At 39.7% G+C, this 121,896-nt stretch overlaps 2 protein-coding genes across 7 annotated transcripts; one reads left to right on the forward strand and one right to left on the reverse strand.

Moving 5' to 3' along the window:
* Positions 1–8,225: 8,225 nt before the first annotated feature.
* RNF182 (ring finger protein 182) lies at positions 8,226–109,522 on the forward strand. 6 transcript variants are annotated; one of them, XM_089518814.1, is made up of 3 exons: positions 8,226–8,304; positions 22,055–22,140; positions 103,359–105,776. In XM_089518814.1, the coding sequence occupies exon 3, from the start codon at positions 103,578–103,580 to the stop codon at positions 104,316–104,318; it is 741 nt and encodes a 246-aa protein (XP_089374940.1). In that variant the 5' UTR covers positions 8,226–8,304; positions 22,055–22,140; positions 103,359–103,577; the 3' UTR covers positions 104,319–105,776. The 6 variants fall into 6 exon arrangements, 5 of the variants coding, with proteins under 5 accessions (XP_089374940.1, XP_089374941.1, XP_089374939.1 ...); XM_089518815.1 differs by lacking the exon at positions 8,226–8,304 and adding an exon at positions 9,764–9,797; XR_016280729.1 differs by lacking the exons at positions 8,226–8,304; positions 22,055–22,140 and adding exons at positions 67,627–67,796; positions 109,471–109,522 and having other exon boundaries at positions 103,359–104,826.
* Positions 32,046–43,418, reverse strand: CD83 (CD83 molecule). The gene is made up of 5 exons (XM_089518810.1): positions 43,376–43,418; positions 43,083–43,213; positions 36,253–36,469; positions 36,041–36,147; positions 32,046–32,323 (listed from the first exon to the last, which is right to left on the reverse strand). The coding sequence occupies exons 1-5, from the start codon at positions 43,416–43,418 to the stop codon at positions 32,201–32,203; spliced, it is 621 nt and encodes a 206-aa protein (XP_089374936.1). The 3' UTR covers positions 32,046–32,200.
* Positions 109,523–121,896: the final 12,374 nt, after the last annotated feature.

Raw genomic sequence — 121,896 nt, forward strand, 5'->3', positions numbered from 1 at the left:
GGAATGCTCCTCTGGAAAGCCATGCCTATATTGTGATTATATCAGTTTGATACCTCTTTAACTATCATAACTCCATTCTAAAGAACTATTAAATCTGTAGTATAGTGTGGAACTTAGAATACTCTGCTAGAGAGCTGAAATGCACTTCCTCCTAAACTACAATTCCCAAGGTACCCTGAAGGTTTTACTATATATCTCAAAATTCCATAGGATGGAACCAGGCCACACTGATGTTTGTCACACTCATAACTCCACAGTGTATGTCAAAACATAAATAAGATGTGAGGAATCTCAGGCCCTGGGCTTAAATTCATGCTCCCTGCCATCCAAATCCAGACCTCTGGGGTTCTCCAGATAGACATAATCCTTTCCCCAAAGCACCATCATCTGGTGTTTTCTCAGAGTTTAAAAGGGTTCCCCCTCATTTTAAAATATTAAAATGCCTCTCCCCAGTCTTAGCTACATAAGATATAAGAACTTTAAATACACTGGTATTTTTGATCTTTTGCCTTTGGGCCCTGCCCACCACTGGAATGCACTTCCTTGAAATTGAATTTGGTCCTCAGGGTAAAAGAGGTGTTCTACCCTTGACATGCCCTTGCTAAATTTGGCCTGTACGATTTCCCAGGTGCCAAGCCCTGTCTTCGAGCATGAAGCTCTAACATGAAGCACTCCCTGCTTCCCTGAGTGATGTGACATCCAAGGACACACATTTGGGTTTCTTTTTAAGGAAACAGCATTGAGACCTGTAGTGCTCTATGCTACAATCTGTTCTGTTTGTCAATACATATATTGATATAGAGGGAAACTATATACATGGACAATGGATAGGGGGGGAAATCCCTGTACCTGTGACAAATCCCTGAGACAACACTATTTAGCTCTTTCCCTCACACTTCTTTCCCCACCAATTACTTTAAGATCAGTAACTTGTGTCTTTTTCTTAATTTCTCAGCTCAAATTGCAAAGCAGCAACATCATTTCCCTGTCCATCCTATTGGCTAAAGGGGGCAACCTTGCAAAGGCAGGCAGAAATGATTACCAGACATTAGTTGTTAACATCTCTGACTGTTAACATATATTCAGTTGTAACTGTTACGGTATTACTCGCTATACTTTTTGCCAGGAAACATATTCAGGGGTAGGCATGTTGGCCATAGAGCAAGCGAACACAAAATCCACAAAAGAGCGATTCATTTATTGTTTGTTTGTTTGTTTGTTTGTTTGTTTGTTTACGTATCACACACACATACTATACAGTTATTGCTCTTTTGTGAATTTTGATTTATATTTTTTTTTGCATTTCACTTCCCTCTGATCTCACAACTTACCATTTACTTCTCCTTCTGTCACAATTGATTTGTGGGCCTTTAAACTCTTTGGGTTTGTTTTTGTGTTTTTTTTAATTATCAGTTGATGATCCTGGGAAATGAACAAGCACTCAGCTTTAGTAAAGGATGCCCACTTACCTGGAAGCTACATTTTTACACACACACACTCACATGTGTGTGTGTGTGTGTGTGTGTATTGTACTATATACAACCTTATCTGGAAGATCTTCGATATCGTCGATGTAGGTAGTCCCTCCATCAATGCAGATCACATTTTTTCCATGCAAAGTTGCTATGGCCAGTTTGTCACTTGATGGTAAACATTTTAATGACAAGCCACTCTGTACTTAGCTAGATTGGTTCCCAGATCACTGACACACAGTCCACCACTAGGGCCATAGTCAAAGCCTTACAGTTTAGTATAATCTGTCAGAATTTACAGTCCACTAGCAGAGCCTTCAGAAACCCAGGTTCATCTTTATGCTACTGTGTGGCAGCAGAGTATATATGATATTATAGGAGGCCATTTTTATATGTTTTCAAGTTGACTTTGATGTATGGTGATCCTACCTAAGGGTTTTCTTGGCAGATTTATTCAAAGGAGATTTACCATTGCCTTCTTCTGAGAATGAGAGTGTGATTTGCCCAAGGTAGTCCACTGGGCTTCCCTGGTTGGGTGGGGATTTGAACCCTGCTTTTCCAGAGACCTAATCCAACACTCAAACCACTATGAATCTTTACAGATACGAGTATAGATACTAATTATACATTAGCCCATATATTGTATGGCACAGCTTTCTATAACCCAGTACTCTTCAGATATGTTGAACCACAACTCCTTCCATTGTAACCCAAAATGGCTATCTGGAAGATTTAATCTGGGGAACTGGGAAAAGCTGGTTTAGCCCAACCAAAAAACAAAGGACCTTAGGGCAAAATTATAGACATGAAAAAACAGGATTTTGCAGACAGGACACTTTAAGAATGTATTTGGCGCTCCACTAATTGTCAAGGATTGATTAAATGGGCTGGACTCTAATTAAAAGAGAGTGAAATATCCCCCTTGCCCCAGATGCTTGGGTCAGGAATCACAGGTAAAGGGCCTGAACCTTTTATTAGAATGACAGAAAGACTGTAAACAGAATTACTGAAGACTGTGTGTGTGTGTGTAGGGGCATATATTACCATTTCCTTGAGCAACTTGTGATATGTTTTACAGCAAGCGAGCATCTTATCTAAGGTATGAGATTTGCAGCAAACAGCACTTTCTAGGCACAAGGGAAACCATTTCTGCCAAACCACAATGATTCTCAAAGGCACTGCTGGATCCCATTCCCAACAACTATTTAATATGCAGTCAGCTAAGTGGCATAATCACATGAACATAAACAATGTTTCAGCTCTTGGAACAGACTCACTCTATCAAGGCAAATTGGCTTGAGAGCTGCATACATATTGTTTCAATTCCAGTGAACTTGGCCATATTACAGGTAAGCAGGATGCAGAAAATGCTATGCCCAAATGAACTGAGTTCATTAAGGTACTGTATTCACTCTTTCAAACTAAGCAGCAAAGAAGGCAGCCAATGGCCCAAGGCTTTTCTCCACTGCTGTTTGACCACACTGCTAAGCTCAACTGGATTTAACACAGAGCTTGTCTTGTGCGTCTCCTCTGCCAATGTGTCTGAGAACAGAGGAAGGTGAAGTAGGAGACCCTGTTGGCAATGTGTGGACTGTTCTTATTTGAAATGGGATAAATGGGCTTGCTGCACCCCTTAGCTATACAAAATCCATGGGCAGAATTTAGACAGAGAATCTGAATGGACTCTCCAACCTAGCTTTCATGTGGTCTCCATTAGTTGATCCTTACGCCTGCCCATCTGAACCCCCATCCAAAAGTTTCCGGCAGCATTTTTAAAAGGATTATCTAAAAGATTTGCAGAAAGCAAACCCTGCCAATGCCCAACCCCATTTATGTAATCATAATCCCGAAGAATATGGAAATAGTTGGAAACAATGGGGATAGAGCAGATTCAAGAACAGTGGGAGACACAGGCAGTAGTGAGACAGATGATGTATTTTCCCAGGAATCCAAACTCATTGGACTAATTTGGACAAGGCTGTCAAGGAGAGGAAGACAACTCATGCCTTGCCAGTAGTTTCCTAGACTGCAGATGTTACAGCTCCCATCTTGCCTGAGCAATAAATATATTGGTTGGGATTGAAGACAGTTGAAATAAAAATGTATATAGTTGGAATAAAGCCTAGGCACACTGGAGGATACTCATCTGCTTTACCCACAAGCACACTGTTATGTCTCTTGAGTCCACTGGCCATCCATTATTAAATGTAAAAAGTGTGTGTATCACCTGTAGTGGAGACCCAATCCACATATATTCTGGAGAGTGACTATATGTATACAAGCCCTCTATGCAAAGATTACACCCCAAATGTGGGTGAGCATTGCACTCTGATACCCCATCACATGTAGACTGTATATAGCCCCCACAATTGACTTTTTTCATTCTGAATCAACAGAACTTTTTAGTGCTAGCTGACATAGCCAATGAAGAGGAATGCTGGAAGGTGCAGTCCCCACAACACCTGAAGGGTTTTGAGATTCCTATCCCTGTTCTACTGCCTCTCTCATGTATTAATACAAAATCCAGAAGGCCAGGAATCAAGACCAGGAGTAAAAGGATCTGTGTTGAAAAAATGTTGGTGACCTTGTTTGCTGTCTGCCTATGTAGGTTACTGGCTGGCTCTCCATCCGCACCCAGTCTGCTGAGTAAACAAATGGGCCATTTATTTACCATCAGTATGGCTGACATGTGTTGAGTAGGGATGATGTGCACAGGACCAGAATAACTACAATATGGTCATACCTGTAGTGTGTCCAAGGGCAAAAAGCACTGTAATAAGAGTCAGGACAACATCAGAATAACATGGGCTGTTCCACAGATGCTCTCGTGGGTCTTGCATGTTGCAGCACATTGCTCTCCATCCCCTGCTGAAGAAGGAGATGGTAGTGTGCAAATCAATGAATCTCTCTGTTTTAACATGAGGGAAATTATACTGCAGTAATAGGTCTGTGGAATGTTTACTCACTTGAACAGATTTATTTAACAGGTATTGGGCCCAGAGGATTTACCTGCAGGATATGCAGAGCTTACTGAGCAATGCAAACGGTCATTCAGCAAATACATCCTGCAATAAACAGGAGCTTATATCCACATTACTTAGCAGGAGAGAAAAAAGCCAAACTGGCCCACTTAGTTCTGGAAAACCGGGTCTGGAATCGTAGCTTGGTCTCCAACATATTGGCAGGACTAGATAGAATAGCCACTTTCTTTTTGAAAGGCTGTCAAGTCCATATTTATTTTAAAAATAAAAAGAGTGAGCAGGGGAACTTGAAATTGCTGATCCAACAGTTTGCACCTAGACAGCAGGTACTCAGGTCTACCCCACTGTGATGAGATGCACTGTATTTCCATTTGAATCTGCCAAGTCTCCTCTGGGCTGAGGAAACATGACAAATAGTATGTCTGCACTTTGTAGGACTGGGTATAAGACCTGTTTTGTTTTATTCTTCAAAAACAGGCTGCCTCTACTTTGCCATTTATACTTTGAAGATTCATGAATTCATTGCTATATGTCTTCCACTGATGCAAATTGTTACTTATTTCATACCATCCTAGTGTTCTTCTCATCAGTCTATCAGTTGATGGCCAATCCTCTGGTGACAAGCTTCTCTGTTGGGTCTTTAGTGCATATCTGTAGTATGTCTTCAGCACAGGGTTCCATATCTGAAATGTTACCAGCTTGATAGAACTTGCCAGAGTTGCACCCTCCTGGCATAGCCTGCAAGAGCCCAAGATGAGCTCCACACCATGATGAAGCAGCAGAATAGGACTGGAAGTTATTAATAATAACTCTTATTTAATATTAAATAGCTCATGATTTTGATATGTAGGAATATAGGTTTATGGCTTATATATGTGGAGACAGGTAAGTCCTTTTTTAACAAATCATTTAAACACCTCTTGAATCATCCAAGTCAGCTTGCTGATTGCTATGTAGTAAACAAAGCACACTTAGGAGTTTATAAAACAGGACGGGAGGCTCTCAATTTTGAAAGAGAAGATAGCGAGGTCAATTCGAAAATTCACACAATTTCGTGATTACTTATCACACCCTAAATTTGCTGTAATGGCCTCCTCGAACGTGACCCAGATTCTGTGCAAAGTAAGCCATCACATTGGTGGGTTCTTAATTGCGAATTGGCACCCTTGCACATGCTCAATGAGACTCCAGATGACTGGAGCATAGCATATTTAGGCGAGTGAGAGAGAGGAACCAAGGAACCCCACAATTTACAAAAGAGGTGGGGGGGCAGGAAGAATGGTTGAAAGAACATGTGCTATTCACATTAAAATGAGCATATATTCACTCTTGTCACATTAAAACGTGAATATAATGGTTATCCAATAGCTCCTTGTCCATGTCTCTTAATTAGCAGGCAGCAGCCCCCCCTCAGCAATGCTGAAGGACAAGCAGAAGCAAAATTGAAGTGGAATTGCAGTGTGGCTTCATGGGAACCCCCCCTTTCCAGATGGGGGGGGGGGAACCAGGACTAAAGGAGACATGCACATGACACCAAACAACAGCGCACTGAGTGCGAAGTTTCCTAGGAACAGGGTTTGTGACTTTGCTAGTTCACCGAATTTACTTAACTGTGGATTGATGTGTGATTGTGTTCGGAGTGCGTTCAGGCTGCCAGCAATCACATGTGGTAACCTTTTGTGCAATAACGTGAATACGCATGATTCCGTTCAGGATGACATTGGACTATACTCCTAATTTCAGTCGTGTGATATCGTCCTTCAACCAATTACATCCACTAGGGAGGGCCAGCTTGGTCTTGAAGGTTCAGTTCACATATGGGTACTCTTTTATCCCACCACTTTTGTGGAGAACTAAGAAGTAGATGAAGGGGCTCCCATTGCCAGTCCTCATGAGAGTTTATCACACAGGAGGAATTTCTCTTAATTTTGAATGAAAAGAAAGTGAGGCCATGAATTCGAATTGCGTTTGAATTGACTTTCCAATGCCCGAAAACAGCTTGTCTTGCCCGAAATCACGTGTGATCACCTCTCACGCAATAACGTGAAATCCCATGATTGTGTTCAGACTGACTTCCCATTGCCTGAAATTGCGTGTAGTAGTCTATCATGCAATAACGTTAAACCCCATGATTGCGTTCAGATTGCCATTGGATTATACTTCCAATTTCCCTTGCCTGATAAACTCCATGGTTGCAAGGGTAAGCATGAGTTAGAAGACACAGATTGCTGGCCTGAGGCTACCAGCTGGAACAACAGACCACTTGAGGAGGCCCAGCAACTTTATTCCCAGGATCATAGTGACAGTAGGCCAGAATTGGAGGCGTAATGCTCATCTAACAGTATATGAATTTTTTTTTTACCATTACTAATGAGGGGAAAGCATGCTCTTGAGCAGATGTTTAATGGCAAGCCAGGAAGGGGCAAGGCTAGTGGTGTCACTAGGGGGTGCTGCGGATGATGACCAGGTGACATCACTGCTTCTCAAACACCTCTATTTTGGCAGAGACATTGTAGCATTTGCCTGTGTCTCTTTAAAATGCTTTAAGAGACGGTGGGAGTGAGATGAACCTCAGTGGAAGAAAGAAGTCCCCAACCAGATTTTTTTAAAATTAAAATCTCAAATTTGAAAATTTTACATTTTAATTTTTTTTAAAAAAAAATCTTTTTAAATTATCTTTTAAAATGTTACATTTTAACCAAATCTTCACTATGTCTATTTAAATATATTTAGGTTATGTGTATGATATTGCAATTTGAAAGTATAATTTTAATTTTGATAGTTGTTTATGTCACAACTATTAGCATTACATTCAGTGGTATATGGGAATTATGATTTACGAGTAACGCTAGTGCAAAAAAGCATTACTAAGGATTCTGTATGGTGTGAAATGGGAAGAGATCAATGGGGGGGGGGGCGGAGGGCACACCATGAGTTTCTGAACTGGGTGACACCAACCCTAGGGCAAGGCAACCATGTCATGGGGTGGGCACATACCCCTAAGGGAGTGCACTCCTTAAGTTTCCATGGCCCTCCCAACCCTACAAACTAAATAAGCACACACACACATACTTGAGAAAAAAGACTCGGGCCATAGCTATACATCAAAACAGCAAAGAATAGTCTGCCCAAATCACCTAGAAGTGACGTCTGGTTTCCAGAAAGTTACTCCCACATAATTGTGCCAGCATGGGCCACACTTGATCATGAGAAGCAAAAATGACCCTCTGACTAGCCAGGCATGCCTATTTAATATAAAGCTCCTCAGGTGAAGCAGCATTTTTTGCAACCTGCATGTACAGTTCCAGATCCAGCAACCAAACTATGCATGTTTCTGCATACAAATTTGCTTTCCTGGATTGGTTCCACACACTTGAAGCAGAAGATGTTGTCAAGAATGGGCATGTACCAAGCAGATCTACCAGTCAGTTTTCATCTCACTCTCAACTATGATGGGCGGTATTGCTGTTGACTTTCAGGCACCTTTGTCCATTTTCATCCAAGCGCATTTTAAACGTGTTCAGAACTATGTGCTTTAATCTCTTCCCCACACTGTATTTTTAAATTAATCTACATTTTCACAGTGTAGGTCATGAGACATTATAGTTAGGTCAGAACGTAAGATGCACCTTTAATGAATGTTGTATGTAATTATATAATGTTGCTCTTAGTCTGAACGCCAGCTGTTTTATCAAGGCTTTACACAGCATTCATAATTCATGAAGGGCTGCTCTGTGCAGCTGCAAAAGGTGCTTTCTGGCTGCTCAGCACTCAAATGGAGCTGGCCACGAGGCTCTCTGAACTCCCTGCTTTATGGCCAGCAGGACAAGAAGGAGATGAGGTTATTCAAGGTAAATGTTGATAGATAGAAAGCAGACACATAAAGGTAATGGCAAACATATAGGTTATTAGAGGTAATAATGCTTCGGATCTTGCTTCAACAATTCAGAAAGCAGTGATTTATGCGAAGCTGCCCAGTTCAGCTAGAGTCCAGATCCTGGCTTCGGGAAATAAACTTCACACCGCCCCACTATTATTAGAAAACCAAGAAGAGGCTATACCTTCTTCTTCTTGGATATAATTTTATGAAATGTGCAGGTTCAAGTTAATATAGTGGGTCCTTGGTATCCACTAGGTTTGGGTTCTAGGATTCCCAGTAGATAACAAAATCCGTGGACACTCAAGTCCCATTAAATACAATGGCATAATGAAATGGTGTCCCTTGTACAAAATAGCAAAATCAAGGTTTGCTTTTTTTGGAATTTATATCTTTTTTGAATATCTTCAAACTGTGGCTGGTTGAATCCGTGCAAGCTGACCAGATGTAATAACTACAAAGGAGGATAAAACACTGTAACATGTAGGACGTCCAAGAAAAAAATGGAGGTCATGACCAAATAAAAGCTAAAAACATCCATATCAATATAAATTCATGCTTCTTTGTCGTGCTCAAAATGGAAGGCATTTTGGAATTCCTCCTGGACAGAATGTTGAAATGGAGGACATGTCATAGACAAGTAGGATGTTTGGTCACCCTGTCTGTGGATAAAGGATCCATAGGTATGGAGGGCCAACCGTACTTCTGAAACGTAGCCCGTCAAATTTTCTTTTTGTGTATGTGTATGCAAGAAGTTTCAGCTTTTAAAAGAAACATAACTTCTATATCTGTCTATCTATCTCTGGTCAGCAATCATTTCTATGAACAGCCTTTCTGGGAGGAAGTGTGAGCATGGATCTCTGGGAAGTGGCAGCTGTGGCTGCATCTACACTGGGATCTGTAGTTTTGTAGGATATTTAGCCTTCCCTGTCAGAGAACTCCGGTGCCACAACAAACTACAAATCCCAGGAAAGAAAAATTGCAAGGCTTTTTCTCTTTCTCTTTAATGCTCCTTCACCTGCCCAGCACTAACGATGTTTTCTGTGGGGGTTAGAGACCCAGCCAAACCCACCCTCAGGGCAGGAGGATCACATCCAGAATAAAATAGTAAGGATTACTTAGTCCCGCCGGGGGCCATGTCTGAAAATGATGGGGCTTTGTGCTGGAGATCAATTGATAATGGTTCACGTCTGGATTCAGAGCAGGGTGACTAAATGCCAGGATGACAAGGCTCTGCAAAATGTAGGACATTCGAGGGAAATGGAGGACGTTACCAAATACAAGCTGAGAACACTCATAGAAATGTAAATGCATGCTTCATAGCCATGCTCAAAATGGAGGTCACTTTGGAATTCTTCCTAAACAAAAGGTTGAAATGTAGGACAAGTCCTGGAAAAGGAGGACGTCTGCTGATCCTGATTCAGAGGGAGGTTGAAACAAACAAAAATGTTCGAAGGTGCTGTTCAGGTACACACCGTTTTGGACAGTGGCTTTGTGTCTACTACTTGAGGAAAAGACACAGAGTCCTGCAATGCTGTGTGTCACTATTATTATTATTATTATTTATTGTGACACAGCATTGCAGGACAGTTTGCACAAAGGATCACACTCTAATAATAATAATAGTTTGAGCCTTTGTACAAACTGAGTCCTGCAATGCTGTGTCACATCATCATCATCATTATTATTATTGGGGTGTGAGCCTTTGTGCAAACTGAGTCCTGCATTGCTGTGTCACGTTATTATTATTATTATTAGAGTGTGACCCTTTATGCAAACTGAGTCCTGCAATGTTGTATCAAATTATTATCATTATTATTATTATTATCATTATCATTATTATTATGAGTGTGTGAGCCTTTGTGCAAACTAAGAAGGAGCTCCACTGCCACCTTCTGTCCACCTGGAGTACTGCAGGAGCTACACCAGGGCGTCGTGAGCGAGGCCAGCGCCTAACTTTCCCTTAACTTAGCATCCTGCAGGACAGCACGCGCACCGCCGCCCAACCGCCTTCCCCCCTTTGGAAGAGCGCGCGAGCCGCCCGTTGGTCACGTGGGTTAGCAACAGGCAGCAGCCAGTTAGCGAAGAGGCTGTCAGGTGGCTCGCGTTGTCAAGGGCTCGCACGGCGCATGCGTGGAGAGGGGTTTTTCTCCCCCTCCTTTCTCCCCCATTTTTTCCTGAAGAACATTGGAGTAAAGGCGTCTCTTGTCTGTAGGCGCCTTCAGTCCCAGTCCCTGAAAGAGAAATAAGTTTTCACTGTTTCAAAAGCAAGAGGCAGCTGCCACAGAGGCTTTATCTTCCCCTCAGCCTCATCCACACACTGCAAAAATAATCCACTTTGGTACCACTTTAACTGCCAAGGCTCAGTGCTGTGGAATTCTGGGAACTGTAGTTTTTTTTTTTGAGACATTTAGCTTTCTCTGTCAGAGAGCTCTGGTGCCACAATAAACTACAAGTCCCAAAATTCCATAGCATGGAGCCATGGCAGTTAAAGTGGTGTCAAACTGGATTATTTCTGCAGTGCGCACACTGCCCTCAAAACACAAATTGGCCTCAGACTGGAAATTTGGAGAAGGGAGTTTTTAGCTTGCTTTCCCAAGTATCCACCTTCTGGTGAAGATGAGGGAAGTCTTTAAATCTAGGCAAGAGGCGCCATCACAGCCTATTGCTTTTTGCATTTGGGGATGGCCCTCTGAGAAAGCAGGCTTCTCTCTTTGATAGATAAAAAGACCTAAAGGCGTCAGATCCTTTGGAAGCTAAGCAGGGCCAGCCCTGGTTAGTACTTGGATGGGAGGCCACCAAAGACTACCAGGTGTTTTAAGGCTCTCTTTCAGAGGAAGGAACTGACAAAAGCACCTCTTGAGTATTCCTTGCCTTGAAACCCCTATGAAATCCAAGGAGTCACCATAACCTTTAAAAAGAATCTAAAGACGTATTTCTTTTCCCAAGCCTTCCCACCGTGAGATATTATTGTATCCCTTACCCCTTTTATCGACGACCCTGGAACGTGTATATTGACTCCCCCTTCCATCTGGCCCTTTGTTGTTATGATTATTGTGCCTTTTTATGCTGTTTTAATCGATTTTATTGGAATGTTTTTATATTATTATTGTATTGATCAAACCCTGGAAAAGCGGATTACAAATAAACCATATTATTATTATTATTATTATTATTATTATTATTATTCCTATAGACAGTCACTACAGGAATGAGAGCCAGCATGATGTAATGATTTGAGCATAGGACTATGCCTCTGGAGATCAGAGTTCAGTACCCCAATAGTGTTGCATTAGAGTTGCCATAAACTGGAAACAACTTGAAGGCACACAACAGAAGAGCCAGTGTGGTTTAGTGGTTTGAATGTTGGACGATGAGTCTGAAGATCAGGGTTCGACTCCCCACTTGGCCACGGAAACCCATTGGCTGACCTTCTCACATTCTCTCAGCTGCAGAAAACCCCATGATAGGCTCACTGTAGGGTTGCCCTAAATCAGGAATGGCTTGAAGGCACACAACAACAATATAGGATTCCATTTATCTAGACCTCTTTGAGGGTGAAACTTGAAATATGTTTGCAGTAGGCATGAGAATACAGACTTACAAAGGATTCAGAGAATTGCTCATGTAGCCGTGATAATATGTACATTTATTTATATGTTTATTTATTTTGCAGTACTCAATGGCTCCTCTGCACTGAAGATGCAGTTTGACACTGCTTTAACTGCTGTGGCCCCATCCTATGGAATCCTGTAGTTTGTTATGGCACCAGAGCTCTTTGACAGAGAAGGCTAAATATCTTCCAAATTTACAAATCCCAGAATTCCATAGCATTGAGCCTTAGCATTGAACATTGGGTCAGACTGCATTAATTCTGCCATGCATATGCATCTTGGATGTCTGGGCAGAGAGAAAATCTCAGACATTCAAGAAAAATGTTGGACATTACAAAATAAAAGCCAAAAAAAAAACCCCACATGAAAATGTAAATTCATGCTTCTTAGTCAAGCTCAAAATGGAGGACATTTTGGAATTCCTCCTGGACAGAAGGCTGAATGTAGGACATGTCCTGGAAAAGGAGAGCCTATGGTCACCCTGGAATAGGATCTAAAAGAACCTTCCATATGCCACATGCACTGTGGGTAAGGCCACAAAGAATATGAACCCTAATGGAAACTGAAGCAACTACTATGGGAGCATTTTTCTGCCCACCCACCCAGCCAGCCCAAAAATGCTTTGATATGTTTTTTTCCTGGCTCTGGGTTGACATTTTACCTGTTTAGCTGTGGGCTGCCCCTGAGTATTCTGGCCTCAAATTCCTCCCTGAATTCACCCCTTGCCTTTTCTCTGTAAGCTGCAAGTTTTCGTCTCATAGCAAAGGACAGGCAGTTCCCTCCCATTACAGCCCCTGGAGTTATTATCTGGATAAAATCTCTGTTATTCACACGCGTCCTGAATGCACCCGATTAAGTTGGGGAGGGTGGGCTGCCAAAAAACCTCACTTAATCCAAAATAACTGATGACCCAGGATAAAATGCTGCATACCAAAAAAGGGGTTCTGAATGTATTCACATTGCCAACTCCCTCTTTATTCAAATGCTTGCAGGTGTGAACAACTAAATTTTCAGAGATGCACATTGATGCAGACTGGTGTGGTTCCATAGTGTGAATAACAAACCTGGAATGCATGAGTTAGATGATACGCATTGTCACGCTAAAACCAATGTGTGAATGACCCCCCTGTTCATTGCTGAGCACCTTTGCTGAGGTCAAAACATGGTGCCCAACCACAATATCGACATTGGGCACCTCATTCTGATCTGTGAGCAACTCATGCCCACAGTGGTGGCACCAGACAGCTCTCAGGGATCATGAGTGAAAAGGCAGCCACCATTGTTGCTGAGGAGTGAGCTAAAAACCCATAGCAAAAAGTGAGTTATTTAAATGTGGGTTAGGGGGAGGAGGCCCTGAATCGGCACAGGTGTCATGAAGGCCATCCAAACCCAATTCACAGTTGTGGCCCTGTGTCATGTAAACAGAATGCAGTGGGCCCAGGGAGAATTTGGGGTAAATAATCCACGTAAACAAGGGATGGGTTTTACTCCAGTTTGGGGCCGTTCGCACTCACGCCTGTTTCCACAGCTAGTTAACTCAGAAGTAATCCCAGCCCAGTCTTAGCCTTTCTCACTACTGTGACATTATATGGGCTCACCCTGTGCTCTCAGGGTTTGGCCCTGAAATACCAGGGAATGGGAAGCTACTGGCCTGGCAAATCTAAACGGCATCCCTGTGTTAAAACTACATGTCAAACTATGACAATGGGGATCTTCTGCACTATAGCTATGGGGCTTTCCTTGCCTTCTCTCATTAGGATGCAAAATTTAAATTACAGTCTAAGAGACTGGAAGGAAAACAGCTGGATAGACTGATGCTCTTGGACTCTGTTATCTAAAGCAGAGGTGGGAAATGTATGGCCCTTTCAGTGTTGCTGGACTACACTTTCCATCAGGTTTAGCCAATAGACTGACTAGTGAAAGATATTAGGAACAGCAGTCCAACAAAATGTGGGGGCTTACTTTGCTCACCCATGATCTAAATGAGTGTCTTCGTCTAAAGATCCAGTTATTCACTGGTAGATTTGAAGGTAGGGTAGCGAGTAGTTAAGATGCAGCATTACAACCTGCATGTTGTCATGTGCTTTAATATTCACTGTAAAAGACTAGTCATTTATCAAATTATTAATCAGGCAAAAGTGGAACAGGGCACACTATTCCCAGAGAGACTGGGCCAGCTTGACCTTTTCTTTTTTACTTTCTGACTGCTTTTATTTATTCACCACAAAAGTCTTCCCTTCTCTGTAGAGAAAAGTTTCACTTCACTGGAAGGAAACCACACTTAAATCTGAAATGCTTTAGTCTGTCCTCAGCTGACCCCACTCCAGGGTATTAATGCCCTTTTTCAAGAGAAAAAGAGACCTGAGTGCACCACTCAGTGAAGATGTGAGATGCCCTGTGCAGTAATCCTATCATTGCTTCTGATTTATATTCTATTCCCTTATTCACTCCAGTATCCTATTTGCCTTTTCTACAAGAGTCATACATTGTCCTACTTGCTGCAAGGGTTTTACTGAAATAACCCCTGGAGCAAATTTCCTTTCAGGTCCACTTGCTGTGAATTACTGTTCCATTTAAAATGTACTTTTTCTCTTGGTTCATCGCATCCAAATTTATGTAACATTTGAATTACATTTTCTTTTTTACTAGCCCAGGTTCTCTTCAAGAGAGCTATCATTTTGAAACAACTCAAGCTGTCTCTCTTTATACTTTTGAATTCTGTACCTTCCGGTGAATTTGATATCTTACATTTGCCTATTAACTAGTTACCTACTAATTGCTAATAATCAAATGCATAATAAAAAAGAAGACTTTCCCCAAGGTCGACACAAATACTAGTTTGTATTTAATTGCTACAAATAAAATGCAAACTTCTGCACACCTACTCAGAAGCAAAGATTGAAACGTTAGGTTTGAAAAGTAATTTGATAATATTAAATGTTGGAAATTGAGAAATCAGTTTGTTACAATTGATGCCAAAAAAGGAAATCCTTTACTCTGTTGAGTTATTATTTGTTAACTCAGTATTTAAATGTTAGTTTTTGAACAGATTGTGGGATTTACAGAAAATGGCATGGAGGTTGTTGCCATTAATCCTGGGAAACATTTTGTTACTGGCACCTTCAAAAAAAATTTTGCACCTTTTAAAAATCCTTTTCCCCAACCTCTCCCCCCACCCCCAAGATGGACTGCAAAGCCCATTATACAAGTGTTACTTGCCAGTGGTGGAACTTCAACAGATCTGAAAATATTTAAATATTAGAAGGGATGTCATGTTGAGGATGGTGCAAGCTTGTTTTCTTCTGCTCCAGAGAATAGGACCCAGAACAATGGGTGCAAGTTACAGGAAAAGAGATTCCACCTCAACATTAGGAGGAACTTCCTGAAAGTGAAGGCTGTTAGACAGTGGAACACACTCCCTGGGAGTGTAGTGGAGTCTCCTTCCTTGGAGGTCTTTAAACAGAGGCTGGATGGCCAGCTGTCGGGGATGCTTTGATTGAGATTTCGTGCATGGCAGAATGGGGTTGGACTGGATGGCCCTTGTGGTCTCTCTATGATTCTATGAAAACTATCAGGTTGGGGGAAAACTCTCCTAAAGAACAACCCATTCAGTTAAATTTTGTTAGTGAGCTGTCTTTTCCACTTCTTTTCTACTCTTTCTCAACTTCATCGATATGTACACTGAACACTTGTCCTTCAAACACCTTGTTTATCAAAGATTAATAAAGAGTGATGTTAAATGTAAACAAGAAAGAAAATGTTTACTTGGGCTACAGGACTGATCCCCTGCATAGGTGGCAATAAGTGGCTGGCTACAGAGATTAGTCAGAGAATCAAAGGTGGATAATTCTTAATCAGAAATATTTTGAGTGCCTGTACGCACATGCCAAACATTTTTCTGCACTGCATAACTGCATGCTCTCTGCCTCCTATTTTATATCAAGAAGTGTAATCTGTATAGTTTTTTTTTTAAAAAAAAAAAACATAAGCAGGAATGGGAAGATGTACATTTAGATAGCTTTATTCAGATAGCTGTATCTTATGGCAACAAGCTGTGCCCTTAACAGACCTCTCAAAATGTGTGATCCATTGAAGACAGTGTGTGTGCATGTGTGAGAAAAGCAAATGAGAAGCATGGGTGGGGAAGACAATAGTCAAGAGAGAGAGAAAGCAAGGGAATTTGAGTGGGGGGAATCCCACTTAGTTGGCCAAGTGCCTGGCACTTTGTGAGCAATAATAAACATACTACAAGATTTAGAAAAGGTACATTGGGATTATTTTTGAATAAGCATAGGAAAGGCATACATTTAACTAAATAAACGCTTAAGCTCTAAATAAATAGCTCCAGTTTCACAAAGCATATGACCCACTTTTAGCAGAGGTGAATAAAAGACTGAACTGAGGGAATTTCGATTTTGTCATTTTCTATAAGGGACATAATTTTACTACACAATTGTATATAATGGGTCTTGAACATCCACAGATTTTGGTGTCCATGGAGGCTGGTGGAACCAAACCTCAGTGGATAAGAAGGGCCCACAGTACATTAGGAACCAGAATAAAGTAACAGGAGACAAATATGGTACTTTGTCCATATGATGAAAAGGCATGACTCATTAGAAAAGACAATAATGGGGCGAAGCAGACAGAGCAGAAGAAGAGGCCAGAGGCTGCTCCCAGCCCAATTGCTATGGGACTGCTGCAGGACCATGGCAACCAGATGCCATGGTCGCAAATAAGCAGTGAAAGGGAGCAGTAAGAAACCGCTCCTTTTGTGGCCAAATTTGGGTGGACTCTGAGCATCCTCTGTACAATCCGGGGGCATGCGTCATGTTCACGCCCCATCCCAGATTGGCCTGACAGCAGTCCTTTTGGACTGTCTGTTTGAGGCCAATGCTAGAAAAGGTGGAGGGCAGTAGGAAGAGTAGAAGACCACATACCAGAAAGATAGACACAATTTAGAAGGCCTTGGCCCTGAGCCTGCAGGACCTGAGCAGAGCTGTTGAGGGGTCTTGGAGATATCTTACTCATATGGTTATCATTAATTGATGTCAGCTGAAGGGCAGTTACCAACAACAGCATGTAAAATGTTCTTCCAAGTGCTGTGCAGACTCTATACTGCATGAACAAAACAATCCACAATCTTTCTGTTTTAACCACATTGTTCTCCTGTCTCATCCATTTGAATATCGTTATCGGGTAGCTAAGAAAAGGTGTATCTCTAGAAGACTTTCTAGGAAACAGTATTAATTTTCATAAATTGCATCCCTGCTATTGCAGTATGTGTTAATAACAATATTAAAAAATTTAATAGACTTCTGAGCCTAGTCCAGCTTTTATTAGTATTTAAATCTAAACAAACACACTTTATAGCCAATAAACAATAAAATTAGACTCTGAGATTTCAAAAGAAATCCTGAAATAAAATGCACTTCTCTAAAATGCACTCTTATTAGTGGTAGTAAAACGGTAAATATACTGGAAAAGCAGCAATCAAAGTGTTTGCCTGGTGCATTTATTATCTTTTCAGAGCAATGAGATAATACTACTGAAGATTACAAACATTTGTGCAGTCCTCAAAATGTCCCTGTTTATTGGAAAGTTCTCTTCCTTTTACAAGCTGCAATATCCTACCATAAATAGTGGGAAAATTTATTGCAATTATGCTGGCAAAGTGAATACTGTGAAGTCGAAGGCTTTCATGGCCAGCATACATACTTTTCTGTGGGTTTTTCGGGCTATGTGGCCATGTTCAGGAAGAGTTTCTTCCTGACGTTTCGCCAGCATCTGTGGCTGGCATCTTCAGAGAATGCTTGCCTGGAAAGGAGTTGGGTATATATATCCTGTGTGACCTGGGAAGGCAGGAGTGATTTGCATGTGGATTGTTCTGTTGCTAATGTTTGCATATCCTCCCATCCTGAGGCCTGCCATTAGCAACAGAACAATACACATGCAAATCACTCCTATCTTCCCAGGTCACACAGTGTATGTATATATATATATATATATATATATATATACACACACACACACACACACACACACACACACCCAACTCCTTTCCAGGCAAGCATCCTCTGAAGATGCCAGCCACAAATGCTGGCGAAATGTCAGGAAGAAACCCTTCTAGAACATGGCCACATAGCCCAAAAAACTCACAAAAGACTAAAGTGAATACTGTTGCTATCATTCAATACTTGCAAACTGTGGACCATGTATGCATTGTGCATTGCAAGATTTAGAGTATTTATAGTGCAAACTGTGTGAAGGTCTTCAGTAGTCATGTTCGGCTTAGACATTCTGCATTAGGGGCCTGAAGTGAATTTTGCTATTATCTCTAGCCTCTGATCAGAGATAATGGGGGGATTCTTCTAAGTACTGTTGATCATGTCATGGTCAGTGGTCAGAAACAAAAATGGGATCCCTTCCTCTATCTTGCTTATATTCCCAACTATATAACTGATAAAGGCGTTACACTGCCTCCAAATCATGGTTGTGATGGGTGAGGTGTCTCATTCCACAATGCTAGAGTAAGATGCTCCCTCTGTTTGGACAATGGGTTGCCAAGAAGTAAATGTTTCCATCGATCACATATATAGGGTGGATAAACTTACTGCCGTTTGTCATAGTCTTTGCTTACCTAGACATCTAAAAAAGGAGTTAAGTTAATTTGTGATATAAAATTGTTCTTATTAAATACAATCATATAAATAAAACTAAATAAATTTACATTGTGTCAGCCACAGAGTCAGTCCCCTAAAGAAAAAATGTTGCACAAACCAGCCTGACAATATTTAATTCAGAAACATTTCTGTTGAGAAACTCTGCCACATAGATCCTAATGTGTATGCTTACGTCACATCTCCAGGGTCAAATTTAGTGATAATTTAGCTCATCTACATGAGATTTTTTTTTCAAATTTATAATTTCCAAAGGGCACATCTGCTAGCATTCTATTATAATTTTCTTAACTCCGTTTCTTTCATTAAGGAGCTAATTTTGTTCCCAAGTGGATCATTAGCTTTTTACCCATTTTGATTAATTTAATTTGTACTACGAAGAGCTACCTACGGCTTCATGAACTGAATGGGAACTTTAGCTTGCATTATAACCTAGTCTTTGGAAATCTTGTCAAGTCTAATTGCATTGTAAGAAATTTAAATTCATTTCCTGTGACATTATTTCAAAAGCTATAAGAAACAAAGTCTGCACAACCATCATCACATGGCTCTCTTCATTTCATGAGATGTGGGCAGGGCATGTCTCTGGAGTGTAGCTCAGCAGCTCCCAAATTCCTTATATACAGGGATGCTAACTTAATGAAACATCTGCAGCTTTTTTTGAGTTGCTACATTTATTCAGAGGCCAAAAGAAAGAAAGAAAGAAAGAAAGACTGGTAAATGGTTCCCCCTGATTTCCACCGATACCATTGATTTACCCCCAGTGAAACTTTTGACATATTTATTGTAGAATAATATTTTGGTATTTTGCCAACAAAGTCATTTATACCTGCATTTCTGTTCACCTTGGAAAACAGCCCAGAATGCACTCGATTCCCCTCTGGAGGGAGACTACTGAGAAAAGACAAGATGTTAGCTACACATTTGACAAGCTCTTTTTCCAAGATTTGTTATGGTAGTTATGGAAATAACCACAGAGTAGTGGTAGAAGCAAGGTAGAATTTCTACAACCTTGCTAACCAGAAGAACGATATTTGGGGAAATTAAAGAGATGGAGAAAAGATGGGTTTGATCAATACTGTAAACAGTGATAGGAAAACACCTGCAGGTGTTTCTGCTGAATACAGAGCCCAAATAGAGAGGGCAGGGGAGGTACTGGAGATACTAGATGTCTCCTTGGGTCTCCTAGTTCCAAAGCTGCCAACCCAATTTGATAGGCCTCAGGACTAGGTCCAATAATTCTGCCAGCCTGAAGCTATGCAGAGTTAACTAGGCCTAGAATTTGTTATAAGTTGGGCAGATATTTTGCCAATTTCAGGCTTTGAAGGTAAAAAAAAATATTAATGGAAAGTGTGTACTGTTGACTCTCCATAGTCACTGATTCTGCATCCACAGATTTATTCATCTATGACTTGAAAATATTCCCAAAAGCAAACCTAGGTTTTGCCATTTTATATAAGGGACACCACTGTATATAATGAGACTTGACTATCCACAGATTTTGGTATCCATGTGGGGTCCTAGAACAAAATCTCTGTACTTCACTGTACTTGGTTAATGAATGGTGCCTTCACAGGACAGTTAGTTCTTTCTTAGCATGGTGTACAAATTTCTGTAAATAGACATAATATAAATATCAACACTAAGAAGCCCAGTAAGTTATACAAAAAAGTTAGAATAAAACCAAGTGCAATTAATTAATAGAACAGACCTTAATTATGCTGATGACAGATAGCCAGATCTTAGTTCCAGGACTCTATTGGTTGAAAAATAGAGTCTGGTTATAAGTTATAAAATGACAGTCTGGTTGGAAGCTAAATAAAAGCAGATCTCAGGCCAGATAGTGTAGCACCTTTGAGACTAACTGAAACAAAGAAGTTGGCAGCATGAGGTTTCGTAGACTTCAGTACTTCTTCAGATACATCTGATGAAGTAGACTGAAGGGGATATACAGATGGGCGGCATGTAGCCACCCCTTTTCATCCCGGATTGGGGGCGTGGCTACCTCATGCCATGGCCTCCAGAGGACACAAAAAGAAGCTGTGAAAAGTAGCTTCTTTTCAGCATCCTAGAAGGGTAGTCATAAGCACGCAGGTGCACCATGGTGACGCCCCTTCCTCACTGCGCCATTTGGGCACTGTGCCACAGTGACATCATTATGGCTCACGCCGTGTAAATTGGCATGTGCCAAAATGGTGCCATGGGGGCGGGCTCACGGCATCGAGGGTGCGGGTGCTACGTCATGACTCCCACAGGCCAGTAGTCTATGAAAGCTCATGCTGCCAACTTCTTTCTTTCAGTTAGTCTCAAAGGTGCTACAAAATCTCTCTACATACTGATTCTACAGGCTAATACAGCTATATTTTTGAATTCAAATAGAAGCAAGCAATTTTATTCCATGCAATTTTAAATATGCTGTCAGTTTCCAAGGCTGGAAACCATATCATATAATGCTGGTAACAGAGAGAAGGCCACTGCTCTTTAAACAATTGACTTGGACATATAAAATGTATTTCATATCCAGTATGATAAGATAGGTAACAGTATGATAAGATATGAGCTATATTGTACTTAAGTATGCATTTGTATATTATGAGTATCATGCTCCTTGTAAGTCTGAACAAAGTTGCTTATAAGTTGTGCAAGCCTAGATTCTGCAATGCCTAGAAATAAGAATATGTGCCTACCTAGACTATTTAAATCTAAAAGCCAGTGTGGCATAGTGCTTTGAGCTTTGGACTACAGCTCTAGAAACCATGGTTCAAATCTCCACTTGGTCATGGAAACCCACTGGGTGACCTTGAGGGAGTCACACACTCTGCTTCAGAAAACCCCATAGGGTCACCTTAGGGTTACCATAAGTTATAAAAGACTTGAAGGCACACAACAACAGCAACAACAACAACATGTAAAATCTAGGTTTTCTGAACTGCCTTATTTTGCTTTTCTGTTGTTGTTTTTGTTGTTGTTGTTGTCAACTGCCATCAAGTCGACTTTGGCTTATGGTGACATAATGAGAATGAGAAATGTCCAAGGCATCTTGACATCAACAGTCCTGCTTGCAGGTCTTGCAAATTCAGGGCAGTTGCTTCCTTGATTGAGTCTATCCACTTGTAATGGGGTCTTCCTCTTTTTCTACTGCCTTATACCATACCATGCATCACTGTCCTTTCTAGTGAGTCATATCTTCCCATAATATTTCAAAATATGATAGTCTCAGTTTAGTCATCTTGGCTTCTAGGAAGAGGTCAGGCTTGATTTGCTCTAAGACTCATTTATTTATTTGGCAGTCCAGGGTACTGTAGTATGCAGTACAAGCATCCACAAGAAGTGATACCATATTTGGGGCAACTCAATAGCATAAAACTATTTCCATTGTTAATGGGAGTTGAAATTTTATTACCCGTCTTGTATTGTTCTTTGTCTCTAGTTTTCACATGCCAAGTAATGGGAGTGGCCTCTGTCTGTATTGAAATCCCTCAGCACCATCTTAACAGAGAACATCTAAGACAGAATGTAAGTCTATGATTCTAACATCGTCACCATTTGAATCCTGTATAGTTTTTAAAATCTTTATCTGATGAAGAAGCCAGTAAAGGTTCAAAAGCTTGCATAATATATTTTATGCTTTGGAGTTGGCCCCTAAAAGATATCACTACTTTTGAATTTTGCATTTTTTGTATATTGCTGCATGGTCAACATGGCTACCCCTGATTATATTTTTATATCAATTAGATGTGAGTATATATAGACTGATCTGGATCTTAATGATCTCCTGTATATTGTCAGCCAAGCTAGTCTAATGCTGAATCATTTAACCTCCCTAGTCTATTTATCTTGGCTGACCATCTCTGTCCATGGCTCCATGAAGATATTTCATCTGGCAGCCTTGAACGTTTCCCTTTCATTGAAACCCTTACTTTATCTCAGTGTGTGCACGCACACGCACCCTGGTGAATTATTGCTATAATGAGATAAAGATCTCTAGCCAAGGAATGATTCTTATTATAAAGTCCCCATGTTCCTCCAAGAGACTTCCCCTGGGTATATATTAAAACCAAAATGGCCACGCACAATCATTTAAATCTACAAAACTCAATTCATTTTGACTCCCTCCAGGCAATTGTCTTACAAGTGACCTAATAAGGACGAGTTGTGACTGTCTCCAAAGAGTACATGGGAACATCGTGCAGCCATTCCCCAACATTTTCAGAAAGAAATTATTTCTGCTTTCATGTTGTCCATTTTGAGAGAGGAACTTTTCAGATCTGTTAAGCTAGGTTCTTGGGAAGGAAATTGGAAGAAATAAATAAATCCGGTGCTCTAGAGCTGACTTAGAGGTTACTAAAATGTTACACTTTTTTTCAATAGAAAATTGGTTATTTTGATCAGTGAAAAACAGATTATAGGCAATTTCTGTATTCCCTACCAGCATATTATTTTCTAGTTATCCCATACTTCATGAATTCAGATGTGGCTTCAGTGACACATGCCTGGATTACATCACATTTGGATTATTATAATGCACTCTGTGCGCAGCTGCCTTTTGACACAGTTCAAAGCAGCAGTTCCAAAATGTTGTGGCTAGGCTGCTGACTGGAACTGGCTATAGCAGTGATGGTGAACCTTTTACAGACCGAGTGCCCAAACTGCAACCCAGACCCCACTTATTTATTGCAAAGTGCCACGTCCCTCTGGCTTTCTAGTAGGAAACTCTGGCAAACTCTGTGCTAGGGTGACAGCATGTGTGCCCACAGAGAGGGCTCTGAGTGCCACCTCTGGCACGCATGCCATAGGTTCGCCATCACTGGGCTATAGGAAGCATTTAAGCCCCTTACTGAAACTTCTCTACTTTCTGACTGTCCATTTTTGGGCAGAATTCAATATTGAATATGTTGGTTCTGGTCTTTAAAGCCCTATACAACATGGGTCTAGACTATATGAAAGACCATAACCCAAGAGACGAATGTATACATGGACATCACCTGATGATCAATATAGATATCAAATAAATCACATAATTAGAAGCAGAAGACAAAGAAGCTCCATTCTCTGTAAAAGCAAGACCAGGGGCAGATTGTAGCACAGGCTAGCTTAGATTCAGAGTTCTTCTGGCTTCTGGTCAATGAGGCTGAATAGTGCAAATCTATTTCTTTTTTTTTTCTTTTCTTTTTTTACTTTATCTTTAAATACTATGTTTTTACCCATGTTGGCCTCCTGACTACTACTCTTTTTTTGCCAACGAGCAAAGTTCTTCTTACCTAGACAGGTCTTCAGAAGGTTGGGACAGAAGTATTTCCAATGAACATGCTGTATTTATTTTTAGATGTGCTAATATGTGTTGAATGTGTTTATAATCATTATAAATAAATGTTTTAATTAGAAAAAAATACTATGTTTTTATTTGTGGTTTGTTGTGTTTTATTTTTATTGTTCCTATGTTTGTTGTTACCCGCCTCAATCCAATACAGGGAGAGGTGGGATACAAATAAATATGATTATTATTACTACTACTACTATACTACTACTACTACTACTACAGGGATGTTTTTCAGATTGTATTTCGGTTTGATAATTGATTTCTTATTCTTCTTTAGCTTTACTCTAATATCTAATATCACTTTGGAGGTATGCTGTTTAAATGATGCATGCGTCCTAAGAGGCCAGAAGCTGCGCCAAAGCCATGCTCCAGTCCTAAGAACTGAAGCGCAGCTTTTGGCCTCTTAAGATGCGTGTGTCATTTAAATAGCATACCTCCAAAGTGACCCGAAGCAGCTTTATTTTGGCCTGTCTGTACAGGCCCATTGAAAGGGAAGAATGCAACAGGACATTGGCCTCAATTCTGTTGCTAGTTCTACCTAAAGAATGCCCATTGAATCAATGGGATTCACCTATTTGTTGACTTACCATTCAAAAAAATCATAGATCCTTGAATGGGCCAACTTTAGTTGGGACTAACCAAGAAGACTTTGAGCATTATCAGCAGCCAAAAAAGAACGAAAACCCTCATTGGATGACAGATGAAACTTCAATCGGTTAAGGACTGGTGAGAAGCAAAAATAAAAGGGGACAGAAATAGGGTCAGAATCTGTTGGATTGTACACAGGAACTAAGAGAACTACTATAACAACCAAAGCAGAGAAATATAAGATGACAACAATAACAAAAAGTAGAACAAGAGACTCCTTTCACAAGTTCTGAGAAATCAAAAAGAATTTAACCCAAGTTTAAACGGAGATGCTATACAACCAGCAGGGGAACACACTACCTAATCAAGAAGAAATAAAAAAGATGTTGGAAATAATTCTCTGAAGAACTATGGTATATTAAAGAGATGAAAGCATGACAGATTCGTTCAAGGAAGAACCATTTAAAGAAGAAACCCACAATATAGAAAGTAAAGTGGAAGCTGCACTCAAAACACTTGGGGGTTATAAATCACCAGGAACAGGTGGAATACCAATACAGCTGTTTCAAGCTACAGAGACAGAATCCACTCCAATTATTTAAAAAAAATCTGCCAACAAATATTGAAAACAAAACAGTGGCCAAAGATACATCCCATCCTCCAAGAAAGGGGACACCAGGGAAAACCCATTTGGCAAAAGGCATGCATTGATGACTATCCCCCTCTGAAAGGAGAAAGAAAATGCTTCAAGGGCGAGCAGAGAGGTAAGCAGAAAGATGCTTCTTTGCCACTCTGTCTCAGCTTACTTTTGTAATGTGATAAGCCTTTACATACAATTTGGAAGGGCAGCAATACAGGAACTAGACAAGATCCTAACGTATAAACATATATAACTGAATTCCAATTTCAGGAATGTCCATGCCGTCACATTTCTGATTTCTATGTATGATTATGAAAGCTGGAGAGTGAAGAAAGCTGATAGGAAGAGAATAAACACATTTGAAATGTAGTGCTAGAAGAGAGTTCTTTGGATACCCTACGCCCTCTCCAGACGGGCCTTGTAGCACGTAACGAATACGTGCTAGGGTTGCCTTGGGATGTCTCTTATAGATGTCCCGCACCCCTAGCATGTATTCCATATGTAAAAATGGTGGCGGCGCCATTTTGATGTGATGGCCGTGCCGCGTCCAAATGATGTGGCGTGGGCATGACTTCTTTGTGCCGCATCAGAAGGGCACCTCGTTCCCTCGGGAACTAGATTGCCACGGGAACAGCACCAGGGGGAAAGGGGCTGCTGCCCTCAATGGTATTTTGGGTGGCTGCCAGAGAAACAGCCTTCCAAGTAGTGCCCTCTCTCTATGTGTAATATCCTCCCAACAAAGATTCATCTCATCAGTATTAATCAGGGGTCGGTCGTTCACACTATGCTATAAATCAGTTTGCAGCCTGGTTTAAAAGTGGGTCATTCACACTTGCATCAGATTTTTCCAACCCGAATTGAGGTGGGCCCGGCACAAATCGCCCTTAACCCAGGTTTTTCGGAAAACGGGGAATTCAGCATATCCTTTCAAAATAATTGATCTTGTTTAACTAGCAGTAAATGGAAACTTTCTGTCCATACAATTTGGCACCGAGGAAGAGAGGGAGAGAGAAAACCAAAGCAAGGGAGGGGGTTCTCCCAGGAACATCATTAGTGTACTTATTAAAAAACAAAACAAATAAAATTTGACAGCTTATGCAAACCTTTGCTGTTGCATGACCGCAGTAGACAATACCTTTGAATACTCACATTGTCAGTATGACAAAAGTGTGCATGATTTGTTTGACATTTTTTTAGAAAATGGGGGTTAAGGGTCATTTTTTCTTCTTTCCTCAGAAATAAAACCACATCAGACTCTACTCCCAAATTTGAGTTATATTTCATTTATACCCCACATTTAAATCTGTGAAAGTTTCTTGACTGAGAGAGTGTGCTTCCCCCACGGCTAACCCATCCCAGGGTTTCTTGTCAGGCACTGTTCTGAGGGGCTTGCCAATGCCATCCTTTGAGGCAAGAGAGTGTAAATCCTCCAAGATGAACCTATAGAGGAGCATTCTTGGCAAGGGCTGTTTAGAGGGGTTTGCCATCACAATCCTCCAAGGCTGAGATACTGTAATCCCCCCCAGGGCAAATCTGTCGAGGAACATTCTTGGTAAGGGTTCTTCAGAGGGATTTGCCAATGCCAGCCTCTGAGGCTGAGACAGTGTAATCCTCCCAAGACAAACCTACCTAGGAGCATTCTTGGCAATAGTTCTACAGAGGGGCTTGCCATCGCCACTCTCCAAAGCTGACGCCCAAACAGTGTGAGGTAGGTGCACATTATTTGATTCACAGGGTTTTTTTAAAAAAGCGAGAGCGATTGAAATGGCGGCTGCATTTTAAACGGATACAAATGGAAATATGAACTCCAACAGGGTTAAATTGCCACTGAGATATGTGATCGGGGTAGATGTAGTGGGAACTTTGATTCGGTATTGCACCATGTAAGCTCCCCAGATCTACTCGGCACAAAAATGTAGGTGTGAATGGGGTCTTAGAAGCCAGGCTAAGGCACCTTCTTCCAGTATGTATTCAGTCCTTGATTTTTATTTTTGCTTTTACTATTTAAGTTTTGTTGCTGGCTCTTAGCTTTTTGATTAACTATGATTTTAAGGCTTTGATACAATTTTGCCTGCTATACTACATTTTGGTCTGATTTTATGAATTGTGTTTTTACATTTAAATCAACATGAGGGCAGTATGTGAAAATCTTAAACAAATAAAATACATGCCACTTTATTGTAAGATCTCATCTTAGGTTCATAACCTAAGCTGGTTGGTTTTAGGACTGGTATTCATTCCCTTTCTTTCTACAAGTTCCCAAGGGAGCTTTCCAATTTGTGGTTTTTCTAGCAACGTTTATTGTGTGCTGTGCTGTTGAAGCCTGGTTTCTTCAAACAGTCAGTTAGGCATTATTTGGATCTTATTTTGTCTCTCGTCATTCGCATTTACATTCTGGTAATTGTTTCCATATGATCCATGGTAACTGAAAAAGAAATTCAACTGCTTTTTACATTGATGGATTATGTAATTATATAGAATATTTTCTGTAACTCCTAAAAGGATAAAGTCATTAGAGGGGATTGTTTAGTTGTTTAGCAAATGGTTGTTTGTTGCTATCATCGTCATCGTCATCATCATCATTTTCATCATCATCATCATTATTGGTTAATTAATTTTACAAAAACATCCCATTTGATGACAATTTATAAGCATAAACTGAATATATATGGTCTGATGCACTTGAGAGAAATAAAATATATAAACTGGCATATTTCATGAAATAAATGAATATTATGTTATTGTTTCATATATTTCTTATTAGCATTTCAATGCTACATAGCTCACAAAACTACAAATTCCAGAATTCCATAGCATTGAGCCATGGTAGTTAAAACTGTGTCAAAGTGCCATGGTAGTTAAAGCAGTGCCACACTGCATTATTTCTGCAGTTCAGGTGCAGCCTGAGTCAGCTGATCATGGAAATAGGCATGAGGGCAGAGTTTGAGGTAAAACCACATCAACTAGTTAATATGATAACCAAGGGAGAGGAGAGACCAAAATATTTTTGGCGGTTGTGCAGGTTGCAAAATGTGCCCGGTTGCTGCACCAGTTGCTGCCATACCCACTAGAGCTCAGATCCTTCATGGTCTTGCTTACAACTTACATGGCACATGGAAGATTTTTCCAAGCTCTGTGCTGTTGTGAAATCTCATGATAACTGACATTATGAGCAACTGTAGCTGGTACTTATTGCATAATGTTCAGTGATATCACCAGGGTCTGTCCCTAGGTCTTGTGGTTTGGCTCTGAAACCACAGGACCTAGGACAATCTTGAACTGGTAACTGGTGAGTAGGGTATCAGTAGAAGGTACAGGTTGCTCCATCCCCCTTCTGTGCCTTCTATAGAAACTGAACAGGCTATCAAAGGACAGAATACCCTTTGTTTAATAAGCAACACCTCTATTTGATTGCTTTTGTATTGATTAATAGCTTGGAATTTATATGTAAAGAAAGAGGGATCTCATACACTCTGTTTTAGCTACTTGGGGGATAAATAAAGTAGCTTCCATCTGTGGCCATCATCAGTGGGTACAGTCACCGAGAATGCTTTTACATTATCTCGCATAGTGATGAAGAAAATCAATTTTTATCCTAAAAGGCAAAGATATTTCTGGAGAAGGTCACAAGACACCAGCAGAGCTCGGAACACATTATTATATCGTTTTATGTTCCACAGATAGAGACTAAAAGAACTGTTTTACTAACTGGAATCCTTCCCATGTTACCTAGAATGCTCTTAAAGATAATGGAGAAGAGAATTTAAACAGATAGTAAAGCAAATTAATTTATAGCCATGAACCGCGGGTGAAGACAACTCACAGTTTACCAAAGCAGTCATTACCAGCATTTTCACTAAGAGGGAATAATCACAGTGGTTGAAATCTTTCTAAGAGTAAGCTCCATTCAGTGCAGTAGGTGTTACCTCTGAATAAATATGTGCAAGATTGCACTTTTTGTTTCTTTTTAAGATCTTCCTGTTAGTTTAATGCTTGACCTCAAAAGATCTGTTGCGTCTTTTGTTAGGATTTGCATACTCTGTTTCATTGCACTCACAATTTCCCAGTTGCTGGCCAATGTTAGAGGCTCTCTCAAGTGACTTATGGTGCTTGACCAACTCTTTGGAAAGCTGTTGTTATTCAAAATTATGGGGGTCCCACAGTGGCGAGTGGAAGAGATTAGGATCTGGAGTGAGGTGTTAGGAGAGGTGAATGACACATTCTTCCCCAACCAAGATTCTTCTGACATTTCCCTCCCCTCCTTTTAAAACAGCTATTCGCTCCAGGACAGAAAGTGCCATTGGCACCACTGTGAGCTTTTCTTCCAGGATTAACAGCACCTTTACAGCTGCAATTTCCATAACTACTGTAGCATAGGAAGAAAGTGTTCACTTCACTCACCAGTCACTCACCTAACCAGGGCTCCAAAGCAAACTTGGAATGTGGAAGTATATTCAAATCATTTACATAATTCATGGCATGGATAGTTTGGCCATAACACTGTGCGAGCTGCAGCACAAACGTACAGTACATCATCCCAAAATGAAGAAACCGTGCCTTTCCTTTAAACATCTTGTTTTATTCATACACAAACTGATACAAATTTAATAGATAGTTAAAACCCCTACAGCTAACAAGCTACAGTTTCTTTAATCAAACAATTGTTGTTGTTGTGTGCTTTCAAGTCATTTCCAGTTTATGGCGACCCTAAAGCAAACTTACCATGGAGTTTTCTTGGCAAGAGTTGTTCAGAGGAGGCTCACCATTGCTTTCCCCTGAGGCTGAGAGCATGTGACTTGCCCAAAGTTAACTTTCTGGGTTTTATGGCTAAGGTGGCAATGGAGCCCTGATCTCCAGAGTCATAGTCCAACACTCAAACCACTACACCACACTGGCTCTCAATAGTCCTAGTTTCAACACACAAATCCATGCTATATTTTCAAAGTAGTGGGCAGCTACAGCAGAAACAAAGTACTGTGGCTGCTTAAATTAAAAACAAGTTTTATTCGGCTATATGCTTATGTAAGCAGTAGCCTACTTTGAATGAATGGGTCTGCTGAAGTGGGTTGTAGTTCACAGAACCTTATGCCAAATTAAACTTGTTTGCCACAGGTCTCTTTGTTGCATTCATGTTATGGAACCCATCATGTTCGAGAACATATATAAAAACTAATAAGAATAGTCTTTTTGAGCAAGAGGAAATGACAAAATCAGATGACACTTATTTTCATTAGTGATGTCTATTGTCCCCAAGGATCAGATAAGGTGCATATTATGATTAACTTGGGGTGATGGGTGGAATCATCTATCTATGGTGCTATGTGAATAATATTCTCATTGTACCGTACATTATATCTACTGCTTATGACTGAAAACCCTTTATGACCAACAACTATAGTACTGTACTATCACTGTAATAAAAAAGGATTGGGTCTATATGAATATGAATTTCTTCCCTTGTAGCAGAAATATTTTAATGTCTCGTTTTCCATAGTTTTTGTTCTTCCATCTCCTGTCTTTTCAGAGACATAGCATTTTTCCAAATCATGTCAACAAACATTTGCTTTGGGTTGGATTGGGTTGGTTGAGTGTTTTTTCCTCCCCAAACACATTTTTCAGCCATCCATAATACAGCATCATGCAGGGAGAAAATGTGTATTTGCAAAATTTTCTTAGGTTGCAGTCTTATTATATATGTCTACTCAGAGTTAGAAGGTCCAGATACTCTAAAGGCACCAGATTCTGTCTAGTCTTTGGAGCTAAGCAGGGTCAGCCCTGCTTAGTAGTTGCAGGGACATAGCCAGGATTTTAGGAAGGGGGGAGGGTCCAGACTAAGTGCCACCATTATAATGGGGCTTGGGGGCGGCGGCGCAGCAGCACACACCATTCATTTTTCTAATGGAAGGGGGGTCCGTACCCCAAGACCCCCCCCTTGGCTACGTCTCTGGTAGTTGGATGAGAGACAACCAATGAATACTAAGTGCTCTAGGCTATATTTCAGACGAAGGAATTGGCAAAATCACCTCTTGTTTTTCTTGCCTTAGAAAACCCTATAAAATTCATGGGGTCACCATAAAACAACAGGCAACCTGGAGGCACAGACATGCACACACTCAAAGTTAAGTGGTATCCACAAGTAAGTGAATATAGAGTTGAAAACCTAAAGGAATGTCTGAAGCATTCCAGCATCTCTTTTTTACAGATAGTAACTCTGTAGCGAAAGCCAACGTGTTGTAGTGGTTTGAGTGCTGAACTATGAATCTGGAGATGTGAGTTCGATTCCATGTTCTGTCATGGAAACTTACAGTATGACCTTGGGTGAGTCATATACTCTCAGCCCCAGAAAACCCCGTGATAGGGTTGGGTCTCCATAAGTCAGGAACAAATTGAAGGCATACAGCAACAACGACAAACTGTAGCAATACTAATTAGATACCTTCTCTTCAGTGAATATTCTCTTGTAAAATCATTTCTATGTATGCTATCATTCTAGCATGTAAAGGGCATACTTGACAGTCTCAAACGCATACAGAAATAAACACAGGCTGTCATGCTATACACTTAAGACAGAGGCTTCAGTAATCTTTCTTCCCTTTCATTGACTGATCAATCATTTGAAGAAGCATTACTGTCAGAAAAATTGTACCGCAGCAGCCACTGTGTATGCTTATTGAAAGAGGTGGTTCAATCAATTATTTATTTGCCAAGTTCAAGGATCAAACCCACTCTGTAGCAGTTTTGCATATTAAGAACAACCACTAGTCAGAAGGAAAAGGTGAGGATGTATAAACAAGACAACATGGTGACATTAGGATAGTAACCTTGTATGAAAATTGCATTGCTGATGATATATGTTCATACTGTAATGAATGAAACTATGTTCTCTAAAATATTTCCCTGCTGAAGCAAGTAGTTGATAAATTACAGAGACTTTCAAGTTACTCCAAGGGAAAATGTGCGTTAAATGTCTATACATCCATCTTGATGTTGTTATTACTACTGATGAGCCTTTGGTGATTCAACAAAAGTCAGCTGGGCAGAACCTTCGATACGTTCCCCCTTTGCCAGGTACTCATGTGGTAAAGTCCGTTGTCTGTGTGTTTCATTCTGGATTTATAATAATTTGTAGACTCTTTTTCCTTTAAGCATGTCTAGAAATGAAAAGAGAACCTCTGAAATTAACGTTTATGGAAGAGTAAGAGAAATACTGCACTTATTTCACGTGATATTCATAACTTTTAGAATCTAACTTTTAGAGTCTGAGGCCTGTCCAAGACATTATGCTCCCTGTGGCAAAGGGCACGTTAAGCATCCTTCTATGTACAGAAGCAAACACTTTTCTGGCAGATGGGTTTTATTTAAACATTAGTAATGGGACAATGTCCTCTGCTACCTATCAGGGCAACAGGATAATTTGCAAGGTGTAAGGCAAGCCACATTGGATACCGAGAATTATCCTTTCATTGTTTAGAGCCTAACAGAAGGGAATAGTGAAGGTGCTGCTATTGCTATCCCCCTCTTCCCAGCATCTGTTCTCTGTCACAGTTGCTTCTCTTTCCCTAATGATATGGCATGTGTGTACAGTATCATTAGGATACATTGGCATACAAATGCAATGCTTTTTGCATAATTTTTTCAACTGATCTTCAAAAATGAACAAAGACCTAATCTGATCCAGCAAAGAGAAAACATTTCATTTTCCTCTCATTCTTCTGTGCAAGAACAAAATGAACAAAATTTCACATCCTAATTCTAAATAGCTAGTTTCAGTTCTGAAACAGTCTTGTGGTTGTGTGCCTTCAAGCTATTTCCAACTTATGGCAAATCTATCACAGGGCTTTTCTTGGCAAGATTTGTTCAGAGGGGGTTTGCCTTTCCCTTCCTCTGAGGCTGAGAGAGTGTGACTTTCCCAAGGTCACTCTGTGGGTTTCCATGGCTAAACAGGGATTTAAACCCTGGTCTTCAGAGTCATAGTCCTGCACTCAGACCACAATGGCTCTGAACCCATATCAATGTGTTGTTATTTCCAGATTTCACCATAGACCAATGTGCCTTTAAACTCACCAAAAGGGCTACAGAGAGATAAATTATAAGACAGCAGTGAATATATTAAACTGTGAAAAAGTTCCTCTTTTGAGATTTAGGCAATATTAAACATTAATGGAAGCTGATTTTATGTCTGTGAGCCTTTATTCAAGTAGAGGGAATATGTCATATATAATTTTTCATGGGGATAGTCATCTCTACCATGGGGCTTAGATATTATATTTTAAAAAACCCACAATGCTTCAACAGCAAATAGAATGTATAGCGTGTATATATGGAAATACAAAGAGGCCTTTTACTCCTGGTCAATTTTCAGGATAGTCAGATGAAAATATCAGTCTTCTGTTTCTGTTCCTGTTCCCAGTTTCCTTCCAAATATACCAAGGCAGAGCTCACACTGAATGACACTGAAATTACTGCCAAATTTTCCCCTGAACACACAGAGATATACAAATTTAGCTGTCACTCCAAGCATGAAAAAATTACTTTTTTGGACTTTTGGACTTTTACAATCACCCACACAAGATGGCCAGAGGTCAGATAAATCATCCTCTTGTTAGGTAACATTTTTTCTATGCCAATTAACAAGATAAAGTTTTAAATAAATAAATAAATACACACATGTGTGTGTGTATTGGTTTGGACCTATGAGGCCCAGAAAAGCTTGGGGCAAAGATGTCTAAAAGATTGCCTCTTTCCTTGCCCAGAACTTGACCTCTTCAATCAAAATCCTATTGCATGTCCCACACCACCCCAAGAGGCTCTGTTGATAAATACATGAAATCCATGAAACAAGGCTTGCTCTGCAACAACACCTTGATTTGTGGAGTTCCTGCCCAAAAGAGTCACTCTGCCTCTATCTCTGTTGAGCTGTTTTAAAGGTAAACCCAAATAATTGTTTTAGTTACATTTGAAAAATAAGACACACTTTAAAAGAAAATACTGCTCTAATAGAGCTAGTGTGCTGTGTAGCTTTGGACTATGATTCTGGAGACCAAGTTTCAAATCCCTACTCAGCCATGGAAACCCACTGGGTGACCTTCGGCAAGTCACAGTCTCTCAGCCTTAGAGGAAGACAAAGACAAACATCTCTGAACAAATCCTGCCAAGAAAACTACATGATAGGTTTGCCTTAGGGTCACCATAGATTGGGAACTGCTTGAAGGTACACAACAGCAACAACACAACAACATTAACGAAAAAATGGATGGGACTGGGCTTGGAAGTATAACTTTAGCTAATTCCTTTTAAGAGTAATTTTCCAACTCCAACTAATAACCAGCAATCCATTTCTGTTCTGAGTGACATTACCTAACAAAATGCACAGAATACAAAGTAATGGGATGTGAATCTTAGGAATTTTGACATTTTGCCCTAATGTGATGATTTACATGTTAAGGAAAACTTCCAGGTGACACAAGAACCCTTTAGAGCTGCTGAATGGTCTGGCTGTCTATATTATGACGCTTAGTTCCAGTATCTTGTTTAGTTCCTCTAAAGCCTGGCATAAAATCTATAGTGAAGTAATTATATTGCTGTCATGAAACCATTTCAGCCATCCCTGGCTGAAAGCAAGGTGCATATATACAAGATTATATGGGAGGAAAGACCACAGGCCACATCACTATCCTCATCTAATACTCAGCCAACTACAGACCAATCCACCGAGTATTCATTGTCACAACAGTCAAGGTTGTGCTATCTAAAATAAAAACAGTAGTGTTGTCCTTAGGACTGGAGCATGGCTTTGGCGCGGCTTCCGGACTCTTAGGAGGCATGTATTATTTAAACAGCATACCTCCAAAGTGACCAGAAGCAGCTTTATTTTAGCCTGTCTGAATGGGCTTGAGATCACTAAAACTCAACTGATTTCTAAGTATGACCAGCACTCAAAGATGTGCCAGCTCTTGTGTGTGTGTTTGTATAATTAATCACAAACATCTTCTGCCTGCAACAATGCTCTTCTGCTGTTTTATCTCAGAGTTTCGCCAACAGATCAGTTTGCCAGCAGAACGGCTCTGCTGGCTGAAAAGCAAAAAAAGGGGGACAGGGGAAGAAATTGAATTACGCCAGATCCAAACTGCCTCCAGCTGAGAGACAAAGCCACAATGCTAGTACAACATCAGCCCAGGGCAAAGGTAGTTCTAATACATTTCCAGCATCTCAGGAATGAGGGGTTTGGATTCAGGGATGGCCAACAAATCCATTGTTGTGGAGATGGAGAATCCACCCTCTATTTCACAACAACTCCTCCCATAGTTGCTCCAAATTATACAAGAGCTTTGGTGCCAATCCTCATCAAGACTAACAGCCAACAGCTGGATGGCTCCTATAAAACCTGAAGCATTTCTAGCAGAAGTGGCCATAAAACCTAGACTGGATTAGTATACCTACTACAACAGATCCATCAGCTGCCTCTGTCAGCTCAGCTGGCCTTTGGTTATCTTATCCAGAAAGTGCTCTGAATCTGAATCCAACCTATTATATTTCTTAAAAACAAATTACAAATTTATGTTTGCTGTCAAGGAGTTACACCTAGCAGTGATAGATTGCAAACATGGAGTTTTAGGTGCTAGCTATGACATTTGCAGCTCCATGTTGGCAAGGTTGCACTATCCCCTCTGACTGCCAAAAACACAAGAGCTTGGTTTGTATATGGTACAGCCAGATGCTGACCCAAACCAGAATGGTCTTCCACATGAGTGGGTCCCATTTATGTACTCCCTAGTGAATACTAGACAAATGCACCTGAAACGGGGGTAGTGAGGAAGTTAGAAACAAACTAAAAATAACCCACAAAAAACTAAGCTAAAAATACTTACACAAGCAAAGAAGATGAGAAGCAAGTAAAAAAACCCAAGAGAGCACAGCAACATAAGTTCTGTTTTGTATTTTTTATGTTTTGCATCTTGCGATTCCTTGGGACAGTCTGCAAGGCAAAAGATACATTCACTTTGAAGTACCTTGAATGATTCATGGCAGAAAACAAAACAAAACAAGCAAACAAATAAAACTAACAACCACTCAGTCATACCTATTACTTTTAATGTAACTGTACTGCTTCGGTTGTGTTTTCTAATTGGTGTCCTTAAAAGGCACTTATAAGTCCCACTGCTATAACTTGTAGTGTTTCTTAGCTTCAGAGAATGCCAGGTGTCATTAGAGGCCTCCAAGGATTCATTAAGTTCTCTTGAATCATGATGCTGCTTATCAGATTGCAGATCCTTCAGTGCTTTGCTGTTTTCACCAATCTGTAAAACAAAAATACAACAATGGGTGGAGTAATGCCAGCTACCAAACAGAAACTATTTATACTCCAGTTCTCAAGAATTAAGAATCCTTACTTGCATACGGGTTGGAGTATGTCTCAATTTAAGACTCTGCGAAGCTCTAGACCAGAATGTTTATTTAACTATATTGCTATGTATTTTATATGTATTATCCTATTATTTCTTAGATTGTACGCCATAGGAAGGTTTGCTTTTATATATTTATTGTTTTTATGTACAGCGCTGTGCAAATCTACAGCGCTTTATAAATAAATAATAATAATAATAACAACAACAACTAATGTATACCTTCCAGCTCACTGAACAGACAGTTAATATCATTTTATTTTATTTATTTTTTTGGTAACGTGGTGCTTTGCCAAACTAACTTTAGTAGATTTTAAGTGCAGTGGCACTGCTAATGCTCAGAGGACTTACTACACACTCTGGGCACTCCCTCAGCCTCTTTTTCCCCCAGATTCTTTCCTAGAGTTTGGGTGGGAATTTTATTTTTATTTTATTTTATTTTATTTTATTTTTGAACTAGAGCTCCCAGAATCCTTCAGCTAGCATCTTCATTCTGGGAGGTATTTTTCCAAGCTCTGTTTCTCTCTCGCTTTCAACTTTCCCTGACTCCATGCTCTCTCTATCACCTGCTTTCTACAATGTAAGGCGCATGATTATTTTTGTGTGCATTCAATGGGCACATTAGTCCTGTTTGAGTGTTGTTTAACTTTACTCATCACAGACAACCCCTGCCTCTTCTGTCACCAGTTCCATTGCCTTCCTCACTTCAAGGACTACTTTCTGAAGAGAACCACCTTATCTGTCCATGAAGACTCTCTGTATCATTTGGAATCTCAGAAAATCAGGGTCTGGAATTATGTGAAGGACCTCCATGGATAGCAACGTCTCCTCTTTGGTCTACTTTTGGCCACTTTTTATTTTTGGGAAAATCCCAAAAGTAAAAAGCAGCACGTTTTGCCTTTATTCAGAAGTTAAACATGGGACAATGACAATATCGGGGTACATCTTATAAAAACAATAGCAATAGCAAGTACATTTCTATACCACTTATCAGTGCACTTAAGCACTCCCTAAGCGGTTTAAAAGGTGTAAGCTTTTGCGGGATATTCCTGGATTTAATTCCCATTTATCCATGGGATTTGGGCACTTTGCCTCCGGTGTGATAAACTCCTTACTGTTTTTTGTGCCACAGGTGAGAGGGATAATAGAGAATTGTATCTGTCTGGTATCATTTGGGAATGAATACATTCATGGAGATTTTCTCTGGACAGTGACTGCAGGGCCTTGATGCTGATAGTGAACGCGGAGTAACTAGCTTGAGTTAACTGGATGGGAGCATGCTGACCATCAATTATAAACCAAGGTTACTGTGATGTGCAAACTGATCCAGTGGTAGGGGATTTAGAACAGGGAGGTTCAGGCCAAGTGGGCTCTGCAAGAATTAATGGAAGGAGCCTCTTATAAGTCCTAGACAGTATGTCCTGTGGATCCAAAGCATAGCTCTGAACGATGTGGTTGAGTGAAATGGATTGTTTATGTTAGGCAATATCCCCCCTGCCCAGACATGTACAGAAAACGTAAAATAAAACAAGTCTGGCTCCATTGCCAATTTTCACCTATGGAGAAAAGCAAGGGATGTCTCCTGCAGTTGCTTAGCAACCTAGCATTCCTGTACCATGGTATCTGCACATTTGGAAACAACAGCAAGCAAATGCATTATGAACACAGAAGGGCTAAGACAAATGTTTCCCTTCTCCAGTGTGCAAAGCCGACTGGAGTAAAACTTCTTGGTAAAGTTTGCTATTGCACAGTTCCTCCCATGTAGATCTGCAGCCTACTAAAGGATCTGTAGCATTGCAGTAAAGCAGACATAATTTATTTCCATTTATCAAAAGATTGGTTCACATGATGGATGACTAAATCAACAGGCAGACAGACAGATGATAGATAAGAACTCTGAACAAAAAGAGGCAGAAAGAGCTTTTCTGATTTATTGAAAAGCAGAGAGAAAGCTACATCGACACAAGCATAAATATGTATATGCATGTTCTCTTTCTGAATTCATTAAAAATGCTGTACAATTTGAATAAGCTTTCTTAATGCCTTTTCCAATTATGATTCTTTTTCATCACAGTGTGATACAGTTCTCCCTTACTACACATTCCTTCACAGCTGAATAATTAACATTTTGCCTGTGGAGACATCTAGTGGTAAAATTTGGCTTGACAGAACACTTCAACTTCAGTTGGGTTCTGCAGGCAAATTCTTTTATAATTAATTGCTTGCAAATAAGCAGACGGAAACTGAACATTTCTGAGACAATATATATGAATAGAATCCTGAAATTGGATTGTTAGCTATCCAGATGTTTGCGACCCTGAAGCTACTTACAGGATTTTAAACTAACTCGTTTCTAGATTGTGAATTTTTCCATTTTTCTCTCTACTTTCTCCGAGCCTGTTTTATGTACAGAAGAAACCCTTCCTTCCCAACTCTTTTAATTAGCAGGAAACATGAATAAATTTATCAAAGCGCAAAACTCCTCCCTGTACTTGCTGTAATTAAAATATTGGTGGTAAAATGTGCAATCCATTGTAACAGTGTCAGTCCACTTGTGAAATGTTTCTACAACTTTCATCCTCATGCAACTATCACATCCCAATCCTAATTCTGTTCTAATTCCAGTTGTTCACATTGTAGCTTAGGCCATTCCACAAGCTATTTTACAATTGTTTATGATTTTATGAAGCTTGGTGCTGATTGCACTAATTTGGCCAACTTTTCAACTAGAGTCTACAGAAATATTGGACTTCATCACATGGGGGGCAATCAGGGGATTCAAAAGGCATTATCCAGGGAAAGTCATACGATCACAGCTAAGATTATCACACACAGTGCAATTAGAGAAGGCTTATCCTGGGAATAACCAGGGAATAACAAGTCAAAGTTAGTCAAAGTTGGCTTAATGGCATTTAACAACAAATAGCATTACATAGATGTGGGCCTAAATACCCTAAAGGGAACAGATTCTATTTGACATTGGAAGCTAGGTTGGGTCAGTCCTGGATGAGAGATCATCAATGAATATCAAGTGCTGTAGACTGCATTTCAGAGAAAGGAACTGGCAAACTACCTTACCTAAGAAAACCCACTGAAATTCATGAGGTCACCATAAGTTGACAGGTGACTTGAAGGCACCTACTTATATAGCATTAGATGTAACTCTTTGGTTGGTCTTAAATGCATACCTGCCTACCTGCTATCCACTCTAGCATCTTTTTATTGTAATCTGCCTCAATCTGCAGGGAGAGGCAGACTAAAAATTATTATTATTATTACCTGCAATTCAGTCAAACGTACAGAAGTAACAGTAGCTGATCAGTCTCAGGCTAATGCTGCTAAAGCAAGTTGCTAGAGGCAACATAAATGGATGTTTCCCCATAAGAACCTATGGCTCATCTAAGATGCTTCATTTAAATTATGCTTTTCATAAACTCTTCCTTTACCAGTTCTCATGCCAACAGACTGGAGTGATGCATTAAATTGCATTCTACAAATACACTCTACTGAAAACAGCAATCCCATCTTTGCCATTTCTAATTTGTAGCAAATAATTGTTTTGGCATAATTATCATATGCATTTCCTTATCCCTCTTTCACATTGTTGGCTGAGAATGTAAGGTATAAGGAAAACTGGGATATAGGGTCAGTTCTCTTCTTAGGGCTTACAAGATGTAGAGAACGTGTTCAGTGCAAACCTTTTATAAAATGACAACTATCAAAATATAATGGATCATTCATACATTGGCTCTCTCATTTCCCACATAAAGTGGCCCTTCAACAGCTACATAATTTGTCTGCTAAGATTAGCAAGACAAGACTGATTTAAATATTCCAGTCAATGAAATTACGGTGCCCAATAAAATTTGTTCAAATTTACTAGGCAACACTATAAGAAAGCACATGTTTCCTCATACCTTAATTTAGTACTACCTGTTGTCATTTTATTTCCTGAATTTCAGGTCCTGATACACACACACACACACACACACATTATGAAACTTCAGATAAGCTAGGAAATATTCCACCATTACTGTCTTTTGGCTCTATTTCCAGATTTCAAAAAGAAAATCCAAAGATCACATCATACCTAAAGCAAATTTTTTAAAGGTTTATGTATGTTTGTGATAAAAAATAAAGTGAGTATTATGATTCCTTGATAGTACTTGGTGGAAATAATTGCCTAAGGAGGAAAATATCCCTTTGAGAAGTGTCATGTCTTTTTCAAAGATATTTTAATGAAAATTCAGACAAAATGAATTTGGGATAGGCATTTGTTATATTTACGGAGAAGGCTCCACATTTCCAGGTGCCAATCAAATGTTTTGGTTTTTCAGGGGTATCGCTCTGAAGGAAGAAGGCTAAATAAGGACATTTCCCCCTCCCTCCAATGAATCATTCCTCTTGGAAATTTCCCTTCAGTGCCCAAATTTCTATAACTGCAGTAGCTTAAAATTTCAGCTGAACAATTAGAAAGACAGTTCAGTCCTCCAAAGTAATAGAGCAGGCAAAGATACCAAGGAAATGAAAACCCAGCAAATATACGAGTTACTGTATATATGTGAATAATTTTCAATGTCTTACTCTCTCTAGTGCTAGCAATTTAGGAGCTGGAAAAAAAATCCCATAATTCTTATTTGGAGAGCCAATGACCTTATTCCCCCCCCCCCCCCCGCCCTCCTGCTACACTTTATGCTGGTGATATGTTTACCATGTTGAAATGTGACTGCGTTTGAGACCAGGAAGCAGAACATCAGAGAGAAAGGAAATAGAGCTGAGAAATATCAAAATGCAAAAATCTGAAACCCCAAATTCACATATTACTTTCTCTTTTAGTGTATCGATTTTTATTTGTATTTTAAAAACAACATTTGGCATGATACCAGGATGAAAAAGACAAACCTCTGTAACTGTATTCCAGATATGGAAAAAGAAAACACTAGTTTAAATGCTACTATGGGCAATAGCCTAAACTTGCTGGAATATAGCTCAGTTTCAGGTGGAATAAGTGTAACCATCAGCTAGCTAAGACAGCCACATTTAGAAGAAATTCATGGTGATGGTAACATGGAAGGCAAATGCTGCTGACAAGGACTGGCACACTGTGAATATATTTTTAGACACTAGTTTCCGTTCTAACACACTGTAATGGATGAGCACCCACTCTCCTTTGTTATAGTTGGGGAAGTGGAGTGGAAAGTTTAAAAAAAATACTGAACCATTTTATGGCATATTGAACATAGAAAAAATTTGAAATAGTGCTACTTTATAAATTGGTGACACTCCTGAAAACTCGCATGGAAATTGCCATGGAGTATTTTTATTTGCATAGCCAGATTACAATGCAGAATTTGAAAATATGAATTGCACAATATGGATCTTTTTAAAACAGAAAATAAACCATAACTATGAATTCATTCAGTGCAATATGTTTTCTCATGTGACGTGCATTAAAAGGAGTTTGGGTTTCCTATAATATCCAGTTCTAAGCCTTTCACAGGAATAAATGTGTGTACAGTTGTATGTTTACTATACCAGACACAATAGAATTTACATTCATTCCCATTTTCACATTCCCTTGCTATTACTAATTTGATCAGCACACATTGATTTTAAACAATTTAAACCTTGATTTCAGTACATAGCAGGGAATCCCAGTATCAGAGAAATAGCTTCAGGAGACTCATCAATCCTTGGTGGCTAATCATTAATTCAACACAATATCAACACACACTGAGCAGATACATCATCTTCATTTAAAAAAAAAACAGTGGAAGTCAAAGGTTAATTGTTTATATTTACTACCCAATTCAGAGCGACCCTGTACTAGAGATTTAAACTGAGATCTGTTTGAACTTTACAGTCCAAAATGTCATACTATTTGTTGGAATTACAGTTTAATTGGCCCCTTGGGGCTTTATACACTGTTTATTGATTAGACTCTCAATAGATTTTTTTAAAGTGATTAATTCTACAAGTTGGTTGCCTGTCTGTACTCTAACATCTTCACAGCCCCACATTTCCTGGTCCTTAACTGCTTTCACTGACAAATTTTTAAAAATAAATAAAAATAAAGGTTACTTATGCAAAACCAAGGAAGAGAGGCAGCACAGAACTTGAGTGATTCTGAACAACTGCAACTGGTGTGTAGTGTACTGTTTAACATTTATTTGGCCCAGCTGTGTTGGAGCACTGTAGAGAATGCAGAAATGACACATCTTCCCAGAATCAATTCACATAAAGATCAATTTAAGTAAAAACATTTCCATCTACAGCAATATGAACTTGGTCATTCTTAAACACTTGCATAGATAACGCAGCACATGAAATCATTTTTAGCTGTCAAATATTTTCCATTTTCCAAATGACTTGTGGTTGTATCTATGATCTGCACATCATAGCACACATACAAATATATCTACTCACATTCTTACTGAACTCTAAGAATTAAATAAAATGTGGATTATGCAAGAAATCAAACAAAAAGTGAACAGTAATAGAACCTTACCTTATACCAGGAGACTGCCCCATTTGTGACTTGTAGATCCTCAAAAATCTTACAAGGGAGTGACACATCTTTATTACATGCTGCCACTACTTGTAGTGTAGTACCAGCAACTCCATGAATCACATGCCAAACTGCAAGAAAGGGCACACAAAGAAAAGCTTGAAGGGGAAATAAAAAGCAAATGAAGACATATTTGTTCTATTTCGATATTTTGCTGAAAGGGAGGGTCTGGGAAGCAGGAGAGAAATAGACCTTGACTACAGAACAAACAAACAAACAGAAAAAATATTTACCTAGGAAGGCAAAGTGATAGCAATGTGTTGAAGCCATGAGCATTTTGTAGATGTGGTTGATAGTGGCTGTTTTCAGAAGAAGATGTGAACAGAACTGAAAGTGATGACGGCTATACTCATTAACATTTAAGTCATGAAACTGTTGGGATTCCCCCACAAAGAACATTTTTAAAGGCCATTGTTGGAGGGGAAAGTCCCTCAAGTTTTCCTTAGTTCTTAGTAATGACAGATGCTCATCACACAGGAAGCAATACAGGAAACAAACTTCTCAGGAGTGAATATGAAGTCTGGTGCCTAGGAGACAGCAAATAATGCTATGTTCTCCTTCCTCCACTACTAAAATTATCTTGTCCTCTTCCCTCATCCTGTTAGTTATAGGATACATTGTCTTGTCCTCTTCCCTCATCCTGTTAGTTATAGGATACATAGCAAGGGCACGTCTGAAAACTGGAATATGCCACCAGGTACATATGAAGCACATGTTCAAGTCTTACCTGGGGTCTCATTAGCATCATGATGGGGAAAATATGGAGAAAAAAGGTTGTAGCTGTCTCCTCCAGGTGGTATAGATTTGTCCCAGGGGCCTCTACTGCTGTCTAGGTTCCTGTGTCATACTTACCTCCCTCAACAATTCAATCTGAAGGTAAATTGGGCCAATGGTGGTGGTCTTTACTAGGACACATCTTCTCTAGTTTGCCTGAAGAACACAAAACCTCTGAAGCTATGCAGTTGGTGTCAACGTTTTACAAAGAAAAATGAGAAGCACTCAGTGATGATGAGAAAGAGCACCAAAACAAAAAAGAGTGGCAACTCACCCAGTTTGGCAACTGCTGGACCAGTTTCACTTCCAGGTGACAGGGGACTCAATCCATAATCCATAATCTTCTTTCTACCATCCCTTAATTTCTCACAATAGACAGAATAGGGACAGGTACCTCTCAGTCAGCAGATGAGTCATTGGATACATGGATTGGATGGTGTGCCATGCCTGTACGTAATAAAGTTGTGGCCATTTCAACTCCAGCAGTGTGTCTTGTCTGTACCTCCTTGTCATTCTGCTCTTCTCCTTATGGCTGGGACCACAGTGGAAATGGTTGTATAAATATTATGTCCCAAACGATTTATAACCTTGTAACTGTTCCTTGTCCAGGAGTTGTTCAATTTCCTTGATTATTTTTGTTGACCTTATCTGTACCTTTGCAGCTTTATAATATGCGTTCCATGATAGTGTAAATGGAAATATACACGGTATTCCAAGCGTCATTGTGCCATAGATTTCTACAGAGGCATTCTGATATTGACATTTTATTTGTAATGTCTTTCATAACAATTTCTAACATGGAATTTGTGTTTTTCGTAACTGCCACACATTGGGTCAAGCCCTTTCATTGACAAATTAACAAATCTTCAATCCAAACAGTTTCCACCCAAAACTCTTAAGAACTCCAAATTGGTTGTTCTTCTTATACAAATATATCCTTGTCTTTAAAATCACCTTTTGTACCAGACTAGAAAACGGCCAATGTAATATCAGTTTTTAAAAAGAACTCCAGAAAGATTCAGGAAGAAGCAGACTGGTGGAAAACATTATTAAAGACATGTATCTGTAGAAGAAAAAGGATTGTTGAAGAAAAGTCAACACAGTTTATGCTCAGATAAGTGCTTCTCATTAACATTTTAAAAATTCTTCAAACATGTTTATAATGGTAACTGATAGACATTGTGTACTAAAACTTTATGAATCAAAATCTTGGCTGCATCTACACTGCATATTTAGTGCAGTTTGACACAGCTTTAACTGCCATGGGTTAATGCTATGGAATTCTGGGATTTGTAGCTTTGTGCACTATTTAGAATTCTCTGTCAGATATCTTTGGTGCCACAACAAACTACAAATCCCAGGATTAGATAGGATGGAGCTATGACTGTTAAAGCAGTCAAACTGCATTAATTCTACAGCGTAACAGCAGCCCTCATTAGTAAGATCTAAAAATTCATCTTTTGCCACCAATATTTCTTTCAGTTCTTCATATTCTTTCCTGAGAAGGTCAGTTCAAACCAGGCATCTACTATGTATTTTCCATGGTGAAGTCTGAGGAAAAACCAATAATTAATTCTGCTTCTTTATAATTTCCTCTTCCTCTGTTTTTGTGACATATCTTCAGCTCATCGCTGACTTATGGCAAACCCAGCTTAGAGTTTTCTTGGCAAGATCTATTTAGAGGAGGTTTGGCCTTTGGTCTTAGGCTGAGAGAACATGACTTGCCCATGTGGCTGAGTGGGGATCTGAATCACGATCTCCTAGTCCAATGCTCCAAACACAACACCCCCCCGGATGTTCTCTTTTAGCATATCTAACTTTTAGTTTGCTCTAATGATCCAGTTGCTTCGCATTCCCTTCTTCTGATGTAATTTTTTAAAAATTTGGCATCATTGTTTTGCCATCTTATGGCCATATATGGGTAGAATATTAAGTTACTCATACAGTTTCTCTATATTTTATGGGGGGAGGGGCATTAGTATTCTTTCTTGTTGGAATAACACCCATTTTTCAAAATACCCATGAAAATTAATTGTGCAAAAACATTCTTAAAGCTGACTACTATATGATGTCATTACTAAATCCTTTCCAGTAGCAGATCTCAAAATAAGGCTCACATTTCCTGATAAAAGATCTGAGGAGCACAGCGTGAAAGACACAGAAAATGAAAACTGAAGTTGTTTGTGTGAATGAGGTCACTCTGAGAACTTTCTGTAAATGGGTTTTTTCCTTTGGGTAATGTTTAGACTGTACTTTCCAGATCTAAGTACCTTAGTAAAGAATCCAGGGCCAACAGTATAGCCTACGATCCTGTACATAATTAGGAGTAAACCTAAGGGATAGCAGGAACAAATTGCTATTAGTGTATTATATTACCTTTAGTGTGTTACTTTTGCAGTTAATGACCCTTTTGCAAAATAATATAACAGTTGTTAACACTATTACTTTTTGTCTAATGAGTAATAGTTACATGTTCCTTTTCCATGTCATTTTGGGGAGACAAAAATGCATTGGAACCCTTCCCGCCTCAACTAAAAGTAACAAATAAAAATGAAGACAGCAAAAAGTGTAACAAGGTACTATACTATAAAACTCATACAGCTGTTAAGATGTCAGGAAGACCTGTTCAAGAAGAAGCTTATTTCCTTTTAAAACAAGTAGATGGATAGAAACAATGGCGGGTTACAGACCGCCGCCGCCGCTTTCTCCGTGCGGGAGCCGCAGCAGCCACACCGCGCGGCTCCCGCACGGACCGAAAAAGAAGCTCCAAAATGGAGCTTCTTTAAGCGGCGCCTCTATGACGTCGTGAGGTGCCAGGGGCGCACTCGCGACGTCATAGACGCCGCGACACGTGCGGACGCACAGGGTCCGATATGTAAATATGGCAGCGGCCGTGTGGAACAGCCGCCGCCATATTGTACGTACAGAATACGTACTAGGGTTAGGGGGGTGCGGAAGCACCGCCCCTTCCTAACCCTAGTACGTATTCATTACGTACTAAATGGCGGTGTGTAACCCGCCAATGGAACTTAAAAAGATTGCTGTAATCTTCCAGTCTTCATAACCTTATATGAACAGTATATTATTAGGCCTAGCTTCTCAACTGCTTTGTTAGTGACAGAGGAGCATAAAGGTATGACGATAGGTCCAGCTGTTTTGGAGTCAACTGTGTTGCTGCAAGGATTCTCAACTGAGTATTTCCTTTGTATTCGATCTATAGGGTCCACTGGGTTCTAGAAAGTCGTGCTTCTCTTCCCCTGATTTTGTAATGCCTTTCATCAGTCCATACATTTTGTCAAGTGTGGTTCAGTCCAAAGGGATAGTACCATTGTATCTTCATTCAAAGTCTCAGTGAAGTTGTTTATAGTTGTTTATGTTAATTTCTATGATGCACTTACATTGGTCATGCAAAATAACAGGTAGTGCCAGGTGAAATGCGGAGTAACATTTCCTTAGTACCAGTCCTTTGGCATCTTGTGCAGCATGAATTTTTTTAATAATAAATCCTAAATTACATAACAAGATAATTGTAAATGTAACTTTGCAAGCCCTGAGTAAATCTTGTTGAATTCAGATAGTGAGGTTTACTTAGACATGCAGAGGATGGTATTGTTAGTTTATCATTGTGTACCAGGTTAAAAGTTAGAGAAATTATTTGGTACATGTAAAGCTAAATTTCTGCTTTTCAAAAAAGTAACTGCCACAAGACAAAAATTAAAGCCAGGAAGATCCCTAATCAGTTTTGCTGAAAAACTAAGTCATAGGAGACAATTGCAGTAGGACTGGGTGCCACTTTTATATCCCATAGCTCGCTAGAGGGTCACACAGACTACTGAAAAATAAAACAAAAACTGCAAAATGGCTGAAGGTTCACTTCTGATTCTCAAAAATAGTGAGGGGGGGGGGGTTCATGTTAAACCATAAAGGTATGGCTTTAAACCTATCTAAAAAGCAAATTTTTGTAACTTCCAGCACCAGCAATTCGCCCTCCTTTTTTGGCTAGAAAAAGCCCCTCTGGCGATTCTGGCGATGTAGAGGCTACAAGAACATCCTTGGTGGGCAGCCTTGGCCCCAGGGCCACCCTTTGTCTATCCTTATCCTAAATGGTGGCTCTTGAAAACGATGAACTCTCCAAACACTCATGGTCTTCTGCATCTCTGAATCCTTGACTTATTTTCACCTTATTTTCTCCAACAATTCAACCTTTAGTTTGCGGGCTTCTCAGGCTGCCACTGAAAGATATACAGGCTTACAGACAAACAAGCTATTCCGCTATCTTTTCAGGATAGATAAACAAAATAAAATCTAGTATATGGATGTGTTACAATATGTATTAATAACTTTTTAAACCAGGGGTGGGAATTGCATAGTAATGCAACCTCCAGCAGCCCTAGCCAGCATAGCCAATGTTGGGGGGGGGGGGGGGGAACCTAGGAATTGTTATTTAACAGGGTCCACACAATTCCCACACTCACATTAATGGAATTTAAGATGCATATTTTTGATGGACTATAGACATGGTTTGAAACCAGTCCGGTTCAAAATTGGTTCTATGTATCTGTAATGCTTGGTTTCAGGTAGGTAGAGTAAAGTTGGCCTTCCATATCCACAGATTTCTTTTTAATAATAATAATAATAATAATAATAATAATTGTTATCCCAGGTGGATCGAGGCAGGATCTCAACCTGATTTAAGAAACAATACAGAATAACACACAACAATTTGATAAAATACCTAACAATTAGCGATTAAAAACAGGATATCACAGGCAACACTGGAGTTCAGGGAGGTGGACTCGTGTCTTCCCAAAAATCAGGTGGGTATGCGCACCGGAAGAGCTCTATCTTAACTGCCTTCCTGAAGGTTTCCAGGGAGGCAGTAAGACGGATCTCTTCTGGCCTTCCGGGAGACTATTCCACAGTGTTGGAGCAGCTATTCACCGCTTGAAAAAAAAATTAATCCAAAAAGTTAACCTTGATTTTGCCATTTTACATAAGGGGAACCATTTTACAATGGTATTTAATGGGACTTGAGCATCCACAGATTTTGTTATCCATGGGGGTCCTGGAACTAAGCCTAGCAAATACCAAGGGCCCACTGAAATAAGATGCTACATTTTGAAAATAATAAAGTTGTCTCTAAAATGAGGGATTAGCAGTTTCCAAGGGTCCAGTGATGTTTGCTCTTCCTGCAGTCCTTGCAGAACCACACATACCCTGACTCTCCTGACTCCTGAAAAAAAATTACTCCAATTGTGTGAGTTGCCATTTCAAGATAATTTTCTCAGGCCTCTTAGAGTAAAATAGTAGTAAAATTGGGCTTTTAAAAAAAAGAACCAAGAAGTAACCAATTTGCTATTCTGGAACAACAGAAGTCACAGGGGATGTCTCAGATTTGTGTCCTCTGTTCTGGGCCTTAGGGTGAGAAGTATAGGACAAGAATGCTGTTTCAAAATAAAAAGGATTTCTTTTACCTTATGCTGCCAACCACTGCTGTCACAATGGAATGGATGCCCTAGAGTTCTCAAATCATGGCTGATACCAAGGGTCTGTAAGCAGAGTGGTCAGTGTGGAGAAATCCTAAAGTGCCTCAGTAGTCAATATCTCAGGAGTTCCTGAAAATGGTAGTGTGAGATATTGTACTGCTTTGTGGCTTTTTAAATTTTATTGTGAAATTTGCCAGTTCTAGTTCTACTTTCTACACCCTACTGTAAATAGTTAAAAGTTCCACCTCCCTCATCCTACCCTAAATGGTTAAAATCACAATGATTAATAGAAGAAGAATTGGAGTACTATTTTCCAAAAAATGTTTAAAACAGAGACAGTAAAAGCTTCTTTTTTCTATTCAAAGCAGCCTTTGCGTCCTTCAGCTGGTCTACAATGCTTATCTGTTCTTAAAAGTTGTGTTTGCTAAGGCATTAAAAATAGAACTGGGAAAAGTTTGTTTGTCTGTGCAGTGCAGAACTTAGAACATTTAATTTCTACCCAGAAAAAATGTTTATTATTTATTAGATTTGGCATTTTATTAGTTGAATTACATATTCTAAGCAACTGTGGTTGATGCTTAATGGCATCACAAGGGACTGTCCCAAGGTTTGGGTCCTGATAGATGTTAGGATGGCCATGCCAGGTGGATGCATGTGTTGGAGGGATGAGAGGAGGCATCTGCAATGTGGCCTGAGGATACATGCAGCCAACTAGACACACTTTCCTCGCCCATGTTTTAAACACACTATTACTGTTCAGAACAATTTTATTATTGATACATTGTGGACTTTGTGATAGACGATAGACATGGTGCAAAAAACAATATTGCTGGATCAGGCCAAAAAGCCTATCTAATCCAGCATTCTGTATTCCATGGTAGCTAACCAAAGGATGGAGGGCAATAGCCCCCTTCTGCTGTTGCTTCCCAGCAACTCATGTTCAGAGGCAAGGTGCCTCTGATCCTAGAGGTGTCATTTAACCATTATGACCAATGGCTGCTAACAACTTTGCCATTCAGGAATTTTGTAGGATCGGCCCTTCCAATATACATGATGAAATAGCATTTAGGTTTGAGCAAAAAGCATACAATTTAAGTAACACGAAGGTACACTATTTGACCAGTGAAAATCTATAGGATATCTTAGTGATGTTGGTTGACTGTCTACCTAAATAATTAGAGTGGCAGAGTTTTCTATCTACCAATTGGACAGACAAACTGCAGTGAAAACAAGGAACCCACAATGAAAGTAAACAACTAGTGTCATAATTGGCAAAAACTCCAGTAGGGGCCCATTCCCACTATAAGAAAAATCGGATTGCTGAGTGAATTAAATGACCCTAGTTCCCATTTGAAACCAGTTCCTGTCACGATGTGATTGAATCTGTCATGATGAAGCGAGGTAAAAGAATCGATTTTTCCAGACACCAGCTAAAAAGAGGTTCTTTTGAAAAAACGTGATTCCAAAGCTTGTCAAGCAAGTGGGAACAACAGATTGGAATTGCAGCATTCTGGAGGGGAGGGACTAATGGCAGAGGAGTGTTTACCATCCCTCCCCATTTTGTTGGAGATGTCACCCCCCCCCCCCCCCGTGCTGTCTTGTCATTATTGGTGTGATGTTTGGTTCCTTTTTTAAAAAAATAAAAAATAAAACTAAGCGCTTAAGCGACAGAATGGTTTAGCAAAGGTGTTAAACCACTCTGCCGCTTATGCGCTTAATTGTATTTACAAAAAAAAAAGAAAGAAAGAAAAGAAAATATGCCCTGTCCTCCTTCTCACAAGCCTCCCTGGCGCCCTCCATTTCCGTCATCCTTCTCCTCTTCGCCCTTCCCAGCCTGGCTATGTCCCTTCCCCAGCCCAAAGCTCCCTCCCAGCTTTGTGTCCGTCTCATCCTCATCATCTTCTTGGCTCCTCCCCGCCTTGCCCTTCTTCATTGCCATCCTCCTTGTCACATTCTCTCAGCCTCACACTCTCTCAGCCTCAGAACACACTCTCTCAACCTCCAACCCCCCCCCCCCCCCATTTCCAAGCCGGGTTATGTGAGATGATTGACGGGGGAGTTTAAAGAGGTGCTGCCAGTGGGAACCACAATTGCCTCAAAAAAAAAACACAAACTCGATCATACAGGGTAAGAAAAAAAACCCTTTCATAATGAGAACAAGGAGTCTTTTGAAATCGCTTTCCAAACCAGGGCAGGAGCGAATCACAAAGCGATTCATCCTGCCAGTGAGAATGACCCCCAAATGAGTGGATGATGATGTGATGTGAAAGGAGAAGTTTGGATGCCTGAGTAGGTAGTTTTGAAAACAGAGTGGGTGGCAAGAGGATTAACATTTGTTTTAAAAAGGAGAAGTGAGTACTACAGAAGTTTTTTCCGAAATCTTTACTTAAACCAATAATATATCAGAGCTGGCTTAGAAGCCTTGGGGAATTTCCTCTAAAGTATAATTGGAAGTGTGGGTTGTACTCATGGATGTAATAATATAGATATGTGGATCTCTGTCCTACATTATTTTGTTTGTTGTTGTGTGTCTTCAAGTCGTTTCTGACTCATGGAGACCCTAAGGGGATTTCTTGGCAAGATTTATTCAGAGGAGGTTTGCCATTGCCTTTCCCCAAGGCTGAGAGCAAGTGACTTGCCCAGGGTCACCCAGTGGTTTTCATGGCTGAGCAGGGAATCAAACGCTGGTCCCCAGAGTTGTAGTCCAACACTCAAACCACTTTGCCACATTGGCTCTCATCCTGCTTTATACATTAGGCAAGTATGTTTTTGATCTAATTCCAAGATTCTCTTTTAACAGGCAAAACTACAGTAGCTGTAAATTTAAAGTGTGGGAATTATCATGGAGATTTAATTTTAAAAAATACTTGCTATTTCTGTAAATCAACCCTAGATGGCAACACCACACTGTGTATTCTTCCCATAATACAATAAAAGTGTTTTTAAAAGCTGGCACTGTAAAGCTAATAGGACATTTCGGGAAAATAGGAAATGGTCCTAAAGTATGACTGCTTTGCAATTCTAGAAGTTTCTGGTAGATTTCAGTTCTGACAGTTTACAAAGGTAGCAAAAAATTAAATAAATCATAGGTTACAGTCATGCACAGTTTATTGTTGTTAATTGCACTCAAGCCTACTTTGACTCATGGTGAACCCATGAGTGAGACACTGGAGTTTATCAGACAAAGGAAAAAGTATAATCCAATGGCAATCCGAATGCAATCATGGGGTTTAATGTTACTGCGTGATAGACTACCACTCACAATTTCGGGCAATGGGAAGTCAGTCCGAACGCAACCATGGGGTTTCACGTTATTGCGTGATAGACTACCACACGCAATTTCGGGCAATAGCAAGCTATTTTCGGGCTACCCTCCACTTTTCCTAGCATTATTGTCTTTTCCAGTGAGCTGTTTCTTCTCACATTTAAGCATGAGAATCTTTAAACCTAATGCAGCTAGCACATGAGGTTATAAGTATGATTATGGTAAGAACCAAAATAAATGGCACAATTGGACCTACAGTTCTTCCAACCCTAGAGTAAGTTTCACATCTTACATTTCATATTTGAGTTACAATTTTAAAGTTGTCTAGGTGGCTGGTGCCAAAATCTAGCAGTATTCCAGATTCAAAGAGGAACTTGTGTTGACTGGTGTGGTAGAGCGTAAGCATCAGCCCCAAACCAGAGACCCATGAGACCAGAGGAGAGACTGCAGTCCCTGAAGCCAGGCCAACAAAAGACCAGCATTTCAAAGGGCATTGCATGCTGGGATCTGGTGTTATCAACAAAGGCAGTATGACCTGTATGCATACACAGATGACTGTGCATAGGATCCTACATGGCTGCTCTTTGTGGCTTTATTGCATAGTGAGAGAATGGAGCCTAAGAAGTGTAGTCAAGCTCAGGAGTTATACAAATGCTGCCTTGGCCCTGAAAGACTTATCACTTAATGATAAGTGATCCTTAGAGCCAAACATCCTTAGGGTCAAAACAGATGATCTTTCATCACTGGATAGGTTCCGTGGAAACCACATGCCGTGACCTGATCCAGCTTTTTTCCAGTGCAAAAAGAAGCAGCAAAATACAGCTCCTTTTTGTGCTGGAAAAAGTTGCTTTTTCCACCGCTGCCATGGCTTTTTGGTGCTCCTGTGGCATGCAGCATCTAAAAGCCGCACCCCCGGATTGTTGAAAAGCTACTCCCATGTGGGCATTGGAGTGGCATAATGCTGGCATTGGGGTAGCATCATGCATACGCCATGCCCCCATGCCACCAGAAAGCTGGCGGATTTTGCTGGTTTGTAACGTGGATAGAATCCTGTGTGTTGCTGGTGTACATCTGTGCTCAATACTATACTGCTTCCCAAATTGGACCACCTTGACTCAGCCAGAACTGTGCTAATACCAAAAAGACTTCAGGTGGCATCCCACTATGAGGCTCAGTGGAGGAAGCAGCTATGTGTTGTGTGTCTCTGTGTGTGCACATGCCTTTGCCTGTGCATGTATGGATATCTCTTTCTTGCCATAAGTCCCATATTTTGGGAGAAAGTTAGGGTGTTCGTCTTTTTAAAAGATGAATTAGTTAAATAGTACCATTAAAACAATACACATTTTAAATTATTTTCTTAGGTCCAAAACACACTGCTAAAATAATCCAGTTTGAGACTGCTTTAATTGCACAAGATTAATACTAGGGAATTCTGGGAACTTAGTTTTGTGAGAAATTTAGCCTTCTCTACCAGAATGTTCTGGTGCCACAGTAAACTACAGTTCCCAGGATTCCCTAGCATTGAGCCAGGGCAGTTAAAGCAGTCTCAAACTGGATTATTTCTGCAGTGTATGTTGGACCTTAGTCTTACCTCAAACACTAGTTTCCTATAACCTATATACCTCAAGACTTAAACTTTTCTGAAACATTTCACTGACTTCCATATATGTGCATATAGAATAGACACAATTTTGAATGGAATCTTACTTGCTTGCCACAATATAATTGTTTATCAAATTGGTGAGAAGACAGAATTATCTACATTTATTAGGTAAGTAATCACCGGTAAATGCTTGAGAAGATACAGTATAGTCCACTCGCTGAAATACATTAAAATATTTTCTAGGGAGAGTGACAGTCAAGACCAAGGACTTTATTTGTGAGAGCAACTGAGAAATCAGAACAAAAAACTAAAGCATTTCTAGTCCAGCCAGAAATGAAATGAAGCAGCATACAATCTGATACAGGATCCTCATGAAGATGGAGCCTTCCATAATAGTAAACAGAAGAAATTTAGAAAGAAAGATAATGTTCACAGTATTATTAAACATTGTACAGAATCCAGTGGTTAAAAACAATGAAAAAATACAGGTGTGTTTTTTCCAAAGGAAAAAGGAAGATTGAAGAATGATTAGAAATCAAGTTAGCAAACTAACATTAAGGCCTTAGCTGTCTCTCAAAGAAGGAGGGTGAGAAAAACAGCTGCAGCAAAATACTAAAGATATGAATGCTAGAAAAATTTTTGGGGAGGCACAGTGCTAAACATGAATACAACACATGTCTAAACAACTGGAATTCCCTTGTTGGTTATACAGTCATCCCTCCATATTTGCGGCTTTGATTATTCACGGATTTCATTAATATGTTCTCTCTAGGACTGTCTAGGTCCTCCAGTGCAACTCTGTGGTCAACTTTAACTAAAAGTTGCACTGAAAGACCATTTGTAGCTACTCCAGTGCCATTCTATGGTCAGTGTATGTTGGACATTGACCACAGAGTTGCACTGGAGGACCTAGAGATTCCTAGAGAGGAGTCCTCTCAGGGAAAAACAGTGTTTTTGTTATTTGCAGTTTTTCCATATTCACAGGGGTCTTGTTCCCCTAACCCTAGCGAATATGGAGGGACAACTGTACTACTTGTTGATGTACTCTTCCCATTTGACATATGACTAAAACTGCATGTACCAAACCAATCTTACTCTCACCTCTGCTGAGCTATTAATAGATTTTGTACAAGCAAAGAAAAAGAAGGCACATTTTTAATCTCTCATTCAGCAATCAGGATAACAGCTTTTATACCCCCATAAATCACAAAAGATACAATTAACATAAGAGATTCATGAACCTTTGGCATTGGACAAGGATTGCTTTAGTGCCATGATGCATTAAGCCACAACTTGTAATATATTGTGAATGTTTTCCATTTTGTTCTGCTGGGGAAAGGCACAGGTAGCTCAATGTTCAATTTACATAAATAATAAAAAATGGTCTGACACCATTTCATCTGGTCTGCATTTCTCAGGGTACAGGTAGTCCAGTTGCATTATTATCCAACATGTCTCTTGAATGCCAAATGTACTAACATTATTTAACATTGTGCTTGCTTTCTCCACAGTTTGTGACAGTACTTTATTCAACCCAGCATATGAAAAAAAGCAAAAAGGAGGGGAAAGAAAAATAAATTGAATAGGGCATATTCTCAGTTGCTATTTACTGAAACTGTATTTTGTTTGACTAAGATTTATTTTAATAAACAGTATCAGTACATATAAGCAAGAAGGGTTTATCAATCCTCATTCTAGCTTGGATCTTTAAAAAAAGATGAAAAGTAAATTAGTGGTGCAGTACAAATGTCTGAGCAGGAGTGCATTAATACATAGTTATAACAGATACACTTTATAACAGCTCACTCTACTCACTTAAGAACTTGGGGAGAAAATCTTTGAATTTAGTTTAACCCACCCACCCACCCACCCCCCCAAAAAAAAAGGCTCTGTGAATAGAAAACAATGTATGCAGGAGCTTCTGAATTTAACTAAGTGTTTGGTAGTATAAAGATCTTTGGGAAGGGTTTTTTCACAGTAATTCTAAAGCTATTGGGCACAGTCCAGCAAAGCTGAGTCACAGTGACAAAATCTTCTTCGTTCTGACTGAAGTCAGTGAACAGATTTATCAAGCTGTCTTATGACTGCTTACTGGAACTTGGAAAAATTTTACTAGAGTCAAAAATCTAATTGTTAGTTTCAAATATAGTAGACCCATTGATCCCATGCAATTTACAACAATGTTCACTTAACATTCAACGTGGTAGAATTCAAAGATATAGCTATTAGTCTGTAGTCTATGAAAACTCATGCTGCCAACTTCTTTCTTTCTGTTAGTCTCAAAGGTGCTATAGGAATCTCTCTACTTACCATTCAACAGTGGATTCAGGAGGATGTATTCTAGCTGAAATTAGCAATTGGATTTTAAACCATTAACTATAAGTCCCAGTGGCCATGTGAGCTGAGGGCTTATGGAAGTTGTAGTCAAAAAAGTTACATTTCCAGGATCTCAGAGACATAGCTGGGTTAGTCTGATTTTCCAAGATCTGTGACAAACCATTAGTTCATCTGCTTGACCAGTGCCTGTTGTGTCAACATATCAAAGTCTCAGGTTGAACTCTTTATGTTTCGACTTAACTGGAGATTCTGAAGAGTTGATCTGGCACTTTTGCATGTATTCTGTGCCTGCCCTGTGCCACTTTTCAGACATGATTCTCCCAATGATGCATTGCCATATCAGTGTTTTCAAGTGAACCCTTAATGAAAGGCAACCAGAACAGAGTTATGTGAGTTCCATTCACCTTTCCAAACTCCCCATCTCCTTTCAAATAGTAACTGGCCAATGTAAAATTATGTCTGCTTTTGTTTGAGCTCATATTCATATACATGCATAACCAGATGCTAAAATCAGAAAGAAACTCATTCTGCTCTAGATTTTTGGGATCAGTTTATGTAATGCAGTCTCAGGTTGTGACAAAGTACTTGGAGGGATGCAGCCAACCACCTGTACTCTTGGTCTTTGCCCATCTTAACTGTTAAGATTAGGGGCAGCGATGCACTGACTCTTTAAGAAATCCTGTTTGTTTCTAGAAGTTCTAATAGTTATCACACAAATACCAATATCTCCTTTGGGAACAAGATTTTGAAAAAGGCTATGGCAGCTCAACTCCAGCCACTTTTGACAAAGTGGATAATCTAGGCCCATTTCAATCTAGCTTCATGCTTAGATTTGGTACTAAAATAGCTTTGGTTGCCCTAACAGATTACCTTTGCTAGGATGTAGACAACACCTGAGATATGAACCTGTTGGTAATCCTTGGTGTCTCAATGGCATTTGATACCATTAACAATTACATCTTACTGTACAGCGGGCCCTAGGTATCTGCTGGGGTTTGGTTCCAGGACACCCCTGCCCCCATGGATACCAAAATCTGTGGATGCTCAAGTCCCATTAAATACACTGGCATAGTAAAATTGTATTCCTTCCTTCCCCCAATCTCCCCTAATCACCTTAAAACTCTCTTAGTTGTTTCTCTTCTTGTAACTTGCTTACTTACTTACACTTAACCCTCTGCAACTTTCTCCTCCTTCTATTGTTTTTACCTTTTTCATCCTTACCTATTAACACCTCCATTATATGATCTTTTAAAATTACTTAACTAAAATCACAAATCTTGGCTCAGTGCCTAGCGCTCTACATTTTAATATTTAAATCATATTATATATACTAAAACACATCTAACTTCCTATCTTACAGTCTTGGTTCTTATTTATTACTTTTATTGTCCTTCACTTTATATTATGCTAAATCCTTTGCTGCAAAATCTATGTTAAATATTTAAATATCTATTTGATCTTTAACAAAATATACTGCTGATTTCTTCTAGGTATTCTATACTATCTCATTATTTTGCACCAATTTTTCTTTGAAACCTTCCATTGCAATAAGTCCACATTTGGGGGATAAGTAGGTTATTACACATTCCCAGTCTTTTTAAAATTCTCCAAATTTCTGTCTTAGCGATCTTGTCAGTCTGTCCATCTCGGTCAGATCATCTAAGTTTGCCTTTTAGAATATATATATATATATATATATATATATATATATATATATATTTCAAGCCATGGATATTTGTGGATAAAAACTCCATGGATATAGAGGGCTGACTGTACTGACTTTGTGTCTGAGTGCTATATGCAGGCTCAGGTTCAGAATATGGCACTCACTTTTTTTTGTGGGGGGGGGGGATTTTTAATTTTGGTTGATCTTATGAGCATTTGATTTTTGCTTGATCCCATGGTCCCATAAAGATTCACCTTATATCCCCTGCACTTTTTAAAATGTATGCAAAGCTTTATTACAAGTAAGTTCATCAAGAGATTTAGAGTAGGCTTGCCAGTTCAGGATCATCCCAGACCCCAAGGTTTCCAGGTCAAAACCTGAGGCCTAAGGATGCCCCTGGTAATGTCATTAAATGTTATGCATCAAGTGCAACCATAATTATTCAGAGCTTGTCACTGAAACACAAATAGAGAGAATATATTTGGAGGGTGAGCCCCCTTGTGCCATAACAAATGAGAGAGAAGGAAAATGCTAAGTACTTTAAATCCATACGACTCTCTGGAACTTCTTTGAAAGTTGCAGCAACAAATCATTTCCGCTTTTCAAATTGTGGCAAGTGGCTGCTCTGTTAAACTAAGCTGGAAAGTTGCACATAGCTTTTTGTCTTGCTCAGAAACGAGCCCACCAAAACTGGAGAATCTACATCCTTGTCTCCTTTCTGGAGATGATCCACAAATTCTAGAGATTCAGGACCAGGCCCTGCAATCTGACAACCCTAATTTAGAATGACATGTCATATATGTAGGGTTGCCATAACCCGGCGGCCCCCGTGACATTCACGGTTTCGGGGGGCCCCTCCCGGTCACGGTCCGGTTTGGGTCCCCACCCGTGCCTTGTTCCCGGTTTGGGGGGTCCGCTGCGGCCATTGCCGCTGCCGCTAATGCGGCTGCTGTGGCGCCGACCCACCTCCTCCTCCGGCTCCGCCTTCCTCCTCTTCCTCGGCGGTCGGCAGAAGCGCCGCTGCCCCCACGCCCCCACTGGGAGGGCTTGCGCGCCGCCCAGGCCTTAGCAGGGGCAGGGGCAGTGCGCGCGCCTTCCCCACTTCCCTCCCCGTGCGCGCGCGCCTCTGCCTCACTTCCCTCCCCCCCGCGCGCGCCTGCCCTGGTTCCCCCTCTTCCTCGACGGGCCGGCGGCAGAAGCGCTGCTGCCACTGGGAGGGCTTGCGCGCTGCCCAGGCCTCAGTAGGGGCCAGTGGCAGCGCGCGCGCGCCTTCCCCATTCCCTCGCGCGCGCGTGCCTGCCCCACTCCCCTTCCTCCCGCACCAGCCATCCTAAGGAGGAGGAGGGGGGAGAGGAGGAAGTGAAGGAGGAGGAGGAGGAAGGAGCCAGAGGAAGGGTGCCTGAAGGCCAGGGCAGAATTGGGCCACAGAAGGAGGAGGAGGAGGAAGAGGAAAGCTGAGTCAGTGGCCATTAGGTCTGCCTTGGTATTTTGGGGTTTTTTAAATTATTTTTTAAAATGTAAAATACTTATTTTATTTAATTTTTTTAATTTTTATTATTGCTTTTTATTTTTTTTATTTCATTAATTTTTATTATTGCTTGTTTTTATTTTGTTTCATTAATTTTTATTATTGCTTGTTTTTATTTTGTTTCATTAATTTTTATTATTGCTTGTTTTTATTTTATTTCATTAATTTTTATTATTGCTTGTTTTTATTTTGTTTCATTAATTTTTATTATTGCTTGTTTTTATTTTATTTCATTAATTTTTATTATTGCTTGTTTTATTTTATTTCATTAATTTTTATTATTGCTTGTTTTTTATTTTATTACATTAATTTTTATTATTGCTTGTTTTTATTTTGTTTCATTAATTTTTATTATTGCTTGTTTTTATTTTATTTCATTAATTTTTATTATTGCTTGTTTTATTTTATTTCATTAATTTTTATTATTGCTTGTTTTTTATTTTATTACATTAATTTTTATTATTGCTTGTTTTTATTTTGTTTCATTAATTTTTATTATTGCTTGTTTTTATTTTATTTCATTAATTTTTATTATTGCTTGTTTTTATTTTATTTCATTAATTTTTATTATTGCTTGTTTTTATTTTGTTTCATTAATTTTTATTATTGCTTGTTTTTATTTTGTTTCATTAATTTTTATTATTGCTTGTTTTATTTTATTTCATTAATTTTTATTATTGCTTGTTTTTATTTTATTTCATTAATTTTTATTATTGCTTGTTTTTATTTTATTTCATTAATTTTTATTATTGCTTGTTTTTATTTTATTTCATTAATTTTTATTATTGCTTGTTTTTATTTTATTTCATTAATTTTTATTATCGCTTGTTTTTATTTTGTTTCATTAATTTTTATTATTGCTTGTTTTATTTTATTTCATTAATTTTTATTATTGCTTGTTTTATTTTATTTCATTAATTTTTATTATTGCTTGTTTTTTATTTTATTACATTAATTTTTATTATTGCTTGTTTTTATTTTGTTTCATTAATTTTTATTATTGCTTGTTTTATTTTATTTCATTAATTTTTATTATTGCTTGTTTTTATTTTGTTTCATTAATTTTTATTATTGCTTGTTTTATTTTGTTTCATTAATTTTTATTATTGCTTGTTTTTATTTTATTTCATTAATTTTTATTATTGCTTGTTTTTATTTTATTTCATTAATTTTTATTATTGCTTGTTTTTATTTTATTTCATTAATTTTTATTATTGCTTGTTTTTATTTTATTTCATTAATTTTTATTATTCCTTGTTTTTTATTTTATTACATTAATTTTTATTATCAAATATATACACCCCTGCCTTGTTTTTTATTTTCCCCCCATTATTTTTTATTATTAAATATATGCAAGTGCATTTTCTGTGTATTTATGGCGCTTTGAACGCTAACAAGTCTGCCTTTCCTGGACAATTATACTGGTGATGATGATGATGGTGGTGGTGGTGATATTGATATCAACAAGCCTCTGAGGCACGGCCAATGTAACTTGCTGTGATTTTTACAAACTCATGCGCAGTGAAGAAAAACCACAGTCCCTTGCCCAAGTACACACTTCTGAGAAGTACAGTTGAACCCGAGGGCAAGTACATTTCTGCCATCTGTCTAAGAATAATGCCAAAATGTCCTCCATTTTGATCATGTCTAAAAACATGCATTTATATTAACATTTTTTAAAAAAAAACTTCAATTTTTTGCGTGTCCTCCATTTTTATAAAAATGTGTCCTACATTTGAAAATGTTGCCCTACATTTGTCCTACATTTGTCCCGGTTTAGAGGTCCTCACTTATGGCAACCCTACATATATGTGCTGGTGGCACAAACTCTGATATGCCTTGTCGCGAGAACTTTTGCAGGTACCCTACTGGTGTCTGGACTCAGGTTTGTGTTGGTTAAAGGCTAATAAACTGAAGTTGAATCCTGACAAGAAAGAGGCCCTATGTGTAGGTACTTCTCATAATTGGGAAATGGCATCTTTACTAAGGCCCATACAAAATATCCTGGTTTGGAAACTGGGTTATTTCCCTGTTGTTCAGATTTGCACCGATTGTACTCGGTGCAATTTATGGGGGAGCAACTGAAAAGACCATTTAAACCAGTGCAGTTGGCACTGGATCCCTTAGTGTGTGTTTTTTAAAGAACCACAACGATCTGCATCTCTGATAGTGTGAGTAATCTATCAGATTGATTTGGATCGCGCAGCAACTGTTCAGAAAAGGAGGCACCTCCATTTTGATCCAAAATTGTGACGAATGGGAACTTCAGACTGGATTTAAATGCTACGGAGAGATTTGCTGCCTTAAAACATAGTGGGAATGGTGAATCAATTTTGAATCAATTCACAAATGCGAATCTCTCAGTGCAAAAAACATAAGTGTGACTGGCCCCTAAATGGAGATAGCACTTCCACTGAAACAGCAGGTGCATAGTTTGTAGGTATGCTTTGATCCAGCACATTCATATTAAGTGGTCTCAATAAACAGTATTGCCTTTTACCAGCTTTGGCAGACTGGCCAACAGATGCTATTTCTAGACAAGAATAGTCCAACCATAGTGATTCATGCTCTGATAAATTTCAAACTGGGTTATGGTAATGTGTTGTAGATAAGGCTATAATTGAAAATGACACAGAAATTTCAACAGTACAAAAAAAACAGCAGCCAGAATAGTAACTAGTACAGCGAACTGGAATCATATTATACCAGCTCTGAAGCAGCAGTACTAGTTGCTTATTTGCTTTTGAGCCCATTTCAAAGTCATGGTAACTTGACTTTGAAGCCCTAAACAGTTTGGGACCCAAAATATCCATAGGAGTGGCAATGCCAATCCCTGCTCATAACTTGACCTTGTTAGCTCGGGTTCTTTTTCTACAGCCTTCTTAGTTGTAGCATCCCAACTATGGAATAATCTTCCCATGACTGCAGCAACAATGGAATTGTGTAGTTGCCAACTCAGGCCTTGTTTTGTTCGCTCACTTCAATTGGTTGATTCTGCCTATTCTGTGGTATCTGCTGCCTTTCATTTTATTAAGGCATTTTTCCTGGTGATTTTATTGTTTTAATTATATTTGTATTCTGCCCTGCTTTTGGAATTATGAAGGATGATTTTAAAATGATTTAATACACAAACAAATGAAAAATGAAAATTTGAAGCCCACGAGCAGCTTTTGGCATTGATTCAATCACTCCATTGTGACTTTAAAAACTCCTATTTAACAGTCTTCACCAGCAACTGAGCTCAGTGACAGCAGCTAAGATTTATAAAGCAGCCTGAGAGTTGTGTTGTGGGTGTTCATTTTCTTCCCATTCTGATCTGTACAATGCTGGGAGAGCAGTTCATCAATAAAAGCAAAGGAAACAGAAGAGAGAAAGATGTATCAATCTTCCTCAAAGGATTATTATCAACTCATATTTGAAAGGGAAGGTGAAAGGAAGAAAAAGAGGTAGACTGGGTTCTCATATGTTGCTGCCATAATTAAACACCACGGTTGTGTGGGGAAAACTGAAGAAGGCATGGCAATTATTCACACACACACTGGCGAAAGAAAGGAAGGAAGGTAAAAAGATGGATAGGGAGAAACTCATCAATGAAAAGATGCTATAGATTATTCTTGAAGTTTTCTTCTCGGTTATTCAAACGTTCTGGCCTCAGGAGGATAGAATGAGGTGTGAGCATATGCTTTATGCATGAGTACCTTTGACTGTATCACCCATGTATCTTTACTTACTTCTTTATAGATAAAGAAATAGTAAGTGAGAGCTAAATCAAATGCCAGTGCCCCTGTGTATCACTCTTTTGAATAAAAATACATTTTTAAATAAGACCATTTCCTTGATTTACTTAGTTATCTTTTACCAAGTTCATCTTGTTTCCTTCTGTTCCACTTTTCACTGCCTAAGCCATGTGTCATTTCTAAATAATAGAGTTCGTTTTGTAATTAATTATTTTCATTTGTAAAGCCACTTGTTAACACACCAGAAACAGTTTAAACATTCTCCTGAAGTTGATTTCTGTATAATGGTTCAGTCCTCAGACTTATGGTAAAGTACAAATACAGTGGACCCTCCACATTCACTGGGGTTAGGGGCACAGGAACCCCATGAAAGTGGGAAAACCACAAATAAAACTTTTTTTTAACCTGAGAGAACACTTGATTCCTAGAGAAGGGTTCTCTCAGGTAATTTTGTGTGTGTAGTTTTCCCACTTTCACGGGGGTCCTGTCAGATCTGCCAGAACTTGACCATGAAAATGCACTGGAGGGCCTACAAATGCTTAGAGAAGTGTTCTCTCTAAGAATCTTTGGGTCCTCCAGTGTGACTTTTGGCAGACGTTGATGTCAGAGTCACACTTGAGGACCTACAGACTCCTAGAGATAATATATAAATCAAATCTATGAATAATCAAATCCGCAAGTCAAAGCCACAAATGTGGAGGACTGACTGTAAATGTGGGCATTTTATGCATCTGCTTAAGGCCAATATCAAGCTGCATTTCACATCATATTTGCATCATGTGTGCAAGATAGCACTCTTACAACCCAGATTTACTGAACTCTTAGGGCTTATTCCCATTGGAGGAATGACTCGATTTCTGATCCGGCTTGGCTGTGCGTCAGAATTCGATCGCAAAAGGTCCCTCGTCCCCACTACAAACAAGATTTACCTTACTCCAGAGTAAGTGCAGGTTGGTTTTTTTTTACATAATTCTTGTTCCCATTTGTGCTCCAGGTGTCAATCATTTGGCGGCAGGACTGGAGGAGGGTGGGAGAGAGGAAGAAGCCCCCAAGTTGGGGATGGAGGAGGGGGAAGAAGGTCTGGGAAGAAGAGAGAAATGGGGGACTTCTGGTAGCAGGGAGGGACAGAAACGGGACTGCTGGGGCATCCTGGGAAGGGAGAAACAGAGGACATTTTTTTAAAATTAAACTGAGCACATATGCGCTTGATTGCTTTAGCAACTACATGCCTTTGAAAGTAGTTGCAAAAGCAATCAATTGAATATGCACTCAGTTTAATTAAAAAAAACAAGTACAAAGGCAGCAGTGACAGGGAGGAGATCTGTCATAAACTGAGGAGGGATGGTAAACACCCCTCTGCCATTCGTCCCTCCCCTCTGCCATTCGTTCCCACCTATTTGGCTCGCTTCAGGATCGATTCCTGTGAAAAGAACTGCAAAAAAACCCAGTATCAAGTAACCCCAGGTTATTTGTGTTTGCCCCGCTTCTTTCCTCCTGGAATCGATCCAGTGAGAATCAGAAGCGGGTTCAAATGGGAACGAAAGTTGTTTGCCCCGAATCCTGCTCTGGAGCAAACTGCAATGGGAATGAGCCCTTAGTTCTATTCTCTCAATGAGTAACAAGGTATGACAAGATTCTGATGTAGGTTAGCTCAGCGATGCTCCTAGGGTGTCCATTATGTTATCATTGTACTGAGAAACCTGGGTATCTCACATCTTATTTTTTCCTTTTCTGTGATACATATCCAAACCCTACAGTCTTTTGCACAATGGGCTGCCTGGTTAAAACTGACTGGATTTTTAAACATGTAAGTGTAGGGGCCTTGGGAAAGTTGTCTAGCCACTAAACAATTTTCTCACTTGCTGACTAGACCACTGAGATCAGAAAAATAATGTACTGCATTGCTAGACAAAAGAATAATCAATACTCTTGCATTATCTTCCCTATAATGATCTCTGGAGCCAGCATGGTGCAATGGTTTGGGCATTGGACTATGACACTGCAGATCAGGGTTTGAATCCCCACTCAGTCACAGAAACCCACTGGGTGACCTTGTGCAAATTATAATCTCTCAGTGTCAGAGGAAGGCAAAGGCAAACCCCCTCTGAACAAATCTTTCTAAGAAAATCCCATGATAGCTTCACTTTAGGGTTGCCGTGGAAATGAATCGAATGCACACAGCAACAACAAAAACCCTGACTACATGCACAAATGAACAGTAAAACAAGTATGGGTTAAATAATCTATATAATAATCTCCCTGAATGTATATGGAGTGATCTCATAAATTATGGCGCGGGACAGACCGCCAAGAAACGGCAGTCTGCTGGCACCCATTTTTTCTCTTCAGGGACGGTGCAGCCCCCAAATGGTGTGCCGCCACTGCAGAGCAAAAAGAACCCGGAATTTCCAGTTTCTTTGTGTGACGCCACAGTGACGTTGCAAGTGCACCATTGGTGCACTCGTGATGTAAGTGGCGTGCATCACCATGCAGATGCTGAGCAGTGCTTACATCACAATGGCAGCGCCCAGGTACATGGGGTGTCACCATTGTTACACCGCCGCCGTGTAGTAGGGTTGCGGGGCGTGCAGTTGCTCTGCCCCTGGGCAACCCTACTACATGTCCAGGCCAGTGCAAAGCGACAGTCTGGATCAGGCCTAAGATACATGCATATATGAAAATACCTGATTGAAAAGAAAAACAATGCTTAGAAAGGGAAACTGATCCATTTGTTTGCTCATGTAATTAAAAGTGTTTACCCATCAGAAACTGTTGCTAGATAGTGTTGTTAGTTGTGAAGGGGCAGGGAAATATAAGGGCCAGTTAAGTACTACAGCATAGGATTCTATAAATAATTTGAGGTAATTACTGGCAAAGAATTTGCCATCTGGTGCATCCTACCAAATTCCACAAGTAAGACATATCCCTTTCTTAAATTATTAAGAGTACAGTATCTCTTGGTATAGAGTTGGTTTGAAGGTTGCACAATGAATCTGAAGACTAGGGTTCAATTCCCGCTCAAGCATAAAAAGCTACTGGGTGACCTTGGGCAAGTCACACTCTCTCAGCCTCAGATGAAAATGAAGAAACATCTGAAGAAACTTGCCATGAAAACCCTATGACAGGGTTGCCTTAGGGTTGCCATAAATCAGAAAAGGAAAAGAAAAGAAAGGATAGATCAAATGACTTGATTGATTAGGATACTGAAATGCCAATGAAATTTTATTTAAGTAACAATTATAGTTTTAGTACAAGATCAAAGAAATATAATGTAATAATATAATTTTGATGTGTTAACGAGCCCATACATATGTCCTAAGAGGCTGGAATGATGCATGCGTCCTAAGAGGCCGGAAACCACGCCAAAGCCATGCTTTGGCGCAGCTTCTGGCCTCTTAAGATGTGTGTGTCATTTAAACAGCATACCTCCAAAGAGACCCGAAGCACCTTTATTTTGGCCTGTCTGTTCTGGCCCTATAATTCTATAGAAATATACGAAATTGCAATAGAAACATGATGATGGTGGATGGAGGGTTTTGAAGGTATAAAACGTATTATGTTTTAATATGACTATTCAATAAAAAAACCTGAAAGATATTAGTAGTTTAATATAAAAATGATAAATGTATTAACGTATATCAGTATGCGTAATGTTGACTATATGACTTTCTTAGGATGTAGCTGTATTAGTTGTGTTTTATGTTGTATGTTGGGGACATTATGTGGTATGTCAGGTATATGTCTTTTGCAGTATGAATGTTTTTAACCAATAGAAATTTATTAAAAGATGTTGTCTTGTACTGTTTGTTTGTTTTTATAATTAGTTAATTAATTAATTAATTAATTAAAAATCCTGGCCCTCTGACTACTGTTAAGTTGTGTGCAGGACCAAGCTCTGCCTTAACTAATGTGGGGAGAAGAGACCACTTTTTGTGGAGGCCCATTAAGACTTGGAGGGCTGAGGAGGGCAGGCAGAAGAGGAGGAGGAGGAGGAGGAGGCTGGGTTACTCCTCAATGGAGGCCCAGGCTCCTCCTCAGCAGCAGGCCCAGCCCGTTCCTATGGCAACAAGGACGAGGAGGAGGAGGAGGAGGAGGAGGATGGCGCTGATGCAGAGTTTCTGCTGGCAATAGAAACAAAAGCCTGGGAGCCCCAGCAATTTGGCAACCAAAAGAAAGGCTGGTGCTGAGGAGGAGGAGAAGGAGAGAAGGCACCGTCTCCTGAAGGAACCCCCGCCTGCCTGCCTGCCCTCCAGACAAGGTAGAGTGCCTGACTAGGTGCCCTTCTTGCAATCCTTCCAGCCTGACACGCATCATTCACACTCACACGAGACACGCGGGTCAGATTTATTACTGCACCAGGAGGATCCTCATGGCGGGGGAGGAGGCTCTTTGGACAACAACAACATCAACAGCCTGCTTTAAAAAATAATAAAAGTAGCATCTCTTATCCTCTCCAGATAACTGAGGCTGCATCCACACTGGAGAATTAACCCGGTTTGGCACCGCTTTAAAGGTGTCTTGGCTCAAGGCTATGGGATTCTGGGAGTTGGAGTTTGTTGTGGCATCTTCTCTGACAGAGAAGGCTAAAATGCCCTACAAAACTACAGTTCCCAGAATTTCTTAGCATTGAGCCAGGGCAGTTAAAGCATTCTCAAGATGGATTATTTCCTGCAGTGTGTTTTGGACCTTAGCTGGAAAAGAGCTGGAGGTTTTTGGGAGGCTTATGGGGTGGGTACTCCAAAGGAACTGGAGGATTGTAGTTCAGTGCATCAAAAAAGTGCCATGGCAAAGCTCACATTCCCTCTAATAAGGTTGGCTCCAGTGCCATAAATATGCTTTTATACAATGTATTGATAACATAGAATAATAGGCTCCAGGCTTAGCTCCAAAGCACATTGCAGAAATAACCCAGTTTGGGACCACTTTAATTGCCCTGGCTCAGTGCTAGAGAATCCTGGGAAATGTATGTAGAGAGATCTTGTAGCACCTTTGTGACTGGGAAATGTAGTTTATTGTGGCACTGCTGCTCTCTGACAGAAGGCTCACACAACTACAGTTTCTAGAATTCCCAAACACTGAGGCAGGACAGTTAAAGCAGCCTCAGACTGGATTATTTCTGCTATGTATGTTTGACTTTAGTCTTGCTTGTTGTGGTGGTGGTTGTTGTTGTGTACTTTTGGCAACACTTTGCTTGCTGTGTGTGTGTGTGTGTGTGTGTGTGTGTGTGTGTGTGTGTGTGTGTGTTCCCCCACTCCTAGATAGAGATGAGAGTTTGGAAAATACACAATGTATATGCTTGCAGTCCCAGATCTAATTTATCACACGAAGGAGATTGGGAGTTTATCCCATGAATATCCCGGGGGAAAACCACACGATTACACGCAATGATTTCTCATGATGTCGCACAAAACCCACCATTAAAGTGGACACAAAGAAGCATTGGTGTGCATTTTTTAATTTTTGAGATCTCAGCAACAATGCGTTTCCAATATCACTTTATTTGCGCAATTGCGTGTGATAAGCATTTGTGCAATTACTCACCATTTCCGCTTCATTTGCAGGATGCTTTAAATGCGCTTTAATCTCTCTTTAATGTCGAAATCAGCCCCAGTATGATAAACATGACTGCCCAATTTCAACCAATGTGAAACTAGAGACAGTTTTGGGCTGTTCTTTTTCTTGTAAGTAATTCAAGTAATTTCTGATTTATGGCAGATGAACCTATCATGGGGTTTCCTTGGCAAGATTTGTTCAGAGGAGGTCTGCCTCTGCCTTCCTCTGAAGCTGAGAGAGTGTGACTTGCCCAAAGTCACCCAGTGGGTTTCATGGCGGAGCTGGGAATCGAACCTCAAGTCTCCAGAGTCCTAGTCCAACTCTCAAACCCCAATGCCACGCTAGCTAGGATAGACCAAACATTGGACTTTTGTTAGGATTTGTATTGTTGTATTGGTTTCAGTGGGTTTGCTCTAAGTGCCACTTCATTTAGATCCAAGCTGCCATCAGATGGGTTTTCCCCCCAGGTTTGTTGGAAATAATGGAGCAAAAGGATGGCAGTATGTGGAACCTGTGTCTTTTTATGACCTTGCCTCTTAGAAGTGTGAAAATGATCCATCTTCAATCATCCATTTTCAGCACTGAACCTCTTGCTTGATGAGGATGACTTTCTTCCAAAAGGCTAACAGGTCATTTTACTTTCCTAGCAATGACTGTAATGCTACACTTACTGGGAACTGATACTTACGGGTTTGTTCCATTTCTTTCCCTGATCTGCAGTTGTGAGGATTCATTTTTCTAGTGTCTTGAATGGATGGAGGAGATATATTAGTCTGTATATTTAAAAGTTAATGTCACAAAAGTTGGCATTTTACTGTAATGGAGGACCAACCCATTGACCCCAACACCTTTTGGACCTTTCTTCTGCATCTGATTTGCCTTTGGTCTTTATGCAAAATATATTGTGGTTGGAAATGAATTGTCAAAAACAACAACAAAACCCAACCATAAAGATGCTTTAAAAAGGTTCAAATGTGCTGTTTATTACCCTGATTAGTGTTTGGGATTAAATATATATTTAAATTCATTTAGAAATTTTGTTTAAAAATAGGTTGCCTTTTAATTTGCTTCTTAATTTAAAAGGCATGAGTTCATCTTAAACATCTGTTAATTTATGACAAACTTGAAGTAACTGCTGACGGAAAATTGAAATAGCTTACTAAGTAGTTATCTATTCAGTGACAAAAAAAGAAGGCACTTACAAATATGTACAAGTTTGTAGTACAAACCATGACTGAATTAGCATGTCGTTAAACAAACATTACATTAACGTTTAATCTGATAGTACACTTAACATTAACATCTCACATTGCTCCTGCTTTCTTCTTTGAAAATCCCAGAGTACTTGGAACTGGAGTACTTCACTGGAAGAGATCCTAAGTAGTTTGGTCTTGTTCTTTTCACTTAGGAGGTATTTCACTGCTATACGATTTAGGAAAAGGGAAAGTTTCTATTGGAGCAGAATAAAATTTTGCTAAAAATGTTGAAAGTCTTCAACAATTTGTGTCATAGATATGAGAGAAGAGAGCAGAGGACAATAGGATTGCTATTGACAAAGCTCAGCAAAGGAAACAGAATTGTGAGTACACCAACAACAGGGACGTAGCCAGGATTTTAGGAAGGGGGGGTCCAGACTAAGTGCCACCATTATAATGGGGCTTGGGCGCGGTGGCACAGCAGCACACACCATTCATTTTTATAATGGAAGGAGGGGTCTGGACCCCCAGAACCCCCCCCCCCCCTTGGCTACGTCCCTGCCAACAATATTCATAGTTTGAAAATGCAGGTTGCCAATTTTTTTTTTCTGGAAGAATTCTTTTATTTTTTACAGCAGTGTGATACATAACAATTCAGTGAATTAAAAGTTATAATATGGAAAAGCTATGACCATTTTATGAAAAATGTTTCATCTTTTGAGTTTCTGTTTGTCATAAAGCTGATAAGACCCCACCCAGCTCCTGAAAAGCTGACAATCCAATGTAAACTTTTGCAATTAGGAATAAGATAAATACGATTCTAGACATGCCTATTCAGCAGTTAGCCCCATTGTATTTAGTGAGTGTATAGCAAGGACAGTAACTTTATGGCCCTCAGATGGTATTCAACTGCAATTCCCAGCATACCTCATCACTGGCTATGCTGCCTAGGGATGCTGAATAACACCTGGAGAATTGCACATTTCTTATCCTTCATGTATAAAATCATAGTGTAGCATGCACTGTAGTCTTTGGTTCCATGGCACTTCAATCTAAAGTAAGCATGCATGGGATTGCAGTCTTTTTGAATGAATCTTTATTAGAGTTGATACATGAGTACATCCTGCTCTACAATTGTCAATGTCCTTCTGATAACTTTATAGGAAATGAGTGCTGCAATACTGAGATGTAAGAGAATAAAACACTCTTGGCAGAATTGGCTTTATGCGGTGCCGTGCTGATCTCAAATAATCCTTGTCTTCCATTCTATTCTATTATTCTATTCTATTCTTATACTTTGACACCTATTGTGTCACTGAGTTAGTTGCTTAGCACAAAAGGTCACAATGCTGCTAGACGTTTTTCTAAAATTATGTTCAATAAACTGTATTCAATAATCTGGCAGTGAAACATCAGTTCAGTGTATGCTTTTCCCACCCCCAAACACATATTTCTCATCTTGTGCATGATACAAATGAGAAAAGCATGTGAGCCTAAAAAAACTCAGCTTTAAAATCATATAATTTATTTTCAAAGTTACATAAGAAAGCTCTCAGTTTTCCTAAGAAATTAATGGTCCCATTATGTGCTTACATAATCACTTACTCTGAAGCCCACCAAATGTAATGAGACTATTCTCAAGTGAGTGTATAAAGGCACCTACAGAATATATGTGTGAGAGTACTGTAAGACTTGAAGGCCCTGATCCCCACCTCCTCCTTCCCCCCAAATTTTCTGCCCTGCAGGGCAAGAGAAAGGTGAGAGGTGTGTGTGAGTGAAAGAAAGAATAAAGGAACATGACTGAGTGTTCACATATCTGTGAGCAGTGGTATGGCTGTCTGTGAAACTGTGTGTAAAATGTACACATATGTTAAGTACTGAATTCATTTAAATAAAACTGTTCTAATTTGAACAATGTCATTTCCTTATAAAATGTTCCATTCTGAATATACATGAATGTGTGGATGAAAATATCCATATTAAACAAACAAAATATTTTTATTCATATACTCCATTTAGCCGGGGGGGGGGATGACATCTGCATGTAAAGGGGGTCACAAGGGTAAAAAGTTTGACAACCACTGCTGTAGAGTAACACCTGTGAAAGCTTTTTTGGCCTCAAATGTAGAGCTAAAGTGAAATACAACAGGGAAAGAAGCAGAAGTAAACTTTTACGGGGATCATTTATGTGATTGCTTACCTATGTTTGGACCCAGAAAAATATGCAAATACACAAAGTATTGATAAGTTACTCATAACTGTCCTTTTACATTATGTGTAATATCCGCATGTATAGTGAAGTACGTAATTGCTAGCTAGTATCAAGAAGTATATCCATTATGCAGAATCCTACTGTATTTTTTTAAAATAGAGAAATCTTGCAAAATGCACATGGTTTCTGTACTGTGCATTGTGATGTACACAATACAGTCCACTGGAATGATAAATCTGTATCTAATTTATCTCTTTGAAAATGCTGTTCTAAACCCTCTTGACCCCATCAACTTTACAAGACATGAGAGTGAAGGAAGGAAGCATGTCTTTCAAAAGTTAGTAAGGAAGATCTGAGACAGCTGGTTAAAATACAGTATAATTATCTTCCTGAAGATTTGGGTCCCTGCTAGTGGTGACTTCAGATACATATAGCTACTTGTCAGTGTCCCCCTAGAGATGATGAATTCATTGTTGCTATGATACACTGATGGGACCTAGCAGTCAATGTCTCATGAAAACCTCCTGTGGTCATTAAAGCCATTCCAAAGAGTATCTGCTTCTCCCCATGTATTAAGTTAATGATGCAGCAGTCACAAAATATTGGTATACACCTAAACTAAAAGGTACTTCTTAAATAGCACAGAGAATAGTCAGCCCAAATGTCCCTGTCTTAATACACTTCTCTGTTATCCTTTCAGGTCAAAAATTATTTGTTCCTTACTGAACCCCAAATGTGCCTTAAATTCAGTGGCATTCTGATTGCAAAAAATGATCCATATTGGGGGGAAATCTCAGTTCTCACATTTCACAAAATTAAATCCCTACATCAAGTCAATACAGTATCTGGCATATTTAACAATTTGGTCTGATAAACTTAATTTTAAAAAACAGCAACCAGAGAATTTAGGATATGTACTTCTGTTTTTCTCTGGCGCTATTGGTCAGAGGAACCTGCAAAGCAGCTGGTGTATATTGACAAAAAGCACTTTCCCCTTTTTATCCATGATTTTGTGATATACAAATAGTTTTTGTGAGACATACCAGACCCAATATACAGTTTTCAAAAGGAGGTACACAATTTACAAATGTTTTGGTGTATGCAATTGTTGAGTCAAAGACTGGGTTGCTAAAGTGACATGAGGTGGCACCATCATCGCAAAAATATCTAAGGGGAAAAATAAGTGTTGATCCCGCAAATTAAAAGGTGACCACCAGTGGGTCCTTTATGCTTGTTTGGCCTAAAGGAGAAGCCCAAGTCTGAAAAGGCTAAAGATACTCAATAATATAAACCACCTCTGAACTGCAAATAAGTGGGACTGAAAGATTTTAAATAAAGCTCTTTTTTTAGGGCAGGACCTGAGCTATTCAGTTTTAATAGACTTACTTGGCATGGGCAGTCCAACCCAATAAGCAGCACAGGTGATTGTACAATTGGACCAGGAAGTTCAGAGATAAACTAGAAAGCTTCAAAAGTAAAAGGCTGTTTGCTATACCCAACCATCTGGGGCAGGTGCATACCTCATTCTGCACAATGTTGGCAGTTGCACATCCTTTCACATATAGAATACAGGAATGGGAATTGAAAAAGAAAAGTCTTGGTGAAACACCAGCAACAACATAAAACCAGAATAGAAATAGAAATAGTTAAACTATTTTTGTCCTAGTTTAGCAGTATAGTTTGTGCTAGCAAGTGTTTTAGGGCAGTGGCCTGTTACCTCTCTATGAAAGTACTCTAGGTTTCTGAAGTATTTTTCCCACACAGAGCCAGTGTGGTATAGTGGTTTGAGTTTTGGGACTTGTAACGAGTACCAGAAGTCTTCCAATTTTGTGGCATGTGTGTGTACCCCTCTATGATTCTAAATATACCCTATATAGCAGCCATAAGCCTCAAAGCGTCAGGTCACATAGCCCCGAGCCTCAGAAATCAGATCACGCAGGCAGTTGGGAGTTGTGATAAGGGGGCAATTAACACTTTCCAGATCAGGAAGGCTAGGCAATTAATCAACAGGATGTTTGGCACCCCAATCCAGAGGATGCCCATTTATAGTCACAATTCCCACTTCAGAGACCTCTATCTTGAGTGACCATTCCCATGCAGATTCGGACCTTTGATGTAGAAGACGTGGTCTTTGCCCAGGCTAGATTTTCTCAGTATAAGATCCCAAAATTCCTTTGTCCCCCGGGTTAGTTTGGACTTTAGGCTGACTCCACGCCACTCTGAATTCCGCTAGTTCTGGCTCGCTGCCGTTTCCCCAAAATCTTCCAACGGCTAAGTCCCATGCCCAACCATCCATGAGCGACTACATCTTTGATAATTATCACAGTTACTGGAGCCTTTAAATCTATTCCATTGCTCACCTCTTTATTTCTCAGCTCTTGTGCGAGTGGGTGTGTGCATGCGCATTTGTGTGTATTTTCCCCTTAAATATAGTTCATAAAGAGAGTTCTGCTTCTGTAATCCTTGTCTCTATACCTTGGTATACAGGTGGAAAGATCACAGGGCTGCTTGTAACTCAGCCCATTTATTGAGCTAAATTAATATTCCCCTAGACCTCACAGTTACAGAGTATAACTCTGGAGACCAGCATTCAAATCCCTGCTCAGCCATGGAAACCCACTAGGCAACCTTGGGCAAATAACATTCTCTCAGCTTCAAAGGAAGGCAAAGGCAAACCCCTCTGAACAAATCTTGCCAAGAAAACCCCATCACCTAAGGGTTGCCATAAGTCAGGCACACAACAGCAAGAGGAACTATCCAAAAATGTATTGAGTTTCACATTGGGGCTCAACAAACCGCCCCAATTCCTAGCCGGATCAGGGTTGCAGAAACCTCATGCCACGGCCCCAATCCGTCCTTTCAAGGGCACCATAGGTGTGGCAGCACAGCTGTATGGTACTTCTTTGGCGCTGCATCATCTGAATGCAGTGCCAGAGGTGTGATATGATGTTGTGTGCCATCTGGAGCGGTTTCAGGGCGCCTGGGGGCGGACTTTGGCATGTGTCGTGAGGACGCTATGCCCTAACTCTGCCCCCAGGCCGGCCTTTCAGGCTGTAAAGGGCGATTAGTTGAAATTGGGCAGTCATATTACATTGCATTAGATCTGGGACTGCAACCATATATTGTATGTTTTCCAAACACTCATATCCCTCAAGGAGTGGGGGAATACCCCCCAAAGCAATTAAACAACTGAGAGAATCATACTGCTGATCTGAAGTCTACACTTTACATTCTCCTTCCAGAGGCTTTGCCAGATGTACAGTGACAAAAAGTAAAAACTGAATCCTGTGAAAACGGGGGAGTAAACCTCTAGGGTAGACAGACAGCTTCTTGTTACTGCTCTGTGACAGCTCTTTGGAAGGGAGTGAGTTAAAGCCATTGTGTGAATTGTCCTTGTAGGCAACATGTGGTATTTAGTGTAACAAATGTAAAGAGAAACATCTGTGAGCACTAAGCAAAGCAGTGCTGTAGAGCTGTGTGTTGTCTTCAGAACTCTGGTATTGTGAATGAATTTGATGTGATAAATTTACTAAGTGTCACTCCAAAACATTTTGTTACATGAGGTGGCACAGCAAATGGCACCCTCCTCATCCTTTTCAAACTGCACAGTGTCCAAGCTCAGCAATATTATTGTGACACATGAGGCAGAAAATCCCATAAGCATTTCTCCCAATCTCTGGTAAATTATTGTAAACAAACAGTAAATAACCAAAAGTCTATTGCCGTTTTTTGATACCCAGAGTCTGCTGTCTAAGTGATCATTTCACTCTGCCTGGTATTAGGACCATCCTGTGGTTGAGATTTTATAGAAATCCAATTATTGTAAGTCTGAAGTCACTGAAGTGGCAGCAGTGCATTATGCTTGATATGAGCAAAAGTCAATTTTCCTAACACTGTGGGAGGAGAGCAGGACTTTACATTACTGCAGTCATAAACCTCTTCCTTCCCCTGACATGTGGCTGCTCATGTTTCCATGTTATTACTCTCTAGTCACCATTTACAGCCTGCTTATTACATTGCCATTTGGTGGCATAGACTGATCAGCTGTTCCATGACAAGGTGCTGTATTGATAGCCCTGTCTTTGAGTAGAGGTAGGTTTGACCTTATTTTGAGCTGTTTGTACCTTCAGCACTTGAGTGACAAGTTGACATTTAATTAGTGAAACTTCCCTTATTATTCTGTTTATATGCTACAAAAAGCTGCATTAGTTTGTTACACCCCATTGAAGGCACAGGAGTCCTGCCAGAAAAAGAAGTCTTTGTAAAAAAAAAAAAATCCTAAGGAAGGAGTTGCTTCTGGACTCTAAATATTTAAATATGTGTTATGTTGAAAGGTAATTAAATTTATTGCTTCTTTTGAAACCGTGCTGTTTATATATACACACACATATCATGTTTAGACTAAATTTAGGCATTAATCCATTTTTGGCTCTAAATTTAGACTTGTTTTGGGGCACAGTCATACACAGAAAAAGGCCATTGCATCTCAATGATTGTGAGTCACTGCTGTCTTCTTGTTAAAAGGCTATCAATAAGAGAGTGCAAGAAGACTTTTTAGATCTTTCCCCTCACTTTATCAGTTATCTCTTTAATACATTTTCAACAGATAAGTATAGATACTGTCCACTATAGGTCCTAATGTGGTTTTCCACATATTGACTTCCATATACAGTGTTTGTTAAGGCATGAGGAACTGTATGATGGAAGGAGCTTTAGATACGTTTATGTGAGAATGCATAAAATAAATGTTTATTGGACAGTTTCAGAAACTTTCCACCTGATTCACCTGTAACTTAATATGTACCTATATACCTGTTAATGTATTTCATGTCTCTCAATCCTTGTGGGCCAGTACTATTTCAGGGTTGCTGCATAATTTCACACATTGTGGCAGATGTGACATATTTATTTATATTCAGATCAACAGCACCAGAAGAAAATACACATCACCCTTAACCATCTAGTAGTTACCTGTAACAGAGAGACTGGTTAGCAATACTTTTGTCAATACTTCCTGATTTCTGTCTTTGTTTTTCTCTCTGATTTGCTTTTATTCATAATTGTATTTTTGTATTCTGACTTGCTTTTATTCATAATTGTATTTTTGGTTAAAAAACAGTCTGCAAAAGAAGGTCCTATGTTCAGTTAATTATCAAACTGTAAAACCTAAGGCCAGGGTGGATGGAAATGATGGAGGGAGTTTTGGAATTTGATATATGCAGGCTGGGAACCAGAAAGACGTGATAGACTGACCAAGAGTGTCCTTATGAGGCTGGGGTGTTAAACACTGTTGTAATATTTGTAGTGTGTCAGGAGGACAGTGTCTCTGTTCAATCCACTATTAAGGAACTGAAGTTGGTGGATATATGGTATTCCAGTTCAGCTGTTCCACTTTCCAATCTTCCTTTGTAGTTTGTTTGTTTGTTTGTTCAAGAACTGCTGGATTGTTTGCCCAATGTAGAGTGCTCAAGGGTAGAGGATACAGACCACTCGGAGGCTCGCTGTGAAGAAGTTGCATGGCATTTTGCAGATAAAGTCGCTCAGTTCGGCTCCGACTTGGATGCTACAGTTGATACAGTGTCAGTGGATGTAACCTTGGCTCCTATCAGTCCAGTGTTAATGGATACTTTTCAACTTGTGCAGCCTGATGATGTGGACAGGATCCTTAGAGAGGTAAAAGCCACCACATATATCTTGGACCCTTGTCCTTCGTGGCTTGTTAAACAGGCCAGAGGAGGACTGGCTGAATGGGTAAAGAAGGTAATCAATGCCTCCTTACAACAAGGCAGAATTCCATCCTGCCTAAAGGAGGCTGTTGTGAGGCCTCTTTTAAAAAAGTCATCCTTGGATCCCACAATAATGAAAAACTATCGGCCAGTGTCTAACCTACCATTTCTGGGCAAGGTTTTGGAACGTGTGGTGGCTTCCCAACTCCAGGGATTTCTGGATGAAACAGATTATCTAGATCCATTTCAATCTGGTTTCAGACCTGGCTATGGAACAGAGACAGCCTTTATCGCCTTGGTGGATGACCTGTGCAGGGGACTGGACAGGGGGAGTGTGTCCCTGTTTGTTCTCCTGGACCTCTCTGCGGCTTTTGATACCATCGATCATGGTATCCTTCTAGACTGCCTCTCTGGGATGGGGCTTGGAGGTACTGTTCTAGAGTGGCTCCGTTCCTTCCTGGAGGGGCGAACTCAGAAGGTACTGGGGAACTCCTGTTCAACCTCCTGGCCATTGACCTGTGGGGTCCCTCAAGGTTCTGTGTTGTTCCCTATGCTGTTTAACATGTACATGAAACAGCTGGGAGAGGTTATCCGGAGTTTGGGGGTGTGGTGTCATCAATATACAGATGACACTCAACTCTACTACTCCTTCCCACCTCAATCCAAGGAGGCTGTCCTGGCCCTAAACCAGTGTCTCTCTTCAGTAATGGACTGGATGAGGGCAAATAAGTTAAAACTTAATCCAGACAAGACAGAGGTGCTCCTGGTCAGTCGGAAGGCAGATCGGGGAATAGGGATCCAGCCTTCAGTCCTGGGAAAAGAGCGGGATACAAATAAATAAATAAATAAATAAATAAATAAATAAATAAATAAATAAAGGCATTGTTGACAGAGGATGGGATATATCACATTAGAGGATGAGCAAGTGAAAGTGCCTCTGTTATTGTGGGTTGTGTGATTAGGACCTGTGACGACATTTCCTGAGTAGATGTGTGAACAGAGATGGCATCTGGATTTGTGGTAGGGTCTTGTAGCCACTGTGTTGTGTGTCCTCTGTAAGTAAGTAACTGTTTGAGATTGGAATTACTTGTCTGTAGGCAAGTAAAGGCCTGCCACCAAGAGCCTTTGAGAGGGCAGTGTTACTGTCCAGAATAGGAGGTAGTTCAGTGGTGATACATCTGAGTGGTGTCAGTTGGGAGCTCCTATGCAACCACTAGTGGAACTCTGTAATTTTCTGTCTTCAGTCTGTCCTGCAGTAGATTTGTCCTGGGTACAAATCTTGTCGGTTAGTTGTTGTTTTTTACTTCACATGGTGGGAACTGTAGCTTGAGAAATACTTGTAGTTCCATGAGTTTAGTATCCTGTTCTGTGGGTCTGAGCAGATGTGATTGTATCAGAGAGCTCGGCTGTAAACTATGGATTTGGTAGTGTGTTCAGGACAAGTAAGTACATGTATCAGTCAGTGGGTTTGATGTATCCACCTTTATAATACAGCTACATAAAAGATTGTTGAATAAACCCTTATACGCTGCAATTTACTATGAGATTTTAGACGATAAGCCACTTTGAATCTCAGTTCTGAGGGGAAAGCAGGGTACAAATAAATATAATAATAATAATAATAATAATAATAATAATGAGTTGTATGCCTTTTAGAGTCCACAAACCAATGAAATAACTATAAGTTCCAAACAGAAAATTTGGGGACAGAGCTCTTTGGGATATAATACATGCTATTATAAAAGACTTAAATGGTTCATTTAGATGATACTGGATTGCAGACTCTTTCAGATTTGATAACCTGCCAAAAGAACTGCCACAATTGATGAATTCAAAAAGACTTCTCTGATCTCTTGTCTGTCTTGCCAGCTCACTTCAGAATATGAAAGGGAGCACTGTTTTCTATAGTGCATCCAACAATGCAGGATGCTGGTCAAATAAACAGGACATCCTTCTAATGTCTTATTGATATTAAAAAGCAGAGTGACAACCTCAGAGCAAAATTTAGCACTGTTTGACATTTGCATGCATTGTAAACTATTGCTGTGCCTCATCCGATGTGAGGTAGACCACTGACACCAATGAAGTGTAGTCTGATCCTTCTCCAAATCCTCCATCAGGTTATTATTGTAGATCATTGCTGGTAGGAAGGAGAATGATAGATATTATGTCTCAAATGTCATCTACATTTACAGAAAACAATATACAGCATGCCCGCACCATACGCAGACTCGCCATACAGTATGTGGACTTGACGTCATGCAGGTGGCGAGCTCCCATTAAATAAATGGAGCTGCGTGGCACACAGGAGCTCACTACTATTGAAAGCAACAGGACTTAAGGGCCTGTGGTATTTCTTTTACACAAAGGTGTATGTGTCCAGAATAGATCCTCCATGTAAATCAAGGTTCGAATGTAGTTTATTGTTCTTTTGTTTTGTTTTGTTTTGTTTTTACTGATTTAGAATATCAATTGGCCTCTGCCATTTGATGCTGCGTTGGAGGAAGAGAATCCAACACATTTTGTTCATATAAAACCAGTGGCTGCTTGTGCACTTTCAAGTTACAGTCGGCCCTTGGTATCCACACGGGATCAATTCCGGATCCACCCTTGGATACCAAAATCTGCAGATGTTCAAGTCCCATTGTCCTCCATGGTGGCGCAGGGACAATGGGACTTTGCTGCCCTGGACACCCAAAACCTGCCTTGCCACTCTTACTGTGGTGGATAGCAGGGGGCTGTCTCCTCCTCCTCCTCTGCCTCTTCCCTCCGCCGTTCTTCCCTCTGCCAGCTCGAGTCATAGGAGAAAGGGACATCCTTTTCCTGTCCTTTTCTAGTCCTTTCATCTGATCACATAAAAGACTATCATACAACATCATGCTAATGTAGTCATTATCCTGTCAGTGAATTGTAATTGTCCATGATTGCGCAAAAGGCTATCATAAAACAGCATGCTTATCCCATCATTATCCCTGTCAGTGAAGTGGAATTGTCCTGTCATTTTCTGTTATTGAAAAGTGACAGAACAATTGCACTTCATTTACAGGATAAGCACAATGTGTGTGTAAGTCTTTAGCAGGATCACACAATAAGGACAGGAGCGATCTGCTTTGCTCTCCTTCTTTGTCTCCCTGTCTGATAAACCCCATAGTCCAATGCTCAAATCACTACACCATGCTGACTTTCAAAAAGGCATTATTCTCTATTGTTTTCAAGTGTTTCCTATTCCTCTTCTACCAGTCAAATGGCATGCAGTGGGTCCACATCCCCTGGCCCTGCTCTCAGAATGAGTTCTTCTTAGAGTGTCTTCTATCATACATTTTGCTTGGGGAGATGTCTGTGTTAAAAAAAGTATATTCCTCATCTGACATTCCATTCCTAGTTCGCAAGTGAAGGAACCCATGCCTCAATCACATTTTGTTGTAGGAACTAACATTTTTACAGTAATTAACAAACTGAGGCACTGAGGACCACATTGCAAACATATGATGACTAATGGAGCACACCAAGGAATTCCAAAAGAAAATCAGCATGTGCTTTATAGACATAGCAAAATCTTTGACTGCATAGAGCATAAAAGGCTACGGAATACCCTTAAAGACATGGGAGTGCCAACACATTTGATAGTCCTGATGTGGAATCTGTACTCAGGCTACTGTCAGACAGAACATTGAGAAACAGAATGATTCCCAATTGGCAAAGAAGTCAGACAAGGCTGCATCTTATCACCTTACCTGTTCAACTTACATGCAGAACGTATGGACAGGAGGCTGCCATGATGGCAGCAGTGGCAAGTTCTAGGGTTCCAAACCGTGCAGTTGCAGCACAGTTTGGAACCCTAGAATCGGCAGCGCCATGCCACTTCATGCCCATCTGTACCAGGCCTTGGACACAGAAGAAAGAGGAGTGAAAATATGAGGAAGAAATATCAACAATCTAAGTTGCACAGACAACACCATAATACTAGCAGAAAATATCCCTGACCTGGAACACCTACTAAAGAAGAGCAAAGAAGAAAGTGCAAAGGCAGGATTACTGCTGAACATAAAGAAAACAAAAATAATAAAATCCCTGCGAATCTACACAAATTCATCCTAGACAATGAAGAAATAGAAATAGTAAAATAGTTCTCATACCTGGGTTCAAACATTGATAGGAACGGAGAGTGCAGCCAGGAAATCAGAAGAAGATTAAGAATGGGGAGGGCAGCTATGAAAGAACTAGAAAAGATCGTAAAATGCTAAGATGTACAACTGAGCACAAAAGTTAGAAGCCATTGTATCCCCTATTACCATGTATGGATGTGAGAGCTGGACAGTTAAGAAAGAAGATAGTAAGTAAATCAATTCATTTGAAATGTGGTCCTGGAGGAGAGCACTGAGGATTAAACAAATGGGTCCTGGAACAAGTCAAGCATGAAATCTCCCTAGATGCCAAGATGACTAAACTGAGACTGTCATACTTGGTCACATCATGAGAAGGCACAGCTCATTGGAAGAAACAATAATGCTAGGAAAGGTGGAGGGAAGTAGAAAGAGGAAGACGACATGCTAGATGGATGGAGTCTATTAAGGAGGTCACTGGTATCATTTTCCAAAACTAAATAAAGCAATGGAAGACAGGGAATCTTGGAGATGTCTCATCTACAGGGTTATCATAAGTCAAGATCGACTTGAGGGCAGTTAACAACAACAACAAAAATAAAACAATTAGCATAGAAGTTGTAACTGGATAACTCACCATTTCTTTTTACATCATTTTGCAATCTTTCCAATATGGCTCTTTTTCAGCATGAAGTCTGCTTGGTGTTCCTTTTTCTTTCTTTTTAAAATCTTCAGTATTCTCCTAAGGCACTTCCAAGTGTCTTTTAATTTTTGTTGGACACATATTTTATCTTTTAAAATCACATATTGATGCCCTATTTATAGAAAATCCAGGACCAGTTTTGTTAGTCAATGAGATCTGAACTGTACAGTTTCCTTCAGCTTTCTTTTGTAACTGTAGATGCTGAGCCTTCTACAGTTCAGGGCCTTTGTAAATCATGTTGAAATAAAATTTATAAAAAAAAAATTAAAAAACATGTTGTTGTCCAGTAAACATTTTGGACCAAATGACTGTTTTAATAGTGGAATTGCACCTATCGTGTCTGGTTTAAAATATTGGCGGTTCTATTATTATTCCTAAAATTCTTTATAGATCAACCTTATTTCCATTTTAATTACAACTTCTAATTTAGTAGCTTCAGATTTTTAATTGAATATTCTGACTATAACAATAATATAAAAAACAATACAAAAATAACAAAAGGCCTTAAAGAGTCATATAAAAGCTGTGCAGAATAACAATCTGAGTAGAGGTAGTATCAGTAACCAAGATCCTAAAATCATCATTCAAGCTTTGCTGGTTGCTAGGTTGAGAGTTAGTGTCCCTCCAAAGTGTAATCTGGTGGGCAGGAGGTCCAATGTCAGGGGAGTTGTTGTTAATGTGGTCAATAAGAATTGACCAGTCTTCAAAAAAGGTGTATGGTTTTCTTTTTCCATTACAGAGTCTGAAGGTGTTGGGAAGTTTTTCCATTAACCAAGTGTCCCAAACCTTTGTCCACCAGTCAGCTGTTTGTACATTCCCTGTTTCCCAGTTTCTCATGATTACATTCCTAGCTGCTGCAATAAGAAATGTGATGAGCTTGCGGTATTTTAACTGACTGGTTTCTTTACAGCAGATGGGCAACAACAAAAGGGCAGGACAAAAAGTTACATTTTGTTTTACAGTAGAAGAAATTTGAGCTAGTATAACATTCCAAAAGTGTTTGATTTTAGGACAGTTCAGCCACATGTGCTCAAAGGAGCCAGCAGTGTCACAGCCTCTCCACCATTTTGGTGAGGCATTCTTTATTATCTGAGATAATCTTACAGGAGCTAGGTACCATTTATATATTAATTTTAGTTGATAATGCTGATCTTGATTGATATGTAGGCGAGTTGATAATGCTGATCTTGATTGATATGTAGGTGAGATCTAAATGTGTTCCCATGTGGCTTCAGAGATATCTAAATTCAGGTCTGAATCGCCACATTATCCTGGCTTATTGATTGCTGCCATAAATGGATTGTATTAAATTTTTATAAATGACAGCTGTCTCTCCTTTGCGACCACACCCCTTTTCCATGCATAGTGTTTCATAAAAGGTCATGGGGTGAGGTAGTTCTCCTTTGACACTGTAAAATGAAAGCCGCGTTGGGAAAAGGGGCAGCGCGCCCCATAAGAGGTAATGGTGCATGAGCCCCATTCATTTAAATGGGGCTCAAGAATAGGCAGAATTCCCTTTACATGGGGGGCATGTGTTCAGAACGGATCCCCCGCGTAAAGGAAGGGCGGACTGTACATCAGTTTAGATTTTAGGTAGTTGATCTTAAGGCCAGAGTATTTTCCAAAGGTGTCTATTGTGTCCTTTATTTCAGGGAAAGATTTTTCAGGGTGTTGTACTGCTAGTAAAATGTCATCTGTATATAGCATTATTTTGTGTTCGGTCTTGTTAATGTGTGAACCTGTTATATTTGGATTTTATCTGATGAGTTCAGCCAGAGGTTCGATATAGATTACAAATAGTATGGGTGATAGTCCTTCTTCTGTGAGTTTCCTGAAAAAACGTGATATTGGGTTGCAATTTTTTTGGGCAAACCCAGCCTGAAGAAGCAGAGCCCTCCCTCCAGTCCATCTGCCTTGGTCCAGGCCTCAAAGGGAAAGAAGAACTGCTGGACCTGATTCCCTCCCCCCTCACCATTCCCTTCTCCTTTTGTGCTGTGTCTTTTTAGATTGTAAGCCTGAGGGCAGGGAACCGTCTATTATCCCCTCTGTTGTAAGCCGCCCGGATTCCCAGTGATTGGGCGGCATATAAATAAATCCTATTATTATTATTATTATTATTATTATTATTTAACATTCAATGAGACTATTCTAAGATTATCCAGATCTAAGGTAGAAGAAGTGAACTTGTGAATTTTGTAGCTGAGTGAGTGGTGTTTGACACAAGCTTTCCCCAATAATATTCCTTTCCAAGGGCAACATATAAAATGCAAATAACTAAAAATAACAATAATAAACTTTAAAAACATCATCACCAAAAGGACAGGATCCCACAACAAAGTTGGGAGCCTGATCAGAATAAGATATGAAAAGGTGACTGTGTGGGAGGTAATTTATTTTGCCTTTTCATTCCTTTCCTGAAAAGATGTTTCAGTAATGTATCAGTTATCCAAGGTTGTATCTTTAAATATGAAGTGTTTCCTCTCATTTTATAAGACTCTTGCTGGTATCCCATTAGGCTTTTGTTCTATCTATAGAAGAAATAAGGTGAAAAAGTTTCATCTTCTTTCTGACCCTGATTTCCACCATCATGAAAATAGGTAATCTGTCACAAATAGAGATCCAAAGCAATTCAAAAACCATCTGTAAATTATCAGCAACTGTTGCCTTTGCAGGAAAATTCAACTGGTAAGAACTGGTCTTTGACACTAAAGCTGATGATGTATTGAAAGGATAGATTGATGTTTATGATCACAGTAGTATTGTTGGTAATAGCAATATTTTGAGGAGTTATATGCTGGATAAAACATTTGGTGCACAAGTTGTGAAGAATCAGGCTGAGATAAAATGATATGTTTAAGGTAGTGGACAGATGGTTAGCATCCTCCAATGGAAAAGAGGTTTTAGCAAATCTCTGGTAAGATTTGTATCTGCAATTGCTAGCTGAGTTGGAACCTGTTTGGAAGAGGTAAAGTCCCCAAGACAGAGAAGATATAAACCATTGTTTGAATGAAAGTACCCATCCAGTCTTCAATTCAGACTCTAGGGGGAAATGACATAAATGTAATTTATAAATTAGGATAGGCGACACTGGGGGGACAGTGGTCCTTCCTCCATGTGCAACCCTTCCTCAGGCTGCCCCTTGCATCAGTTTTGGTTCTGTGAGTTAGCTGAAATATGTCTGAAATTAGTAGTTTAAGGGTTTGGGAGATTTAGGGGATAGTGAGGGGAAAGGGTGCTGACACATTTTTTGTCAGTTTGGGGGAGGGAGTTGTGTGAGTTTTGGAATTTTTTTAGCTGGTGTTTTGTTGTTTGTTTGTTTGTTTGTTTGTTTGTTTTTGAGGTCCAGAGGCTTAAGGGGTCTCTAAGGGCATTGGGGGCTGAAAATAATAATAGGTCCCATTTTAAATAATAATAACTAGCCAGTGTTAAATATTCTCAGGACATTGGGAGCAATCAATCCGACAATAAGCATTCCCTGTGAACTCACGGTGACGTCCCTGTCAATCATCAAAAACATTGCTTTGCGCGATTCATGCAAGGTGAGGCCGATTCTTTTCGTCAGTATAGACAAGCTCCTAGTGTTGAGTTGTCATCTTTCTGGGTGTGTAATTTGTTTTAACTCTATTAATCAAAACCCTTTTGCCTTTCTGAACAATTTGGCATGAAACAGAAAAGTATTTTATTATCTTCTTCCTCCTCCTCCCCTTCCTCCTCTCCTCCCCCAGGAAGGGAGACTTTTTTCTGGCAAAAGTGAGGAGGAGGACTTGGAGAGGAAATGAAAGGGATTTAAGGGAAAGAAGGACCCACTCCCACTCCCTCCCTCCCTCCCCCTCTCCCTCCCTCCCTCTCTCCCTCTCTCTGGGCCTCCCTGCTCCCTCTCTGGCTGTGACTTCTGTCTTTCCCCTTTTCCCTCTCCATCCAAGTCCTCCGTGCTTTTGATGGAGGGGAGGAGGAGGGGGAGGAAGGAGCTTGAACTTCCCCAAGCCTGAGGGGGGGGGTTCTGGACCCCAGAACCCCCCTCCCCTTGGCTACGTCCCTTGCTGTAGTCATAACTGTGGTTAAGAGATGAGGGCAAGCCACTGTCATATACTTTCTCTGCCTCTCTCTTCTTACATAAATTCCCCTTTCTTTATCTTGCCATCTTAATAACAATGTAGCATTCATGTAATGGTGTCAAATATGGCTAATACTGACAAAGCTAACTTGGAAAATGGTCAATTTTCCAGCATTATCAGAGAGGAAGAAAAATTCTCTAAACATTTTCTTGAATCATTCATAATTTTAAAATCCTCCTCTGTGTTTCTCCTTCCCTTTTTTTGTAGATTTAAGAGCCCCATCTGGAAGCTTTCCTCATACAGTTGTTCTTCTGCCTCCGAGATAATTCTGGTTGCTTCCTTCCACAATGTATTATGTCTGAAATGGATCTCTTAAGTGATGTGTTGGTCTGTATGCTGTATGCTGTTTTACTTGCTTGTGTTTTGGTGTGTTAAGAGGTCACCTCACTCTGTGTCTAAAAAGCCTTTTGATTCAGCTAGCTCAATTCCTGAATCCTTGGTGCTATATATACATTTTAATCTTGCGAGGAGCCTGCTCTTCAGTTAAAGGTGATGTATTGCTTCCACTAGCAAAACATTTCTACTTCAATCAAAAGGATAACTTGAGTATACAATTGCTGCCAGTGTTCTTTGCCTAGCATATAAGACCATCAGTTTTCTTTGCTCTTGAGATCTGAAATATCCCACCCCAGCATTAATTTGATCAAAGCAACACTCCAGCAATCGTAAGACTAGTGATGCAGCACTTTATTTTACCATATTATCTTCTTCAGCCTTTCTGATTATTCAAAAAAGTGTCTAGAAAGTTTTTTTTAAAATGGACTTAAAGCACTCTTATCCAACATTTAACAAATTATTCATTTATAAGACCCTATTTAATGTACAGTAAATATCTGTATTGCACATTAGACATATGGATACATAAAATTTTCTCATTAATATTTGTGTGTGTATGTGTGCATTGCTATTAGGTAAATAAATTATTGTTTTATTTTATTTCCACACATGATTTTTGTCCACAGTTTGTCTACTACAGTCAGCTTTGTTGAGATTTGCTATTGAAATATGGTTGCAAACAATAGTCACATATATCCCTACTCTGCTTATGAATTAGCATCAAAAAATTAAAATCAGTGGAAGTTTTCCTTTAGCTTTAAAAGAGCATCCTGTAAGTCAGACGTCCGTTGTAGTTTTCTAGCGTTATGAATTCAGAATTGTCATTACACAGCCGTTAAAGCAAATGTCCTTCCTGAATTGATATGCTGGTGTGTCTGTGAAAAAAACAGTAAATGGATTTGGATCTGGTTGAAATAAACTAAATTAACCATTAAAATCTTCAAATAACATTGGCCTTAACATCTGGAAACCTGTTCTGTTGTATAAATTGAATTGCTGGTGGAAATTGGGACAACTTTTACTGGTCAGGGGTTTAGCTCTTTACCTCTTGGCTCTCCTCAGAGGCAGGCAAGAAAAGCAGAAAATATTTATTCATTATTTAATTTATATCCTACCTTTCTCCCTGCACAAGACCAAGGTGGTTTACTTCCAATTAATAAATGATGCAAACTATGTTATCATTTGTGAAGTTGAAGGCTTTCATGGCTGGCATCCAAACCAAACAGGAGGGGAGAAAAGTGGAGATGTTAGCTAGATGCCTGCATGTTGTTTCAGTCCTTGGTAAAGATGGTATGCTGGGGACAATATCTTTTGCAGGCAGGCTCCTCCTCCTGGCCATGCGACAATAGGGAGATTTTCAAAGTCCAGGAAATTTAAAGTCCATTATCATCTCAACAATGTATATTTGCTTCACTTGAAATATATATAGAACACAGAATTCAGCTTGACTTGATTCAGAATATAAATTATCCTCCCACAGATGTTCTTAAAGAAATGCACACAAGCACCTATGATGAGCTTAAATGTCAAGAAAAATAAAGGATACTAGATTGACAAGATGATAAATTTAAGACAATAGTTTGTGTATTGCACAACTTAACAAGATGAGGCTTCAAAGCACATGACACTTGGTTTAAAGAAGACTAGCTAAACTAATGAGCAGCAGAATGTGTGTATCTTCAAGACTTCTATCAACTTATGGCGACTATGAATTTCATAGGTTTTCTTAGGCAAGGAATACTCAGATATTTCCCATCTTATACTTCCTCTGAAATATAACCTACAGCACCTGGCATTCATTGCTGGTCTCCCATCCAAGCACTATCCAAAGCTGACCCTCCTTAGCTTCCAAGATTAGGTGGGATCTGATGCCTTTGTATTCCGTAAAATATGGGTTTGGAAGTAAAGGTGTTCTTGCTCTCAAAAACAATATTTCTGTTCACGTAAACAGCCTCCTGGTTACTGCCAATTCCTCTTCCAGATGCATCTCTTTACACCATTCCAGAAGGTCCTCCACCTTCAGCAGAACCTTTAGAAGAACATTACAGTGAGGAACGAAAAAGCATACAGTCAGCTTTCCCTATTCACAGATATATTTTTAACCACTGATTCAACCATCCACGGCTTTCAAATATTTTTAAAATATATACATTCCGAAAAGCATACCTTGATTTCACTATTTTTTATAAGGGATACCATTTTACTATCCATTGTATTAAATGGGACTTAAGCATCCACGGATTTTGTTATCTCATTGTGCAGAGGTGGGCAAAATGTGGACTGGGCTTCATGCAGCTCTCAGGCCATGGTGTCACTGACTTTAGTGTCACCCAATGCAGAAGGGCTGCTGGAAGGGGAACGGCAATGGCCTCCCCCCGCCTTGCTTGCCTGTCCCCCCTCCCTGGTTGACCACTGGCTGGCCAGATCTTGTAACATCTGCCGGGAAGTAACCATGGTAGATTCCCCTGCCTCTTCTCTCCTCCTGCTGCCTCACTTGCTCTTGTTTGCCTGACTGCCCACCCAGTGTGGCCAAGGGACAGCCAGGCAAGTGAGGCAGCAGGAGGGGGCAGAAGGGACACATTCTCCCCTCCTCCCCTTCCTCTGCCCAGCTACCTCCTCAGGGGTTTCTGGAACCAAACCCCAGTGGATACCAAGGGCCCACTGTATTAATGCAAGCAGAGTACTGCTTGTATATTTTTTGATCCAAACTATGGGTGTTCTACTGGGGAAAAAGCAGGATATAAATTAAATAAATAAAATTGAATGATCTGTTGTTAGATACTTAACTCGTCAGGACACAAGACCACTAGGACACAGACATCATTGCAAACTACTAGATTACTTATTTAGTGCCATGTCTTGTTGCGTGCTTCTTTGTAGCATGCACTACAGTCAGGATGTTGAGTATAAGGAGCATCGACTGCTTCAGACAAATATGCTGTTGCTTTATTTCACACAAAAGTTGTCTTCATCCCTTGATAAGCCAAAGTACCCAGTTTGACAAGAGTTAAAAATTGCTTAATCCATCATCATATCTTAGTGCTTTTGTATTTCTCCTCTGTTCTTTCTGTTCTCTCTCTTTCCTCTTCAGTGGTCTTTCTGCCTTTCCATCACCATCTCACCAACCCACAGTCAGACAGCAGGAATCTCTCCCCCTTCTCTCTCTCTCTCTCTCACACACACACACACACTGCTTGAAGCCTTTGGAGCCCTGGAGCATCACTTAAACTGCCTAAAGAACGTCTGGAGACTGACTCTAGTTTCATCTCTAGGGAAGGTTAGGGAAGACTATCACTTTCTAACTTAAGAAGACACTGCAGGCTATAGACAAATTTAAATAACTACAATTAATCAGTTTTGAAAACTCTGAAGTGTACAATCCAAGATTCTCCTTAGTATCTGTGCCAAGTTTGAAGTAGCTAGGTTTAACAGTCTTGGAGCTATGGTGAATACAGCTACCCATACAGACATTACCATCTCTTTTATTAGTGTAATTTACATACATGCAATAGTATTGTGAAATGGTAGGTTTAGTGGTGCCCCTGAGATTTCAACACATTATTTTAAAATTTTAATCTTGTTTTAAATAATTAAATCAAGCATTAAAAGAAATAATCTGCAGAATACCATATGAACAATAAGTATAAAACTCTGTGACATTAAAATTGCCATGAAAAATGGTTGCTTTCTCTAGAACAGAACAGGCAAAGTATGTCCCTCCAGATGTTGCTGGACTGCAGTGACCAGCTTTCCTGATCATTGGCTAAGCTGACTAGAGCTGATAGGAGTTGCAGTCCAGCAAGATCCAGAAAGCTATACTTCGCCCATTTCTACTCCAGAAAAATGCTAGGAACCCATCGGCTATTGGGCAGTTATTGAAGTTAGACTTGGAATTCTGCACCAACTCAAACCCCACTGAGACCAGGGTTATTGTATAAATATTGATTGAATTGGTCCATCTAGAACAAAAATAAAGCTCCCCCTCAAAAACAACAACAACAGTCTTTCTGTCAACCCGGTTATATGTCATTAAAGTGAGAACCCACTTCCTGCTTCATCTCAGTTGCTTCTCTGGTGCAAGACACATAGGGCCTGGATGGAAGACTGGCTTTGGTAGTGTTCCAGTGCTTTCAGATCCCCCCACCCTTCTCTTATGTTTCTTCTCATGAGAAGCCACTTTCCATACCATCTGTCTCCATCACCTTGAATAGGTTAGTGCATTGCATCCATAATGGATTGTACTCATCATCTGTCCCACACTGTGTGATTACACCATGTCTGATTACTGAACATATTTATTATAACACTCAGAATTCATGCCTGACTACTTAAAATGCAACTAGCCTTTCACCGAGGCTTGTGGCGATTCTTCCTTGATGGTAAGACAGACAGGTAATTCTGTACAATTTATGAATGAATGAATAATTGAATAAAATAGGCAATCTTATTTGAAAATTAACATACTTTTAACATTATCAATACATCTTTTGGCCTGTGTCCAACTGAAGCATTATAGTATAGTTCAATCTGTGCAAGCAGTTGCACACATTGTGATATGTATGGGGACATCCAGTATCTTATCTTTTTATGACTGTAGACAAGTGAGGCACTGCTGCTGCTCAACAAGACATAGCTCCTCTGTTTGAGTATTTGCAGTACAGAAGGAATGAGGAGAAATTACCCTTGTCTCCCCTGACAACTGTACCTTTTCCTGGAACACAAACAAGAGAAGAGCCCAGCTAAGTACTGATCTGTTACTTGGCACATGCCATGATGCCCATTTGTGGAATGATGTTTTGATTTTCACATGCTATGGAGAGTTGAATGAGGAGGGATGAGATCTTAGAAGCAACGCCAGGCGGGTCTATCACTCTCATTTACTCTCTGGTGAGAGCTTGTATATGTGGTAGTACATGACTGACTTTCATGTGAACGTCATGCCTCCTTCCTTTGCACCAGCATGCCTAGGTCTGTTTGTGCTTCTCCTTTTCCCTCCACTCTTGCTCTACTGCAGTGGTTCCTAAACTTTGATCTTCCAGATGGTTTGGACTTCAACTCACAGGATTCGTGGATATTGGCTATGGTGGTTGGGGCTTCTGGGAGTTGAAGTCCAAAATACTTGGAGAACCAAAGTTTCCTCTCCACTCTCACCCTCCAGACACCATACCACTGCTGTACTATCTGGCACTGCAACTTTCTCACCACCATTCTCTCCCTCCCCCTGTTTAAAGGCACTGAAGGGTTTTAGCCAGAATACAGCAACATTTGTATAAATCAGGAGAAGCATGGTACAGTCAGATGTGTGAACACAGTGCAAAGGCATGTCCCCATGACAACACTACAACAAGGATTTTCTTTCCACCAGTGTTCAGTTGAATTCAGGTCTTTATATTTGGATATTCCACGATATTGTTGGGCATTCATCTTGTTTATAGTTTTTTCTTATATGTCGCTGTAAAATGAATTGTTTTATAAATCACATGTTGATGAAGATGGCACTATTAATTATGATTTTAAAATAATGAGTTATAGCTTTTATTTACTGACACCTAAATCCTTTTGTGTGTATGTGCCTTCAAGTCACCTGTTGATTTATGGCAACCCCATGAATGTCATAGAAATGCTCAGAGGTGGTTTAGCCAGTTCCTTCCTCTGAAATATAGCCTGTAGCACCTGGTATTCATTGATGGACTCCCATCCAAATATTTGGCCACGGAGGGAGAGATGCAGGCCCAGCTCCATCAGGCCTGGCCTGAACTAAGAAGAAGAGCCCTCCCTCCAGTCCATCTGCCTTGGTCCAGACCTCAGAGTGAGAGAAGAATTGCTGGACCTGATCCCCTTCCCCACTACCATTCCCTTCTCTTTTTATGTTGTGTCTTTTTAGATTGTAAGCCTGAGGGCAGTCTAATTAAAAATAATAATTGTAAGCCACTCTGAGAGCCTTTAGGGCTAAAGGATGGGGTATCAATAGTGTAAACAACAACAACAACAACAATAATAATAACCAGTACTGACCCTGCTTAGTGTCCAAGGTCAGATAGAATCTGGTGCCTTTACTTTTAAACTTCAAAAAATTTACCTTTCAGCAAGATCAACAAATGGGTACATTATTTAGAATTCTCTCATATGTAAATTTATTTTACATATAAGGTTAATCATCTAAGAATATTCACAATGGGTCTTGTCAGCATTGGCAAAAGTCTTAATAGGACTAACCATCTGAGCCAAAGGTAAAGCGAAATCTGTTCATATGAGCACCTCATAATCCATGCACCGCAGATGGACTAAAATTGTGTGAACTGTTGGTAGAGGTCCTTTCCCTCTCAGCTATTCAGCCATCAGTACTTTTGACTCAGCAATAAAATGTTATATTTGTACTGGACACTGTGCTGCTGTCTTTCATCTGCATTGTACTCTGAGTTCTCTTACGGAATGAAAGAACCTTTTAAAAACATTAGAAACATACTGTTTTCTTCCATTTTTATCATTTGAAAAATAAGTCAAGCCCTTTTGTTACTTATCATGAACCAAAAACAATGTGCCATGTCCTGTAAATTCAGTTCAATGTGACATATTGATAAAAGCTGGCAGGGAATTGCTCTTTGTTAAAAGCTGCCAAAAGTTAGCAAAAAAATGTGGCATGGAACAGGTGGAAACAATGTTCATTTCTAGAGAATCTTTGAATGGTCATACAAGCCACAAAACATAATCTAGAGAAATCCAATGTGGTGTTCTCTTCTGGTTCAGTAAAGCTGGAGGCATTGAAATATGCAAGTCTTCTATATCTTTCTAATTTAAGCAAATATTACAATTATACTGTAAGTCTTGCTTTCAACCAAAGAAAATTAAACCCAGTAACACTGCTCATATCAAATCTCTCACTGCTCACAGAAGTGGGCAATATGAGTAGCAATACAAACAAAATAAATAAAGCACTATCTTGTATATAAAATTTGTTTTCCCACACTCAGTGGTTTTGTTTTTGTTTTTGTTTTTTTATGCTGAGGTATGCCTTCTTTTCATGCCTATTAGCAGGGTTAACTTTCTGTTGGAAGACTGGTAGATTTTCCCTATCTATTTTATTCTGAAAGCAATTATGCAGATTTTTAAAAGCATTGTCTTATTGCTGTTTGAAAAAACTCTTGTTATAACTGATGGGGACAAAAAAAGATATATTCACATGAGTTTCTAAGGGTTAATGGAAATTCTAAGAATTGCTAACAACATAATATACAACTCACTTGAAAGGTGAAAACTGAATTTAATCTAACATTTCATCTCTATTGATGTTTTGCAGCTAATTTCAGCAGGAGCATGTAAATATTGTACTTCATTCCTTTTTAGTTGCCAAGAGACAAGACAACATGTAATTTGTGGGGAAGTGTATATTGAAAGGCATCAGTCTTGTCTGGGAAGCAATGAAATCTGTAAACACTGTAAAGCAGTGGTTCTCTGAAGATGCCAGCCACAGATGCTGGTGAAACGTCAGGAAGAAACTCTGCTGGAACATGGCCACATAGCCCGAAAAACCCACAAAAAACTGTAAAGCAGGTTGATGAATCTAACAAGGTTTTTTATTTATTTATTTATATACCGCTATTCCAAAGATCATAGCGGTGAACAGCAAGTAAGCTAATTAGCAAGTAAGCTAATTTGCCCCCAACAGTCTGGGTACTCATTTTAGCGACCTCAGATGGATGCAAACCTGAGTCGAGCTTGGGCCCTTTTGCTTAAGGTGTGGCTAATGGTTTCCGTATCAGCGAGTAGTGAATCTGAACTTTAATCTCAGTTGTAAAGGGGCTGTCCAAAATAATGAGAACTATTCCCACAATAGCTTCAGCACCTTGAATAGCTTGTTTAAAAGTAGGATTAAACCCCATAGTGTCTTTAACGCACCACTGACATAGGAGTCACCACCTGCCTCTGAGAATATCAAATATGGGATTCAGCACCTTATGTTTTTGAAAGTTCCATTTACACTGAGCCCTGTGTATACATGGATTCAACCATCTGCAGCTTGAAAATATTCATCGACAACAACAAATAATTCCAAAAACCATGTCTTGATTTTCCCATTTTATATGAGGGACACCATTTTAGTATGTCATTGTATATAATGGGTCTTGAGCATCCACAGATTTTGTTATCCACAAAGAATCCTGGAACCAAACCCCAGTAGATACCAAGGACCCATGTAATTTGTTTCACAGTATCTCAGCATTGCTGTTAACTGTTTTCCCAGTAAATGTATGTTTTTTTCCTATTGAGATATGGTCTTGAAGGCCTAAATCAGGAATAGGAATTGTGTAGGCCTCCAGATGTACAGTATTTTGGCCTACAAGTCCCAGAAATTCTGTCCTAGTTCAACAACATCTGGAGGGCTGCACAATTCCATCCCGTCACCAGAATCAAATTGTTAGTCTAGAACAAGCCCATCAAATCACTAGGAACTTGGTAAATCAACACTTGTGTAAGTTCCATTGTTTAATCTCTTTTTTTGATAAAATTACCAGTTTGGTAGATGAAGGAAATGCTGTAGATATAGTATATCTTGAGTTCAGTAAGGCCTTTCACAAGGTTCCCCATGACATTCTTGAAAACAAGCTTGTAGACTGTGGGGTAGACAAGGTAACTGTTACATGGATTTGTAATTGGTTGACTGGCTGAACCCAAAGGGTGCTCAACAATGTCTCCTTTTCATCCTGGAGAGAAGTGACCAGTGGGGTCCCATGGGGCTCTGTACTGGGGCCAGTACTATTCAACATCTTTATCAATGACTTGGATGACAGAATTGGGGGCATACTTATCAAATTTGCAGATGACACCAAATTAGGAGGAGTAGCAAGTACCCCAGAGGACAGGATCAAAATTCAAAATGACCTGACTAGACTAGAAAGCTGGGCCACAGCTAACAAAATGAATTTCAACACAGAGAAATGTAAGGTACTGCACTTAGGGAGGAAAAATGAAATGCACAGATATAGAATGAGGGACACCTGGCTGAATGAAACTACGTGTGAAAGGGGTCTAGGAGTCCAAGTAGACCACAAGTTGAACATGAGTCAACAGTGCAATGCGGCAGCTAAGCCAATGCAATTTTAGGTTGCATCAATAAAAGTATAGTGGGATCAAGGGAAGTAATAGTGCCACTCTATTCTGCTCTGGTCAGGCCCCACCTGGAATATTGTGTCCAGTTCTGGGCACCACAATTTTAAAAGGATGTTGAGAAACTGGAGCGTGTCCAAAGGAGGGCGACTAAAATGGTGAAGGGTCTGGAAACCATGCCCTATGAGGAACGACTTAGGGATCTGGGGATGTTTAGCCTGGAGGAGAGAAGGTTAAGAGGTGATATGATAGCCTTGTTTAAATATTTGAAGGGATGTCATATTGAGGAGGGAGCTAGCTTGTTTTCTGCTGCTCCAGAGAAAAGGACCCAGAACAATGGATGCAAGCTACAGCAAAAGAGATTCCACCTCAACATTAGGAGGAACTTCCTGAAGTAAGGGCTGTTCTACAGTGGAACACACTCCCTCGGAGTGTAGTGGAGTCTCCTTCGCTGGAGGTCTTTAAACAGAGGCTGGATGGCCATCTGTCGGGGATGCTTTGATTGAGAGTTCCTGCATGGCAGGGGGTTGGACTGGATGGCCCTTGTGGTCTCTTCCAACTCTACGATTCTATGATTCTAAGTGCATCTGCTCTAGTTGTGACTGGGAGAAATGTTTGAATTCTGTTCCTACATGTTAGCCACCTCCCATAGTTTTGTTGTGTCTGCAAACCTGATAAGGATTCCCACCACCTCATCATCTAAGTCATTGATAAGAATGTTAAACAATAATGGACCTTGGCAGATCCTTGAACACTCCACCTTCTCCCAGTCTGACATTTAGCCATTGATTATGACTCTTTGAGCACATTATTATAGATCCTTCTGACAGTGTTCCCATCTATTCCACACTTAATAGGTTTTCTTTTAAAATGTTATGGGGGACCTTATCAAATGCTTTGCTGAAATCCAGGTAAATGACATCCACAGCATGCCCATAATGTACTAGAGACCTGATTGAAAAAAGATCTAAGATTAGTTTGGCAGAATGTGTTCTTGACAAACCCCTCTGACTCCTTCTGATCACTGCATTGTCATTTACCCACTTTTATTTTACTGTATACCAACCTGTCCAAATCAGGTGAAACTTTTCTACAGTTATCAGAAACAGCAGTGTTGTTACAATCAAATTATTTTTTTCATTTGGAAGAAGGAGCCTAGGCCCTTTAATATATACTGAATAAGCTCTAATTATTTTTTATTCCATGAATAGTTAAATTACTTTTCACCACAGTTTTAACTGATATATGTGAGGAGAGGGGGTCCGTATATATTTTAATTTTTATAAGCTGCCTTGAGTTCCAGTTCTGGGGGATGGGAGGAGGTGGTGGTACAGTATGAGAAATAAAGTATTACAAGAATTACACAGCCCAGAGTTCCTTAATCCCTGCTACTACAGTTGGCCTGCGTATCACACGAGCTCATATTCTGTGGTTTCGGTTATACATGACCCCTCATGTTGCTTGTTGCTGCCTTGTGGTATCTCATGCTGGGGAAGGGACCATGCTGGGGAAGTGGTTGTGCTTGCAAAGGAGTCATGTTGTTTAATAGTGGCCAAGAGGTGCTAGAGCGGCATTGCTGGCAGTCCAGATGAGCCAAAGAAAATCTGTAAAATCTGCCACATTTCCAGAAATGTTTAAGAAGTTGATTGAGGAGAAAGCAAACCATCCAAAACAGTTGTTCACTTGTGATGAAATTGCAGGCTCTTCTGGGAGAAAACACTCACTAGAATCTACATTCTCAAAAATGCAAAGATGGCACCAGGGCATAAAGTAGTAGTTGTTGTTGTTATTATTATTATTATTATTTATATCCCGCCTCTTCCCATAGGAATGAGGTGGCTTACAACTACAATAAGAACAGTACAGTAATAAAATCTGATACACAAATAAGATACAAGTACAATAAAAATTATACAATATAAATAAGTCTCACTATTCCCTCCCTCCTTACATATATGACATAATAATTCTAATACAGCAATAGTAAAATATAAGTTGCATCATTAAAACAATTAGTTAAAATGAACAAGGACAGGAAGCAGTGGGATATCTTGGGTAATCAGTAAGGAGCAATCTAGTGATGGTCTATATCAGCGGGTGAATGAGTGAAATATAGAAAGATAGATTAACTGTGATCCTATGTAGCAATTCTGCAGGACATGATAAAGCCAGGCATAGTGTATTGACTGAAGAACCCCACACTCTCTTAAAAATAAAAACAAACATTATCTGCCTGTGTTTGGGCAGTATAATAAGGACATGTGGGTGACAACCATCTTGTTTCCAGAATGGTTTCACCAATGCATCCCAGAAGTGAAAAAATATTTGTGACATAAAGGTTTGACATTTAAAGTTCCATTAATAGTAGACAGTGCACCTAGCCAACCTGAATCTACTTGCTATGCAAATGAAAATGCCAATGTTGTCTTCTTAGTTCCAACTACAGTCTCATTGATTCAGCCCCTTGACCAGGGTGTCATTCATTTTGTGAATGCCATGTACTCCTGTCTGGTATTTGGGCACATTGTAGCAGCAATTGATGCAGATCCTAATGTTACCTAAATTGTGGGGGATCCTGACACGGCACCCACAAATTGTACTCAATGGGGAAATTAATGTAGCTCAATAAGAAACAGCAAGAGGGCTTTGTAATATAAATCTGGGATCTCAGTCTTTGTATAATGGTTCCAAATTCTGAGAATTCCAGACGTGATGTTCCCAATTAATTTAGTTTATCAACAAATAAAAAAGTAAATCCATACTTACAAGCACACACTCTCACTTGCAGGGTGGCTAAGTAACACTATACCGATCTGAAGCATAGATCCAATTGCGGGGTTAGCATAATGAGAATGGCCCAGTAGCCACCTGTGAACTGTGGAGTGGCCAGCTACTGAGATGCTGAGTTGAAATTGAACAGAGGTTCTGTCTGGCTTCAAACTAGACCAGTTTGCTGTTGTCTGGGCATATGTATATGTAGCAAGAAATGGGTTCTGAGAGCAGTGTTTTAGGAGTTGAAAGGCTTACATTATTTTCCCAGGGGAGAAGAATGAGGTGTGATATGCAAGAACATCCAGACAATTGGCGTGAATGTCATCAGACAAAAGAGTTTCCTTTCCAAACATGCAAACAATCCAAGTCCAGCTCTTCTCTATCACTTTCCTTAGTGAAGGGATTATGCAGATTCTGATTCTGATCTCAAGTGATTTCACCTATGGATTCTCCCATGCTGAGCCATCCAAATGTCCTAATGGGTACAGCTAGTTTCATGTGCTGAGGAGCCTCCTGGTGGTTGCTTGCTGGCAACCTCCCTTTTTGATATTAATTTGATATCAAAGGTCGAAGAGGGGTGATTGTGTGCTGGATCCTGAGGTAACACTAATGTGGACATAATGCAGTAATAGAAATCCTTCATAATTGCTGATGCAATGACATTAATCAAAGCTGCAGTGGATAAATTAAAACCAGAAACTGTAATTGCCTGCTGGGAACAACTTATGCAGTGATGTCATAGAGGATTTTCATCCCCACCCCCAGGGATTGATGGAGAAGTTAGAAGAATCATTGATGCAGCAAGACAACTTGATGGAGAAAAATTTTCTGACATGCTGAAGGAGGAAGTGGAGGAACACACTGATATTGTCTGCTCCTGACATAGATATCCAACCATCAACAACGTCTGCTCCTGACATCAACATCCTACTATCAGCAACATCTGCTTCTGACATTGAAACATCAACATCTTCCTGGCACTACAAACTAGGATCACCTTCTGACAACCCTCCTCCTGATGAAGTTTTATCTTCTTCTTTTTTTTAATTAATCTTTATTCAGGTATTTTATAAACAGGAATAAAAAACATACAACAGTACAATACAAATAAAACATATAACACAGTTAATATTATAACAATTTAAACTAACTCTCCTAATACAAATTAACATAACTAGACAGATGGACTTCCAAGAGGAACAGCGAGACACATAGTTGCCAAGACATAACCATTAATACATTCAAATCAAATTCTCTTTAACTTCACTCCTTGCTCAATTAGGTTCTTTACAGTCCTCGCAAGAGGAAATAAGTAAAGATCCGAAATCAAAGATAGACTCGCTTGCTGTCTTATGTATGTACCTTGAACTCATTTCCTTTTCCTTCACTCTATTCTAAATTGATGAAGTTTCATCTTGTAACGATACCTGTACATCAAGAGATTTTTGTTGGCTGCATTGCCTTCTTTGTTCATTTTGGGTAACAAAAACAGGGTTCTAGGGTATGCAAAAAAAATTGCACAGAGGATCCCGGAATGGATCCCTTACATAATACATGGGCTGACTGTACTTCTGTGCAGAGTCCTCCTCACTTCTCACACACAGGTTGTATTGGTCCCCTCTCTGATGAATTTAATTGTCTTTTTGGGGGGGCAAGGTTTTAATGTTTCAGGTTGTTGTCTTCTTTTAGCAGTAGTAGTTCTAAAATGATGTTGTGGTTTAATCATAGAGTTGGAAGGGACCGCAAGGGCCAGCTGTCTTTGTTTTCAATTTTGTCATGCTTTGTACTTGATGGAAGATATGAATTACCCCAGATGCCTCTTTTGAGGCAAAATGTGATATATAAATTATTTTAGTCATCATAACCATAATCATATGTATAACCATATCTACTGATTTGGAAGAGCCAGATTATATATTGCAGCTATTATTACGAATAATTATAATCAGAGGAATAATAGTCAAGGAAAACAATTAAAGTTACACTGATAGTTGGTGGGGACCCCCCAGCCCCCAATCTTTCTTTGGATAACAAATCAAAGGAACTTCTGGTAGGAGTTATAGATGAAAGGCCCTGTTTGCTTAAAGAGACCTTTATCTTGATTTATGTATTGTTTTTTAAAATCAGCAAGAAGGAATGACTCAATTGTCATCCATAGTCTACACTTGTGAAATAAAATATGATGTTAGGGGGAACTTTATTGTAAAAGAGGTGAACACACCTAAATGGATCTTCTGTCTCTCAGTTATTTTCCCACAGAAAGTTCTGAATCACTTGGAAAGCTTTGGAAGAAATCTCCATTTCCACCTTGCTGATATTAGATCATAATTCAGAAGTAAATGTTCCTCCTGGGCTCTTGGAGGTCCTAGCAGAGGGAGGAAACCTGGATCTTTTCTTTTGGTCATCTGCTAGCAAGCAAAGACCCTTTCATTTAGGCAGCACTTTGACAACTGACCTCATTTGCTGCAATAGGACTTATAGTCCATGGGATGATGTGGGGTTTTTATTGTTGTGTTTCAGATAGTGTTTTAAAGTTTGCTGTTTGCTTCAACTTGTTTCTGTTTTAGCTGTACTTGTTTTTATTGAAATTATGATGAGCCATCTTGAATCCACTTGGGGGTAGAGAGATGAGATAGGAATTAATTAAATACAATAAAATAAATGAATTGTTTCATCACAAGGACATTATCAATGCTCAACATAATCATGGAGCTGCCAGGACCCCAGGACCCACTATATCTTTGAGCAGGCTGGGTTTGCAAGCAGCTTGTAATTTTAACTGCTCATAATGCCCTGGAATGATGCTTTGTCAGGGCCAAGGGCATGATTAAAGTGGTAGGTGGCTTGCTATTGTTGGATATTGATTGCCATGCTTTGGTGATGCTTCCTGCCAGTACCATGAGTGCTAACAGCAGCAAACTAGTAGATGGAGCACCACGGAAAGAGGGCACACCAAAGGGTCTTGCTACTATTGACAAATGTGCCAAAAGTGAAATGAAACCACTATTTTTGTCAGATGTCATGATACACTTACACTTAGCAAATGATTGTACATACATCTGTGAACAGGATGTTTGTGGTTTTCAGTTCCTTACCACAAAGGTCTTCTCATATAGACAATAATAGAAATGAATAAAGAGTGTGTTGAACATCAATAGGCATTCTGCCATTATACAGAGGAGTTGGCTTTAAAGTGATATAGCAGAGATTTTTCTAGTACAGAATAATCATAGTTACCACAAGTACTAATATTCTTTTGAAAATTATACAGTATTTTATAATACATTCTGAGACACATAGCAGGAACTAAGTAATCCACTTAAGTGAAGTGAAGGAAGAGTTTGGCACCAGGGACACAGTATCAACTTTAACATGGTCCATTTGTCATCTCCTTTCCTGAAATGGTTCCATTCCAGCTGATCATTATAAAAACTTGTATAGTTTTAAGAAATGGTATCTGATTGAGTTTGGCTTTCCTCTTCCCTTCTTGTCTCTTTCTTTTGGATCAGTTGATTTTTTTAAAATTGTAAACATGCAGACAAGCAATGTCTTAAGCCACTCTTGGGGCATTTTCAGCTGAAGAGCAGGGTAAAAATATTAGAAAAGAAAGCAGGGATACAGATCATAGATCTGTGAGTTTGAGTCTCCCACCAAGTGTAAATCTTCAGTCAAGCTCTAAACTGGTTCTGCTCCTCTGGATTTCAGAAATAAAAAGTCTCTAGAACATACAACTCAATGCAGTATTGTTTAATTTTACTTTTGCTTTTATTTTTGTTATTTATTTATAGGTATCGGGTGGATAGAATTGTGGGTTTCAGAGAGGCTTAAAATGCATAACGAAACTAGGCGAAGGTTTTCACTTCTAGACCTAATCTTTCTCGTAGTTGCAGTGAGGCCAAATAGGGAAAATCTCCTGTATACTTGACTCACAAGTTCCTGAGCAAAGTTGTAAATGAAGATTTGATATGAATTGATGTGTCTTTTTTTCCCCCTCTCTAGAAACTGCATATTATAATTTTGCACATGGGTGTATGAAAGATACTGAAGGACAAAACAGATAGAGATGGAGAGAGGCTGAGAAATGAAGACTCTTGGTGCTTCCTTCCTCAACTAAACAATCAAAGTGATGTGATAATAAAAAAGGAGCTCTAGAAACTTAGTAAAAAAAAGAATAAAAACAGTCTGAGGCTGATATCGGCACAAGCACATTAAAAAGAAATGACCAGTCTATTACCAGAAGATGTTGTGGAGTCCCAGGGCTCAGAGGAGCTTGAATGCAAGATCTGTTACAACCGCTATAACCTGAGGCAAAGAAAGCCTAAAGTTTTGGGGTGTTGCCACAGAGTATGCGCCAAATGCCTTTGCAAGATTATAGATTTTGGGGACTCTCCTCAAGGAGTCATTGTTTGCCCATTCTGCAGGTTTGAGACTTGCCTGCCTGATGATGAGGTCAATAGTCTTCCTGATGACAACAATATTCTTGTAAATTTGGCTTACGGAGGAAAAGTGAAGAAGTGCCTACCAGACAATCCAACAGAACTCTTACTGACTCCCAAAAGGCTGGCCTCTCTTGTTAGCCCTTCTCATACTTCCTCCAACTGTCTAGTTATAACCATTATGGAAGTACAGAGGGAGAGCCCTCCAACCCTGAACTCAACCCCAGTTGTGGAATTCTACAGGCCCACAAGCTTTGACTCTGTTGCATCTGTGCCCCACAACTGGACAGTATGGAACTGTACATCTTTGATCTTCCAGACTTCAATTCGAGTTCTTGTTTGGTTGCTAGGTTTGCTGTATTTTAGTTCCTTGCCTTTAGGGATCTACTTACTGGTATCAAAGAAAGTCACCCTTGGGGTAGTCTTTGTCAGCCTTGTTCCCTCGAGTCTTGTTATTCTTATGGTTTATGGCTTCTGCCAGTGTATATGCCATGAGTTTCTGGATTGTATGTCTTCTTCATAACAGTAATTTCAATGAAATAAGCAATGAAACATATGAAATTGCCATAGACACAGCATAGTTAACTTATACTTCTTTTTTATATTCTTATTCTATTTCTTTTATCCATCAAAACAGGAATGCTGACCAGTTTTGTGGTCCTTTTATTATACTAAAAGTAATTGGAAAGCTGGTTTCTGCTGCTCTATCCTGTTTTACTAATGGGGGAAAACAATTAAGAAGAATTAGCAATAGAAAAAGGATGCAGCAAGAACAGTTTCCTTTCTATGTGCCTAATGCTACATTGCAGTAATACTGTAATTACCATGAGATTGTTCATATAGCATTATAGTGGGATTTACTGGAATCATTTCAGAAATGAATGTTAAACTGTCTATTATTCCCATTGTTCACTGAGTAGCATTGTTTTGGAGGATCTGAACTCTTGGTTTCCAGGTTTCCTACTGGACAGTGCCTCTGTTCTTTAAAATGCACAAAGAAAATAGGTGCTATCACTGTACCAGAATGAGAGGTAAGATAGCTCTCGTTACTAAGAGGTAAGAGTCATGTTTTGTTTTGTTTTTATATTCACAACAATTAAATAGGTAGAAAATTTTAAAAGATAGCATCTGCTGTCCAAAGGCATGTGCCACAAAAATACAATAATTATTTTTGTCCACTGCTAACATATCTCCTAAAAGCATCACAGAGTTTTACCAATGACAGATAAATATTGCTCTGCATTCACAAGCAATTTTCTACCTAAGGACCAACTATTTCAAAAGAAAAATCCAGTATACGACAAATTCTGTTTCACATGTAACAGCCTGTTCACACAGTTTGTATTGTGGCGTATCGCTTGTGAAAGGGCTTATGCATCATGTTTTCTCCACACATACTTGTGGCTGGATTGCAGCCTTTGTGTTGTAATATGCACACATCTGAGCTTAAAACAGAGTGGAAGGGAAGAGACATTAGCAATTAAGGAGTTTTAAACAAAGTTTTGGGAAGGGGTCACCTCCTTACCCACCTGAACTAATACTTTTGGCCTTCTTATGAAACCATAAAACATGATGTATCATCCAAAGCTAACATCTAGCACCAAATCAAAACAGTGGCAAATCAGCAACAGTTCAAAACTGTAGTTTCAGTCTTGCAAAATGGGTTCAGTTTCTTCACATTTAAGATGAAGGCTATACTGAGGTTTGAAAGTTAGGCTGCATAGGGATATTTGTTCTTCCTTTTTAGATAAACTAAATGTTACTAATATTTAAAATTCTGTAATATTTTATAGCAAGCATAGAGTGCTAAGGGTCACATGCAATGTGCAGTAAAAGAAGGAAAAGGAAGTAGTTTTTAAAAAGATGAAAGACCATGTGACATATGTCAGTTTTTTCTTATAGTAGGGAATAATGACTGTTGATATGGTACAAAATTAGCTGCATTTGGGTTCTGCTGATTTTAGTGGGTGGTGTGGGAGATAGTCTATAGTCTAGTCCACTCCTCAGTTTATAATATTTTATGAAGCAAAGCATTCAGAAATCCAAACAAATTTAGTTTTAACTTTTAATAATGAATAGCATTGCAAATTAATATTTGCAAGAATAATATATTACTACCACTTTAAAATGCTTGTGGCCAAAATTATGTGTAGTCAGATGGAGTGGCAAGTGGCATGACTAGCATCAATAAAGTGTAACTAATTCATCACTGAAAAATGGCCAGGTCAGGGAGGAGGGGGAGTCCATCTAAGAAAAAAATATTTTATAACATATGTAATGTTTGTATAATTTGTTTGTGTGCATATGTACTACAAAGATTTATATATTTGTAGGGAATTCCATTAAAGTTGTCCCAGCTGTTCTAATAAATGGGTTTTTGGTGCAGGATGAAATGAATGTTAGTACCTACCGCTTCTGTAAAACGTCTGTGCATTGTCTTTGAAGTCATATCAAGTGTTTCTGTTCTGAGTTTTCATTTAAGCTGTACTTAAAAGCAAAACAAAAGAATCACTATTAATATGCTTGCATATTTTACATATTTTGTGATGTGTCTTTAAGCCAATTCACATGTTTAGAAATTCCACTCAAAAGGTAGTACTACTTGAATTATAGAATTTATTTTAAGTGTTCAAAATATATAGCCTTACACAATCAATATATCAGTTCTTGGCAAGAATTTCTTGCCATATCAGTTCTTCTTCCATTCTTGCCAAATAATTCCTGAAACAGTATCTGAATATGCAATACTATTGGCATTGCTTCCTAAACATTGCAAAATTCAGCTTGAATGGTGGGCTAAGTCAAGTCACTTTCATTATTGGTAAGCTGATTCTTACCTCTTTGGACTCTTCTGCATCCCATGGTGTCATAGAATCATAGAGTTGGAAGAGACCGCAAGGGCCATCCAGTCCAACCCCCTTGCCATGCAGGAAATGCAAATCAAATCATCCCCGACAGATGGCCATCTAGCCTCTGTTTAAAGACCTTCAAGGAAGGAGACTCCACTACACTCTAAGGGAGTGTGTTCCACTGTCGGACAGCCCTTACTGTCTCTGTACTGTATACAATTTTGGTAGCAACTGCAGTAGTGGTTTGGGACATTGGTGGCAGCCACCAAATTTCAACAGCACTGAAAGTGGCAGCAGGACCAGTGTTAGTACTGCAATCTCTGATGGAATGGGTTTTCCCCCAAATGTAGCCTTCACCCACAGGAAGCTTCCTACTTCTGGGGTATATCCTAATTGCACAATTATAGCAGTATGATATTATTTTAATTGTCCTGAATGGCTCCCTCCAATAAAATCCTGTGGTTTGTGGATTGATGAGGTAGTTATAGCTCTTTCATACTACATAATTATAGTACTATTATTCCACTTTAACTGCCATGACAATGTTCTGTGAAAATCTTGGGGTTTTTAGGGGAAGCACTAGCGCTTTCTGGCTGAAAATTCTGAAATACCCCTTCCTAAATTGGAAACCCCAAAATTCCATAGGCAGTTAAAATGGAATCGATAGTAGCACCATTGTGTAGTGTGAAAGGGCCCTTAGAACATTCTAGTCTGATCTGCTGACTCACAGCATTAGTTGTCTCTGGCAGAGAACTCTAAGTACCTTACATGACTATGGCTTTGTCTTCACTGGCCAGGATACTCCAGGGGCAACCTGGAATATCTTAGCTTCAGAGCTGCCCTGACTTTCCCTTGTTTTCTGACCCTCTGTTTTTGTACCAGGGCAGCTGTTTGCATGTGTGTTCTGCTGAGCCACCTGACACATGGGTCACTTGCTTCTGGGGTCAAAATAAGGTGCCCAGAGATTATCACATGGCTGGGTGCCTCGTTCTGACCTCAGAGCAATTGACTGATGACAGTGGTGGATGTGCTGAGTGGCTCTGCAGGATGCCTTTGCAGACAGCTGCCCTGATGGAGAAATGGAGGGCTCTGGATCTTCCCAGAGGATCCGGAGTTAGAAGTATGGTTTTTAAATGCGTGTTAAGGGATGCATTAAAACAGAATAGTTAAACACTTTCAGTACCTAGGTTCAAACATTGATCAGAACAGAAAGTGCAGTTAAGAAATAAGAAGACTAGGAATGGGAAGGGCAACTATGAAGGAACTAGACAAGATCCTAAAGTGTAAAAATACAGAACTGAGCACTAAAGTTAGAATCATCCAAGCCATTGTATTCCCCATCACCATGTTCAGATGTGAGAGTTGGACAGTGAAGAAAGCTGACAGAAAGAAAATTAACTCATCTGAGATGTGGTGCTAGAGAAGTGTGCTTTGGGATACTGTGGATGGCAAAAAAGACAAATGGGTCCTAAAACAGATCAAACCTGAACTCTCCCTGGAAGCAAAGATGATGCTTCCACATCAAGAGAAGGCACGACTCATTAGAAAAGAGAAGGCATGACCCATTCCTGTAATGCTAAAAAAGGTAAAGAGAAGAAGCCCACATGCCAGATGCATAGACTCAATCAGAGAAACCATGGGCCTGAGCCTGGAGGACCTCAGCAGCGTGGCTAAGGGCTGAAGAGCTTGGAAATGTCTCATCCACAGGGTCACCATGAGGCAAGGCTGACTTGAGGGCAGTTATAACAACAAAGGGTGTTATACCCAGTTCTCTGCTGAATGTGCCCAATGTCATCTGGACTGTTTGCACCAGAACTGGGATTTGGACCATACATCATCCGAAGAGGATGATGCCAGAATGGGGAATATAGGTCTTTTGGCCCATGCAGACTAGGCCTATAAATCTCAAGATTCCAGCCATGACAGTTAAACTGGTATCTAAGTACTATATTCATATAGCGTGGATAAACTACTGATGTAAACAAATTGTTATGAAATTCTGAAGCTGCCTGGTTCTTTTCCAACATACATGTAACTAAGATCTTACATATATGGCACATGCAGACAGCATGAGAGGGGGGAGTGAAGATTGTTTGGAGAAAGCTATAGGCTGTTTGAGAGAGAAATCATAAAGACTGATATGCTAATGAGAACCTTGGGGGAAATTGCTCAAAATCCTTGAGGTATTCATCAGACCTAAGCATTTGTGCCATCTTATTCCATCATAATATTGCTACAGTAACCACTGCAATAACAGTATGATGACATATTTGGTGAAATTGCACCTAAATGCATTTTTAAAAATATTTATAAATTGTCTTTCTGCCAAAAGGTGATATGCACCTTAACTCAAATTAAGATTTGAACATGTGATCATTAAAACATTTAGAGAGCAAAATAAACCCACCCTTCAGCAGATGCTGCAGTAGGAAACATCTAGTCCTATGTCTTTCTCATCTTGTCATCTTTTGATATGGAGATAAATAACACAGCCAGCAGCAGTTTATCGATTCTTAACTCCAGTGTGAAGTAATGACTTCCAAATGTAATGCAGCCACTAGAGAGCAAACAATAACAATGGCACATTTTTTTTCACCTACTCACATTTTTTCAAAGACTTTTTAAAGTGAGTTTGTGCTATTGCGCTTGTACATCATCTAACTTTGGGCACACACAGGCTTTAAATACAACATTAATGCTAGCAAGCTTTGGCTTTAAATAGAAAAAGCAGATGTTCTACATGTTACCCAGTTAAATGTTTATGCTGCACTAAAACGAAGGAAAACAAAACTAATCCAGATTTGTTTATCTTTTCTACTTGAAAAGCTGGCCTGGTTAGCAGAGGAGCAAGCACTTCTGTGGTAGCTTGCAAGAAGAGAAAGCTGCCCAGTCACTGGATATGTCCAAGGAGTGGTCCTGCAGTTGCTACCTTGACCAAGGTCAATTGACACAAAGAGCCAATGGGGCTCTACTTGGCCATATGAAGCTTCTGATTCTGATCTCCCTGTCTTCCAGTTATCTCAGGTTACTTCCCAGTCCCTACGTTTCTTGGCTAATGGCCCCAATTACTTATCAGTTTGTTTTTCAGGCATTTGTTCCTGGAAGAAAAAGAGAGAAGTGAAGGAGAAAAGCAAGGAATGAAACAAAGATAATGGAAAGTGAAGACCAACATGGTAGTGAGGGTATGTGAATAAAGAAATAGTTTGTTTGCTTTTCAAGCCTTGTCTACTGTGTTTTCCTTTCCAGGAACTATATACACAAGGGAGGTAGATGAATGTGTAGTAGATATTCATTACTTAAAAAGATAAATTGGAATTCTTTGAAGAGGAAACTCTGGTGTATGTGCCATCAAAAAGAACCCCCTCCCCCATAACTGAAGGACAAAAACTCAATAGAATGAAGGGTGTCAGTTTGGACATTGCCTAAAGTCAGCCATGATGACTAGCTGTGTCTGCTTTGTACTGATTAAAATGCTTTCTAGATATTTTGTAGTGTAAAAATTGTGCAGATTTTAATTGGCAACAGTAAACCAGCAAGAAAATAAGATATGTGGAATGGGTAACAAGGATGTAATGTGCATACTGAATCATAGAAATTCTCCCATTCATCCAACATCAGTAGCTTTTGAGAATGTGAATCAAAACTCTTTTACTGTCTTTATATGTTCGGCTTAATATTCCAGTATCTCAGCAAGACTTTGCACAACAAGATGTGCAGTTGTCACTGACAAGACTAGCCTTCCCATGATGTAGTGAGATGCTGAGAAGTGAGGACAGAACTAAATGACAGCGCTTTACAGTTTCACGCACCCTTTGCTATGTTCCTTAAGCAAGTCTACTGTGCTTAGGTGCCTTGTGCCATTGCTAGTGTTGAAAAATGTTTCCATAGCTGGTTGGCTTCTGAACATGGAATCCTTTGCCTCAGGCAGCAGAATGTCTTGAGATAGCCCTGGTCACTGAGCTGCAGTTCCGTCATGGATTAAAATGGAGTCCTGCAGTCTCTTGAATGTTTTAGGTGCTGAGAAAAATATAATGAGGTGTCTAGGAGGTATTTTCATAAAGAGAAATCCTGAGAATGTCAGAACATAAAAGCCAACAAATGCCTTCCTTACATTTATCTAGATAGGATGAAGGCATGTTGCAAAAGGTTAAGAGCTCAGATTTTGGGAAATATGTTGTTCCATCTCCCATTCTACTGTAAATTATAAATCAACAAAAAGTCTATTTTTCCTCCAAATGCTGTTTGCGGTTACTTTTAAGACTTATTACAGTCTTTTGATTTGTTCTCCACAATCTAAATAAGGTATGTAAATTCATTTATTACACAGGAACAGCTGTGGTACAGCTATGTAACAGGCACATGTTACACATCTATGCCAAAAATTATTGATTCTTGCCAAGGCTGCAAAGTCTCTTTCTTTAGTCAAAATACAGCCGCAGCCGCCACCCCCATCTCACATTTTAAATAACTTATTTCAAAAGCAGTCAGGAGGGTTGTCTTGAGAGGAAAAATATCTTATGTCTTTTAAGCAGATTATATCTAGATGGAGGCAGAGAATACATTCAATTAACTGATTAACTGAAGCTGCTGTTTTCCTGTCCTGTATTTTCATCAGTTGTACTGATGTAGTTTATATCTGCAGAAAAAGAAGTATACATTTCTAAGCCAGTTAGGGCAGTTTTATTTCTTCTGCTGTAGAACTGAGTACTTTCCCTAGCCTTCTTTTAAATGAAATAACTTCAGCCATTAGAATTTTTACATTTATGTGTAAAGATTTAAGACACAATTTCAGCCAAGTGCTTTGCAGATACAGTATTCAGTGACCAACATACACACACACACACACAGAGCACTTTTACTCAATAAGAGACACATACATTCTAAGTGATATTACTGTTTCATTTAAAATGCAATGCATGGGGGGGGGGGGGGGGTTAATGCTGCAAATTTATACAGTTATGCCAGCAAGCATACGGATCATATTGCATTGTGAAGTGTAAGCTATATGCTTTATATACTGTACAGACAGATATTTTGGGACACATGCAGCCTTCTGATGAGCTGCTTTGATTGCAACAAGATGAGAAGGTCCATGTGAAAGCACAGCTTTAAACAATTTGCAATGATCCTAGCTTAGTTGGAAGCCAAACTGATAACCCTGCACAGTCTTGTAGGCAATACCAGAGTCCTTTTTGTCTCTAGAACAGGAATACACAACCTTTTTGGCCCTGAGGCCATCCAGTGTCCATTGCTGGTTCACATTTGAATGCATACACACATTCTTTTCCCAAGTACACATCTCACCATGTTTCTATACCCCAGAGAGTGCTGTTTCTTCTCCAATTGCTACTAGCAGGCTGTCAGCAGCAGTCTCAAAAGCCATGCATCAGCATGTCCTCTGCTGCCTGCAGCTGGACAGTGAAGAAAAGTGGGTGGAGTCCCAATGGCTTTGAGGGCCACAGAGGAAACAGCCAAGGAAAGCAGATAGTATACTATCAGGGCCAGCTCTAGATATTTGGCCACCCTAGGTGAGAAATATTTTGGCATCCCCTGTCACCCTTCATAATTATTTTCACCCCCTTGATTTCCTCCATTTCATTTGTTAAAGCTAGGTTCCAATCTCTCATCATAGTATTGAGAATTAGTCAAAAAGCCAATTAGGTTTTTACAGGTTAAAGACTTGTATTGCTGTGACGTTTGAAATGGAGTTTCAATTAAAAAAAACATAGAAACACAGGAAAATAGTGTTTTTGATGCAAAATCATAAAAAACAATATATCAACAGGTGGTTATTACCCCTAAAAAAATATTTTTACCAGAAATTGAGCAATAAGGCTTAAAGCCCTAATGGTGCTTTTGTTGCTTTCATGCCTAGAGCAGGGTTTCTCAACCAGGGTTCCTTAGAACCTCAGGGTTTTGAAAGAGGCTGCTGGGGGTTCCATGAGAGATGGTGACTGGGGAAAAATAAACACACACATTTTAAACCGCTAGATATAATTATTATGCAAGAGTTCCGTTAGACCTGGAAATTATTTTAAGGGTTCCTGCAGGATAAAAAAAGGTTGACAAAAGCTCAACTAAAGGGTGCAGGTGAGACCCAAAGGCAGATGTTACCTGCTCCCATACCTTCTAACCACGAAGGGATGGAAACAGGAGCATCCTTGACTCATCTCCTTTCACACACTAACGGCCACTTGGTGAGACTCAGGGCTGCGGTATGGCATACTCACTATCTAGTAAAATAGCCTGTCCCTTACTAATTCAAAAGCTAACGTGTTTGGTTAAAAACATGAGTGTCCTGCAACAGGTAATGAAGAACTCACCATTCAGGAACTGCATGGTGTGAAATAACAGCAGTGTGTGTTGTGCCATTTGATGTATTTATTATTAGGAGCATATAAACCTAGCACAGTTTCTATTGCTCTTCATACACAGGGATGTGCCCTACAGGCAACACAGGGCAAAGAAACACCTTCTGGGCAGCCCAGGAAGGGAAGGGAAAGAAAGGATGGGAAGGGAAAGGAGGGAAAGGGAATGGGAAAGGGAAGGAGGGGGGAAGTTAGTCTCAAAGGTGTTACAAGATCTCTACGTACTAATTCTACAGACTAACAGCTATATCTTTGGTATCTATGTTATTGTTAGCTCAAAGCAACTGTGAGGGTAAATGGCATGTTGCACTGCTTGGAACAATGTTTAGATCAAGACAAAGAAGGAAGTTTAGAAAACTAAGTAACCAGGCTTCATTATTCTGAAGCATTTTCCCATTATTTATGACACTGGATTTACTTATGAATATCTTATAGCTCACTTTTACTCCAGTCAGCTAAAGACAGCCTGCATGGTTCTCATCAGCTATGCAACAGCAGTTAGGTATGGCTGAGGTCAGAGCTTGGAAAAGTCACCTTTGTGGATTTGACTCCCATACCCCATCTATCTAGCATGGGCAGTGGGTCTGCTAGCTAGAGGATTCTGGTTGCTGCAATTCATAGTAACTTTTCCTGGCTCTAGGTAACAAGGACACCAAATTAGTTTTCTGGCTGGATGGAGACTGGAGGACAGAGCCCAATGCTAACCATATATCACAATGGCCAATAGTTAACAAACACATGTGCGCATAAAATACCATCATCTTCTGATTTTGTTGGCCCCTGCTTTTCTTGTATCCCACCCACTGATTTTCAGCCACAGTGCAGAAAAAGAAATTAATGGAGTAAACCCATTCTTACCATAAGACTTCATCAGTGAAGCTGTTAGGAAGGGAAGATAGCAGATCAAGCTGTGCTCCCTTTAACTGACATTCGTACCCTGGCTGGTTGACATTTAATCAAACTGAAAAGGAGGGGAGAGAACCCCTTACCTCCTGTCTTCAGGGTTGATTGTATGAAATTGGGGAAATTGTGAGGAACTACAGGTGGTCAATGCAACAGAAAATCAGAATCTGCTCAAGCTGACTCACCTAACACCTTTCTTTTTTTAAAAAACGTTTAAATACCATGAGTGGCAATATGAGCCATGAATCTAAGCTTTGGCCAATGGTCATAATCCACTGGTGGAGGAAATAACCTGCATACAGAAGGTCGCAGGTTCAACTTTTAAAAGGTGGGTGATAGAATGCACAGGGTGAATGATAGCCAGCATACTGTAGACTAGAAGTCTGAGAGACCCAGGTTTAAATCTCTGCTCCTTCATGAAAACTCACTGGGTGGTCTTAGAGCTAGTCACGCTCTCTTGGTCTCAGAGGAAAACATGGCAAACCTCCTCTGAACAAATCTTATAAAGGAAACCACATGGTAGGGTCACATTAAGGCTGACAAACTCGAAGGCACATAACAAGATATGGAAATACACTTTACCTAAGCTATAGGAAAGTGCTTGCTACAAACAAGCAGTGCTGTGTGAGGGGGCTATATGATTATCACAGCAAAACAAAGCAAAAGCAAGGTTCATCTCCCTTCAGTTGTGTTGCAGTGTGGCTCAGGAACCATGTAACTGCTCTTCATTTGAAAAATGAGAAATACACTTCCAGTTACAGGATTGAATGATGGGTTTATTGCCAAATCCAGTCAAAGCAGACAATATTGGTTAGGCTATGGATCAGAAGAATCGTACTTAAGTACCATGGAATGAAATTAAATCCACTGAGTTTTCTGTCTGCATGAGACTGCAATTTGTTTTTAGAATGGGGAAAAGATTCAACGTATGTCAAGTATCTGATAGATCTCAAACTTTGGCCTTCCAGGTGATATGGATTTCAACTCTGATGTTCCAGCTAGCCAATGGTCAGAAATTCTGGAAGCTGAAGTCCCAAATATGCATAAGCCCAAAGTTTGAGAATCAGTGTGGTAAACAACAGTACATGACAAGTTATTTGCATTTGGATTAGTAGGTCATGGCATTTTTTTTTCTTTACAGTTATATCTCACCTTTCCTGCAATAAATGGGATAGATTAGACTGACAGGAGTGACTGGTCCAAGGTCACCCAGTGAGTATCATGACTTAGTGGAGACTTGAACCTGGATCTTCTAAAGTTCAGTCTTATGTTCATACTACTGTACCAGATGTACAGGATTTGGCTAGGTTTGTCAGCTGAAACAAGGGGCAGAGATCCTGTACTTTTAATTGTACAGAAGAGTGATGTCACACTTGTTTCACCTGCCAAAATTCCCTCTTCTGCACAGACATTAAAGATACAAGAGCCATGTCCCTTATTTCAGCTGGCAACTCTAGCTTTGGTATGTATTGGTTGTTACAAAAACAATGAAGCTTAAACATATATACTTCTATATCAGATTCTGTCATAAAGTTAATGCTTTTGTTCCAAGAGAATCACTGCATTTGCCTATATGTTGCTTCAGGTGTCTGAGCAGTAATCCACCGGGAGTCCAAGTGTTTAACAACTGTCCGTTTAACACTACTTACCTTTTTTAAATATCTACCAGCAGTTTTGACACTTCAGACTTGAGCTGTGTTGACTTGTTGGTTAACACTTGCAGATAATCAATTACCGCACACAATATTAAACTCCTCTAATTTAACGTAAGCTTTTCATAAACGTTAGCTGCTGTTGACATCAGTTTCAGCAAATATATTTAGCACGATACACTAATGTGTTGATGGTAAGCTCCTTAATGAGTCTTAGGGGAGCTTTCTTTGATTTGTTTGAAATTGCAGCCACAGTAAAGAGAACAATTAGCACACAAAAATATGAGTTCCCGCACGACTTCCTAAAGTATGTTCCTTGCCACTTTAGCACAGCATTGCAGCCCTGGAAACTTCACTGCTAAACACACTTACACTGAAGCAAAGTAACCCATGCCCTTTACTCCACAAAAAATGGGACAAGCGATACATTTCATTCCCTGTATATGCAGTATATGCAAAATAGTATCAGTGACTCCACCATATTTTTAATTTAAATGAATTAAATTATAGCAGGCATTAATAGTATGCTCGCCACTTGTAATGTGCATACTTAAAGATGTGTGTGTGTGTGCGTATTAGAAACAATTAAATTAGTTGTTAAATTAGTTTGTCATTGCAGTCATCCCTCCATATTTGTGGATTTGATATTTGCGGATTTGATTATTCACGGATTTGATTAATATGTTCTCTCTAGGAATATCTAGGTCCTCCAGTACAACTCTATGGTCAGCTTTAACTAAAAGTTGCACCGAAAGACCAAGAGATTCCTAGATAGAATAGAATACCCACTAGGCATTTGGAGCTCCTCCAGGGCAGTTCTGTGGTCAGTGTCTGTCAGACATTGACCACAGAGTTGCACTGGAGGACTTATAGATTCCTAGAGAGGTGTCCTCTCAGGTTAAAAACATGGTGTTTTTGTTATTTCCAGTTTTTCCATTTTCACAGGGGTCTTGTGCCCCTAACCCTAGTGAATACGGAGGGACAAGTGTAATTTGATCCTGACTCTGATAGCTGTGGCAGAAAAACAAACCATGGAGTAGACACAGGAGAAGGCCCATAAAACTATAGTATAGAGGCGGGCAGTGTGTGGTCTGGGCTTCATGCAACTCTCAGGCCATTTTTGTGCCCCCCATGCCCAATGCTCCACTAACCTTGGTGTCACCCAGTGCAAGGGGCCCACTGGGGGGAACGACAGTGGCCTCCCCCCCGCCTTGCTCATCTGTCCCCCTCTCTGGTTGACCGCTGGCTGGCCAGACCTTGTAAGGGCTGCCGGGAAGTAACCATGGTGGATTCCCCTGCCTCTTCTAAACTCCCACTGCTTCACTTGCTCTTGCTTGCCTGGTTGCCCACGGAGTGTGGCCAAGGGACAGCCAGGCAAGTGAGGCAGCAGGAAGGGACAGAAGGGGCACATTCTCCCCTCCTCCCCTTCCCCTGCCCAGCTTCCCCCTCGGGAGAAAGCCAGGCAACGTAGAAGGGGCTGGCAGAAAGTGCAGCATCACTGGCACACATACATCCTCTGGAGTGGGAGGAGGGCCTGATCGGGTGTCACTCCTCCTCTGGGGTGTCACCTAGTGTGGTCTGCACCCACCACCACCACCATCCAATAACTTCACTGCCCAGACACCTCTCGAGATTTTTAAAAAGTCATCTCCCCCCCCCCCCCCAAAAAAAAAAACCCTTTTTTCTCCTCCAAGTGCCCTTTGGGGCCTGGGGAGAAATTTTACCTTGTGTTGCCATTGAAAAGGGAGGCCTTTTTTAAAAAAAATGGCAGTGAAACAGCCCTTCAAACTCTCCTAGAAGGCCAATGCCAACTCACCCCTGCCATAGGGGATATTAACATGGAAGGGGGAAGTTGTTGAATCCACAAAGAATTGTTGATTCATGATCAACAAATGATCATTGTACATCAATGGCAGGAATTGTGAAACCCCCCAGATGTTGTCAAACTGCAACTTCCAGGAGCCATAGCCAATATAGCCAATGGTGAGGAATGCTGGGAGCCATTAGGGCTGAATAGTGGGGTATAAATACCGTAGATAAATAAATGAAGTCAGTAAAACAATATCTGAAAGGCTCCACAGTTCCGTCCCTTGCTTTAAATGAAATATAAATGGAAATTGCTGGATTACAGAAATGGTTTGAAATTAGCCAAACTCAGAAGTGTTTCTGTATTTTCACAATCCTTAGTTTTCATTGGATTAAGGAACAATGTAGTAGAAAGAACAAACTCTGAGAAATTAAATAGTCTCTTGACCAAGTCAAGCAGTTTTCAAGGTTCCATTTTTTGCCTTTCTCCAGTTCTTGGAAGGCTACACATGCACAATCTGGCACCCCACCCCAGTAACAATTGCCCCAGATCTTGTGTGTGTGTGTGTATGTGTCGAAAAAACAAGTCCACTGCCCTAGTAATAAAAACACAAAAAGGGTGAAGAGAAGACTGATGGGTTACGCGTTTGCATTCCTGAAATATCCAAAGGGCCATCACAGAAACAAAGGTGCAAGTTTGTTCTCTGCTGCCCCAGAGGATAGGGCTAGATCTAGTGTTTTTAAGTTGCAGAAGAGTAGATCTTGGTTGAACATTAGAAGGAAATTCTTGACAGTAAGAACAGCTCAACAGTGGAATGAAATATCTTGGATCTCCTTGTCCAGACAGCTCCAAAAAGAGGCTGGATAACCACCTGTTGGTAGTTATCTAGCTGGATTTCTCAGGCTCTGTTATTCTATGAAAACAAATATCTATGGACTCCACAAATTATTTTCCATACTGGCTTAATATGGAGGTGGTTCCACCTAGTGGATAAACTGAATATTTACCCTCTACCCTTTTAGAAAGAGATAATGTGCAGGGCAACTTTTAAAGAAACGTAAAAATCCTATTAATTTTGTTTACCTCTTTACTGCTCTTCTGCCAAAATGCTCAAAGTTGTTAACAGCTTAAAATAATAGCTTTGCCTCTAATAACAATGCAAATGGGAGAGGGATGAGGAAGAGAAAAATCAGTACATTTGGGTACCTTTGCCACTCTTGGAGACAGCAGGGAAGGAAGGAGGCCAAAGCATGGCCAGTCACTGTAGCCAGGATGACTAGTGTGGACATCCCTGTCTCTCTTTTGCTATAGCCAGGTGTCACTGGAGACAGTCAAGAAACATACACTCCCTAATACACCCAGGAATATGAAAAATCATGTCATTTGTGCCAAGAGCTATTTTAGCTTCATGACCCAAACTGATGTAGCCAGAATGGAGAGGTTAGTGTTAATACTAATGTGCTGAGGTCAGATCATTAAAGTCATTAAATCATTGTTTTTAAATTGTTAAGAAAAGCTTATCAAATCAATTAACTGGATCTGTTTAATTTGTTAAAATTATTAAATTAACAAAATCATTTCATCTTATTGTAAAATGGCAGGTAACAAATGAAATTAACAAATTTTAATTATTGGTCAAATCAGCATTGTGTTTATCAAGCCAATGAATTTTAAAATTGACATCAAAACTTAAGAAAGTAATTTCTAACAATTTTTTTCAAGCCTGATTTCCTAATAAATATTAGCTTCTAGCCCTAGACAATGGTGGTAAATGTAACCAAGCAAAATTTAAAGTCCATCAGAGAACATGGAGCTGATAACATGACTTTTGTTGCTTAAAGCTGAGAAATCAAAAATACTGTGTCAGTGTTATCAGGAATGGGCCAGTTTTGATGATGTTTCATAACTCACAGCCTTAACTGCAAGCTGAAGCTGAAATGAGATACTCAGCACTAGAAGTGCCACATTAGAACAGCTTCAAGACTTCAGATCTCCCAGATAATTGGCTATTCATCTGCTCTAGCACTAACAAGATGCTGTTCTTACATGTACAATATGGATTTTAAATTGTTTTTAAATTAATGTTTTAATTGGATTGATTAATGCTTTTTCTCTTTTAAACCACATGCTGGTTTAGCTATTTTGTTTTAACTTAGGTCCACAACACACTCCAGAAATAATCTAGTTTGAGACCGCTTTATCTGCCCTGGCTCAATTTAACAAAATTTTACTGTGTTTCAGATCCACCATGAAATCTCACATCTGAACTCCATACATTTGAGGACATGAGAGTTACAAACAGAGAGAGAATGAGAAGATATGAGAACTTGTTTCTGTTAACTGCCATCAAGTCAACTTTGACTTATAACAACTGTATAAATGAGAGACCTTCTAGTCACCGTGTCTTCAATAGCCCTGGTCAGGTCTTGCAGATTCAGGGCCATGGCTTCATTGATTGAGTCTATCCATCTGAAATGAAGTCTTCCTCTTTTCCTATTGCATAGACATAGGGTGACATAGACAATCCTAACTTTGACATTTCAGGATCTTGTCAAGTTATTGTCAAGAACCTGGGGAGGGGGGAGATATGTCAGTCTGGCTGAGGTTTGCCGATTTCTGGAGTGGGAAAGAGTCATAATGACATTGTTGCTGATCAAACTTGTAAAATGGTAGCGAGACCCTTATCAGCAACTCTGATAATGAAAAAGTGGTGGGATGATTTTATATCCATGTACATCTCTCCTGTGCTCTGAGTGGTGACAAAAGGGTTGTTGTTCACCAGGCGTAGCCAGTGGCAGTGCATACATTAGAAAGCTACTGGTAATTTCAGCTCCATACTTCCAACCATCCAAGAAAGTAAAAGCAGCATTTTAATCATCACTCTAGTGAAGCAGCTGAGTGCTAATTAGATTATGGCTTATGAATTTCAAATGGAAAGGAGACTGCCTAAAGCTGTCATTCTCTCTCTGCATGACTTCATGTTTGCCTCCTGCTTCTGTCTGCACGCTCACCAGGCCCAATGCTAGGGCACTGACATTCAGGGGGCAGATGGCATGAAGGGTGCATAATTGCATTTCCTTTCCAGAGCACATGTCCTTGGCTAACAACAACAAAGTCTCAATCTAAGGCTAGGTATGCAAGATAAAAGATAAAGGTAATAAATATTTGATTGTTCCAAAATTTAAAGTCTGAAATGCTATATCTCAGTTTAACAATGGAGCAGCCAAAAGATTTTAACAAGTTATTTGGGAAAAGGGTGAGATGCAAATAGAATAAATACTGAAAACCACAACAACAAGCCTATGGCATTCTCATCCCCACAACCACCATAGAGCATGTGCCCCACTGCTTTCTCAAGGCAATGATTATGATATATCAGTGGTTCTCAAATGGTGGGGGGGGGACCTTGGGGGGGAGGTTGAGTTTCTCAAGGGGGGCATGAGATTTGAAGGCCCTGATCCCCCCTTCTCCTCCTCCCAAACCTTTTTATTGTATTAAATTTACACATTTATTTACTTAAATAAAACTCTTTATTTTGATTTATTATTTCCCTATAGTTCCTTATAAAATGTTTTTATTTCCTTATAAAATGTTAAAACATGAATACAGATGAATGTACAAATGAAAATAGCACACTAAATAAACAACAGCTTTTAATTCATATACTACATATAGTGGGAGGGGGTGACATCCACATGTAGGTGTAAAGGGGGTGTCCCAAGGATAAAAAATCTGAGTACCAATATGGTATATGAAACGTTACATTATTTTTTCCCTTCCAAATAAGTTACACCAAGAATCCTGGAGGCAGCAAACTTGTACCCACTGAGGAGTAAGTCTTACTGAACCCAGCATAACTTATTTCTGAGTAGATATGTATGGATTTGTATCAACAAGTTTTGATAGTGAACCTCAAGGGAGAGACCCTGGAAATGCTTTTAAAGTTTAGGGGCTCACCTTTGGTAGGCAGGTCATTAACTAAATTTGACTACAAAATACTGACTTTCCTACAAAACAATGAAAACAAAATATCCAACATTAAAACAATTGCCGCCACCACTATAATCACCCAACTGAACCTGAGTACTACAAAAGGAATATCAAATAATGATCATATAGTACACTTCTGACAGATATTAACTGAGGGGACTTAATGACCTAGGAGTCTTTGAGCTAGTCTGCATGTAACTGTACTATGTGAATTGGTGTACGTTTCCACACATTCGCATTGGCGATTAATTATCTTCATTTTCCTGCACAAATTCACATATATTCACTCTCCCTCTGTCGAAAATGCACAGCCCTCCAAAGGCATGCAAAGTAGACAGACAGCCACATGTGCAATGATGCACATTTCAGTGGATAGTCCGGTGAAAACAGCAAAGCCTTTTTCCGCTGAGTTTAAGGGTTTTTTTTAAAGTGGGGCCTGCAAAATGCCCAGACTCCTATTTACATGTGGCTGGATCATATTCTATTTGTCTGGAATGAGGAGTATTTTAAATGTGTAGATTAGCCTGTCCAA

The sequence above is a fragment of the Sceloporus occidentalis genome, unplaced genomic scaffold (genome assembly GCF_023333645.1).
Source record: "Sceloporus occidentalis isolate IW3139 unplaced genomic scaffold, rSceOcc1.0.p SCAF_3, whole genome shotgun sequence".
In the NCBI taxonomy this organism is placed as follows: Eukaryota; Metazoa; Chordata; class Lepidosauria; order Squamata; family Phrynosomatidae; genus Sceloporus; species Sceloporus occidentalis.

Bases quoted from the DNA above. Each gene is read 5' to 3' on its own strand.
- RNF182 (XM_089518814.1), top strand. From the start codon at position 103,578: ATGACCAGTCTATTACCAGAAGATGTTGTGGAGTCCCAGGGCTCAGAG.
- CD83 (XM_089518810.1), bottom strand. From the start codon at position 43,418: ATGCTCATGGCTTCAACACATTGCTATCACTTTGCCTTCCTAG. The intron at 36,148-36,252 runs GTATGACTGAGT...TTTGCCTTGCAG, and splicing joins AGTTACATTAAAAGTAATAG to ACTGTCCCAAGGAATCGCAA. The intron at 32,324-36,040 runs GTAAGTATTTTT...TTTCATTTCTAG, and splicing joins TTCTCATCTTCTTTGCTTGT to ACATGCTTAAAGGAAAAAGA.